This window comes from Solea solea, chromosome 4, assembly GCF_958295425.1.
Source record: "Solea solea chromosome 4, fSolSol10.1, whole genome shotgun sequence".
NCBI classification, from domain to species: domain Eukaryota; kingdom Metazoa; phylum Chordata; class Actinopteri; order Pleuronectiformes; family Soleidae; genus Solea; species Solea solea.
This window is the reverse complement of record NC_081137.1, coordinates 9,720,691-9,864,869: the sequence shown is the minus strand read 5'-3', so window position 1 is coordinate 9,864,869 and position 144,179 is coordinate 9,720,691. Positions and strand designations below refer to the sequence as shown.

The window sequence follows — 144,179 nt, the reverse complement described above, 5'->3', positions numbered from 1 at the left end:
ATTCCCATCTTGAAGTGAAAGTGGTTGTCAAAGAAACACTGCTAGATATGTCTTTTCATTGTTTAATGAATGAGTATACTGTTTATTTTCGGAATCGATTCATCTGTTGATTATTTTCTAGATTAATCGAGTATTCTTTTGTCCATAAAATGTTAAAAAATGTCGATCAGTGTTCAACAAACCTGGAAATCATGATTCAAAAAAAATTGTTGAGAACTCTAAAACCCTTTAATGGATTATCAACAAAGTTGACGATTAATTTAGTCATTGTTTAACAATCGAATAATCGCTGCAGCCCACTGGTTACCTACCAATGACTATCATCCATTTCGGCAAAGCAATGTTTCATTAATATTACATGATAATAATAATAACTGTAATCTGTAACACCTGCAAACTATTACTTTATGGCAAGTTAAAATAACACTGTAAGTTGAACACCAAGTCTACTCATAGCATTATTTGTAAACAAAGGCTATAAACGCACACACACACACACACACACACACACACATACACACACAGGACTGGGAGCTTTCATTGGACTAGCTAGCTCAATGTCCAGTCCATGCCTGTTTCGACAACACAGTCTCACACCCAGCGTGTCAAAGGCCGATGCTTGGTCAGGGGCCTTTGGTGTTACTGACTAAAATGGTCTCCTTTCGCATACAAACCCGATGCAGGGGGCTTTCAACTCATTCCAATGTAATCCCATCTGCAGCGATATTTGAAGCTCAGAGCGGGTGCCCCTGCCACCCATTCACTTCAGTAATAACCCGACCACGGTACATAACATACGCTATGAGCATCTGTCTCATTGGCTAATGGAAGACCTGACACCCGGAAGTATTCACTTTACTGTCAGTTTTTATGTTAACAGGGATTTTACAATGATATCTGCGACACTTCTCAACACAAAAACACCAGTTTGTCCTTGTTAATTACACAAAAGTGACGAGTTAATTGTATGGGCATCATTTTTCTTGTTTTTGATTTTGAGAAAGAAAGAGTTTTTCCTCCGTTTGGGATAGCTGAAGTCACTATACTATCCACAATCCTCAGCGGTCGTTGCTAGAGAGACGACGCCAGTCCGCTTTGCTTGACAAATCTGTTTTTAGACAATTTATTTCAAAATGAACTAGAATATGAATGTGAAATGATTAAAAGTGATTAATAATTAAACACCAACACTACATTACTGTCCCACACCACAGCCTACGTCCCTTGCTGTTGGCAACTGTCTGTCTCGGGAGACGATGGTACCACACCATGGGTCAGTTTGGGTTGGTAGGTTGGTTGCAGTGACTGCTGTGACTGTGCATTCTGATTTTTGAGAGGCAGATTTTGCTGCAGTTTTTACATGTATATCCCTCTCTTGGCTTCAGAGGGGTTAATGTTTCCCTCTGTCATCTGTGCTCCCTCCTCGCTTCCCACTGATCCTCTCTCCTCCTCTCACTTGTGTGAATGCCTGCCTTGACAGTTATCCTCCAGCCGTTGCGGTCTGCTACAGCCTCTTTTACAGATGTCTTTGAAATGAAGGACAGGCCTTCCTGTTGGCCTGGAACCACTGGCAAACTCGCTGTTAGGTCAGTCATCATCTACCGCTTTATCCTCCGCCAGAGGGTCGCGGGGGGTGCTGTGCCAATCTCAGCTACATCGGGCGATAGGCGGGGTACACCCTGGACAGTTCGCCAGTCCATCGCAGGGCCACACACAGATAGAGAAAAACAACCATTCACTCTCACACTCACGCCTATGGTCAATTTAGAGTGTCCAATTTGCATGCTTTTGGACTGTGGGAGGAAGCCGGAGAACCCGGAGAGAACCCATGCGGAGAACATGCTAACTCCATGCAGAAAAGCCCTTGTTCCAACCGGGGCTCGAACCCGGGTCGTCTCGCTGCAAGGAGAGAGTGCTAACCACTACACCACCATGTGGCCCTTGCCGATCCGCTTATTTAGCCCGGTATCCAGAGATAGGTTTCTCTCAAGTTCACGATTTATGATAGCTGTTTTCCTGGCGTCGTCAATCTGCTGAAGATCTTCGGAAAGGCCGGGACACACTGTTCTGACATTCCAACTTGCTAGACGCAAGATGGGTAATTTCTTCTTTCTGTCTTTGTCTGGTGCAGGGTTTTACAGTCTGCTTGTCGGGATTGTCCCTAAGCTCCAATCACCCAATGAAGCAGGCAGACGTCGGCGGGTCAGTACCTTACTGGCTGGGGGCTACCCAGCTTGAAGCAGGCGGTAGCTGACCAGTGGGACTGCAATGGTCCCTCCCACTGTCGAAGGCAACCCGTAGCGCCTGGTCTGTACGCCAATCGGTGCTGGCTTAAAACTCGTAACTGCTGCTTCCCATGTTGTCTCTGTCACTGAAACAGTGACACTGGAGTGCGAGCTTGGGCAAATGTATGGAGATCCTGGGATGCCCAGTCGTCAGGATCCCCCTCTTGGCCTTGCTGGTGGAGCCCAAAGGAACGCAAGACGATACATTTGGCATCAGCTTGGCTGCAGGAGTTGGGCGTCTGTGTTGACGCCCAACCGCCTTTGGGGCTCCAATCCTGATTTTCTGTCTGGGTTTACTCCCATAGCCTTTTCTTCTCCCGAAGACGTCCACAAGGCAGCGGAGTTAATAATAACAATAATAATAATAATATAATAAATTTAATTTAAAAGCGCCTTTCAGGTCACTCAAGGACACTTTACAAAAACAATGAATTAAAATCACACAATTAGATAAAACCAAAAAAACCCCCACATAAAATCAACACAATAAAATAGGCAAGTGATGGTAAAAGCAGGAAGGTTCGGGAACAGGTGAGTTTTGAGTCTTGATTTGAAGAGGTGGAGAGAGTCACAGTGTGTTCCAGAGCTGGGGAGCAGAGCGGCTTCAGGCTCTGCCCCCCATAGTGCTGAGGCGGGCAGGGGGCACAGAGAGGTGGATGGAGGAGGAGGATCTGAGGGAACGAGTGGGGGTGATGACGTGCAGGAGGTCAGACAGGTAGGGAGGGGCAAGGTTGTGGATGGCCATGTATGTGTACAGGAGGAGTTTGTAGTTGATGCGGTGTTTTACAGTGAGCCAGTGGAGGTGCTGGAGGACAGGGGTGATGTGGTGGTGTGTGGGGGTCTTTGTGATGATACGGGCGGCTGACTTTTGGACCAGTTGGATTTTATGGAGAGACTTTTGAGGGAGGCCGAAGAGGAGAGAATTGCAGTAATCAAGACGGGAGATGACGAGGCTGTGAACAAGGACGGCGGTGGAGTGGGGGGTGAGGGAGGGGCGGAGTCTGTTGATGTTACGGAGAAGAAAATAAGCAGTGCAGGTAGTGATGTTGATGTGTGTCAAATGTAGATTGTTCAGTTTTGAGTTTCTCAATTATGTTCTCTTGTCTCAACAGGTCCTGCAAATTTGTCCTCTACCAACCCTTTTTGTTTTTCCAAAAACAAAACAACCCAAAGGCACTTTTAAAAGCCACGTCTGGCTTGTTAACCTGTCCTTGCTGTGTTGTACCTCTAGCCTTTTTTTATCTGTCTGTGTCTCTCTCGCTCTCTCTCTGTCACTGTGCTTACTTTGTGTTTGTCTTATCAGTCCAACTCTCTGTTGCCAGTATGCTGTCTGTCTGTCTTCATCATGAGTGATTCTGAGCTCCAGGATCTGCTCATAAGTGTGGATAACCTGGTTGATCAGCAAGAGCTTAGTGATGACCTTCAACGCTTGATGACTTTCTGCAGAAAGAGCAAGCAGCAGCTTGCTGGTGGAAGGAGAGAGACAGTGACGGTAACTTAATCCAATCCAAGACCACGATCAAGCAGTAATTAGTCTAATGAGGGTCAGTATTGTTTTTGCATTCATGATGTTTAAGATCCGATTGGCATAGTTTCGTAGTTTCAGGTGACATCTAGAGGAGAGGGGCTGAAATTTACAACGCATAAGTGCTTCTCTGCTCACCACCTCCCTTCCCTGAGCGCTATGGTGGCCTCCACTGATCAAATGCCGCCCTCCTCATCTGTGAGCTCCTCACACACTGAAGACAAGTAACAGAGGTTTGTACTGATAATGCTGTATGATTTTCTTACCTGGTCTGTTCAGTAAGTAACAGTAAGAAATGCAATATGTATTTATATAACATAAGCATCTCTATCACATCATACTGTAAATGACAGTGTAATATACAACATCAGTTTGATGTGTTATCTCATTATAACAGCAAAGTAACTTCAGCTGAATGATTATATATTATATGTTTATGTTTATTTTTTTATTTCAGTCATGTCAGTTAGATCACTCATCATCATCCATCCATCATATTAGTGTAGTCCACACAATACACATAACCGAAAGGGAAAGCGGGAGAAGCAAAAGCTTATCTAGTCCCGCCCCCACTACCCATACATCATTTCATCATACTAATTTTTTCTTTTTTTTTCTTTTCTTTTTCGTATGACATTTTGACAAAAACATGTTTCAGCATCAGGTAGCACTCACAAAATGATCCAATCAATATATAACAGATTGTGTTTGTTAATGAAGTTTCCATATGTCCAAAAGTGACTGACAGTAATGGAAAATAAGTCAAAACTCCGTAGTGTGTGAACTATGAACCAGCTAGTTCCCACCTCCTCGGCACGAGCTGAACAATAAATCTAATATCTAATCTAAATCTAATACACCAAGAGAGGTGGGACTTAAGGCAGAACAGCCAATCATCAGCCGGTCACAGCTGGTGTCATGTTTGAGGCAACGGCAGGAGAGGGAGGGGGAGAGAAGGCAGCCGCAGCGAGCACAGGAACTGAGTGGCCAGAGGAACGGAGGCGTTTGTGCAAAACTGAGGAAAAACTGCAGAAAAAGTGTCGGTGTTGAACCCTCTCACCGGCTCACATATTGTTATTTTAACGCAAAATTAATTATATTGATACAAGCGATATTGTCCGTGTTATATCTCGTTTAGAAATGTATCGATATATATCTTAAAATATCGATATATCGCCCAGCCCTAGGACCACATGATATTTTCTCCTTGATCTTACAATTTTGGAATACAGTCGCGGGCCGGATTGGACGGTTTGGCGGGCCGGATTTGGCTTGCGGGCTGCCAGTTGATGATCACTGCTCTACATCAAGACGACGATCCTGTCCAAGGTATACTGGTGTCTGTGCCAGATCGACATGCCTTCCTCGCAGCCCAGCTACCAGTTGTCCAGTACACAAGGGGCTGATCTTCTGATCAATGTCCTAACTCCAGATGTGGATACAAGAAGAGCACCAGCCACCAGCCAGGTGACACCATTGACAGGTACAGAAGCCCTAGACGAAGTACTCGACCAACAGCAGGGCAACATACCAACCTACACCACCTTCCAGTCTCAGTGAGTCTGGGCATTGTGACTGCGGTCTTGAGGAGACTGGCTCTCCTGGTTCCAGTAATATCTGTTAGTATACTAGTCACCCTAGTCGCCCTCGCCCTTAAACTATGTAAACTATCGACGGGACCTCGATTCATGTGGGAGGGGTAGAATGTAACCAGTGAGCCACATTGGGGATTGTACTTCCGTGTTTTGTTTACAGGTTGCTATGGCAGCCACCAGAGGCTCAAGCGCTGACTGCATACAGCTGCATTGAATCTTGTGATTAGGCTTAAAACCATGAAGTAGTGGCTCGTAGGTTTGCTGACCATTTATTATCCAGTCGCGGGTAGTAGACGGGAATCCTGGCTAGGTGAGTGAGCCGGCGTCAGTTTAATGGTCGCAAACTGGCTAAAATTAATGGATTTTATTTTCCTTAAAGGTGACATCGAATGCTCGTATCGCACATATATGTTAGTTATGGAGGTCTACTTAGATATATCAACTTGTTTTCATGGTCAAAATCCTCCTAGTCGCTGCAAACAAGCCGATCAAAAGGACAGACGCTCAGTTGAGTGAATCCTGAACTAATGCTTTCTGTTTCCTGTCCTGCTGAACTTATGCAGCTGCCTGCCATCATGTGGCGAAGGAAGGTACTGCATGAAAATGAACGAACGAACCACTCAGTTGAGTGAGTCCTGAACTAATCATTTCTGTTTCCTGTCCTGCTGACTGAACTTATGCAGCTGCCTGCCATGTGGCAGGAAGGTACTGCATGAAAATGAACGAATCACTCACTGAGATGACTCATTACTCCAGAGTCATACAAAAGATTAGTTCATATTGAACAAATCGTTCACGAACAACACATCACTAAAGAAAATGTGTTACTCTAATCCTTAATTGAAAAACAATATTACATTGTTTCCAAGTAATCATTACCCCATATTAGTTGAATGTATGATATGCAGGTCAAATGGACATTTACTGAGAACGTTTGTTTTTCACTTGCACAGTTCAGGTTAGGAAATCCCAAGGCCACTCTGCTAAGAGCATTCAAATGTGTGATCATTAGCAAGAGCAGATCCTACCATGGTACTATGTATATACTGTATTACTAGTATAATAGAAAACATTTTTGGATTTAATTATTTTGTTCTTGTTGATATTATGTTGAGCGAGTATTAGAAACTAATTGAACTTGCTGTTGTGTTTCCCCTGTGCATTAAAAGGCTGATACATAGTATTTTATTTCTGAGACCTTCTGTGTTCACAAAAAATGTAATGTTTTCCAAAATTACTCTGTGAGTTAATGTAGATTAAAACATGAATAAGACATAGTAGTTGATGCTTACTACTTTCGACACATGTCTTTTGCGTTCTTCATGACATGACTGAGACAGCGATGGAGAACGGGCAACCCAAAGTCCGTCTTGGTTGCTGTTCCACTGGCTATCCTGTAGTAGGCATTGATAGTGTCATGCAGATTTTTTCGGGCAAATGTGATACAAATGGCTTGCATTAGAACCATTGACCCATCGCACATGATAAAGATGGGTGCTCGAATGCCTCTGCGTCCATAAGCCCTTGGGACATCTGTTTGAAAGGCCTCTAGGAAATAGTTCACTGAGGCGGTGGTATGGTCACAGGTCAGGTAAGTCGCAACTGGTAGTCAAGATGATTTTTTGGGGGGATTTCTGACCACCAGTTTGTACACATAAAATGGAGGGGAGTCCCTTTCTTTCTACAGGGAGCATCAAGATAAAGTATGTCCTCCCGGCATCGCTCCTGGTATATCTCAATGCTACTTTGGGACTAAAGGAGAACCCCTTTCGGATGAAGAAGTACTTTTTGTACAACTTACTCTGCAGAATGGGTTCTTCTTTTTACCATTGCCTGGAGACTTAATCAACTCTCCTCCTACCTTCACCGGAACAACCTTCTTGATCCTCTTCAGTCTGGTTTTAAAGCAGGTCACTCGACCGAAACTGCACTCCTTGCTGTCACTGAGCAACTCCACACTGCCAGGGCTGCCTCTCTCTCCTCTGTGCTCATCCTCTTGGACCTTTCTGCAGCGTTTGACACAGTTAACCACCAGATCCTTATTTCCTCCCTTCAAGAACTAGGTGTCTCAGGATCTGCACTTACCCTACTCTCGTCCTATCTTCAAAACCGAACATACAGAGTAACCTGGAGAGGATCTGTGTCGGAACCCTGTCCTCTAGCTACTGGGGTCCCTCAGGGTTCTGTCTTGGGCCCTCTCCTCTTCTCTCTATACACCAACTCTCTTGGTTCTGTTATTCTCTCTCATGGTTTTTCCTATCACAGCTACGCCGACGACACCCAACTCATCCTCTCTTTTCCCAGCTCAGACACAAATGTAGCAGAACGGATCTCCGCTTGTCTGACCGACATCTCTCAGTGGATGTCTGACCATCACCTGAAACTCAATCTCAACAAGACTGAGTTTCTTTTTCTCCCAGGAAAGGGCTCTCCCACCACAGACCTAACCATCACCCTCGACAACTCTGTGGTAACTCCGTCTCATACCGCAAGGAACCTGGGTGTGACACTTGATGACCATCTCTCCCTCACTGCCAACATTGCTGCAACAGCTCGATCTTGCAGATACATGTTGCACAACATCAGAAGGATACGGCCTCTTCTAACCCAGAAGGCGGCACAGGTTCTGGTCCAGGCTCTTGTCATCTCACGCTTGGATTACTGCAACTCACTCCTGGCTGGTCTCCCTGCGTGTGCCATACGACCCCTGCAACTCATCCAGAATGCAGCAGCTCGACTGGTCTTCAACTTACCAAAATTCTCCCACACTACACCTCTCCTCCGCTCCCTTCACTGGCTTCCTGTAGCTGCTCGCATCCGCTTCAAGACTCTAGTGCTTGCGTTCCATGCTACAAACGGATCCGGTCCAGCCTACATCCAGGACATGATCAAAACCTACACCCCAGCCCGCCCACTTCGCTCTGCATCGGCAAACCTGCTCGCTGCCCCCTCACTGAGAGGATCGCAGAGGCACTTACAGAACTCGAGACTGTTCACTGTCCTCGCTCCCAAATGGTGGAACGAGCTCCCCATTGACATCCGGACAGCGGAAAGCCTCCACATCTTCCGCCGCCGACTAAAAACACATTTCTTCCGACTCTACCTCGACTAAGACGATAACGACGACGAAAAAAAAAAAAAAAAAAATTTTTGTGCAGACGACTTTTCTTCCTGAATTCTCATGAAATGTTTTTCAAAACGTTTGGAGTGGGAGCCTCATCCCTGCAGCCAGAAGCCAGTATGTCCTCCTTTAAAGGGCCTATCTTTTCAAGGTACATGGCTCGAGGCAACTGTGACTGCAACTTTTCCCCTCTGTCATTTCTTTCTCCTGCCCTGACTGGTCTTCTATTCAGTTCTGTTTTGTTGTGACAACACCCCCAGAACGTGTACTGTGTTGCGATTGGCCAGCCAACGACAGCTTTCCCACTGTCCTGTGATTGGCCAGGTACCTGGAAGTGACGTAATTGGTAGGCCAGCTCTCAGATACACAGCTCCCCCACGGTGGATGATCTGCATCTCAGCAGCTACAACGAGAGTAGTTCTTCTTCTTCTGCAGTTGAATGTACGCAACCGGATGTGCCTGGACTAGTGTCCGCACCAGGAGGCGCTACGGTGAGGATTTCTAATGACAACATCAGCATAGGGAAGTGCCGATCCGCTTCGCAGAGTCCAGGAAAACAATACAACACTATTTTCTCAGCAGTGGCTGAACTGTTTGTTCTGAAACTTTAGGGTTTCATAAACGAGGTAATGACGCAGATACACACACAAACGCAGCGTTAATTGGAGCTTCCGGTCTATGTCGCCTTTAACAATGTATATTGTGGGACACAGGGTGGTGTAGTGGTTAGCACTCTCGCCCCTTATTTTAGTTTTTGGCTACAAAGTAATTGCTTGGACGTGTGTGGGATGTTGTTTTTTACTATGATGCACTTTGTGTTACATTTGTTTGTATGAAAAGTGCTATACAAATAAAGTCAGATGGATTGATTGATTGATTTAGTAGTTGACAACTAATTGATTAACTGACTAAGCTTTGCAGCTCTACAAAGAGGTGCTGTCTTGAGCAGCGAACAGACACAGATGAAATCGATAAGTGACTCAACAACCTTCTGGGTTTGTCCACAGAAGGAAGTGGTTAATTTTTGGCTTGGATTCCAGAATATCGAAATCATTCTTAAAAGTACATTATCCTATCAGAAATATGTCTGTGTTATGGGTTGAAGGAAAAAGAAGATCCCAAAGCCTACCTGAAGAAGCAATCTCTGCCCTGTCCAGTCCTGATGGTGAGTTTGTCCAACTGCCTCATGACTGTGTAGTGGGGGTGTGCGCATCTTTGTAGTGGGTGTACGTATGTGCCTACATGCAATTGTATGTGATTGCATGACTATATTAGTTTCAAGCAAATAGTTCTGATGTGTTTAGTATACAAACATGATTAGATTTGGCATATTTTTTGTCATGCAACAACATTAGATTAACTTTTTTTAAACTGAGGCATTATGTATTTTGTGTCTTACAGCTGAGTCTGCAGACAGTCCATACACCTACAGTCCAGCAACCTTGGCCAAGTACTACAAGACCCTACAAACTTTGTATAAAAGAAAAATTCAAACCACCAGGATGTCTCTCATGTCTTGGATTTGGAATTTGTATCCAGAAGAGCATTCATTGATTCAAATACCGTTCGCAAGGAGGACAGACACAAGACGGTTCTAGAAGCATATACTTGTTTCAAGGATGTCGGACATGTAAGTCATTATTGACTGTGCATGATTAAAACCATGGTATCACGAACAACGTTTGAAATACAAATTTCCTCTTAAATGATATATTCAAATGCCTGTATTGGTATATTTGATATTTCATAGGTGATGGAAGAACTTCAACACATTTTGGATAAGGATAATACCAACTTCATCGATGAACTGAAGGGAAGATGGCATGAAGGTGCAGTTTTTTAGTGTATGGAAAAAGACGCTGAAATCCCCAATGGGAATGGACAAAAGTAGGGAATGATATTTTGGGGTTATTAGTGGTTAGGGTTTAGGGTGAACCTTCAGGCATGTTAATTGCCAATTACATGAGCTAGTGTTTTCATTAGTGTTGTCATTCTTTTTCATTTATGATGGCTATCCCATTATTTGATGAATGTTTTTTTAGCATTGTGTCTGTTGTATACCTTTTGATCAGATTTGACCTTGTGCACTTTGTCTAAATGTGGGTTAGGGTTAGGGTTAAAAGTAATGAATCTTTTCCTGTACAGCTGAACAGGCTCTTTAGATCCTACATGTGCTGCCATTAATGTTCCTCTCCTCGTCTGCTCCTCCAAAGAGGGTACAAGATGTGAGTTAGGCTCTGGTGCATGTCCTCGAGGTGAGCTGTGTAAAATGTTGCATGATCATTTTGACTGCAGTATCGGAAAACTGAAAACTGAAGGTCAGGCCCGTCGCGAGAAGGCAAGCAAACCAAGCAATTGCTTGGGGCCCCAAGCTGGCATGGGGCCCCAAGACAACGACTGGTTATGAATAAAATGCAACGACAAACTGTGTGAGCGCCCCTTTGAAAGTCAATGCAGTAAAGTGCAATGACACTGTTATCGGGATCTCCCTCAAGGGGGCCCCTTTCACTAAGAGCCGCCAGGCTGGCTGCTCCCTGAGAGGGGCCCCCTTGAGGGGGATCCCGATAACAGTGTCATTGGCTGTCATTGACTGAGAGGAGTAGTCGTTGATAGCCAATGACACTGTTACTAGTATCCCCCTCAAGGGGGCCCCTGTCAGTAGTCGCTGTAGGTTCGTGATCTCTGCTGCTGCCGGCAAAATACAAAACCTCGGCCGTCATCATGAAGCGGAATTATGCATCAGGAAGCCAGAAAAGCGGAGGATAAGAAAAAAACAAGATAGTGGTAAGTGATAAATTACACTGGATAAAATAGCTCTACTTGTCTTGTACAAATGGTGTAATTTCGCAGCAGGTAGGCTAGCAAAATAAAGTTTATGTTAGCTACCTGCGGCCTGCAATTCATCTCTCCACACCTTTCCAGACCATGTAGCCACTTCCCCATTAGACATGCTGAATTACATATACAGTGAGAAGCTACTGGATTTGCCCAGTAATTTAAGCATTGCGTTGCGTCTACTCCTGACTCTCCCTGTGTCAGTGGCCTCTGGCGAGAGGAGCTTTTCAGCATTGAAGCTGATCAAAAATTACATGAGGTCCACCATGGGCCAAGAGAGGCTCACAGGACTGGCACTTACATCAATTGAGCGTGATGTTCGCCAGTCTTTGGACATGGAGGACATGGTGGTTGCCTTTGCTGAAGCCAAGGCTCGCAAACAGCAGTTCCAGATAATTTGCACATGATGGCCTGAAAGGTGAATCTTATATGTGTCAGTGTGTACTTGTATTTATGTTGTATTTTTAAATTACTACACAACCTGCACTCTTTATAGGTTGTTTGTGATTGTGAACATTGTATCCTTTTCCTGCATAAGATGGCAGTGTTTTATTTTGAAAGTATTTTATTTTCTGAAAAATGTGAGTGTGTGTATGTATGTATATATATATGTATGTAAAATATTCAAATCTTATGCACAGTATATGCAACAGCAGTATTTGCACTGTCAACATTTTTTATTTATAAAGTGTGGGTGAACTTAAACTGTATGGCTATGCTGTGGTTCCTGTAGGATTTGCGTGTGTGTCCATTTTGCTTGGGGCCCCCAAATTCCTTCAAACGGCCCTGCTGAAGGTGCTGCCTCTGACGACTTCTAATGTATTTCCTATTCACATACTGTATGTTCTAAGCCTTCAAAGACACCTAAAACATTTGTTTTTAGAAAGAGGATTTTCACTGGGTAGATGTCTTGGCTATGTCACAGTATGTACAAAAATGGGTGATTTACATGGTAGCAGGTTTTATCACCCTATTGATAACCAAGCAAGACTAGCCATTGGTTTTTAGTTCTTTTGGAAGGCTAAACATATGTAAAGAGTAAATGCATTGGGGATAGTTGAAATCAGCACTTTCAGATGGTTTTCTCAGTACTGTAACTTTTGTCAGAATTTTGCTTTGTAAAGTTATGTGTTTGTAAACATCCCTCTACCCTATGTTTCAAATGACCAAAATGCATTTTGCTGGAAACTGCGTATAATGATCACGTTGGTCCAGAGTCAATGTGATCACAATAAGTGGTTGATTACTATAACTGATTTTTTTTCCCATCCAAATGCCATAAACACCAACGTGTTAAAATCTACGCCCAACAGAAGGCCCAACAATAATTCTGAACCAAAAAATTAGTATTAAATAATATATATATACATATATATATATACATAATATAATAATATACATATAATATGTATATTATCTTCTTCTTCTTTTCCTTTTGGCTGCTCCCTTCAGGGGTCGCCACAGTGAATCAACCTCCTCCATCTAACCCTGTTCTCTGTATCCCCCTCTCTCACACCAACTAACTTAATGTCCTCTTTCACTACATCCATAAACCTTCTATTTGGTCTTCCTCTAGACCTCCTGCCTGGCAGTTCCAACCCCAGCATCCTTCTACCAATATACTCACTATCCCTCCTCTGTACATGACCAAACCATCTCATTCTGGCCTCTCTGACCTTATCTCCAAAACATCTAACATGTGCTGTTCCTCTGATTGACTCATTCCTGATCCTATCCATCTTTGTCACTCCAAAAGAGAACCTCAACATCTTCATCTCTGCTACCTCCAGCTCTGCTTCCTGTCTTTTCCTCAGTGCCACTGTCTCTAAACCATATAGCATCGCTGGTCTCACCACTGTCTTGTATATCTTTCCTTTCATTCTGGCTGATACTCTTTTATCACACATTACCCCTGACACTTTTCTCCACCCATTCCAACCAGCTTGAACACGTTTCTTCACCTCTTTTCCACAATCTCCAATGCTCTGGACTGTTGACCCTAAATACTTAAAATCCTCCACCTTCTTTATCTCCACTCCCTGTAGCCTCATGGTTCCACTTGGGTTCCTCTCATTCACACACATATATTCTGTCTTGCTGTGACTAACCTTCATTCCTCTCCTTTCTAGAGCATATCTCCACCTCTCAAGCTTTTCCTCCACCTGGTCTCTGCTCTCACCACAGATCACAATGTCATCTGCAAACATCATAGTCCATGGAGATTCCTGTCTAACCTCATCTGTCAGTCTATCCTTCACCACCGCAAACAAGAAGGGACTCAGAGCCGAACCCTGATGTAGTCCCACCTCCACCTTGAACCTCTCTGTCACACCTACAGCACACCTCACCGCTGTCTCACAGTTGGCATACATGTCCTGCACCAGTCTAACATACTTCTCTGCCACTCCAGACTTCCTCATACAGTACCATAGTTCCTCTCTTGGCACCCTTTCATAGGCTTTTTCCAGATCTAGGCACAATGCAGCTCCCTCTGACCTTTTCTGTATTTCTCTACCAGCATTCTTAAAGCAAATACTGCATCTGTAGTACTCTTTCTAGGCATGAAACCATATTGTTGCTCACAAATGCTGACTTCTGCTCTCAGTCTAGTTCCCATAACTTCATTGTATGGCTCATCAACTTTATTCCTCTATAGTTACTGCAATTCTGAACATCTCCCTTATTCTTAAAAATGGGCACCATCACACTTCTTTTCCATTCCTCAGGCATCCCCTCAATCTCTAAGATCCTGTTGAATAGTCTAACCAGAAACTCTACTGCCTCCTCTTCTAGACACTTCCATACCTCCACAGGTATATCATCAGGACCCATTTTTTTTAAATATATATGTATATATATATATATATATGTATTTTATTTTTTTTAATATATGTCATTTAATTTCATACAATACATTTAAAATATTTTCTCTCATCTATGTTCTAAAGTTAAGTTTGCTGTCAAGGTCCCATCATCAATGAAAGGCTTACTGTCCTGAAACATGTTATCCAATCAGAATCGTCCGTCTCTATTAGGCCCGGTTAGCTGGCTCATTAATTGGTAAGGGTGGGGCCAAGCTATGTGTTTTGGTTTGGAGAGTGATGGGTAAATTGACCAATCACGGTTTGATTTTAAGTGGGCGGGCCAAAAACTAAAGATCCTAGGCCTTCGTGAAGTCCGAACAGCGCAGGTCTAAATACAGACCACAGACACACTACACGACACGCCCCCCAGAGTGGTGAGAGAGGTTGAGAGAGCGATGTTGTGGCTAGCTTTATAGCATCGCCTTTGTCAAGGCGGTCTTTCACAGAAAAACTTCAAGTAATAAAAAATGGAAGACCAACTCCAGAACTCAAATTAAAAGAAAGGGTTATGAAAGTGGAAAGGCATTTCAATACCAAAAATTCTTATTAGTACTATGGTACTAATGGTACTGATGTCCATAGAGAAAGGACTTCTTTTGGAGCTCAAGTCAAAGGACAAACTTTACTACGCTGCCATTGCCCACTTCACAAGGAAAGACTGACGAATGGATTTTGTTTTCATGTAAGGTAGGCCTATGTTGTAAGCTACATCAAGGGCGTCAGTTTGTTTATAAAAGTGCCAGGGACAATAACCACAGCTTAATTGTGGTTTGAAAAGTGCTTGGTACTTCATCCGTTTGACGTTTCATTACAATATGCACTGTATTACAGTGTATTGAGTGGCTCTGACATTCCTATTAGGGAAAAGGAAAAATAACATATACACATACAAAAAACTGAGAATGTGCGGAAGGATCCCCTCGCGGGTCCTCTCCCCGGCCGCCGGTGGACTGTGCCGTGCGGCGAAAGTGACGGCTGACATGCGCCGGCTGAGGTGGACTTACCTTATTGGGAGAGATCAGATCAAAATGTTCCCACACGGGGGAAAACTTGCACTTTCTCGCAGGCTCCATCAGAAGCAGTAGGATAACAAACTTGAAATGCACGTCTATGTCACACACAAACCAACAAATCGCAAAAGCTAACCCACAAAGTGTGAGCGGATCCATTGCGGTATTTGTATGTTCGTAAATCGCGCCAATACTCAAACCACTTCCTGAACCAGCGAGGCTTCGAACGTCATCAGTGACGTCACTCAGGATTTCTCGACACATTCTCCGAAGCATCGGCGCGGTACGACCCATCACTACTGATTGGTTATAACCAGTGTTCTGAATCTTTGCATAATTATTTAGTTTAATAGAGAGTACCTAAACAGGTTGGTCTCTCTATTTAATTTTGTTTTGAGACTGTTCTTTTGCAGAATAGCTGCATGTTTGTTTTGTGCGTGTATCTTTGTAAGCTTATGGGTGCTGATCTCCTTTTGTTCTTTGGTGTTCCTTCTTTTTTGCCAAGAGCTAAATAGCGGTCATTTAGTTGACGTTACTTCGAGGCCGGCTCTACGCAGGGGCAAGAGGGGGCAGAGCCCCCTTAAATAAATGTCTTGCCCCCTCAAATCGAAATTTTGGAAGTTGAGAAAGCACATTTTAATATACTCACAAAATTAATATACATTACAAGTTGACAAAATAATCTGCAGTAGCGGAAAAACCCGCCGAAAAAGGGGCACACACGCTACAGTGTCGGCTTCCCTCTCATCTCTCTGTCCCTCCGCTGTGCTTGTATTCACAGGCTGCGCAGCACAGACACACACACACACGCACACACCCCACAGTATGCAAATGAGCCAAGACGTAGCCTGACAGTTTGTGCCACGGAGTGGGTTAGACTTTGAAGGAGCAGCGTTCCAAGCACAGAGATGAGTGCCCATGTCCGCTGCATGTGACAAACTGAAGACAGGTGACCTGTGTCTGACGGACCCCTACGTAAAGCCCCGCCCCAGGCTGTAGTTGTGTACTGGTTTTTTTTATAATCACAGCGGTTTTTATTGACTATAGTGTGTGAAGTCCTATTTTAAGTTAAAATTTATTTGAGAATTAGGCCATCCAACAAATTTTATGTTGTTGGTTGATAAAATCTGGATGAAGGAATATTTTTTTTTATTTTTTTTTATTCATTTTATTTTTATTTTTCAGTTTCCCCCCCTGAGGGATTGCCACCTTATTGTGATCAGGGAGGTTGTGTGCCTCAGTGACCTTAAGAGCTTTTCCAGCAGACCCTTAGTCTTCAGGTGGGACACCCAAGTTGGACAGGTCTGAAGGTAGAGGCCTGACAAAGTGCAATCCACTTCTCCAGGTTGGGGTTGGACACATAGACCCCTTTCAATGAAGAAAGCATCGTTACTATAAGCACAGAAAAAAAAGTGCTGGAGCATGATGTGTACACATGAAGCCCCCTTCACATTTCTGACTGCCCCCTCATATATGCCTGCCTGGAACCGGCCCTGCGTTACTTTGTGTTTTAGTTATTTGTCTGCACCTATACAGCCTCCTTTTGTTATGTTTCCTTGTGCATGTGCACCCTCCTTATTTAATTAAATTCCTGACTTTACCCTAAACCAGTCCAGTTGTCACATTCCACCTTATTTCTAATTCCAAATCACATGTTACTGCTCTCCAAAATGAGCCGGGTCGTAACACACCTCTTCGGTCTGTACTACAAAAATAATTAGTCCTGAGTGACTATGTAAAAATCACACACAAGAATCTGGTAAGCCCTTTAATTTTTCTAATCAAATTTAGATTTTTTTACACACATAAATGGTTAATTTTCCAAACATAACACATTCCCCTTGTCTATCTTATCATTAACAACAGAAAAACACAGACAACAGAAAAACACAGAGGACAGCAACTACAGTGTAGGTGTCACACATGTAAAACCAACTATTTGTAAAAATAACGTATAATAATGAGCATGGTTTCAAACAAAATCAGCCCTGAGTGACTGTGAAGCCCCCCCTCCACTCCTTTGTGGTGCATGTTGTAAATGCTCTGAAGCATGTGTCCTTATAAGCTCCTCAGTGGCCGTATTATCAAATTGCATGACTTCATCTGCACAAGTAGAAAAAGACAAATGATAAGAAATATGCAAAGGCAAACTGCAGTCATACACTAAGTCCGCATGTTGCTCATGCTACGCATTAAAAACCATCAGCCATTGTAGACAGTTGGTACTGTATTTTATGAGGTCACAATCTGTACCTTGTTTCGATGGCTTCCCAAGGGCAGGACACCTCACTCCACTTTCAAATGAGGACCAAACACCACCTGACCGGATAAGACTAATTTAGAAATGCCCAACAAGAGCTTTACAATACTTAACTCAGTACTCCATGGCACTAAATTGTTATGCATTTGGCTGCGAACCCCCACGTGGCTGTGTCTGAAGCGCCCACTTTTCGCAGGCTTCGTAAAAGAAAATTGGTTGTGTTCAAAAGCTAACGTTAGCAGATGTAATTGTAATTGTAGCGACAACATGTTTGAAGTAGATTAACACAACAAAGCTAAAACGGCAAGCGCTATAAATGAACATAAAATGAACTTGTGGGTCTATGGGCTGACCGAACTTACCTGCAATTTCGATGACTCTGCTGTAGTTATTCGTAGATGTCGAAGAGAAACGCTGGGCCAATGGGAGTTAATATGTACGTTATGATGACGCAATGCCTCAGCCAATCACAAAGGAGTTGACTGTTTTTTTTTTTTGCCCCAATAGGCTACACCTTTATTGTTGTATTAAACAGAATTACACTATTTTAGAAAAGAAAAACAGGAAAATGTATAGACATGATCCGCACGTCTATCAGACGTCTAATGTTTAGTGGGTATAGTTATTATTTTCACATTTCATATATTTAACTTAATTTATTAATTGTTTATTTTTTATTAATATATACAGTACAATGTGGAAATAAATATATTACAGCATTGTAGAGTAGTGTTTGTCCGTTTGTCCATAATAGCATTCTGACGAGCAGCTGTAAACCCTGCAATGTGGAGGGACTTAAAAAGTGGTGATCTATATGGGTGTTTTATCGCCGTCAGCCATTTCTGACTGAATGTGAGATTGTTGTGATTCAGAAAACTTTATTGTTCTGCGAGGGTCGTACGTAACCAAAGCATTTTGTTTTTCACACAGAGGAAAAAGGGCCGGGCTTACTGCAGCTGGTTAGTTTGTTGTTTTGTTAATCCCACTTTTAGTGAGCTGGAAGCCGGCAGAGATCTCTAGGAGGGACTTTCTGAGGAAGGGGTCTGCCCACTGTTTTTTTTAGAAAAAAAAACGTGAGACACATAAAAGACTCTAACAAACGAGACATACTGTGTGCTGCTCGTAGAGGGAGAGAATGCAAGCCAGCCAGGAGCCACAAAGGTGCAGTTCAGGGGGCTGTTTAGCCAGTGGCGGGAGCATCCAGCCGAAGGGACTGGACATGCTCTTGAAAGGGTTGCCAAATCTTTAAAAACTTTTCGTTGGAGCCACGGAGGGAGTGTTTGATTTTCTCTAATTTCATAAAGGATAAGGCATCCAATGGATGTGGGAGGGGGGAGACGGACTCTTCAAGTGCATCAGAATGACATGCCTTGCTCGTGAGAGAAGCCACCAGTTCAGTGAAGTAGGATGGCAATGGGTTGGTAGCGGGCAGGACACCAAACAGGCCTACTAAGGGTGATTGGAGGACTTTGGTAGATGTGATGGCAGAGAGTGAGTCAAATACAGAATTCCAGAACCGAGAGAGAGTGGGACAGGTCCAAAACATGTGACTGAGTGACCTGGACCTAAGTGACACTTATCACAATTTGGTTTGTTGCCCGGATAGATGCAAGCTAGTTTGCTTTTAGACCAGTGGACTGTGAATTACCTTGCACTGCAAACCCCCATGCCTGGCACAAATAGATGATGCATGGACCCATTTCAGAGCGCACTGCCAAACCTCATCTCTATATTAAGGTCCTCGGACCAAATAGTGCGCAGTTTATCAAGGGGATTGGTGTGTATTAGGGGGTGGAGTGGCTCAGTGGTTAAGACCGGTACCCTGTATGGTCGCAATGGTAGCAATGGTCGCAAGTTCGACTCCACCCCTGGCTGATTGTATTCAATTCTATTGTAAGTCGCTTTGGATAAAAGTGTCTGCTAAATGACATGTAATGTAGTATAGCTTTGAGATGGTACCTTTGAGGCAGGGGTTAATATTTAAAAAAATGTCAATCAGAGTAGAAGGAGGAATAGCAGGGAAGCCAGGGAAACGAATGTGAGCAAAAGGCAAAGTCTCTCACTTGTAAATACCTGAAGAAGTGCAATCTCTGCAAATTGAATACACCCACTAGTTGGTCAAAGGATGCAAATATTCCCTCACTGTAGAGATGTTTGACAGATACAATCCCATGATCCTCCCAGGCTGCGAAGGCCCTATCATTGATAGAGGGAGTAAACAGAGGGTTAGAATGCACAGGGGATAAAAGAGAAATTGACTGTAATCCCAAATGGCGTTTCAATTGAGTCCAGATCTTGAGACAGTTTTTAACTATAATATTACTGGAATAAGATAATGGTGATAATGTCAGAGGGAGGCACAAAAGGGACATTAGAGAGGAGGAGCCACATGAGGCAGCCCCAGTCTGCAGCCATGGTGGAGGCTGATTGTTAATGTGATACCAGTGCAGTATAGATCGAATATTAGCAGCCCAGTAATAACATAAAGAGTTTGGTAATGCTAATCCATCCATTTCTTTGGGTTTATGTAGAGTGTCTTTCCTAATTATGGGAGGTTTTTTGTTCCATATGAACTGAGAGATCAAGCTGTCGAGTGAGTGGAACATTTTTTTGGAATAAAGAGGGGTATAGCTTGAAAGAGATAGAGGAATCTGGGAAGCACATTCATTTTAATACAGTTTATCCTGCCAGCAAGAGATAAAGGCATGAGAGACGAACAGTGGAAGTCTTGAGTCAGTCGAGCAAGCAGAGGGGAGAAATTACAGTTGAACAAATCAGAGTAGTTTCTGCTTACACAGATGCCTAAATAATTAAAGTTACTTAAAGACGTCTTAAATGGCAAGTCCAAAAGGGGATAGGTTGCGGCTGCATTATTGATGGGCATAAGCTCACTTTTCTGAAGATTTAGTTTGTAACCAGAAATTTTACCAAATTCCTTCGGCATGGCCAACACAAGGGGGACAGATCTATCTGGGCCAGAGATGAACAGTAAGAGGTCATCCGCATACAACGAAAGTTTGTGCTCACCTCCTCCCTTCCAGATGCCCTGGAACCGACTGGACCTTAGGGCCACCGCCAGAGCTTCAATGGTGTTGGTGAACAGTAACTTCCGCACCCTTTGCAAATGGCCACCCTCCTGTACCTCAGTGATGTCAAGAACCATGTGGTCCTCACTCAGCCAATCAGAAGAGATCACCCTACGTCACAGATCACATGACTGTGGCATTCGACCAATCAGCAGAGACCTGGAGTGCATCTAACTTTCTCTCTCCACTGAAGTCAGAAAAAGACGCTAAAGATGCTCAGCTAACCTTACATTTCTGTACAAAACTTCTAAACTAACCATGGTAAGTTGATGAAACTCACACATTTTATAGTTGAATAGTTGTGCTTAGTGATGACATATGTGTTGTTTGTGGAGGACTTGTAAAAATGAGTGAAATTACGGCATGAAAAATGCAGGCACCATATTTGATCATACACCCGGTTCACCTAAAAACGGGAGTTCATTAGGTGTGTCCATTTTTGGACATATGCCCGATGCACCTAACAATGCATGCTTATAGCATTTTCTTGATTAAACAAGCAATACAACTAAGGAATTTATGTTTTAATGTTGCCAAAGATTTTTATAATACTATGCAGTGATTCAGGGATCATTTTAACCGATTTCTAGAAATATTAAAGCTATAAATAGTGAAAATGTGTGATTTTTGTCAGCTTGTGACCTTTTAACGACTGTTATATTGTGTGAAATTTTTAGGCAATGTCTGCCCGGATGTTTTATGCCAAGAGGAGGAAGAGTGTTGTCGTGCCCGTCCACCCTGCCATCAGTGATGATGATGAGGAGGATGATGATGATGTGGCAGACCCTGATTATGTCCCACCCAGCCACAACCAGGACATTCCATGTACAAGTGACACTGACCCCTCTGCCAAGAGGAAACGGATCCAACTTGTGGTCGAGGTGCTCCATGAAAATTACAGTGAGGACAGTGAGTACAGTGAGGATGACGACGATAATGATGGTGAAGATAATGTGCAGCCAGCAGTACAAGCCCAGAGGCCAAGGAGATCTGGCAAGTTGGCACCCAAGCCAACCACCTGGCATAAAGTTGACCTGAACAACACAGCCCTTCCTGAATACCAGCACTCTGCCCCAGACTACATTGACATGCCTTTTCAGTACTTTATTAGGTACTTTGATGCCCAAATGATCAGTCATATAACATACCAGACAAACTTATATGCTGCTCAGAAGGTCATCAACACCACTTTCTCCACCAATGAGAATGAAATAATGACCTTTCTGGCCATCCTCATCTATATGGGTGTTGTTGAGCTCCCCTCTGTTGAAGGTTACTGGGCCATGGAAACCAGGGTCCCTCAAGTTGCCAACCTGATGTCATCAAAGAGGTTCAGGCTGCTGAAAAGGGTTATCCACTTCAATGACAACACAGATCCCAGGCACCAGCGACCGTTTCTTCAAAGTCCGGCCACTGTTCAGCTTTCTCTATAATACCTTCAGGCGTGAGCCACAGACCCCCAAACAGTCTGTAGATGAGGTGATGGTTGCCTACAAAGGGAAGACAGCTGGCAACCTGAGGCAGTATATCAAAAACAAGCCAGACAAGTGGGGTTTTAAGTTGTTTGGAAGGGGCTCTGAAGATGGCTTCATCCATGACATGGTGCTATACCAGGGCAAAACTACCCTGGAGACCCATGATATCCCCCTGACGCCTGAACAAATAGTGCTGGGTGCCACCAGCCAGATTGTTGCTGTCCTGGCGAGTACCATGTCCTCCCTCACCACCACAGCCATCTTTGCTGACAACTTTTTTACCAGCATGGAGCTAGTGCGGTACCTCAGGGATCAGAATTACAGATACACAGGGACAGCAAGGGACAATAGAATCAGAAATCCTCCACTCAAGTCCATCAAGGAGATGGAGAAGAAGGCTGTACCCCGTGGTACTTATGACTATGTTACCAGTGATGATGGGATACTGGCCGTCAGATGGAAGGACAACAGAACAGTCACTCTGCTGTCAATAGACATGGGGGTTGAGCCGATGTCCTCAGGTACTGCAGTGAGACCAAGATGAAGGAGCCTGTGAGCTGTCCAGCTGTCATCAGGAGTTATAATGCCAACATAGGGGGCATTGATAAGAGTGACATGCTGGTACACCTCTACCGCACCCCCATGAAGTCCAAGAGGTGGTACTTGCGTCTGTTTGCATATGTCATTGATGTCAGTATCACAAATGCCTGGGTTGTTTACCGACGGGACAGTAAGGCCCTTGGAGTGAATGGCCAGTCTCTGAAGGATTTCAGAATCCAGGTGTTCAGGGGCGCCAGTGGCCAGACGTCTGCCAAATCGAGCTCCAGAAGAAGCTCGACCAGTGTTGATGTCCCTGAGCCTGTCCGGGGACACCGCAGCCACACACCAAATGAGGCTGTGCGCTTTGACCTGTCCCTCTTTCATGCCCCTGTACATGCCCAACGCCAGACCTGCAAGTACTGCAGCAGTAAAGGCAACATTCTGAGGTCAAATGTGGTCTGCAGGGTCTGCAAGGTCCACTTTGATTGATTTTTTGAATTTCATAGTATTTCAATGAGTGCACTATAAAGGGTTAAGGGCCCAAAAAAGTTTTCAAATTGTGCCTCATCAGACAAGCTCTCAGAAGTATATAACAAACTATAAAAGTCCCTGAATTAGTCATTAATGGTTTGAGGATTAATAATTGTTCCAGTGATAGTATTAATGTGTCTATACATTTTGTTTGTAGTTCTGATATAGCACTGGAGAGACAAGTACCCTTTTCAGCCGCAATCCTTCTATGATTCGGGAGAAAGTACCATGGACAGGGGAGAAGAAAGAGAACTGCTTGGCGGTAGGATTGAAAAATCACCACACATATGAGACTGCATATTGCTCCATAAACAGCCGAATGACTTTGGATTATTGAGATTGGACACATGGCTTGTTAGACGAGCCGTCAATTGAGGGATCAAGACAACAGTTAAAGTCACCACCGATGATGAGCTGGCAGGAATGTAACTCAGGGAGGGAGAAAAAAAAGTTTTTGAAAAAATCCTCATTGTCCCAATTTGGACCATACACATTCGCCAAAGTCAGATTATTGCCACAAATTTTCCCTCAAATGATAACAAAGCACCCATTGGGGTCCGAAATGACCCTGGATACAGAGAGCAGGACTGATTTATGGACAAGAATTGCAACACCACAAGCCTTACTTGAAAAGGAGGAGTGGTAGAGTTGGCCTTCCCATCCTCTACGGCGTTTAAGGTGATCTGATGGCTTGTGATGAGTTTCCTGTAGAAATTCAATTTAAGTGTTTAGCTGTTTCATACAGTGATATTAGGGGGTCTGGGTGAATGTAGTACCAGTACATCTCCACCCCCATGACCGGTGCCCCCTGCCCACAAGCCAGCAGCTTGATAAAAGAGGGCATGGCGCATGACCAGACTGAGCGGGAAACGGGAAACCTAACAGAAAGAACGTCAAACATACAAGCCTACCCCCACCCATCCCCTCCCCTTAGCCGAAACCCCAGTGAAGTAGCTGCAAAGGACAGCAACCCACAACTCTCTAATACATGGATCAGCATATCTTAATACTTCCTCAAACCTATTGCACCGTTCCCACAAGATAACGTTAGTAAACTTTAAGAACAAAAGTTAAACCCTTTTAAATACCTCAAGCAAAAAACATTATAACAATCATAAAAGTCACACATTAAGGCTCAGCTAATGTAATGGCCAGCTGAACATATATGTATACATATATGTATATATATATATATACATATATATATATATATTTATATATACGTATATACCCATATGTAGCTGGGACAACAGAGTGGAGAGATGGGGAAAAGAGTATGATATATATATATATATATATATATATATATATATATGTATATAAATATAAATGGGGGATGATGTGCTGTGAAATGTTAACACCAGCCAAAACAAAAGATACAACATATTTGTAAAGGCAAGGCCACATAACTTGAAAATGTTAAATGGAGGGGATCAGTTAGCCTATATGGCAAGTGTCAGGGGCAGAAAAACAAAGTTTACAGATCAAGACAAGGCTAAAAAAAAAGCAAAGCAAAGCCATAGACTGCACTGAAAAAAAATAACCAGAGAATAAAATAACAAGAGGAAAATATGCCAGATCACTTGCTTACGGATCTTTGCGTAAACCCTGGACAAACTTGACCGCCGCTGAAGCAGACAGGAGCCAGGTCTTCTCCCCGTCAAGCATGGTGATGCGCAGCTTAGCTGGGTACAGGAGAGCCGCCTTGAAGCCGCGCTGATACAGTTCGGCCATGGAGGTCTTGTACTTGCTTTAGCTCGTCGGGACTGTAGTCATCATAGAAGTGGACCTTGTGGCCTTTATAGGACAGATCCCCACGTCTGCGAGCCTCGTGGATCACCAAGTCTTTAATTTAGAAGCGGTGGAAGCGCAAGATGATGGGCCGTGGTCTGCATCCCGGCGCAGGTTTGAGTGCGAGGCTCACCCTCCAGGTCCGCCACTTTGACTGCGAGTGCCTCGTTGCCTCCCTGCAAAGCGGAGCAAGCAGTCTCAAGTTGTTGAATCCGCTGGTCAACCTCGGTGGCGTTGACCTCCAGAGAGCTGACACGCTGTTTGTGTTCCGTCACAGTGGAGTGGATATTATCCAGCGTGGATGACAGCGAGTCGAAGACAACAGAACAGTCACTCTGCTGTCAATAGACATGGGGGTTGAGCCGATGTCCTCAGGTACTGCAGTGAGACCAAGATGAAGGAGCCTGTGAGCTGTCCAGCTGTCATCAGGAGTTATAATGCCAACATAGGGGGCATTGATAAGAGTGACATGCTGGTACACCTCTACCGCACCCCCATGAAGTCCAAGAGGTGGTACTTGCGTCTGTTTGCATATGTCATTGATGTCAGTATCACAAATGCCTGGGTTGTTTACCGACGGGACAGTAAGGCCCTTGGAGTGAATGGCCAGTCTCTGAAGGATTTCAGAATCCAGGTGTTCAGGGGCGCCAGTGGCCAGACGTCTGCCAAATCGAGCTCCAGAAGAAGCTCGACCAGTGTTGATGTCCCTGAGCCTGTCCGGGGACACCGCAGCCACACACCAAATGAGGCTGTGCGCTTTGACCTGTCCCTCTTTCATGCCCCTGTACATGCCCAACGCCAGACCTGCAAGTACTGCAGCAGTAAAGGCAACATTCTGAGGTCAAATGTGGTCTGCAGGGTCTGCAAGGTCCACTTTGATTGATTTTTTGAATTTCATAGTATTTCAATGAGTGCACTATAAAGGGTTAAGGGCCCAAAAAAGTTTTCAAATTGTGCCTCATCAGACAAGCTCTCAGAAGTATATAACAAACTATAAAAGTCCCTGAATTAGTCATTAATGGTTTGAGGATTAATAATTGTTCCAGTGATAGTATTAATGTGTCTATACATTTTGTTTGTAGTTCTGATATAGCACTGGAGAGACAAGTACCCTTTTCAGCCGCAATCCTTCTATGATTCGGGAGAAAGTACCATGGACAGGGGAGAAGAAAGAGAACTGCTTGGCGGTAGGATTGAAAAATCACCACACATATGAGACTGCATATTGCTCCATAAACAGCCGAATGACTTTGGATTATTGAGATTGGACACATGGCTTGTTAGACGAGCCGTCAATTGAGGGATCAAGACAACAGTTAAAGTCACCACCGATGATGAGCTGGCAGGAATGTAACTCAGGGAGGGAGAAAAAAAAGTTTTTGAAAAAATCCTCATTGTCCCAATTTGGACCATACACATTCGCCAAAGTCAGATTATTGCCACAAATTTTCCCTCAAATGATAACAAAGCACCCATTGGGGTCCGAAATGACCCTGGATACAGAGAGCAGGACTGATTTATGGACAAGAATTGCAACACCACAAGCCTTACTTGAAAAGGAGGAGTGGTAGAGTTGGCCTTCCCATCCTCTACGGCGTTTAAGGTGATCTGATGGCTTGTGATGAGTTTCCTGTAGAAATTCAATTTAAGTGTTTAGCTGTTTCATACAGTGATATTAGGGGGTCTGGGTGAATGTAGTACCAGTACATCTCCACCCCCATGACCGGTGCCCCCTGCCCACAAGCCAGCAGCTTGATAAAAGAGGGCATGGCGCATGACCAGACTGAGCGGGAAACGGGAAACCTAACAGAAAGAACGTCAAACATACAAGCCTACCCCCACCCATCCCCTCCCCTTAGCCGAAACCCCAGTGAAGTAGCTGCAAAGGACAGCAACCCACAACTCTCTAATACATGGATCAGCATATCTTAATACTTCCTCAAACCTATTGCACCGTTCCCACAAGATAACGTTAGTAAACTTTAAGAACAAAAGTTAAACCCTTTTAAATACCTCAAGCAAAAAACATTATAACAATCATAAAAGTCACACATTAAGGCTCAGCTAATGTAATGGCCAGCTGAACATATATGTATACATATATGTATATATATATATATACATATATATATATATATTTATATATACGTATATACCCATATGTAGCTGGGACAACAGAGTGGAGAGATGGGGAAAAGAGTATGATATATATATATATATATATATATATATATATATATGTATATAAATATAAATGGGGGATGATGTGCTGTGAAATGTTAACACCAGCCAAAACAAAAGATACAACATATTTGTAAAGGCAAGGCCACATAACTTGAAAATGTTAAATGGAGGGGATCAGTTAGCCTATATGGCAAGTGTCAGGGGCAGAAAAACAAAGTTTACAGATCAAGACAAGGCTAAAAAAAAAGCAAAGCAAAGCCATAGACTGCACTGAAAAAAAATAACCAGAGAATAAAATAACAAGAGGAAAATATGCCAGATCACTTGCTTACGGATCTTTGCGTAAACCCTGGACAAACTTGACCGCCGCTGAAGCAGACAGGAGCCAGGTCTTCTCCCCGTCAAGCATGGTGATGCGCAGCTTAGCTGGGTACAGGAGAGCCGCCTTGAAGCCGCGCTGATACAGTTCGGCCATGGAGGTCTTGTACTTGCTTTAGCTCGTCGGGACTGTAGTCATCATAGAAGTGGACCTTGTGGCCTTTATAGGACAGATCCCCACGTCTGCGAGCCTCGTGGATCACCAAGTCTTTAATTTAGAAGCGGTGGAAGCGCAAGATGATGGGCCGTGGTCTGCATCCCGGCGCAGGTTTGAGTGCGAGGCTCACCCTCCAGGTCCGCCACTTTGACTGCGAGTGCCTCGTTGCCTCCCTGCAAAGCGGAGCAAGCAGTCTCAAGTTGTTGAATCCGCTGGTCAACCTCGGTGGCGTTGACCTCCAGAGAGCTGACACGCTGTTTGTGTTCCGTCACAGTGGAGTGGATATTATCCAGCGTGGATGACAGCGAGTCGAAGGATGACTTGAAATCAGCTGCCCTGTGCTCCTCCAGTAACAAGCTAATCTCGGACAAAGTTATGCTAGCAGCCGGCGAAGTTTCCTTGTACTTTCAGCAGATTTTCCTTTAGACTTGGACATTGCTAAGTAGTCAGTACAGCTCGACAAACCTGTTGTAAACAATCTGAGAAAATAAAATAAATGAAAAATTCGAGGTTTAAAAAGGTAAAAGTATGTTAGTGGGAGCAAATTGAGCATGTGTCTACCCTGTGCGTCTCATGCCGGAAGCTGTAGTGTCAGTTGGCATCAGCGCTTGTAGGCGGGAAAGCAGGTGCAACAGCAGTTCAACCTACACAGAAAATCCAGGTATATATATATATGTATATTATATATATACCTGGATTTTATTATATTATATATAATAAACAGTGGTGGCCACCTGGAATAGTCGGCTGAGCAGCAGTATGTAAACTCTTGGATGGATAGTGAAGAAGGTGACAGATGGGGTGGAGGTCAATATATTAAACTGTGCATGTTTTTGCCACACTAGACTGGTGGACTCAGAAGACTGCGTACAGTATGCATGGTGTGACGGATGTGTATGGCTGGCATTCTCACTGCTTAAGGATTTGTACTGTAGCTAACTTGTGGCAGTATAGGAGGCCAACTCTGCCAAGCGGAGCTGCCCCTATTAGTGTTGCAGTTAAGAAGTCGGCTTGGGGACACAGGTTCGAGACCAGTAGGGTGCACTCCCCGCCGTCCATTACAATACATTTGGAAATCTATGTGGACAGTGGTGCAGCACACTTATAGAGGGCGCACATGGTTTCAGACACAAAACCGCTCAGAAATTCTTCACCCAAGTGTCCTGTTTTTAGGTGTAAAAGGTGAAAAGTTTCCTTTCTTGGACCATGCAGGTGTCTTTAAAAAAAGTGACTTCTAAAACATAACTGTGACAGTGACTCAGACGGTATATGGAGAATATAGACATTAAGTGATTAAATCAAATATACCTACAGTACAACTTCACATCCCAGTGGTCATTTAAAGAACATCCCTGTAGTCCCGTAACATCATCACATCCCAGAAGTCCTGTAGTTCTTCCAATCCCGGTAGTCAAACAATGATCATCCTCAAGCGATGGGAACTTTATGCAGCATGTATGGCTAATAACTAAACTAATATAGGGGACAATGTCAAGCTAGGCCTTTTCAACTTATAAAAATCTGTCAAAATACTATTTACAAGTGCCATACATGGACACAAACACCTGGTGGCAGTCAGCTGATCATCTAAAAAAAAGTCTATTGCGTAGGGAAATGTATAAACTGTCATCATCCTCTTTGTATGACTAGACTGCATGGAGGGGATGGTGATCAAGCTGCTCTCTCACATCTACAGCTGCCAAAACTAGAGTGGGAATCATACTGTATGCAAATAAACTTTGGATCTCTTTAAATTCTTCAGTGTTTGCCAGAAATGTACTGTGCCCTGGACCAACGTCTGTATTATAACACAACACAGTTCCACACAGGAAATTGTAGCACTGCATCATCTGATGGCGAAATGCCATGGTTTTATAAATGTTTCTGAAGTTGAAAGTTACATGGCTAACCTGTTTGAAAAATGCATGTCAAGCTTCAAATCTCATTGCCCAGAACTGCCTCAACATCCACATTTGAGATGCTAACTGCCGCATGGAGCCTTCAGGGTTTCTGAGATCACTCTTGCTTATGACAGAAGGTTTGTTACCCTTGTCACAAAATCCATAGTCAAAGCTTGTTATTCTGTAATTGAGCTTTTCTAGTCTGAGATGCTTTTGCTCGATTAGCGAATTTAACATTAGTTTGACTTCATAGGGCCCCACCCCTTCCAGTACATCATGCATGATGTCAACTGCCACATTATCTGATACATGATAAAAAAAGACAAGTTGTTCAAGACACTGTCTCTTTTCAGGCTTGTCTGGGAGGAGTCGGCAGTATGCAAATCTGCCTCATACCTATTGCGATCACGCAATAGTGCAGGATCTTCCAGTGTCAGTGCCCCCGCCCCCCCTTTATCTGCTTTGCAAAACCGACACACTGAAGCTTTGAATGTAGCCAAGAACACCATTTATCTCCAACTACCTGGACAAGCCTCGAGAGAGAGGGAAGGAAAGACACAAACTAGGGAGAGAAATAGACAAGGTTAATGACATATAAAAAGTCATAAGCATATCCTGAGTGTGAGAGAATGAATTTTTTTAAATTTAATTCTAAACTGTACGGGGAGTGTAGAGAAGCTAACACTGGAGTTATATGGTCTCTCTTTCTAGTTCCTGTCAGAACTCGTGCTGCAGCATTTTAAATTAACTGAAGGGTTTTAACAGACTTGTTGGAACATCCTGATAATAAGGAGTCACAGTAATCTAATCTAGATGTAACAAAAGCATGAACTAGTTTATCAGCATCCTGTAAAGACAGAATGTTTCTAATTTTCCTAATGTTCCGCAGGTGGAAGAAGGCTGTTCTGGAAATTAGTTTTATGTGTGAATCAAATGACATTTCCTGGTCAAAAGTAACTCCAAGGTTCCTCACAGTGGAACTGGAAGCCAGGGTGATGTCATCTAAAGTGACAATGTGATCAGAAAGTTTTTCTCTGAGGTGTTTAGGGCCAAGTATAATGACCTCAGTTTTTTTTTAGTTTAAAAGTAGAAAGTTATAGGTCATCCAGGACTTAATGTCTCTGAGACATTCCTGGAGTTGAACAACTTCATTTATTTCATTCGGCCTCATTGAAAAATATAGCTGTGTGTCATCAGCATAACAATGAGAGTGTATGTTGTGCTTTCTAATAATGTTCCCTAGAGGAAGCATATATAAGGTAAAAAGTATAGGCCCAAGCATTGAGCCTTGTGGAACTCCACAATTAACTTTTGTTTGTAGTGAGGCTTTATCATTAACATGAACAAACTGGAATCTATCAGATAAGTATGATTTAAACCAGCAGAGGGCAGCACCTGTGATACCAAGGGTCTGCTCCAATCTCTGCAGTAGAATATTATGATCAATGGTGTCAAATGCAGCACTAAGATCTAACAGGACAAGTAAAGAAACTAGACCATTATCTGAAGCCAAGAGTAGATCATTACTAACTTTAACTAGTGCTGTTTCTGTGCTATGGTTTAATCTAAAACCTGACTGAAAATCTTCAAACAGGCCATTAATGCGCAAATATTCACATAATTGATTAGCAACTGCCTTTTCTAAGATTTTAGAAACAAAGGGAAGATTAGATATAGGTCGGTAGTTAGCTAAAATATCTGGGTCAAGGGTCGCTTTTTTGAGAAGGGGTTTAATAACTGCTATTTTTAACGTTTGGGGCACATATCCAGTTAATAAGGAAAGATTAATTTGAGTTAATATAGAGCTGTTAATTAAAGGAAACACATCTTTAAACAGTTTGGTGGGGATAGGATCTAATTGACAGGTTGATGGCTTAGATTATGAAACTAATGATGTTAACTCAGAGAGATCTATAGGGGAGAAACTGTCTAACTGTGCACCTGGTGCTTCTAAAGCTCTTGTGCTAAAAGATGAGTCAGTCCCAATATGAGGGAGGAGATGATCAATTTTTTCTCTAATTGATGTTATTTTATTCACAAAAAAGTTCATAAAGTCATCACTGCTCAGTGTTAAAGGAATAGATGGTTCAGTGGAGCTGTGGCTCTGTGTCAGCCTGGCTACAGTGCTGAAAAGAAATCTATGATTATTCTTATTTTCTTCAATTAAATTCTTCATGTAACCAAGTTTCAATTACACAGAATAAATCAATACAATTGTCAGAAATTAGATCATTTATTAAAACAGATTTTGAGGAGAAAGACCTTATATTTAATAGTCCACATTTTAAAGTGGTATTATTTGACTCTATTTTATTGTTGGTATTAATCTTTATTAAGTTAGAATGTCTAACTCCTCTTCTGTTTGTTATTGATAATTTACTTTATTTACTTTAGTTTTTACTTTAGTAGGTCGAGGGATAGACACAGTCTCTATGGGGTTTTTAAATGGTGACTGCTCGAAAAGAAGCACAGAGAAGCATGAAAGACTGCACCTCTGTGTCCTGGTCTCAGCTCTGGATTGTCATGGGTTTCTAATAAAATGTCCTAAGCTGCTAGATAAGAGAGCTGCTCCATCCAAAGTGGGATGGACGCCGTCTCTCCTCATGAGACCAGGTTTCCCCCAGAAGGTTTGCCAGTTATCTAAAAACCCAATGTTGTTTTCTGGACACCACCTCGACAGCCAGCGATTGAATGACGACATGCGGCTATACATGTCATCACTGGTTACATTGGGCAAAGGACCAGAGAAGATTACGTTGTCAGACATAGATTGTGCGTACCTACACACAGACTCAACATTAACTTTTGTGACCTCCGATTGGCGTAATCGGGTGTCATTACTGCCGACGTGAATAATAACTTTACTGAATTTACGATTATCTGTAGCCAGCAGTTTCAGATAATACTCTATGTCGCCCACTCTGGCCCAGGGAAAACACCTGACTGTGGTCGCTGGCGTCGCTATTTTCACGTTCCTCAGGATGGAGTCACCAATTACCAGAGTTGGTTTCTCAGTCTGTGTGGTGCTGAGAGGGGAAAACTTGTTTGAGGTGTGAACAGGTTGGTGGTGGACAGGACTCTTAGGCTTAACACTACGCCTCTTATTGCGGACAGTCACCCAGCTGCCCTGTTTGTCTCCCGGCTGCACGGGAGCTGCTGAGGGAGCTAATGCTATGTGGTCCGCACCGACTACAGGGGACTGGCTAACAGATTTAGCTTCTATGGTGCGGACCTGAGTTTCTACTTCACTAAGCCTCGCCTCCACCCTAGCCAGTAAGCCACACTTTTTACAAGTACTTTTATCGCTAAAGGAGGCAGAGGAGTAACTAAACATGTGGCACACAACACAGGAGAGAGCAGTAAAGGAGAGGGAGAGAGAGAAGCCATCACTGCTTAGCTAACTTTACGCTAGCAAAGAGAGAAACACCGTACTTGATCTACGTGAACGATAGAGTTTAAGCAAAAGTAGCGGGTGAAAGTATTAGTCTTAGCACTAGTATTAGTAATAAAACGAGTGTTTGTTCAGTTAATCGATCGTTCCAGTAGATCGCAGGAGACACACAGCGTAACACCAGTGGAAGCACAGGAAGTGACACAATACTTTACTGCCCCCCGTCAGACATCAGGGAGAGAGGCAGCCAATAGCCCAGTAAATTCTGCGTACAAGTAAATTCTGTCCTTGCCTCTTTACATGCTTGAAATCACATTCTGCCGGGCCCGTATGGCTTCCCGGGGTGGGTTGAAGTTGGTCCGGCATCCGGTTCCTCCAGTGGGGGGATGTTTATTTATTTATTTATTTATTTATTTATATGTTTATTTCGGTCATGACATTTCGATCACTCATCACACAACAGTGCTGTTCACACAATACACAAAACCGAAAGGGAAAGCGGGAGAAGCAAAAGCTTATCTAGTCCCGCCCCCATTATCATCATACATTTCATAGTTATTTTTTTTTTTTTATGAAATTTGACAAAGAAAACATGCTTCAGCATCAGGTAGCACTCAGAGATATAGTCTAGCTCTAGACAGTCAAATCAGACTCCATGTGTGTCTGTACATGTGTCCATGATATTCCGTCGTGAGTGACAGTCTCGACTTGTTTTTTTTTTCTTTCCCTTTAGTCATCCATCTCATCCGTAGGATTCGCCTCGCTTTGCTTCTCCATTCTTTTCACGTGCTCGAGGGTTGTGGAGACGTCGGAGCGCAGCCCAACCATGGCTCTCTTTGTTATTGCGCTATCCACCTTCACATTGATCAATTCATTGGTCATCTCATTGCCGATCTTTCTCAGTTCCCGGTATTGCAGGAACATTCCCCATCCCAGGGAGAGCATTCCGATCATCATGAATGTGAATATGTACACATCCTCGACATCCTCTACGGCAAGGCACACGACTTTCCACTCATCCCATCCGTCCCAAATGTAGCCAGCCATGAAGGTCCCATCTGGGCAACTAGGTTCACCAGAACCTGTACTTCTTGTTGAGAACACTCTGTCGATCGCATTCAGTGACCAGCTTAGCAGTTGTATCTTGGATCAATTGATTCTCCGTAGTGACTTGTTTCACAGTGGCAGCTAAATACTTCTCATGTGTTGACATTTGTATCAGTGTCAGCTGTTTTTTGGGTACATTCACTTTTTTTTTTTTTTTTTGGTTACATTTGCTTCCACTGCCGTTTCCCACAGTGTCTAGAGATTTCTGTCCTTGACCTTTGTCATACTTTCCGCGTGGGTCATTCTGTATTGATTAATAGTCATATCTACATACTTCTTTTTAAATACACTCAGTTTTGCTGATTTTTTCATCTGTGTGCCATGTTGTGGAGGACGCCACAGGCCATCACGATGTGGCACACCTTCTCAGGTCGGTATAGCAGCACCCCCCCCCCCCCCCCCCCGACCTGTCCGGGCAGCGCCACCGTCCCTTCAGCAGGCCGATTGCCCTCTCCACAACTGCGGGAATGGAGGTCATTACACCTCCTCTCTTGGTCGGTGTTGGGGTCCGTAAGAGGGGTAATCAGCCACGTTCTTAGGGGATAGCCACGGTCCCCTGGGGTCAGATGAAGGCAGAATACAATACACGACTTCAATGAACCACACAATTAATGAATGCAGAAATGTGCCGTGGCCGACATTTCCAATTTTACGCCCGCTTTTACTAACGTGAATATTGAACACAGGGACAAACATGATATTTGAATGTGCACAGGCCCAAATGTGCATTGTGCTGGTTTACATACGGGACAATTAAAAGAATAAACTATTTACTCACCCAGAAGCCACCTATCGCGCACTGTGCCAGCCTCCAGCCTGTCCCAACCATACTGTTGGTCATAATGAATGAGTTGTGCGTTGAACCAGGCCACCTTGCCACGATGTTAGTTAGCTGCATTTGCACATCACATATGATTTGTACATTGATGGAATTAAATTGTTGCCTATCAACATAAACAAATTCATCCTGTGTTGACGCTTTTATAGCAATGGGTGTGCAGTTAATAGCTCCGATTACATTACGGAAACTGGCTCTTGCTGCAAATTGCGCTTTAATGTTGGCCTGCTCAACAGCATTGTATGGGAATTTGATGTGCCTGGATGACATTCAGATGATTCCGTCCCACACAGCTGGCATGGCTCGGCTCAGGGTTGACTGGCACACTCCTGACGGATCGGCCAGCTCCTGCTGGAATGCCCCTGTTGCCAGGAACCCCAGCATGGTCAGCACCTGTGTGGGCACAGACAACCCCCGGCTCCTCGCTGTGTTGCTCTCTAGGGCCGGCCGCAGCTCTGCGCACAAATCCAGTAACACTGGCCTTGGTAAACGAAATCGGCTTATGAGCCAATTATCCTTGTTTGCAAGTAGATCATTGCGTTCCTCGCTCACGTCGTCTGATGTGCACATCACTCTGATGACTAACTGTTTTCACATTATTAACAGTTTCCCAGCATCACCTCTAAGTGTCGCCAAAGGAACAATAGCTGTAGAAACGTGCGTATACCAGCCATGAAGTTGGCGTGGGGCACCGCACATTTCCGCACATTTCACGCTTTATACATCTGAACGTGAGTGTGGAAAAGGACATAAGCCACGTTTTTGTGCGTACGCAACCTTTGTACATCTCTTCCACGATAGGGCGCAGGATTGCATCAAGGCCATAGGTGGCTACGTCATCAGATTTATACACTGTTATAGGAACTGTGACTGCAAACTTGATAGCAGGTCTGGTGGCAAGCGCTTCAATAAATAAGAAAGCGCTGAAATAAATCAGTCCTAACTTGTGAATCCCAGTCTTGAACCAAGCGGATTTACTATCTCACAATCATCTTGGTAAATCACAAGTGGGATTGAAACCTTGTTCTGGAACAATGGATGAGTTTTACAAAACTAACCAACAAAAACATTCTGAATTGCACCCCCCTCTCTGCGCTGCCATTCCAACATGGCCTGCAAAATCCCAGGGATTTCAAGAATCTTGGTCAAAAGGCTATTTAACGGAATACGGTGATATGAATCAGGAATTACAAATTGCTGGAACAATGCCTTTGGCAGAGGTTGTTGGCTGATCATAGGAAACCCCAGAGTAAAGCTCCTCAACTGGCTGAATGAAGTTTCCAGTTTTAGCAAAATACTGCATCTGTTTCCATTCCTTTGAAAGGCTCAGCTGTTTCCGAGAACTCCACCCCAAGCTCTTCTACCTCTGGGCTTTGATCAAGACCAAACTGACAAAATAAAGACATAGTCTTTGATTGCAGTCTGCTGACAATATCACTATTAAACTGGAGCTATGCTGAACCACAAAGTTTAAGTTTGAATATGTCATGGAAGACTTGGATCTAAGGTGGGCTAAAAAGAGGGCCACCCGATTGGTAATGCTCTCTGGCTCTAGTTCATCCCAATCCTCCTCAACTTCCTCTTCTCCCTGTGCTGGCTCCATTTCAGCATTCAGCATTTCAACATTCTGTACAACGGGTGGGGCTGGACCTTCAAAGGTGTCATCAAGAGTATTTCCAACGTCATGCTCCTTTTCCAAGTGTCTTTTAAAACACCACATGCAAGAAAATGTCCTACCACAACCACTTTCATTACACTGGAAATGTGTTGATGCTGAGTTTACATGGTGTACTGCACGTAAATGCATCAGGAGACTCTTGATTCCCCCTGGAATTTGCCGTCTGCACTTAAAGCAAGTATATGTCATCTTCCCAAGTAAACTATTAAATACTCTAAATAGTAATAATAATAATAATAATAGTGTGTGGAAAACTGAAGAATTGAGCCTCTCACGTCTGCATTGATCCTAACTTCTTACAAGTCCTCTAAACTTCTAGAGAAACTTGAGCCTAGGGCCAGCTCTTGCAATTACCTCTTTGATGGTGGCCTCATCTAAAAGAAGAAAACTTTCCTCATCATGTCCTCTGAAAAGACAAAAATAGAAAAAAAGACATGTTTATCTTTAACAGAGGAGCAGAAAACAAAAATGTATAGCTAATTACATGAAAGCTATAGTAATAAACATGCATATTCCATAATTTACTATTAAAAAATAGAATGAAGCACTGAGAGGCTAAAAAAGTCATGTGCCCTATTTTTTTGAGTCACTTTGACATATTACATGGAAGCTATTGAAAAAAAATTATATTTCATAAGAATTTATACAAAAAGGAATGCATTCAACTCAATGACTATCCAAATTATCACTATGAGTAGCAATGCAGACTCGATATGCTGTGAATGGGAAAAAAAATGTCTTACCTTTAAATCTTTCTATAAGGTCTGTCAGTTGCCACACAACCATTGATCTGAAATAAACACAAAAAGAGCTTAAGCAAAAATGAAATTGCTATTGTATTAACCATTCAGATATCACCATGCCAACAGCAATGCAGACAAGCAGCCGAATGTAACCCAATGTCAAGACAACAAGCTTGTTTGTAGGTGAACACAGCCATTTTATTTAGCCTCACAAAATATAGAGAAACCAATCCTCCCTCTCTCCCTATACATATATGTGTATATAGATAAATATATATCTATATATATATATATATCTATATATATATATATATATAGATATATATACATACATATACATTAAGAGTTTAACCGTAAACTGTACAATGGCAGAGAAATGCATACCTGCAGAAGTGAAGGCACAATAAATCTCTGCATCATCACATAGCACCAAGTGGGGCAATTAAGCTAACTCTGGCCAAAAAACGCCACATTAAAACTGCCTATAAAACTTAAAATAGCGGTATAAATGACACATAAATAGCATGGTTAGCTAGTATACATCTCAGAGAACAGCATACATTAAGAGTTTAACCGTAAACTGTACAATAACAACCTAAAACAGTGCAAATGTGATGCAGCATTGCAGCAGCACAACTTACCCTCATCAATGCTCGAAGCACTGTGAGGGAGAGCGGGCAAGAGCTAAATAAATATATATATATAATATATATATATATCACAAGCCAGTGTCTTTTTGAGCTGGTCCCAAGCCCGGATAAATGCAGAGGGTTGTGTCAGGAAGGGCATCCGGCGTAAAACCTCTGCCAAAACCAAAACCAAATATGCGAATTGAACCTATGACTTCCATACCGGATCGGTCGAGGCCCGGGTTAACAACGACCGTCATTGGTGTCGATAACCTACAGGGTAACAGTGGAAATTGGGCTACTGTGGGCCGAGGTCGAAGGAGGAGAGGAGGAAGAGAGAAAAGAGGAAAGGCAAGAGTCTGGGACTGAGAGTAGGGACTTTGAATATTAGGACGATGATGGGAAAAGCTAGAGAGTTGATTGACATGATGCAGAGAAGGAAGGTGGATATAATGTGTGTCAGGCTTGGCAGTAAACACTCATTAGGTAAAATAATGGCTGCAGACAGTTTCACTTTAAGAATGCAGAGGTCCTTAATTAAATTCAAACGCACATTTGAAGTAATAATATGGTTAAAGACCTTTAAAGTAAATTTTCTATGCTATTGTTTTTATTTAAAAATGACCAGAAACCCAAGTTCCCTGTGAAGTATGACAGTCCCTTGTGTGTGTGTGTGAGCTTCACAGACATTTCTGTCACGTTTCCTATGTATTATTTATTAGGATTTACTGGCGATTTTCTGAGAGTAGCAATCATAAACAATACAGAGACAACCATTGTGGTGTAAATCGACGATCTTTGATCAATCATGGATTTTAGCCCCTCATGTGACGGCACACAGGTTTCCTACTGGACACCCGATCTTCAAGGACAATTCTCTGCAAATTCAAATTGGGGCTATAGTTTCCTAACTTTTGAGGTCTAAAAGAATGAATCTGAAGATTTTCATTTTAATGTCACCTGTTCTGCAGTAGTTCTGTCTGTCCTTGTATCGCCACAGAAGCATATAATGGGAGCGCACCGATCTGTTTAGGCCGTTTACATCCCACAAAACCAAATTTTTTTTCCACAGACAACGTCAGAGGGCATTTCAAATGTAGCGTACAGAGAGGGGTGTGTTTACTTTAATAAATCCCACGATTGTAAACGGGGCTGTGTTTGAATAGGCATGTGACGTTGTGGTTTTGTGGGAGGTAAACAGCCTAAACCAGGGGTATTCAACAAAAATTTTAATAGGTCCAGTTAGTGAAAATGTCCTCAAGCAAAGGTCCGGAACATCATGATTTAGTAGTGGGGTATATATTGAAGTAGCCTAGTAGATGTATCAACGTCTGCATCTAACCAACAACTAACAATCAGATCAAATATAGAAAGAGCATTTCAAAAACATTTCAATATTTCTTGTCACTTTTATACAATTATTCAGATATCTAATACAGAATAAATGTATTATTTTCTCCTCTCTTTAAGGAAAAGAGGGCTGTTTTTAAAAATAAAATGGTGAAAATAAATAAAATTATTTTATTATTATATTATATTATTATAATTATTTTTATTTTCTGAGAAATGAAATAAAGTATAGCAGCAGCTTGAGTTCCTTTTTCTTTGTTTTATCAGTCTCAACTTATTTTAAACAGATAGATCTCGACACATCTTAACACTGAACAGTTTTAGTTTCTCTTTCTTTCCCTCTTTTATCCCACTCCCCCACTTTCTGCTGTTGTTGTCCAGATTCACTAAACCATTACCGTAAAGTCTAGACAAGCTGCGCCGGTCAAAATAGAAGTGCCCCGTCAAAATTTAAAAGACTAAAATAATTTATTGACTGTAGGTCCAGGTCTGTATAGGACGGCATCTGGGTCCAGACTCAGACCGCCGTCCGTCTGTTAGAGACCTCTGTTGTATACCATTGGTGTGTGTGTTACACCAAGATTCTACTCTCTCATGAGGAATTTCCTGTTTTCTTCTCAATGCAATGTAATGCACATTTTTAACATATTCAAAATAAAAGCCGTCTTCTTCTGTCTTCTTCTAAATGCAGTTGTGCAGCTTGATAGATCATGATTTTACTCAGATGACGGGGGGGAGGGGGGATAAAGATTGTGTGTTGTAGGCGTTGCTGGCAGTTTTTGAGGCGGTAGGGGGGTAGGGGGCTTATATCTTTGAAACAGACAAATGCCCACATGCATATGCATACATGGCCAGGAAATCCTGGCCATGTATGCATATAAAATATAAAAATTAAATATTACAACTAAAAGTAGCCTCCTGACTAAAATGGACTATGCAACAATAAAACTGTATTTACTGCAACTGCACTGCAAACTGTTATTTCAAAAAGAAAAGAAATAACAACAACAGATGATGGAAATATGACTACACTAGTGCAAGGACAAGAAATGATAACAGAATAAGCCACCCCCCTTCCTATATGTTTATAGTTATTTTAATTAAAATGTTAAGAGGTTATAATATCCAGTTATGTTTTGTATATGTTTTGTTCTGTGTAGCTCACAAAATAGTATCTGCGCTTCAGTTTCTGTGATGAGAAGTAGCACATACAGAGAGGTGTGGTTTCTCATTTTGGCCACAAGGTGGAGTATCTGCTAGTGAGGCAAGCATATGTGTATGAGAACAGTCTCCTGCCGGTTCCATGGCGATAGCGGAGCGCCAGAGAAATGTCAGTCAGTCATCATCTACCGCTTTATCCTCAACCAGAGGGTCGCAGGGGGTGCTGTGCCAATCTCAGCTACATCGGGCGATAGGCGGGGTACACCCTGGACAGTTCGCCAGTCCATCGCAGGGCCACACACAGATAGAGACAAACAACCATTCACTCTCACACTCACTCCTATGGTCAATTTGGAGTGTCCAATTTACCTATCCCCACATTGCATGTTTTTGGACTGTGGGAGGAAGCCGGAGAACCCGGAGAGAACCCACGCACACACGGGGAGAACATGCAAACTCCATGCAGAAAGGCCCTTGTTCCAACCGGGGCTCGAACCCGGGTCTTCTCGCTGCAAGGCGAGAGTGCTAACCACTACACCACCGTGTGGCCCCCAGAGAAATGTATTTTATAAAAAAAATTTCAGCGTGAGAAATACAATGTGTGGCGGGAGTGTGTGACAAAAGACCGAAAAGCATGACTGTCACGCTCAATGTGTGAGACTTGAGAGCCCTGCGACGAGTAGTGGACAGACCTTAGTGAAGTACAGACTTAACAGACACAAAAATACTGCATTATACCATAATATTTTGCAGCAGTTTGCTGCTAAAATCTTATTCCCTACTGGATTACTTGAATTATTTATACATAAATTCTATTGATACATAACTTCTCCAAATGAACAACTATAACAAGAAAACCCAATAATTATGTAAAACTGAAATGCTATAAGGGGCTGCACGGTTGGTGTAGTGGTTATCGCTCTTGCCTTTACAGCAAGAAGACCCGGGTTCGAGCCCCGGTTGGAACAAGGGCCTTAATGCATGGAGTTTGCATGTTCTCCCCGTGTGTGCGTGGGTATTCTCTGGGTTCTCCAGCTTCCTCCCACAGTCCAAAAACATGCAATATGGGGATTAGGTAAATTGGACACCCTAAATTGACCATAGGTGTGAGAGTGAGAGTGAATGGTTGTTTGTCTCTATGTGTATGTGGCCCTGCAATGGACTGGCGAACTGTCCAGGGTGTACCAAGCCTATCGCCCTATGTCAGCTGAGATTGGCACAGCACCCCCCGCGACCCTCTGGTGGAGGATAAAGCGGTAGATGATGGATGGATGGATGGATGGATGAAATGCTGTGTTTTTATTTACAGTGAATATGTACAAATGAAAATGGGCTATATTGCCGAGCAACGATCAGCTATTTATCTACAGACTTCACTCGCAAAATCCACACAGGACTTGAGCAGAAATGGCTCCGGTGTTGCGTATGTATCTGCAACGCTGTCAATCAAAAACTGGATCTGCCTTTCAGCAGGTCCCCCAGTCCTCATACAGAAGCCCAGCACCTGCACTCACCTACTGCTTCCCCGGAAGCAGCGGCGTCTTTGCATTAGGGGCCAGTATCTGACCAGAGGGCGCTGATGTGCAGGGGAGGATTATAAGCTTTTATGCTTTCCGGTGTCAAAAATGTCGATTCAACTTTTTCCCCAATGAAATGTCCGCAGTTTTCATTTGATGAACGCAATTTCCTCTGAAGACACATTGTCTAGTTGTATTTGAATAGTTGGTTGTGCCGGATGCTGTGCGTCCTCTGTTTCCGGTCGGTGGGGCCCGGCTGAGATATCCTCCCAGCGCCTGTGTGCTGCTGAACTGCTGCACGTGCATGTGTGTGTACAGCGCATGCTTCAGTTTCAGCAGTGGGGCCAGAAGTTCAGGGACCCAGAGCTCTTCTCATTGGCTGATTTGAAGCAAATACCAAAGAGAGACCAAAATCACCACTGCCTGGAAGTGACCTTGTTCCTGCATTTGACCAATCACCGTCAAGGTCACTGCAGTGAAAAAACTATTCTGTGCCAACACAAGAAGAAGGACAAGAAATATTATCCTGCAACAAAAGCACTTTCAGGTTGTAATTATAAACTGTGTAGGTGTTCTTGTGGTTACACATTACATAAGTGGGTGTGGACTCAGTCAATGACATCATACATTCATACGCAAGTACTCAGTGTTTTCATGCCTGATATCATTGTCTCATCTCAAATCTCTGCCAGGTTCAGACTTGCTCGTCTCAGTGAGGTTGACGTGACTGGGATGATTCAGAGGGACTGTATGTGCTTGTTGTCATAGAAAATATCTGGATCTACAACTGTGGCTGCTGTGAAGCAGTGTTAACAGCTGAGCTGTTGTAGTCGAATAAATATCATATTTTATGCTACTGTTTTGATTGACTAAATGCGATCTGTGTTTGTTTGTATTATTTAAATGTTTCTCTATCATCCAAACTCACCTAAGTTGTCTCGCCTACATTGCTGCTCCTTTCTCCCATATAAAACCATATCTATATTTCACTTTTTTGTAGGGTACATTAAGTATTTCTTAAAATGCTTATTTTTTTGTCACTGTATTTATTTATTTATTTATTTATTTGAATTAGGACAATGCATATTCATCAACATGTCAGCATAGAGCAACAACGTAAGTATGCCAGAGTTAGCACAATAGCTCATTTTCATCCGTTGTACTAAGGCAGGTTAGTACAGTAGACATTCAGGATATGATACAAAAGAATACGTAAATCACAAGACATTACACATTACAAGTAAACCATAGACAAGTTACATGTAGGTTAAGATTAAAACTTTGGGGCCAAAGTGAATAATCTAACTGTGAGTGCATGTCTGGTTAGTTTTCAACCATTGTTTCAGTGCAATTTTAAACTTTGAATAGGTGTCACAGTTTCTGATATGGGCTGGTAGCCTGTTCCATGACTGTGTGCCTCTGATAGACCCCACCATTTGGCCAAATTTAGTCCTGCACCTTTGTACGTTGCAGTCCCCTCTGGTCAATGCTCTAGTGTTTACTCGACTGCTATTTTTTTTACTTATAAAATCCATCAAGGGAGGAGGAGCAAGTTTATTTAAAACTCTAAAGATGAGGCAAGCATCCATGAATATCTGATAATTATTAAAATCCAAAATGTTATACTTACTTAAGATGTTACAATAATGATACTGTAGAGGCTTTTTGTCCAGAATTTTTAGTGTTCTTTTGATGAGAGACTTTAATGGCTTCAGGATATTCTCTGAGGTATGGGACCAAGTTGTATAACAGTAGTTTATGTGGCTGAATATCATGGCATGCATATAGACCTTTGCCGACTCTGTAGTGAGAAAAGGTCTAATATGTTTAAAATTGGACGGATTAAACTTAATTATATGCTCAATTTTCTTAACATGCTGCTTGAAATTCAAGTTGGAATCAAAGACTACACCAAGATATTTAAATTGTTCTACAACATCTAATCTCTCACCATTGACTAGCACAGATGGTTGTTCACAATCTGCTGGCTGCCGAGAGAAAAACACACAGACTGTGGTACATTTTTATTTGCTCCTAATCCTGCCCTTTTTGTGGAGCAACAGAGAAAAAATGTGCAGAATTCTTTTCACTGACCACAGCAAACTCTCCAGTCACATGCTCTCTTTTTCCTTCCTGTCCTTCTCCTAAAAATGAATTTAGTGGGGGAAAGAGAAAGAGAGAGAGAGCAAGTGAGACAGAGAGCGAGAGAGAGAGAGAGAAAAGAGCGAGCATGAGAGTGTGAGAAAGAGAAAAGAGGGCGGGACACAGATTGAAATAAGAGGCCATGAAGGCGTTTTCCTCTTACTTCCTCTGTTGAATGTGGTGAAGTCATATATTTCAGACACGGGTATTTACTGCATTCACTCCTGTCCAGAAGAGCGGGAACACAGACACAAACGCTAACCCACCTCTGCTCACCTGAGACAACAACACAAAGTAAGTCTTATCTCATGACCTCAATCATTAATCTCACTCTTTTCATTTCAGGTTGGGGTTATTTTGGTTTTGTGGAACTTCTGCCCAACTCAGAACTACACAGGAAATACTGTATAATACATTAGACACCACACCCTCTATGTCTGTCTCCTTCTCTCTTGTTCATATTTGATCACGCAAAGACTCAGGCTGACATCTTAGTTTAAGTTTACTTCCATGACCCACAACTGACCCATGGATTCTTGAGTTAATCAGATGTCATTTTTCTACTTGAATATGAACTCACAACATCAAACTGCCAGTTCAAGACACTGCAGTGAAACATGTGTCTCCCTTATGTGCTGTCACATTTATGGACCAACATAAAGTTTTATGCATAAATGAGTGCTTTGGACTGTGAGGTGGCTTTTAACATGGTGTCGGTTCTTGTTAACTCTAGTGATTATAGTGGAGCAGTGAACTAACAGTGTGCCTCAGCAGCAGCTGGAACTGTGCAGGCCAAAGAGGAACATGGACTTTCTTAGAAATAACCACGTGAATTGTGTCTTATATTTGTCCCACAAAGGCTTCCGAACAACCTTTTTGTCATTGTTAATCTTCTTTTAAGCTGAGATGGTGAACCATTTTGTAGTAAATCAAAAGGCAGCTCCAAGATGATGTTGTTTCATACAGCCATGTTGCAGCAGCGAAGAAGTTGTGAAATATCTTAAAATGGATGACTGCGAGTGACTCTTGAACAAAAAGAAGTGTGAAAACACTGTGACACACACAGAAGCCAATGAAAAGGAAAACAGACAGAGAAGGTTAAGTAATAATCACCCCTTTGTAAAAAAGTAAAGCTTGTGTGAACTCTAAATGTAAAAACTATAATTTCAAAATGCATGCTTATTATTATTATTATTGTTATTATTATTTATTATCTTGACTGTTACTTTACTGCTGTAACAGTGCACATTTTGCTATTGTGGGATGTATTAAGAATTAAGAATAAAGATTAAAGAATATATGATAACTGTGTGCTTTGTACTGCAGCTGATGATCAATGTCAGCTGAACTGTGAGACCATTTGTCATTAACTGTGAGACATGTCACTGTACAAATACATCCCATAAATTATACGTGAGTATGAGCAGGCAACTACTGCAGTTCAGAAACGGAACAAAGTAAACAGTTGTATTTGAAAATAATGTGTTACTGTCAAGAATAAGGATACGTTAAAGAGAAATGAAAACAAAAGTGAGGGCTACTGACTACTTTTGTCTTATTTGTCCTGGTGCCGGAGTGAACAGGAAGTACATTGACCTAAAACAGGTCTCTGTAATAAATTAACCAAATAACCTTTTTTCCATATAACCTCTGCTTTTCACATATTTTATAGTAACATTTGTTACAGCAAGGAGTTCCACAGTTCAGTTCAATTGAGGGCCTTTGAGGTTTTTCAGAGTTCAGAGTCCAGGCCATAACCAGGAGTAATTGGTTACATCATAGTGAAGGAGCAAGGTGTCATGTTCCTCAAGGGGCACAGGAGCAGGTTATGGTGTGTTTCTGGAGAAGCATCAGTTTGCATTTGTATTTTGGCATCGTATCTCTAAAACAGGAGAATAAGTAGAACAAGTGGCTAGTGCTGTACAGCGAGAAGGTCAGTGGTTGAGATCCTGGTTCGACCGAGGGCCTTTCTGTGTGGAGTTTGCATGTTCTCCACATGTGCACGTGGGTTTTCTCTGGGTTCTCTAGTTTCCCCCCACACCTGTACATACTGCACATGCTTGAACAGTTCACCCAGCTATTTACTAACAGGCTCACAGTAAATCAGTCCTGCAGCTGACTGATCGATATTGCTATGCCGTCATTTGGACACATGCTTATGAGTGTAGTACAAAAGTCAAAGTGCAGCGCTCAAGCAGCAGCTGAATGTTGTTTGGGCATGCTGGGACACCGCAGAGGGAACGCCTTTGATTGAGAAAGATATTGTTCAAGAGTTCATGTTTGGAAAAATACTTCACCCTTGTTATTGTCGCAAACTGGCTCTGAAACAATGTCATGGACAGGAAGACAATTCTCCACAGCTTTACCTCAGACAATGAACAGTGACACAAATGCAATCTGTGGCCAGCAGCACTCCAGTGTGGAGCTGCGGGACACACAGATGATTTGTCAAACTATCAACACATATTGTGAAACCTGTGTGTATTTTTAAGGACACATTTTTGGTCCTCACAACTTTAAAGATCGTTTTGACATTTAAGTTAGGGTTAGGTTAAGGGATAGGATTAGGCTTTTAGTTGGGATGATTGTGGTTAGGGTAAGGGGCTAAGGAATGCATATTGTCCTTAGTAACAAGGCTGTACAAGAATGTCTGATTGTTCCAGGTATTACTCATTTTGTGTAATAAATCTGTTTGCAAAGCCACAATATGGGGATGTGTCTTGCTTATGTGGACAAAAATCAAGTCCTGATAACATTAATTATTACATTTTAAGGTTAGGCCAGTAGTTTAAGGTAAGAGCAAGTCTCCATGAAACAAATGTAAGCCAAAATAATGTCTTGTGAAACCATGGAAACCAGATTGTGTGTGTGTGTGTGTGTGTGTGTGTGTGCTATTCTGGCCTTGAGGGGCAGAGCACATAAGTTATGATACATATGAGAAACTGATTTTCGTAAATTTTTAACAGATGACACAATGCAATCATAAATTTTTACAACATAACTATGATCCACTTTTATACTTATCGTGTGTCCATACTTAGATAATTATCTAAGTATCTAAGTACTAAGCAGGAAATGAAGAAAAGTAAGAACTATGAACAGCTTCATATGTCAAACTTAAAAAGAAATGATCTGATTCTAACATGCACTGGTTCCTGTTTTCACCGTTGATCAGGCTTGGTTAAGTATTTTGCTGTTTCCATAGTGACAGCAATGTGTTTGTTGTTTAGTGTCCTGTATTCTCACAGCTACCTTTATCAAGACAGGAGGAAGGAAGTAGCAGCAGAATGAGCAAACAGGAAGCGGGGTGCAGTGAAAATCTGCTGAAGCCAACAGGAGCATTTTCAATCTTCATATGACTAACATGAGAAAAGGCACATATCCTCTGGACTACCAGTTAAAAAGAATGAATTAACATTTACAAATGTCCTCCAGAGAGGATACATTTGACTGGTAGTCAGGAGGATACTAGCAAAGATTTAAAAAAAAAAAAACCTGCATTCAGCTTATATCTATCCTCGTCTCCAACCTCCTCTAATGTTTAGACATTTTGAGTATAGTATACTTTCTTCACTCTTTGGTGAGAGAAAGAGCTGAGAAGACTAAAACTCTTCTTACTGTCTGTTGAATAAGATTTGGTTTGTTTAACCATGATACACCTGCATTTATCTGTAATAGGGATGCTAGATATTAAATGTTTATGTCAATATCTGATAGGCGGATATATCACGAGTGCTTGGGCAGATAACCAATACCTGTGACAATACCGATACAGGTTTTAGTCTTCTGTAGTGAAATTAACATGATATTCTCATTTCACAGCAGATGTGTATATTAATTTTCTTCATTGTGAAAAATAAATAAACATAAAAAAAGATGGTTTGAGAGGGCGTAAGGAGGTAGCAGACTATTCAGCCAACTGTTTTATTCATTGGTCATATTGGGGATCTTGGCATTTTTGCAAGTATCTGATAATACATTTTTAAGCCAATATCAGCCAATATGGTGCTGATATTTTTCTGCATTCCTGATCAGTAAAGCTGACTCATTGATTTATTAAAAGTAATTTATTCAGTCTGTACAAACCCAAACAATAATGTCTACCCCCAAAAAAACAGCCCAACCTGCCCTGAGCCTGTGAACAGTCAGTCTGAGCCCAGTCCAACCCATTATGCAGGTAATGTGCTGTTCTGTTGCACACAGGCAAATCTTTTTGTCTTACCCTTTCTCTCCATGCCTACTCCTAAAAAAAAACATGACACGTGTCAAGGGTGAAAGTGCAAGTGCAAGGGAGGGTCAAAAGACGTTGGTGAGACCTGCTATGATGTATGGCTTGGAGACAGGAGGTGGAGCTGGAGGTGGCAGAGCTGAAGATGCTGAGATTTTCGATGGGAGTGACCAGGATGGACAGGATTAAAAATTAGCATATTGGAGGGACTGCTCAGGTTGAACGGTTTGGAGATAAAATAAGAGACCCAAGGTTGAGATGGTTTGGTCACGCGCAGAAAAGGGATAGTGATTATACTGGACAAAGAATGTTGAAGATGGAGCTGCCAGGCAGGATAAAAAGAGAAAGACCACAGTGAAGGTTTATGGATGTTGTGAAGGAGAACATGAGGACAGTGGTTGTAACAGAAGAGGACAAAAGGAATGGGGCAATATAGAGGCAGATGTTCTGCTGAGGTGACCCCTAGAGAAAGAAGAATAAGATCCAGACTAAGAAAACCAAACATTAAAATAATGATATTCACTGTTTGGTTTCACAAAAGATATTTTAGAATGTTTTAACTTTAACACTGGTGTTTGACTGAAGCTAGTTGCCCCCCCATTTCCAGACTTTGAGCTGAGCAACGCTAACTATCCAACACTACAACATGTCATAAATATCTTGTAACTCACCACTAGACAATTTTAATTGATCATATGTTGGTTTTGACTATAAAATAGGCATAAAAACTGATCTGAAACACATGCACAGATTAGGAAAAAGGAATCCAGTTTGAAAGTACACAAGGTGTGTGGGTGTGAGCAGGGACTTGAATGTGAATGCTGACACTCATATTTCATAAAAACGTAAGATATAATCCTCAGGTTGCTGAGCTATTTACAAATCTAACTTTCCCTGCCAACAGGACTGACATGTCAAACAGAGGTCAACAGTTTGGTCTGAGCCGTGAGGTTCAGAATAAGATTGATAAGAAATACGACCAAGAACTGGAGGAAAGGCTGGTGGAATGGATAATTTGTCAGTGTGGTTCTGGTGTGGAGCGGCCTGAGCCCGGCAGGGTCGGCTTCCAAACATGGCTCAAGGACGGATGTGTAAGTGTTTGCCTGAACATAAATATCTCTAAACAGGATTGTAATTTAGATTAGTGTGCTTTAAACTGAGTTTGGAAGGATATGCTCTTTGTTTGTGCATCTAGGTGCTGGGTGAACTCATCAACAGCCTGTCTGGAGCCAAAAAGCCCATCAGAGTTATCAAGAGCTCCACTATGCCTTTTAAACAGATGGAGCAAATCTCCTTGTTCCTTCAAGCTGTGGAAAGCTATGGAGTCACTAAAACTGATATGTTCCAGACTGTGGACCTTTATGAAGGTAAGAGCAGGAACAGAACCCATGTATTTTGTTGCAACAGAGACATTTAAGCGACTTGCAGATTTATTGCAGCATATATGAGGAGATGAAGCTGTACTCAGTGGTTGGAAAGTCACAGACTCGTCCGTGTATTTGATCCATCTATTCATTTGAGACTGTGCGTGTGTTCAGGCACAGACATGGCTACTGTCCAGAGGACTCTGATGGCTCTGGGGTGTTTGGCAGTCACAAAGGATGATGGGAATTACAAAGGAGATCCCAATTGGTTCCATAGGTGAGTATCAGCATGTCCCTTTTCATGTATGAACCAGTTCAATAAAACAAAGGAGTTCTCATTTTCAGCGCTGATGAATGACATTTTTTTTTGATGAGGGTTGCGTGTTTCTCTGTGTGCAGGAAGGCACAAGAGAACAGGAGGGATTTCTCAGAGGAACAGCTGAGCCAAGGCAGAAATGTCATTGGCCTGCAAATGGGCACAAATAAAGGAGCATCTCAAGCTGGAATGACAGGCTATGGTCAATCCAGGCAGATTATGAACAACCCCTGAAGCCAAGCACCGCTGCTACCCTGCTCCAACACACTCCTCCTCTCTGTCCTCTAAAACACATGGGGAACAAACTCTGACTCTTACCTTGGTACCTTAACTGGACCAAAACAGGGACCAGTGAGAATATTCACACATGTACAACACACACACAGCCACACATTCCATATTGAGGCTATACAAATAATTTGACCATTACAGACAATTAGCTTTTACATGTTTTCAAAATTTACAACTACACCTTTGATTGTAAATACAATATTTGTTATTCAAGTTTTATCTTAATCTTTTAATCCATTGAATATATCTTACATTATCATTTATTTTTTTCAAATAAAAATCAACTCAATCGTCAGAGACTTGTAACTAGCTTAAGCTAAATAATTCATCATATTCAACTAAAAGTTTATTATTTCTATATAATAAAACATTTGGGAACTTATTTTTCATCTCTCTCTTTATTGGTATATTAACAACTGTCTTTGCAATTTGTTCAACTGTCATAGTTGCTCATCTGAAAAAATTTCAGTAATGAGTAATTTCACTCATATCTGCAGAACAACCAACTATAAAGCCACTTCAACTTTAGTGAATGATAAAGAGCAAACTGTTTAGTGTATTACAGGGGTCACCAACTACATTTGTCGGAGGGCCAGAAATTTACTGGACATTCACCTTGGGGGCCGGACCCTCAAATAAAATAAAATAAAAATAAAATGTTGGCATAACATTATTATTTAATGTTTATTTATTGTTTATAATTTTTCAATTCATTCCAAAACTGAAGGCATTTTTTGCCTTTATGAGTCAGGCTCCTATCACTTATACCACAGTCAACCACCAGGAGTGATAGAAATATATTGCCTCAACTCAATTCAAGTAAACTTTATTTATAGAGCACTTGAAAAACAAACACAGCTGAAACAAAGGCCGTTTCTCAATACTCAAGTAAGCAAGTATGTATGTGTTGTTCTGCTGTTTTGAATGGTAGCTGGCGCCAAGTGCTGCTGCCTCATTACCGCTACAGTGTTGATGAATAAACATAGGAAATACTTTTAATAAATGCATATATATTGTTATTATTTTCACATTTTAAATATTTAACTTAATTTATTAATTCATTTCTATAAATATATATACAATACAATGTGGAAAGATATTACAGCATTGTAGAGTAGTATTATATATATATATATATATATGTACTACTCTATAATTATATAACTTGTACAAATATATACTACTCTACATATCTAATATTTACATATTATATTTAAATACAGATACAATGACCGTGCGATTTTAATATAAATCTAAAATTCAAAGTTAAAATAAATAAAACATTAACAATACACAAACTTTCAAACTGTCAGGTCAAAACATTTCCACAAAATAACACGTCAACAACAAATCTATGGATCACACCGAGCATCTAATGACAGCGACGTCTGAGCCAGCGGATCATTTCATCAGGACAGGCCGAGGTAACGCTGCTCTGTGTCGGGCACTGTCCGCAGAGGCGGAGCTTATCACCTCCGACAAATGTCGCTGCCAAACTATAAATAAGTCATATCATAATACACAGACCACATGTTTAAATTCTAAATGACTCATTTCTCACCTCAAATGATGTTAAAACTTTGTTCCGGGACACAGAAAAATATTTATTTCAGATTTATATTTCTATTACCTGCTGCTATGTCCCCGAAATGTATTCTGGGATACATGGCCATTCCAAGTATGCTTAAGTCACCTCTGATGCATACTTGGTAAAAATGGGCGGAGCAAGAACACTTCCGGGTTTGAGAACCGTACTCGCTGTTTGCTTACTTACTAGAATTGTTTACAGGTTGCTATGGCAGCCACCGGAGGCTCAAGCGCTGGCTGCATACAGCTGCATTGAATCTTGTGATTAGGCGATAGCCGCGAGGATAAAAACCATTAAGTAGCGGCTTGTAGGTTTGCTGTCCATTCAATTTTATTATCCAGCGGGTAGTAGACGGGAATCCTGGCGAGGTGAGTCAGCCGGCGTTATATTACAGTACATATATTAACATATATTAACTTGTTCTAACAGACTTGTTGGAACATCCTGATAATAAGGAGTTACAGTAATCTAATCTAGAATAAAAGCATGAACTAGTTTCAGGTGGAAGAAGGCTGTTCTGGAAATTAGTTTTATGTGTGAATCAAATGACATTTCCTGGTCAAAAATAACTCCAAGGTTCCTCACAGTGGAACTGGAAGCCATGGTGATGTCATCTAAAGTGACAATTTAATCAGAAAGTTTTTCTCTGAGGTGTTTAGGGCCGAGTATAATGACCTCAGTTTTTTCTGAGTTTAAAAGTAGAAAGTTACAGGTCATCCAGGACTTAATGTCTCTGAGACATTCCTGGAGTTGAACAACCTGATTTATTTCAACCAGCCTCATTGATAAATATAGCTGTGTGTCATCTGCATAACAATGAAAGTGTATGTTGTGCTTTCTAATAATGTTCCCTAGAGGAAGCATATATAAGGTAAAAAGTATAGGCCCAAGCACTGAGCCTTGTGGAACTCCACAATTAACTGTTGTTTGTAGTGAGGCTTTATCATTAACATGAACAAACTGGAATTTAAACCAGCAGAGGGCAGCACCTGTGATACCAAGAGTCTGCTCCAATCTCTGCAGTAGAATATTATGATCAATGGTGTCAAATGCAGCACTAAGATCTAACAGGACAAGTAAAGAAACTAGACCATTATCTGAGGCCAAGAGAAGGTTGTTACTAACTTTAACTAGTGCTGTTTCTGTGCTATGGTTTAATCTAAAACCTGACTGAAAATGTTCAAACAGGCCATTAATGCACAAATATTCACATAATTGATTAGCAACTGCCTTTTCTAGATTTTAGAAACAAAGATTAGATATAGGTCGGTAATTAGCTAAAATATCTGGGTCAAGGGTCGCTTTTTTGAGAAGGGGTTTAATAACTGCTATTTAAACGTATGGGGCACATATCAAGTTAATAAGGATGGATTAATTTGAGTCAATATAGAGCTATTAATTAAAGGAAACACATCTTTAAACAGTTTGGTGGGGATAGGATCTAACTGACAGGTTGATGGCTTAGATGATGAAACTAATGATGTTAACTCAGGGAGATCTATAGGGGAGAAACTGTCTAACTGTGCACCTGGTGCTTCTAAAGCTCTTGTGCTAAAAGATGAGTCAGTCCCAATATGAGGGAGGAGATGATCATTTTTTTCTCTAATTGATGTTATTTTATTCACAAAAAAGTTCATAAAGTCATCACTGCTCAGTGTTAAAGGAATAGATGGTTCAGTGGAGCTGTGGCTCTGTGTCAGCCTGGCTACAGTGCTGAAAAGAAATCTATGATTATTCTTATGTTCTTCAATTAAAGAAGAATAATAGGCAACTCTAGCTTTGTGTAGGGCTTTTTTGTAAGCTACAAAACCATCTTTCCAGGCTATATAAAATTCCTCTAGGTTATTGGAACACCATTTTCTTTCTAATCTACGTAATGTCTGTTTAAGAGCATGAGTATTGGAGTTAAACCATGGTGCTCGTCTCATCTGATTCACCACCTTCTTTTTCAGAGGGGCAACACAATCTAATGTAGTACGCAGTGAGGCTGCTGTACTATCAACAAGGTTATCTATGAGGGCGGGGGTAAAATCACAAAAGGTACCTTCAGATGTACTGACATATGGCACCGAGTTAAATAAAGGTTGCACTGTCTCTTAGAATGTATTAATATTATTATCATACAGGAACCAACTGTAGCTGTATTTCTTATTTATCTTATTGTAGTTCATTATTGTACAATTAAATGTGAGTAAATAATGATCAGTAAGGAGAGGGTTTTGAGGAACTATGTTTAAGTTATCAATATCAATACCATAAGTTAAAACAAGATCAAGGGTGTGACTAAGACAATGAGTTGGTTTATTCATGTGTTGAATAAAACCAATTGATTCCAACAGCGAGTTAAATGCGCAGCTAAGACTATCACGGTCAACATCTACATGGATGTTGAAATCCCCTACAATTATGATTTGATCTGTCTTAAGCACTAACTCAGATAAGAACTCAGAGAACTCTGATAGGAACTCTGAATAAGGTGCAGGTGGACGATAAACTGTGACTATCATAATTGGTTTCTGTGATTTCCAACTAGGATGAGATAGATTGAGAATAAGGCTTTCAAACGATGAATATCCAGGTTTGGGATTGATTAATAATCTAGTAATAAAAATGGCTGCTACACCTCCTCCTCGGCCTGAGCTTCTAGGAATATGGGTGTTAGCATCAGTGGGTGGAGTTGACTCATTTGGACTAACGTAATCGTCTTCATGTAACCAAGTTTCAGTTACACAGAATAAATCAATACAATTGTCAGAAATTAGATCATTTATTAAAACAGATGAGGAGAGTGACCTTATATTTAATAGTCCACATTTTAAAGTGGTATTATTTGACTCTATTTTATTGTTGGTATTAATCTTTATTAAGTTAGAATGTCTAACTCCTCTTCTGTTTGTTATTGATTTATTTACTTTATTTACTTTAGTTTTTACTTTAGTAGGTCGAGGGACAGACACAGTCTCTATGGGGTTTTTAAATGGTGACTGCTCGAAAAGAAGCACAGAGAAGCATGAAAGACTGCAACTCTGTGTCCTGGTCTCAGCTCTGGATTGTCATGGGTTTCTAATAAAAGGTCCTAAGCTGCTAGATAAGAGAGCTGCTCCATCCAAAGTAGGATGGACGCCGTCTCTCCTCATGAGACCAGGTTTCCCCCAGAAGGTTTGCCAGTTATCTAAAAACCCAATGTTGTTTTCTGGACACCACCTCGACAGCCAGCGATTGAATGACGACATGCGGCTATACATGTCATCACTGGTTACATTGGGCAAAGGACCAGAGAAGATTACGTTGTCAGACATAGATTGTGCGTACCTAGACACAGACTCAACATTAACTTTTGTGACCTCCAGTTGGCGTAATCGGGTGTCATTACTGACCACCAGGGGGCCCCAAGAGCAATTAACTTACAAAAAAATAAATAAACATATTATTTTTCACTTTTTTTTAACTCTTTTGTTCAAATGTGTGACCATAAACATTTTTCCTGTCTAATTCAAATCAAGTCACAACTCTTTATTTAACCAATTTTGGCAATGACCCATTATTATTATTGTAATCGGAATAAATGTGATTAAAGACAACTTTTATGACAAAGTGAGGCTGATGTAATCCATTCAAAAATATTTGATATAAAAAAAATTGTTGCTATGAATGATGAAGGAAATCATTTGGATGATGCCCCAGAATTTAGACTAAGTTAATGTCTTTCAACACAAAAGGCCATAATATCAATACATCACACTATATGGATCATATGCATCAAATATGATCCTAATTTGACCGCTTTTAAAATGCTTTCCCCCATAGAAAGGGACATATTTTATGATCAGTTGTTTCAGGCGATCTTGCAAGTAAGTTAAAATAGGTGAGTTACAAATAACCATGTTATAATATTATTATACTGTCTTTGTGTCATATAATTTCCTTGGTGTGGCCTGTTCCTCCAAGAGTGTATGGCTGCAGACCGGAGCCTCTCGTCTCATTCCATCACCTCTCGTGCTGTCTCAAGCCTTGAATCCACGCCCCCAAGGAAAAGAATTTTCTAAATAAAAGCTTGTGTCGGGACACTCGTCTGTTGCCATAAAAAGAAAATGACACTTGTAAACAGGCCCTTACCAATTTGGCACCCTAGGCAAGATTTTAGGTGGCACCCCCTTGCATTGCAATAAAATGAAATGAAATAATATAAATGAAAAATCTAAGAGATACATGCATGATATTCACTATACTGTACATGTATAATGTACAATGTACTTTTTCTGATATGCAAATTATATAAGATTCATTGTTATTGTCATTACAACGAAATGCTGATTAGCAGAATGCAAAGAAACAGTAAACTGCAGTATAATATAGATATAAGTTATGCTATAACATGAATGATGTGCACTTTAACACTGATGTAAAGTTTGACATTATAAACACACTTTAGACAAAATGAACTGTAACAACATACAGCTGGGCTTACAACTATAATATATAAAGGGGTGGTAAAGGAATAGCATTTTGATTGACTATTACAAGCTAAGAAAATATGAGCTAACCAGATGTAAACTGGTTATAAATAAATAAAAATGTAAACACATTTTAGATTATCTGCTGAATACATCTAATATTTACACACTTCCCTGAGGAAGGTAAGGTGGGAGTAGTTACTTTTTACTTACAATGTATGTGTACAAACTCCTTCTGTACACATACATGGCCATCCACAACCTTGCCCCTCCCTACCTGTCTGATCTCCTCCACGTCATCATCCCCACTCGTTCCCTCAGATCCTCCTCCTCCATCCACCTCTCTGTGCCCCCTGCCCGCCTCAGCACTATGGGGGGCAGAGCCTTCAGCCACTCTGCTCCTCAGCTCTGGAACTCACTACCACCTGACCCCTGTAACTGTGACTCTCTCCACCTCTTCAAATCAAGACTGAAAACTCACCTGTTCCGGACCGCCTACTCCCTCTAACCCCCCCTCATTTTACTGCCACTTCCCCAAAGTTATTGTGTTGATTTTTTGTGCTCCATTTTGTTTTTTTACGTAATTGTGTGATTTTAATTTTAATTCATCTTGCTTGTAAAGTGTCCTTGAGTGACCTGAAAGGCGCTTTTAAATTAAATGTATTATTATTATTATTATTACAGATGAACAAGTAGTACATCTGCTCCAGCCTCTCCTTCTCTACCTCCTCCAGCCTCTCTTCCTCTACCTTCTCTGGCCTCTCTTCCTCTACCTTCTCTGGCCACTCCTCCTCAATCTCCTCCAGCCTCTCTGCTGTCTGTCACCTTACAAAAATAGGTTGATGCATGACATATAAACAGATACATTAGGGATACAATTATCATAGAGCTTGATGGTTCAGTTATTGCCTGAGCAAAAAGGCTTTTACTAAATATTAATATTACTAAATATTAATTAATTATATTTTATAATTAGAAAATCACATGATCATCTAGAAGGTTTTAATGTATTTCCACCACAAAGTTTCTTCATTTGTGTTTTTAAACCGTTGCTCACTTTTACACAAATACATGAAAATAAGAATTGAAAATAATCTTTAAAAAGTGTATCTCTTTGGCATTAAATATTCTCTTTTATTCAATATCGGTATTGTTGAGCCTCTACCTATACACCCTTGAAGTAACTTACACTTTGACTCCTAAAGAAGTCTCTTACTGTATATCCAGTTTTCTTTTCTTTGACATCCTTCAAATTCTATACAGCACACACACAGGCACACACTTACATGCACGCAAACAGACACAAACACAAATGTAAATGACACCACTGATATTAAAATCCGTCTAGCTGACGTGACCCAGGAAGAACAAATACCGAACATGTTGACAACTTACACTCGCAGTTGCAGATAACATGCACTGCCTCTCGTCCGGTCCAACTAGCAGGTTGCATGAAGCTTCTACAGGCAGAAGGAATGACAGCGGGGACAGCCAATCACATGTAAGTTAGCGAGAAACCGGCAGCCAATCAGGGAGCGATATTTAGGTTAGAGGCAGGACTTCTAGCAGAGACCGACATTTAAAGAGGACCTATTATTCAAAATCAACTTTTTAATCATTTTAATACTTATATTTGGGACTCTGGAGGCCCGACCAGTCGCCAAAGTGTGGAAAAAGAATACTCAGTCATTTTTTCGTGGTCCCCCTTAGTGTAAGTATAGGCGATACAAATGTTGAATTCCCTGCACATTGTGACGACACAATGCGCATTTCACCGCAAATGTTGCCACCCCGCCAGTAAGTTTACTGAGAGAGCTCCACCTTAGCTCCACTTTGTCCCTATAAAATGCGAGAGTGCAGGCGAGGGAGGAAGAGCGGTATTATGTCGATGCTGGGACAAGTGTGCTGTTCGTGGCTGCACAGTGGAGCACAGTGTTTTACACAAACTTCCAGCCTCAGAGGATTTCATATAAGAAGCTAATGTGCCGGATAAAGTCAGCAAACGTGTGTTTGTGTGTTCACCGTATTTACGCAGGGGCAAGACATTTATTTAAGAGGCACTTAAATAAATGTCTTGCCCCCTCAAATCAAAATTTTGGAAGTTGAGAAAGCACATTTTAATATACTCACAAAATTATTGTACATTACAAGTTACATTACATTACAAAATAATCTGCAGTAGCGGAAAAATCCGCAGAAAAAGGGACACACACGATACAGTGTCGGCTTCCCTCTCATCTCTCTGGCCCTCTGCTTTGCTTGTATTCACAGGCTGCGCAGCACAGACACACACACGCATACACCCCTCAGCCCTCAGTAAACATCCAATCACTGTTGCAGTATGCAAATGAGCCAAGACGTAGCCTGACAGTTTGTGTCAGGTTTCAGCACGGCCACGGAGTGGGTGAGACTTTGAAGGAGCAGCGTTCCAAGAGATGAGTGCCCACACTGCATGTGACGAACTGAAGACAAGTGACCTGTGTCTGACGGACCCCTACGTAAAGCCCCGACCCAGGCTGTAGTTCTGTACTGTTTTATTCATTTATTTAAAAAAAAAATCAGTTTCCCCCCCTGAGGGATTGCCACCTTATTGTGGTCAGGGGGTTTGCGTGCCTCAGTTACCTTAAGAGCTTTACTAGCAGGAACTTATTCTTCAGGTGGGACACCCAAGTTGGACAGGTCTGAAGGTAGAGGCCTGACAAATGGCACATTTCCACTGGCTCGCCTCGCCTCCCCTCGGCACGACACGGCACGATTAGGTTGCATCTCCACTACAAAAAAGTACCTACTTAACGTGGGCACTGCACGGCTGAGTTAAACTGTGGTGACTTGTTTTATGTGGTTACTTCATTTTATACGCCACACACACACACACACACACACGAGTGACTAGTGACTTTACACCACACTTCTGTAGTTGTTGGAAATTAACTGACTGTGCAGCCCCATTCTCTGAGAGTCCCAGGAGGTTATCCTGTGGGAGAAATCCCTGTCTCCCAAACATTAAATAATGAGGGGGATAGCCAGTAGAGCTGTGCACTATATTGTTATACCTGCAACATTTCAGGAAGATGTTCATGACAGTTCCTCTTGTCCTCCCCCAGGTTTCCCAGCAGTCCTAGGAGAGTCCTATTAAAGCGTTCACAAGCTCCATTGTCACGGGGTCACCTGCTTAGGGACTGTCTTTTGTTTATTTTTCCCTCTGTTGATCTGCCCTCACTAACTCTCTTGTCATTGCAGATCTTGTCACTCACGTCGGCCCTGCAATCACCTCATTCCACTCACCTGAGTCTCCCCGCCCACTTCCACACCTGGCCCTCATTATCCTCATCAGCCTCCCTTACAAATACAACCAATTCTCATTCACCCTCTGTCAGATCGTCGTGCCACATGTCCTGCCAATTTTGTTCTGCCTAAAGACTTTTTGCCTGCTACTTATGCCAGAGGTTTTTCTGGACCTCCCTCCCTCAGTTAGTTTTTCACCTTGTTTGCTGCTTAGTAGTGATGGTGAGATGAAGCCTCATGAGGCATTGAACCACTTGAGCCAATTGGTTCGAGAAAGGGTTCATTTCTCGAAGCTTCATGTGCACACGAAACCACCTACTGGCCAAGTGTATAATCACAGGCAGCTGTATCTGAACCACATAATGTGTGATGAATTTAATTTTTGTGTCTGTTAGAAATGACTATGAATTACAAAAAATGTATGACCAAATAATTTCTGTACATATGTGTTTAATACATTTTTTGAATGTATTCTGTGTGTGTAAATCTTCCCAAAATGGGAATATCATAATATGGCAGGTTGTGCAATGTTTTTCTGAAAATGGCATGGGCGTAATCAGGCAGAGGACAGTGAAAGTGCTTGTGGAACTAGGAAAAGGGCACAGATTATGCTTGTGTAACTTGGACAATGATGAGCCTCGCTGGCTCCATCCTATATCACCTATCCTACTCTCCTCCCTCTCCTAAATCTCTCTCTCTCTCTATCCAAACTCTCAACTGACCGCAACTCTCCTTCAAAAACCCACATTTTGAATGGAGCCTGAGGGGTCTATATATCCGTAAAACCTTGCGCTAAATCTGAACCACTTCACAAAGCAATCACGTGGTACAGCCGGGCAGCGAGGCTTCGGACGTCATCATTTTTGGCTCCTCCCCTAAATGAAGCAAGCCTCGATACGCGCATCGCGGAAACGCCCCCTCCCCTACTCGGCACACGCTTCGAAGCCTCGAAACGGAACGTCACATCACTACTGCTTAGGTTTTTGCTTTAAAATAAAAACCTTTTTTTTGGACACTCTGAATCGTGCTCTTGGGTCCAGTGTTTTCTCGAACATTACATCCATTTCCTGCAGGATGGTAAGGCGTGGTATGGCTTTTGGCCATTTTATACAAGCTACAGAGTTCTTTCATCAGATGCGATTCAAAATTAGGGCCTTGGTTAGACAACAGGCCTTTAGGTGCGCCAAACCGCTGGATTACTTTGTTCCACAGTACATTAGCTGTTGTCATAATAATTCCAAGGGAGCAGAGGTCAAAATAGGGGTCAGTGGCGCAGGTCTAGAGTTATGAGCCTCTTTTCCATCCTGCACCTGACTCAGTACAGTATTGGTGCAGAGGTTAAGGCCCTCTTTAGTGTGTTAAAAGCATCCTGACAAGTTGAGTCCCAGTTACCAATTAGTTGATGACCTGACGCTCTCAAGTTTTTTGGACTGGTTCCTCTTAAGAGTGTGTTTAATGGTTTGGCTGTTTTAGCAGAGTCTTTCACAAGCCTGCAATAATAGCCAGCTAGTCCCAAAAAAGACTGTAGTTGTTTCACTGTCTTGGGGGTCGACCATTCTTGAACACACGTCACCTTCTCAGGGTCCGGGGAGATCCCCTCTGCTGACACACAATGTCCCAAGTACTGCACTTCTTTTTTTCAACAGGTGGCACTTGTCAGACTTTAATTTTAGGCCATGTTTTTTCAGTTTGTCCAAAATTACATCCAAATGTTTTAGGTGTGAATCGAAGTCAGGAGAGTATATTGTGACATCATCAAGGTAAATCAACAAAAACTGTAGGTTGTGGTCTCCTAAACAGGTGTGCATTAACCTATGGAATGTGGCAGGCGCATTTGACAAACCAAAAGGCATTTGGTGTATTCAAACAGCCCCCTGGGAGTAACAAAGGCAGTTTTTTCCCTGTCGGCAGGGGCGACCTCAACCTGCCAATATACACTTGCCAGGTCAAAAAAAAAAAAAAATACTTTGCTTTGTTCAAGCTGGCCAATGACTCCTCAATTCGAGGGAGTGGGTAAGCATCTTTGTGAGTTACTGCATTGCGTTTACGATAATCCACACAGAATCGTGGTGTTCCATCTTTTTTGCGCACTAATACGATGGGGCAGCCCAAGAACTAGCACTGGGTGTAATGATTTTTGACAGAGTCCAACATACCTTGAAGCAGGGCCTTCACTTCCTGATACATTTTTGGTGGAATCTGCCTGTAGCTTTCTCTCACAGGTGGAGCATCCCCAGTGGGAATCACATGCTGGACAGTGCTTGTTCTGCCATAATCCTCGTCATGCGTGGCAAAAACTGCTTGATGTTTGTGCAGCAGGGTCTGCCTTTTCTCCCTCTCCTCTGCAGATAAACCAAGGTCAGTTACATCAGGCAATGAACTCTTTTCAGTATATTTACTTTTCTCCACATGCTTTTGTGATTCTTTACTGACCTCTAAGATGTCCATTTCCTCAGTGAGGTCAACAGTTTCCTGAATGAACACATTTAAGTATTAATTTGAGAGCTCATTATGCAGACAGTTTGTCGTATTTTGACAGTAGATATATTCTCCATCATCTACACACAAACCACAATTATTTCATTTTCACAGGGTGCAAAGATCAAATATAATTTTAAAATGTCATATATTGTATGCATATGAACGGGCGGTTTGGATCAAAACTTAAACAATCCTAATGAAGAAACATACTATGATTTGTCTACAAAAATTGACTGTCAAAATGGGATTCTTACGATGAAATCCTCAGGTTTCCTTTTCCGTGCCAACCTTTAAGACAAATAAATATTTTCTTTAATGATATGTTTGAGATTGGGGACAATAGTTTTTTAATCTGCAAGTATTATTTTGGCATTATGTTACACATTGTTATAGTTTACCTGACATCTGATTTACTTCACAGGAGCAACAGGCACCACCATTTCCTGATTGTGGGCATGTCATCCTGGAATAACAACATCACCAACAATGAAGTAATGTTCTGGAAACACATTGTATTGTTATGTGTCTGGGCACTTACATTTATGAAATCAAATTCTCCCCCCAGCCCAATGTAAAGAGCATACTGTAATAAAACAGAACATAAATCTGTATCTCTGTATAAATCTAAAAAAAAAACCTACTAACCTATATTCCAGGTTAGCATTGCCATCCTGCTGTTTTGGTAGACCCTAAAAATCAGAGATACACCAAGACACTCTTCAACATTCAGCACAGCTCATTAATGGAAAATAAAGCAACAATAAATCCCATTTACTTTGACGTCCTTGCTGTAGACCACAGTCCGTTCTCCTGGGACAATCATTTGTACAATATCACTGTTATTAAAGTATTAATCGGCATTTTAATTAATAATCAACATTCAAAAATCAGACCACTGAATATGTTGGGGGGTATTGCATTAGTCAGTTGCAAAACTAATTTCAAGTTTAGACCACAAATTCCAATTATTTAAAGACTTTTTATGCAATATTCTCAGGTAGCCTGGTCATTTCCAACCCTGAAAACCTCAATTCAAGGGTTGGAAATGACCAGGCTAAGAAAAAAGAGTTTATCAGATAGAACTAGTAACATCTTGAATTTCTTTCGGGATCAATAAACTATCTATCTATCTATCTATCACTGCATATTGAACAATATGGTCAGGAACAAACGTTACTTTAAGAATTAACATGTTTTGAAATGAACTGCATAAAACAAGCTCACAAACTTACCTGTGACTCCGTCATCCTCCCTGTCATCACTACATTTCTTTGTGAACTGTTTAACTTCTTCTTCTTCCTATTCTTTTGGTAAATCCCCCTGAGATTTAAATATAATCTTCGAATTGTATTTTTGGACTGCGTGTGCTTGCTGTACACTCTATATATTTCAGAATGTTCCACTGCCTCCACCTGATGATTTTTTTCTGAAGATAAGAAGGTTATTCACACAATTTATATGGGCTAATAACCGTGCCAGAGTTCGGTTATCACTCCTGTACTTACCATATAGTGAGGGGGGCCTAAAAAGTACAAATATAACCTGGTATTATTGGAAATTATTATTGGTTGACTCCATGAAATTAAAGATAAGAATGACATAGATAAAAAAAAATTCCTCCAACTCAGAGCTTTTATCAGGACAAGTCAAAATGGTCTTATAACCAAACCCTTAACATCCACCTTAGAAAAATTCATGTCTAAGGATAGTTTAAGCAAAGGTGCTTTTTCAGAGATGTATGATGTATTGATGTCTAACTCATCAGAAAATTCAGATTGTAAAAAAAACATATGGAGTAAAGACCTGGGGAAAGAGATCTCTCCAGAGGACTGGGGATCAATATGCACAAAGGCTCACTCCCAATCAGTCAACACGAGTTTGAGATTGCTACAGTATAAATGGACAATGAGAACTCATATCACACCAGTTAAATTAAATAAATATAACAGTAATATTCCTGATTTATGTACAAAATGTATGAAGGAAAGGGGACGTTATTCCACTGCGTGTGGGAATGCAGTAAGGTCAAAGCTTTTTGGGAAGAAATTAAAAAAGCAATAGAAAAGATTATTTCAAAAGATCTTGTGATAAGCCCAGTTTTCTTTATTTTAGGACTTTACCCCAAAAATCACAAATACACCAAGAGTGAACAAACTATGATAGACTTGTGTCTTCTACATGCAAAAAAATCAATTGCATTATTTTGGAAAAAGTCCAGCAAGTGTCACTCATTGGGTCAGGCAAATGTTAATTACTTTTCCTTTGGAAAAAATAACATATATACAAAGAGGGAAACAAGAACTTTTTGAGAAGGTTTGGGGACCATTCGAGCGGTTTGTGAACTGTGTGGAGCTAGTGGACGAAGAGGAGGTTTGAGTCCGGGTCAATGTAAACCTCTTAATGAGGCTAAAGAGCATATATATTGTGAAGATATTTTTAAATGAGTTTGAATAGACAACAATTTGTTGCACTATTTTTGTACCATACGAGTGTTGCTATCTGAGAGGTTTATTTTGTTTTGTTTTATTTATCAGTTGTATTCATTGTTTAATTTCTCCCTTGAATTGTCTGTATGAAGTTTTGTTTATACCACCTGTGTCTCAGTGTAGTCTGAATGGCTGTTCACTTTTGGGAGTCTGTAACTGTACACTGTACACACATGTTTTGAGTAAAATGTTAACAAACATATTGTTCAAAAAAAAAAAAAACTCATCATATACTTGTTTTGACTATAAAATAGGCATGAAAACTGATCTGAAACACATGCACAGATTAGGAAAAGCAGGGACTTGAATGTGAATGCTGACACTCATATGTCATAAAACATAAGATATAATCCTAAGGCGTTTGACATGTCAAACAGAGGTCAAACCTTTGGTCTGAGCCGTGAGGTTCAGAATAAGATTGATAAGAAATACGACCAAGAACTGGAGGAAAGGCTGGTGGAATGGATCATTTGTCAGTGTGGCTCTGGTGTGGAGCGGCCTGAGCCCGGCATGGTCGGCTTCCAAAAGTGGCTCATGGACGGATGTGTAAGTGTTTGCCTGAACATAAATGTCTCACACCAGGATTGTAATTTAGATTAGTGTGCTTTAAACTGAGTTTGGAAGGATATGCTCCTTGTTTGTGCATCTAGGTGCTGTGTGAACTCATCAACAGCCTGTCTGGAGCCAACAAGCCCATCAGAGTTATCAAGAGCTCCACTATGCCTTTTAAACAGATGGAGCAAATCTCCTTGTTCCTTCAAGCTGTGGAAAGCTATGGAGTCACTAAAACTGATATGTTCCAGACTGCGGACCTTTATGAAGGTAAGAGCAGGAACAGAACCCATGTATTTTGTTGCAACAGAGACATTTAAGCGACTTGCAGATTTATTGCAGCATATATGAGGAGATGAAGCTGCACTCAGTGGTTGGAAAGTCACAGACTCGTCCGTTTATTTGATCCATCTATTCATTTGAGACTGTGCGTGTGTTCAGGCACAGACATGGCTACTGTCCAGAGGACTCTGTTGACTCTGGGGAGGAAGAGTCTGAATAATGTGAATTACAAAGGAGATCCCAATTGGTTCCATAGGTGAGTATCAGCATGTCCCTTTTCATGTATGAACCAGTTCAATAAAACAAAGGAGTTCTCATTTTCAGTGCTGATGAATGACATTTTTTTAATGAGGGTTGCGTGTTTCTCTCTGTGCAGGAAGGCACAAGAGAACAGGAGGGATTTCTCAGAGGAACAGCTGAGCCAAGGCAGAAATGTCATTGGCCTGCAAATGGGCACAAATAAAGGAGCATCTCAAGCTGGAATGACAGGCTATGGTCAATCCAGGCAGATTATCAACAACCCCTTAAGCCAAGCACTGCTGCTACCCTGCTCCAACACACTCCTCCTCTCTGTCCTCTAAAACACATGGGGAACAAAATTTGACTCTCACCTTGGCCATTACATTTTTTAAACTTCATTTATCCCCTTAGGGAAATTATTTCTCTGCATGTGACCCATCCTAGAATAAGGACCAGTGGGCTGCCATACTGAGTAGCAATGGGGGTTGGGTACCCCAGCCCTTTTGGCCTGGTGGGGACGTGAACCAGCAGCCTTCGGGTTATAAGCCAAATTCCCTTTTCCACTTGGCCACAGGCTGCCGATAGAAGATAAGATTTTTATGGTTAAAATAAGCAGAACTGTTTTGGTTTTTGTGATTTAAAAAAAAATGCTATCCCAAATGTTTTTACCATATAGAAATTATGTAGCTGGTGAAAAAAAAAACTTTAAGTTTAATATGATGAAATATTTCACTTAACCCTTTAACACCTAAGCCTCAAAATGTCCATCTGGAGACCTATTAATCGGACATAAGCATCTGTACACATTGATATCTGATAGTGTACTGTAAACCAGTTGCACTGTACACTGTTTGAATACAAAATCAGAAACCCTTTATTTTACAGTCCGCTAATTACCTGGTATTTACTAAGAAACTAGATGGTAACAAAACATAGTTAATAGGAAAGTTCCAAAATAACTTAATGTTATTACTAATTTAGTACCTAGTAAGTTCATTGAAACATACTAGGAAACTAGATGGTAATACAATCTATGTATTAAGAAAGCACCCACACAGAAAGGTTAGTAAGTACTATGTTATTACTTAAGTACATGAAACTACCAAGAAACTAGATGTAATACAATATATGTACTGAGAAAGTACCCATCGGAAAGCATAGTAAGTACTAAGTTATTACTTAATAAACACATTAAAACCTTCAAGGAAACTAGATGGTAATACAATCTACGTACTGAGAAAGAACCCATACATAACGGATTTAAGTACTAAGTTATAACATACTAAGTACATGGTTGTGTCAACGAGTTCAAGTTCAAAATGCAGAATGGAGATGAGGCAACGCTCTATTTACACTGCTCTGGCTCAGCCAACTTTGAACTTTGATGCTAATCGTTGTAAAAGTGAGCCAACACCCAGAAGAATCTGCATAGCTACTACTCTGTCCCTGAACTGTACACAGTTTGGCAATGGGCTTCTAACAACTCTTATAGTTCTAAAAACGGCTCGAATTGTTATAATTTGTATATAAGTTGTCTTGGCCTTGTACAGAAATTTGCTATGCGTGTCATTCTAAATAAGCAACTCTTATTACTCAACCACCAAATGATCTGTAATTATCTAATTATTTGTTTGGCAATATTGTTTACCACTTATATTTCGGAAAGAAACGTCGGGTGCAGACGAATCTCTTCCCCCTTTATTCACGATACAATAAGTAATTCAAGCCAGTGAAGCTTGAATGTCAGTTTATTTGGTAAAATTGTTAAATGTATTTGGTATTTGGTGTTCAGTTATATAAAAAAAACATCTGTGAGCTTTAACAAGGGGTGATTTAATGAATAAGTGTAAATGTTAAAGAAGACTGATGGTTTAATAAATCCAGCCATTTTAAGGTTGCCATTTCTATGGTATATACATGTATGTATTGTGGTTTTTACTAATAAGTATCATGTACATGTGGGGAAATACATGAGCTTCATCCCGGATCCGTTCCTCCTCGTGGTCGTCTGTTTTCTCTTTCTCAAACCGAAACCATTGCCATGAACAAGTACATTCAGGAATCCTTAAAATCTTGTATTATTCGTCCTTCTTCCTCACCGGCCGGTGTCGATTTCTTTTTTGTGGGGAAGAAGGACGGTACCCTGCGTCCCTGCATTGATTATCGCGCCCTCAATAGTTTCACAATCAAGAACCATTATCCACTTCCGCTTATGTCATCTGCTTTTGAACTCCTCAAAGGAGCCACTATCTTCACCAAGCTCGACCTCCACAATGCTTATCACTTAGTTCATATCAGGGCGGGGGACGAATGGAAGACAGCTTTTAACACTCCATCGGTGCATTATGAATATCTGGTGATGCCGTTTGGGCTCACCAACGCCCCAGCTGTCTTCCAGTCGTTTGTTAACGACGTCCTCCGCAATATGCTGAATGTCTTCGTCTTTGTGTATCTCAGATCACCCATACCAACCATGTCCGCCAGGTGCTGGAGAGGCTGTTGCAGCACCACCTATACGTGAAGGCAGAGAAGTGCTAATTTCACGCCCATTCGGTTTCATTCTTGGGGTTCATCATTTCACCCGGAGAGATCCGGATGGACCCCGAGAAGGTCAGAGCGGTGCGTGAATGGCCGGTTCTGGACTCCAGGAAGGCCCTTCAGCACTTCCTGGGTTCAAGTTCATCCGCAATTTTAGTTCTGTCTCTGCTCCCTTACATGCCCTCACCTCTGCGTTGCAGACCTTCCAATGGAACCCAGACTCGGACTGTGCCTTCATTGAGCTTAAACGCTGGTTCACCTCTGCACCAATTCTCCGTCACCCTGATCCTCACTGTCAATTCCTGGTGGAAGTGGACGCCTCGGACTCCGGGGTGGGGGCCATCCTGTCTCAAAGGGCAGGTTCGGACCAGAAGCTCCACCCCTGTGCCTTCTATTCCAGGGAGCTGTCTCGGGCTGAGAGGAACAATAGTGTGGGGGACAGAGAGCTGCTGGCCATTAAATCTGCACTCGAGGAATGGAGGCACTGGCTGGAGGGGGTGGAGCAACCGTTCTGGACAGATCACCGCAACCTTGAGTACCTTCGAGCAGCTAAGCACCTCAACCCCAGGCAGTCCAGGTGGTTGCTTTTCTTTACCCGCTTTCACTTTGTCGTTTCTTACCGTCCTTGTACACGTATTGTTAAGGCTAACGCCCTGTCTAGAGTTTTTGATGCCCCTGATACTATTGAGTCTCCTGTCCCCATTCTTCCCCCTAACCTGGTGGTGGGTTCTGTCATTTGGGACGTCGAGGAGTGAGTTAGGCATTCTCATCGCTCTGACCCACCCCTGGTGTCTTGTCCCCCTAACCGTCTCTTTGTCCCAGTGTGTCTCCGTCCACAGGTGATTGGTTGGGGGCATGCTTCGAAGTGGTCTTGCCATCCGGGAGAGTCTCGTACCGCTCAGCTTGTGGGTCGGCACTTCTGGTGGCCGGGCATGCGCCGTGACGTCGGGGAGTTTGTGGCGGCCTGTCCGGTCTGTGCCACATGCAAGCCTTCCCATGCCCAGCGTCATGGGAAGCTCCTTCCTCTGCCAGTACCATCTCGGCCCTGGTCCCACATCTCCCTGGATTTTGTCACCGGGTTGCCGCCATCGGAGGGTAAGACCTGCATTCTGACTGTGGTCGACCGATTCTCCAAGATGGCACACTTCATTCCCCTGGCCAAGCTCCTCCGTCGGCTAAGCAAACAGCAGAGGTGATTCTCAGGGACGTGTTTAAGCTCCGTGGACTGCCCCTGCACATTGTTTCAGACCGTGGCCCCCAGTTCATATCTCGGTTCTGGGCGGAGTTATGCCATCTCATTGGGCCTGGTCCAGTCTGTCTTCTGGGTACCATCCTCAGTCCAACGGTCAGAAAGGCACAACCAGGAACTGGAAATGTCGGCGAGCCAGTCTATACCGTTCGGCGTATTTTGAACTCTCGGCACCGGGGACGCGGGTTCCAGTACCTGGTCGACTGGGAGGGTTATGGTCCTGAGGAGAGGTCGTGGATCCCCAGCCGGGACATCCTCGACCCTTCCCTCATAAGGGACTTTAATCACTCTCGGTCGGCCTCCTACCCCCCCCCCCCCCCCTTCATGTTTTGTCCCCAAGAGTCCGGGACGTTTGTCCCCCCTACTTTTAACCTTTTTTGGTTAAGTTTTAGTGTTTAACATTTAGGGTTTAGAGTTTAATGTTTAGTGTTTCATGTTTAGTGTTTAATGTTCGGTGCTTTATGTTTAGTTGTCAGGGTTTTTGTTTGTTTGAGGCGACTCTTGAGGGGAGGGCTCTGTCACGTTCCATGTCATGTTATTGTGAAATTCCCTCTTATTTTGAAGTCTTTTTCGTCCCTTGTCTGTGTGCACTTTACTTCCCCCTCTGTGATTACCCAACCCGTTTCACCTGTGTCTTGTTCGTCCCAGCTGTTTGTCGTCTCCCTAATTCCTCAGTGTATATAACCGCTCCCTCTTTCTTTGTCTGTGTGAGTTTGTCTTTGTCTGTCGCTTGTGTTAGATGCACTTTTTGAGCTCGCCCCTCAGTGTTTTGTTGTCAGTGGACTTTGCACATCCGTGCTTCAGTGGACTTATTTAGTGATGGTGAGATGAAGCCTCATGAGGCATTGAACCACTTGAGCCAATTGGTTCGAGAAAGGGTTCATTTCTCGAAGCTTCATGTGCACACGAAACCACCTACTGGCCAAGTGTATAATCACAGGCAGCTGTATCTGAACCACATAATGTGTGATGAATTGAATTTTTGTGTCTGTTAGAAATGACTATGAATTACAAAAAATGTATGACCAAATAATTTCTGTACATATGTGTTTAATACATTTTTTGAATGTATTCTGTGTGTGTAAGTCTTCCCAAAATGGTAATATCATAATATGGCAGGTTGTGCAATGTTTTTCTGAAAATGGCATGGGCGTAATCAGGCAGAGGACAGTGAAAGTGCTTGTGGAACTAGGAAAAGGGCACAGATTATGCTTGTGAAACTTGGACAATGATGAACCTCGCTGGCTCCATCCTATATCACCTATCCTACTCTCCTCCCTCTCCTAAATCTCTATCTCTCCCTAAACTCTCCAAACTATATAAACGCTGTCCAAACTCTAGTATCCAAACTCTCCAAACTATCCAAACTCTCAACTGACCGCAACTCTCCTTCAAAAACCCACATTTTGAATGGAGCCTATATAGGGGTCTATATAGCTGTAAAACCTCGCGCTAAATCTGAACCACTTCACGAAGTAATCACGTGGTACAGCCGGGCAGCGAGGCTTCGGACGTCATCATTTTTGGCTCCTCCCCTAAATGAAGCAAGCCTCGATACGCGCATCGCGGAAACGCCCCCTCCCCTACTCGGCACACGCTTCGAAGCCTCGAAACGGAACGTCACATCACTAGACTTATTAACTAGCTTATCTGTTCAAGTCTGTTTCCTGTGCCCTGTGGATCTCGTGCCGGAGACTTTTTTGTTCCCATTTGAGGTTCGTCTTGTTTGTTTCCCTGTTGTTTTTGGAATAAACCTTTTTTCTTAACACCGTACCGCATCTGGGTCCAGTCCTGTTTGTTACAATACACAGCTAATTCTGAATGAACTAGTTACACATTCTAATCACATTCTAGCGCACATTTAGTCTATATGAATACAACACGGTACATATTTGACAACATTTAAGAGGAATCTGAGCTTCCCTTGTTGTCATAGACCTGGAAATCTGAGTTCCTTACACAGGAATGCCCCATGACCTCAGAAATTCAGGGTTCAGACTACAAATGCATGTAAGCCAGCTCCTTCACTTGGAAACTTGGAATTTCCAGTTGTAATGGTGTTACAACTGGCTCTAGGGCTGTAGTAAATGTAGTGGTATGAGGCACCACTGACTTATTAGCCAATCACTGCGCTTACCGAGGGGAGAAAAGTAGGCTGTGTCCCTCCTCCTGTTGCTTGGTGTGTGTGCGTGTGTGGCTGTCACTCATACTGGATGCAACGAGTCTGCCCGAATTCTCAGCCACTCGCTAAGATTGTGAATTATATGTGTGTGTTTGTGTGTGTGAGTGTTTGTAAGTGCAATCCGGCAAGGTTTGGTTTAATTGTTTACTTATTTACTCTTTGTTTAATGGTTGAATTTATGTTGTTAATATGATCAATTTGAGTTAAAACTGTTAAAACTGGTTAATTGTTGAGTTGATATCTCTGGCCAGAGACTCCTTAAATGGTTCCTTAAATTTGAGCCCGTTTAATTGTGTTTTCCTCTCCCCTTAGTGCTGAAGGCCGACGGTGGTGGTGGTGGTCCTGTGTGCTGTGTGATCCCTTTTTAAGATTTTCTTTGTTTACACGTCACCTTTTGCTGTGTGTGTGGAGTGTCCTCCTTTTCCTTTTGGATGTCACTTCCCCTACCAAACCCCTCCTCCAGCCGGTAAGCCTCAGACCACATCCCCCTTTTAGTTGGGCTCCTTTCTTTTCTTGTTACAGTGCCAATCTCATGATTGTTTTTAATAATAAATTGTTAGACATGATCATTAAAATCTGTCTCATTCCATCCCTGAGTAAACGAACTTAGTCCTGGTCCTTGGGCCCTAACCCAAGGTGGCGTTGTCGGTATTTGGCGTATAACATAGTAATAACCCTTGTGTCGCCATATAAAGGTACAATGAAGTGTGGAAGTGAGTGTCAGTGGTGTATGAGGGTGCTTGGGTGCGATGTCCAATATGTGGTGCATGTTGTATAGTGTAAAACAAAACAAAGGCACAGACAGCAGGTTGACGATCCCAGGGGAAAAGAGAGAGAGAGACGATCCAAGCCAGCAGGCTTTTATCAGGTGGGAAGCTGGGCACAGGTACTCCCAATCAGCAATCACTACAGCAATCGGCAACACACACACACACACACACACAGAGACGGGACACAGGAAAGGCTGAGGGCCGTAACAAACATTAGTGAATAAAACTTATGCTATAGATAAACGTATAAACGTCTATGTTGTCTTTAAGTAATTGTTTTAGTAGGTAGCCATGAAGGATTAAACAGGTCACTACTTTAATGTTTATTTCTTTAATTTTAATACTTTAACGTGGTTACCTCAAATCTTCCTGTTAGCTTTCACTCCTTGTCAAGAAGATAAAAGTCTGCACCATGGTGGGCGGAGAAACAAGGAAGGGAAGGGAATAAAGTCTTAATTTTTCTTGGCTATGTTTTCTGAGGTCAGATGGAATGAGAGAAACAAAGGGGAGTTCGAGGAGGCCCATATCCATCCTCTGCCAAGGTTTGGTTTATCCTATGTTTTGACTTGAGTACTAAGCTGTTCAGCATGAACTGACCCCGGAATATTATTTTTAAAAATAAAAACATCTTAAAAAAAATATGCTAGGCCTTGCTGGAATGAGATCATGTGCTTTTATGTAACGTCCTCAATAAAGAAAAACTTGGTCTAATCATTCTAGCTGCTGCAGTTTATCTCACGGTCCATTCACAGTGTGTCAAGATGCTTTTACTTTCGGAATCTAATTTCACAACATGAAATATCACTGCCAAACATATATGTCAAAATAAATCAAAGCTTCCCCGGATCATCAATCAAGCAAGAAAAAAATAATTGTCAAAACTCAACTCAACGATCAGTACTCCACACTCAAGCAAGTCCAAAGGAAAGCTTGCCTCATCACAGAAGATCCCACCCACCTCCTACACTCTGAAAAATGTAACTATACTCCACTCAATTATTTTGGTGAAACATTTTTACACTTAAAAATATTGAATCATACAAAACTTGTAAAATCAATCAAATATACCATTTGAAACGAGTAAATGTCAGTGTAAAATTTAAGTAGATCTGAATAACTTCATTCAGTATTATGACATTTAAAATTGAGTAGGCCTAAGTCAATGCAATAGTAATCCTTGGTCAAAACTATTTAAAAAAAGTGATTAGATATAATTCAAAGCCTAAGTCAATGCAATAGTAATTGTTGCGACTTAACAGCCGTTTAACGTCGCTTGAGAGGAGATAGGTCCTGTTTGTTTGTATGACGCGCTGCCGGTACAGAGGAGCACGCTGAGTCCGGGTAAGCAAGTTTCAGGATGTTTAATGATAAACACAACAGCTACTACAGCGGCTATTTCGAAATACACACGCAGGTAAGATGTAATACGTGCACTGTTTGCGTTTGTTTGTGTATCATAACTGAAAATAAAGCGGTCAACTAAAATTACGGCTACCTGACTCTCCTCTCTCCTCCCAGTGCAGGTGATTCAGCCCCTAATTATAACCTGCTACGGTGCCCACGTGACCCAAACCCCACATATCACCATGGCAACCATACCAAGCAAATCAAAGCCCAAATAATCCCCCGCAAGCAATGTGTGGCTCCTACAGTAATCCTTATTCATAACTACTTGAAAAAATGAGTAGCTATAATTAAAATACTTGGTAGATGTAACTGAAAAATGTGCTACTGAAGCCAAATTACAAAAAAATTATTGTATACAGATTCACTTTTTAAGTACCATTTATTTATTCACAGTCAACCTGTTCAATAACAAATGCAATCGAATAAGCACACTGTTTTACAGGTGCCAAAATATACAACTTTTCAATTCCAGGTTTATCCAGAGTTTGGGAGAGCTTAAATGAAACCAGATCAGAACACTGATTATGGAATGTGAACATAACTAGTTGATGTTTTACAACATAAATAACCCCTTACACTCTCCTTACACTTTACCAAGTTTACATTTGAAACCATTCAAGCAAAAAGCTTTATGAAGGAGAGGCTTTCAGTATTAGCTAAAGAACATTTGAATGCTTGTGGAAGGACAGACTTTTGTAGTTCTGCATTTTTTTAAGTGCTAAGGAAACTCACTTTTCTACACGTCATAGTCTAGAATTCTTTTTTTTCATGTGGGAAACACAGTATATTGCTGTAATGCACTATGAACAGTGACATTAAAATAACACAGTAAATGGCTGTAATGCACTATGAACAGTAACATTAAAAGAACAGTAAATGCCAATGCCAATGAATAGTTCACAGACTATTAAAGCACCTTGCTTAACTGTACTCAGCAACTACACACAAGTAATTTTTTAGTCTCTGAGCCTTGGTTGAGAGGGTCCCAGGGTCCAGCTCCATCATATCTAAGTTTCTTTGGGTACCTAAGGTCCAAGGCATATGTGAGTCCCAGTAAGTAGCAGCAGGCTCTGCTCAGGTCTCCAAGGCTGCTGAGGACAGTGACTCCCTCAATTGAATCCCAACATCAGTAGTTACGTCTGAGCCCTGTTGATTCTGCACCACGTAAATCTTTATGGCCTCCTCTGCTAAACCCTCTGGAAGACTGCCGAGTACATCAGAACTATCCTGTGGACATTGCAAAGATAAATGGTTAGAACCAGGGCTGAATTATTTAAATTCAAAGCAACATGGTAATAGAATTCACAAAAGTTAAAATTTTTATATAATAATATTTTGTTTACACAATACATGTTTACAATGAGCACGTTGTTCAAGCACCCATTTGTGTACTTGTTCCTCTAGCTGTGGCCATCTAGCTTTTAGCCCGCAATTAGCTTTTTTTGTTTTCTTCATTGCAGTTAGAGTATCCTCCGCTTTTCGCCAGTCCCTCACAAGTTTCTCGCTCACTCCAAACTTTCTTTCTGCTGCTCGATTAAGAAAGTAAGAAAGTAACTCTACAAAGTCTACAAACTAGAAAATGTTCTCATCACCATTTACTTGTACTTAATGATACTGTTCTGTTTCCATTTACCTATCTGCTAGGCTTTTTTTTTGAAAGTGTGTGTTGTGTGCTTTTCTTCAGGAGGCCCAAATTTTCAAAGGTCCCTGGTTGTTGAACAGCAGCTTGATGGGGATGCATGCCAGGAAGATATCTCCTTGCTCATTCATACAACAGACACTTCCTTAATTTTCCAGAAGATGAGAGAGACCTTTCAGGATCGTCAGAAGCTTATCAATGACACAGGCAAAAGTCTTGATATCCTCTCCATCTTCCCAAGATTCCTGGATACAAAAGGATTGGTAAGTATGAAAGCCATAGAATGGCTTGAGATTTTGTGCTGCATGTGGTAGTAGTATATTTTCTTTCTTATAGGTGAATCAAGACTTCACTCTCCTGTTTGATGATGAGGTATCCACCAGATTGCTTCAGAAATGGCATCCGATCTTCAGGTATAATGTCATCAAAGAGGACAAGCAGCTCACCTCAACAGAGTCGCGTCAAATGGTGAAGTCAGCAGAGAGTCCAACAGGAAGTGATCTTGATGAGGCAACAAGTGAGTTTTGTTCTATAGAATTTGCTTGAAGCATTTACAGTTCAAAAGTCTTGTGACTCTATAAATAAAGGCCAATTAACTTAAAAATAATAATATTATTTTACTGAACTTACTGAACGACTTAAAAGTTCATAAGGCATACTGCCTTCTAGTAAGTGTTAATGTAGTTCTCATTCAAGCTCAAAGACCTTTTGAAGTATCTGCAATTAATTCATTCTCCTGTCTTTGTCCATAGCCTATGACCAAGAGATGGCCTCCATGTTGTTGCTGTTGCATCTACTTCCGCCACCACCAGGGGGACCGAAGTGTCCAAAAATCAGCACCTCTGATGCAGTTGAGAGACTTGTAGTCTTTCATAAGGTATTTATAGTTAATTTATAGTTTTTATGATAATTTGTCATGTCATTGTCTTAGTCTCATGTGTAAAAGTGGCTAAGAGGTGGATGAAACAAATTACAGTCGTGTTTACAAAGGATGTAATGCTATCTTCTGACTTACTACTGCGTTTAATGTCCAATGTCCTTGTGTCAACCCCAGTCTTGCTGTAGTTTAGAAGAGCATCTTTGGAATCAGAAGAGCCAGCAGCCGTACCTCCTGGCCGTTGGGCGCCAGAAGAGGAAGATCGACAGCTTCTATGTCTCCATGGACAAGCATCTCATCCCCTGCCAGGCCAACCGCTCCCTTGGGGCATTTGATGAGCTTTTTAAAGCTCATTTTGTGTTCAATGTGTCTTACGATGGTGCGCTTGTGAATTTTTACACATCTCTGCAGACAACAGTGTACAATATTGATAAGGGAAAAATGAAGGAGTAACCAAGAGTTCGAGACATGAGAGCCAAACTCCTTAACCAGGAAATACTTGTCACAACTGAGTTAAAGGCAAGGCAATCTCTAAGAGGCATTGTGATCAAAATGCTTACATGTTTTATGTGTAAGAAAGTTTATCCCAGCAGTCAGGAGTTGATTTCACATCTAAGAGGTGAACACGGTTATTATACTGGACCTAAGTTTAAGCTGTTTTGTTGTCAGCCAAGCTGCAGGCTTCAGTTTCAAACTTATGCCGGCTTTAGGAATCACCTCAATATTGTTCACAGCAATGTTGGGCAAATTGCTAAAACTTTAGTTGTTGCTTGTTCCTCTAGTGATCCAGTTTCACATGCTTTGGAGGACCAATTAAACTCCTCAAATTTTCCTCCAGAGTTCCAGAGAGCAGTGATTCTGGACTTACCAGGGACTTATCCAAAGGAATGTGTGCATCCATCGTGGCCAAACTGCAGGGTAGTGGCATTTCAAACAGTTTGGTGTCCTCACTTGTAGGAGATTTGGAGGAATTAACAAGTGAGCTTGGCTCAGAAGCGAAGCAGGCCATTATTTCTGCTTTACCCACAACTGACCCCAACATATCTGTAGTAAATGAATGTTTTGAAAAATTTGAAAACCCTTTCACTCATCTGAATACAGAATGGAAACGAAATAAATACTTCAACCTAAAATGGGGAGTTGTAGAGCCTAGAGAAATAACACTAAGATTGAGATATGACACCAGGCGCAATCAGAAATCCGGTACTTATGATCAAGTACCTGTGATAAAAGGATACTTTTATATATGTACCTATTTTGGAATCCTTGAAGTTCATGTGTAGAAATCCAGAGATTTGTGATTTGCTAAAGACAGAGTGTAGCTCAGAGCCTGACACTTATAATGATTTTTGTGATGGAAGTTACTTTAAAACTCATCCCTTGTTTTCAGCCAAACCGCTTGCATTACAAATTCAGCTATACTGTACTATGATGATTTTGAAACAGCCAATCCTCTTGGCTCAAAACGCAGAATTCACAAAATTGGTTGCATTTATTTCATTATAAGAAACCTGCCTCCAAAATTGAATTTGATTTTGATGAATATTCATTTAGTATCACTTTGTCACAGACCTGATCTGCAAAAGTAAGGTTTTGATGTTATACTGGAACCGCTGATGAATGATGTGAAACAACTGGAAAGCCAAGGGCTAAGTCTTCCATTTTCTGATGAGCAGGTATATGGTACAATCTTACAGATCACTGGAGATAATCTAGGGATGCACTCAATTCTTGGTTTTAACAAGTCTTTTAGTAGCCGTCATTTCTGTCACCTTTGTTTGACTGAGAAAAATGATTGTCAAACAGTGTACAGTGAGGATGATCCTAAAGTGATTCTTCGTGGAAAAGAAATGTTTGATATGCATTGCCAGTCTCTTCAGGAAAATATTCAGTTGAAGTCACTGTATGGTTTGAAAAGAAATTCTGCACTTAATTCATTTCAGTATTTCCATGTTTGCAATAACTACTCATTTGATATAATGCACAACCTTCTTGAAGGTGTGGCTCAGTATGAGATCAAATTGCTTTTTGAATATCTCACGTGTCACTTCATATCAGAACAGAACTTGTTTTCTAGGATTTATGGTTTTGATTATGGATTTGTAGAACGAAAGAACCGCCCCAGGAAAATTATATTGGGTAGTGCTGGCAATGGCATTGGCTTGAACTCTATCCAGACATTGGCTGTTTCTCAATACTCAAGTAAACAAGTATGTACTTGCTTACTTGGGAAGTACGCTGGGAGTATATACTTGCCAAGTACGGGAGTACACAAGTATGTGGCTCTTTCTCAATACTCAAGTAAGCAAGTATGTATGTATTGTTCTTCTGTTTGAATGGTGGCTGGCGCCAAGTGCTGCAGCCTCATTACCGCCACCTACAGTGTTGATAAATGAACATATGAAATACTTTTAATAAATGCATATACAGTATATTGTTATTATTTTCACATTTAAAATATTGAACTTCATTTAATTATTTCTATTAAAATATACGATACAAATAATATAATGTGGAAAATAGATATATTATACAGCATTGTAGATATATATATATATATACACATATATATACTACACACACATATGTATACATACATATACATATATATACACACACACACTACTCTATAAATATATAGACATGTACAAATATATACTACTCTACATATATAATATTTAAATATTGTCAGGCTGGGACGCAGAGATGGACGGTTAGGCAGGCTTTATTTGTCACACAAAACCCAGATCACCTCTTGACCGAGTGATAAATTAATAGGCTTTGAAACAGTCTATGAGCTAAGGTCAGCTTTCCTAAAAAACAAAAAACAAAACATCAACTAGGTAGCTAGATCTAAAAAAATAACCAACTGAAAATCACTCCAAAGGAGGAAAACTCAAAGGCTACAAAACATTAAACAAAGTGCGCTCAGACTGGAGCAAAACCTGACTTAATAGAAAAACTAAGCAAAACAAAATGACAATGGCATCTAATGACAGCGACGTCTGAGCCAGCGGATCATTTCATCAGGACAGGCCGAGGTAACGCTGCTCTGTGCCGGGCACAGTGAGCGCTGAGCGTCCGCAGAGGCGGAGCTTATCACCTCTGACAAACGTCGCTGCCAAACTATAAATACGTCATATCTTAATACACAAACCACATGTATGAATTCTAAATGACTCATTTCTCGCCTCAAATGATGTTTGAGCTTTGTTCCGGGACACAGAAAAATATTTATTTCAGGTTTATATTTATATTATCTGCTGCTATGCTGCTCCGAAATGTATTCTGGGATACATGGCCATTCCAAGTACGCTTAAGTCACCTCCGATGCATACTTGGTAAAAATGGGCGGAGCGAAAACACTTCCGGGTTTGAGAACCGTCCTCGCTGTTCGCCTACTTGAGAATTGGAACAGCACTTGGACTGAGGCTGATGACGTTTTCACAAGTACGAACAAGGACACACAAGTATGGATATTGAGAAACGGCCATTCTGTCTCGTGAAAAACATCCCACTTTTGTTTGGTGACATTATTCCTGCAGAGAACAGACACTGGACTTTGTTACTTTTGTTACTTCAAATAATGAACATAGTTTTCACCTTCTCTCACTCCGGGTATGTATATTTAAAGAATTTGATTGTTCACCACCACAAACTATTTAAGTGCTTGTATCCACACAGAAACCTGACACCAAAACATCATTTTATGATCCATTATCCATCCTCTATTAGGAAAATTGGTCATTTGTTGTATGTCTGGAGTATGAGGTTTGAGGCTAAGCATAAGTTGTTTAAAGATTATCAAAAATTTCAAAAACATAACCAAATCACTAGCTAAAAGGCATCAAATGGCCATTGCTTATCACTGGGAAACCTTCACTCTTAAACAGAAGGAATATGGGCCAATTAAATCATTTTCTGTAATAGATGAAAATGTGGTCAACAGTGAAATGCTTGAAATGATGTTGTCAAAATCATCATGAACATCACCATGTCTTCAAAGTATTACTGACTGAAGAAAGGTGTGACATAAAAAAAACTGAACTAAAATGTCACAAACCATTTGATATTCAAAGCTCATATGGTGCTGCAGATGAAAGTTTATACATATTACCTTCGTTTATTATGTTTTAATTGACTGGATGGGGGAAAAAAAGGCCTTAAAATACATGGTGTTTTTGAAAATGTAATGTTTCTTGGAATTAATTATTCTGTCATTTTAATTGTTATATTATAAAGTTTTTATTATTATGATTCACACTATGTAGTGTTAATTTAACCCAGTTTAGTGAGTTAAAAAAGTAACTCTGACACAAATGTTATTAATTAACTATTTTGAAAATTAATTTAACTCTGTAGAGTGTGGAGCTATATAAACCCTGAAAAAGTGTTAAAATCAACTCTGTGGGAGTTAATTCAACACTCCAGTTTTTGCTGTAGTGGAAGGAGGAATAATGAGAAGTTTGCAAGTAAGAAAGAAATGAACAGTGACAGTCAGGAAATGGAGGACCTCTCTTGATTAGGATAGATAAATATCTAAAATGATTAGTGAACTTATACAAAAGAGAAATATGAATGAGACAGTGTAATCATGAATAAAGCAACTATATATTTGGGAGATACAATTTAAATAAATACCACAAAAATTCCTTCCTTTTCCAATATTGTGAGGTCTTTCAAAAGAGGCTCCAGAACAGTTTCATAGCCAAACCTTTTTACATCATTTGCTTTACAAAGGAGGGCCAAATGTATTGATGTTAGCTGTGATCTCAATTCAGATGGTACATCAGCAAGTACCCAGTCACAAGCTGTGACTTTATGGTTTTTTTTAGAAGTTCCAAGAGGATTGCAGATTTCAAAATCATCGATGTAGAGAACAAGTGAAATACTGAACAGGACCGACAGCTGCACTAAAAGGATTAGATTGACACAGTTTGTCTACCAATTCACTGACAATAGCTTCATCAACAGCACAATCATTTTTTGTAAAAATATCCCTAACTAACTTTGGGATATACTGAGTTGATAAAGCAGATAAAGTGAAGCTGTTCCACCAAGTCATCAATGCATTTGCCAGTGACGTTATAGATACTTTCCAATTTTAACAAGAGAGAACCAATATTTTTCACAATTTCACCTGAAGCATCATTTTCACAACCCAAGTCTAAGGTGGTATCTATGTCCACATAATCATGTGATTCCAACTCTGGAAAGCTGGTTTCCCTCCCAGTTAAAACTGGATGATTTGAAATGACATCAGACGTAAAATCTGGATTTGTGATTTCTACTTCTATGTGTCGCATAAGTCCCATATATGTTTGTCTTCAAATCACATCCATCAAAAGCACATTCTACAGTTTCATGACTTTTCAAGTGGGAATAAATATGTTGAAAATAGTCTTTTGTGGTTGGATAAAATGAATGACAAATTTTACATTTGAAAGAACTTCACACTCTTCTTTTTAACGTCTTTATATTTTTTATATATTTTTTCTTTTTTCCTTTTTATACATATGTTTCAGTTTATATTTAGACTGTACATAGACTTGCATGCCTCTTATGTTTCTATCGTGTAACATATTCTGGAGCTGCTGAACTGTGAATTTCTCTGTGAGATGAATAAAGTATCTATCTATCTATCTTCATTTTCCTGCAAACTGTGGGATCTATACAAGTGTGTGTGCAAGCCACCCCATGTCTTAAAGGAGCATGGACAGTTTAAATAAAGACAGGGTACTGAATATCCACGAGCAAAGGTACCATGCCTCACTCGATAATGTTTGAGCAGTGCCCCTTTTGATGAAATTGAAAAAGGGCACAACTTACATTGCCAGCCTATAAGCTACCACCTAAAGAAATGGAAGATAAATAGTGTTAACATAGTTGAATGCCATACTTGTTCATACTTTATAGATGTTAATGATCTAAAGGTAAGCGTAGCAGCTCAGTTGGAAACACATAGCGGGAAAGCTCACTGCCGACACTTGTGGGTGACATTTTTACTGTGTCACCACTGAAGTGCCGCTGCTCAAGGGCACGTTGACATGATATCTAAACATGGCTCATCAGCACGCTAAAAAACACACCACCACTAGTGTGAGTAGCGACAATATCACTAAACGAGTGGTCTGTTTTATAACTTAGTTTGTATACAGCATCATGGAGCTAACATAGCTAACAACAAACAAAGCTAACAGCTAAATGCTACAGCCATGGATGTATTATAAAATCTGCCTTGAAGACAATTTTGTCATGGTGGCCACACTGGGTACTGCAACAACAATACTCATGGGGCCCAAAAAGCAATTTTCCCATTGACCACCATAGTAAAAGAGACGCCTGTAAAAGTGGCCACAGGACACCTCGAGACATGGACACAGGCTTTTTTTATAGATCTTTTTATATTTTTGATTCATGGAGTTTCATATTTGAAAAATCTTCCTAAAGGCCATAAAAGGCCCAGACAATCTTACTTCCCAGAGTGACGTCACAGCTGTGTACGGTCATGTGGCGTCTCGGGAACGGCGCTACTGTCAGTGAACCGTACGACATGAAAGCTTTATGAGAAATGTGAATAAATTAAGTCAATGAGGGCTTTTTAGTTTGCATTTTTTTTTGCGACAAAGCAGGTTTTAGTTATTTATTCGTCGCTCATTAGCATTTATTTTCAAACTTATTATCGATGTATTAACAAGCTGCTGTGTGGATTCATTGAGGAGAGGAGACTGACATGCTGCACTTTATCAATGTGTTCAGTCCCGGACATCGTGACACTGATGCGGTGTGGACTGTGGAGCTGTGACCGTGTGATGCACTGATTCCCGGGGAGGCTGCTTGTCTTGTCTTATTGTCACTATCTGTTCATAAAGTTACTGTTAAATGTGAAAAAGTCGCAGTTCATGGATGCGCTGAGCAAGTGGATAACGTGGACGGCTCATTCACATAGCCGAGAGGCATTGTGGGAGTAACACTACTGCGCATCCTCTATGGGCCCCACAACCCGTAAATAAACGCGGAAGTCAGAAACTTTTTTTGGCATAAAATTATGCGCTGGGTGAGCAACTCCATAGGAATGAACGGAGCCAAAAGGGCGGTGCTCTATCCAGATTTTATAATACATCCATGGTTATAGCAACTGGACTTTCTAGCAGCAAAGTCATGCAGTGAAAAGAGTTTACAGTAATCAGATACATTTAATAAAGTTCTATATTCTATACAGCTGAGGTACTTAACACATTTAATGCTCCTGAAAAACTACAATAACAATTATATATAATAAAAATTACCTTTTCTGTTTTGTCTTTGTTAAACTTTTCATAGGCCGTCTCCCTGTTGTTCGAGATCAGGCCAACCACCACCGTGTCGTCCGCAAATTTCACGATGATGTTGGAGGGGTGAGTGGCTCTGCAGTCATGGGTGTAGAGAGAGTAGAGCAGAGGGCTCAGGACGCAGCCTTGGGGGGCTCCGGTGCTGAGAGTGCGTGGGCTGGAGGTGTGGTTCCCTATCCTCACCACCTGTGGTCTGTCCGTCAGGAAGCTCTGGACCCAGAAGCAGAGTGAGGAGTTCAGCCCCAGGTCCTTGAGCTTTGACACCAGTCTGTGGGGAACTATGGTGTTGAATGCGGAGCTGTAGTCGATGAACAGCAGCCGCACATAGTTCCCCTTTCCGCTGTCCAGGTTGGTGAAGTCGAAGTGGAGGACGTGGGTGATGGCATCATCAGTGCTCCTATTAGGGCGATAGGCGAACTGAAGAGGGTCAAGTGAGCTGGGCAGTGAAGCGCAGATGAAGTCCTTGATCAGTCTTTCAAAGCACTTCATCACCACGGAGGTGAGTGCTACTGGGCAATAATCATTGTTGCAGGTAGGGCTGGGCTTCTTTGGAACAGGGATGATGGTGCAACACTCAGAAGTAAGCTGCGGTCATAGACTATCGTTGCGGGAGACGTTAACACAAGACAAAAGGTGAAAGTCGCATAAATAACATATAGAAAGCACAGTCTCAGGTGAGCAGTCGCGACGGCGTCTGGACTCACCCGCGCCATCTTACTTTCTTTCTTTCTTGTTGCAGAAACGTTACGTTAGTTAAATGTTACGTTAATTAAACTATAGCTAAGCGTTACGTTAGCTAAGCGTTAGTGAAACGTAGCTTTCATGTCCGCAACAATTCGTTATTGACTAAGAGTGCTGTGTATTTGTTAAATGACTCGACAGTGCAGGTGGAAATATCGCTTTTAAATGTATACTTTTAGTTTCTTAGTTAAGCTAAGGCGTTACCTTCACGTCATCAGGTTCGGTCCCCTGCAGCGTCTCTGCTCGCCTGTCCGCTCTGTGTGTGCGTGTGTAGGGGGGGGGCTAACGTCAAAGGTTCAGATTTATTTAAAATCGGGACAGTGAAGTGCTAAAGTGCTAAGGTATTAAACTGCTTGTGTTATTGCACAACGTCCTATTGCACAAGTTTATAACGTGGTGATATAAGGCACATTGGACAGGTATTATTACACTGGGTTACAAAAAAGGGTTTCGTTGCTTGTCACCACGTGTGCAGAAAATACATTTCTTCAGAATTCCCATGAGGACACTCTTTGTGCGTTATTGGTGTGTCCATGGTAATGTCATTTAAATGTCATTTAAAGTGACAATATGGTCGGAAAGTTTTTCTCTAAGGCATTTAGGGCAGAGTATTATTACCTCCGTTTTTTTCTGAGTTTAAAAGTAGGAAGTTACAGGTCATCCAGGACTGTCTCTGAGTTTTTCCGGTATTTAAACAACCTAGCTTCACTGTCCTACTACTGGCTACCTTTTTAATTTAACTTAAAGATGAACAACTTGTCCCAAAAATTATTACAATTGTGATTTATCTTAAATAAACAAAACAACTCTAAAGCAAAGAATCTATTTACTGCAGATTTTCAAAATTAACTTTAATACCATAGGCCTACCCATTAGTAACTTATCTAAATCTTCCCACACTACGCCTAAACTACTACAAAATTGCAATGACACAGAATTTGTTTGGAAAGATGTGCTAGATGTGTGCTTCAAGACGAGCTTGGCTTCTTCCTTCTGGATTAGCAAGTACTTGCTAACTTAACTAGCTGGTGTTGCATCAGAGTTAATTTCAGAATTTCACCTGGTTGATATGGTGCTTTGGTTTGGTTTAGTGTAACCTTTACTCCACCAGAGGGTGGCGTATACACCCCTAGGAATTTTCTATGAGCAGTCACCTTTTCCTTTCTTCCGGTGGAGACATTGCCAGAGAGCATTGAGGACTGGTTGGAAGCTGTGAGAGAGAGAGGCGAGCCGTACAAATTTCCTCAAGCTCCTCAAGATAGCTCCGATTGTCTTTTTTGGATGATCATTCCACTCCCTCACCTGAGATACAGATAAGATCATACATAAACCTACCCTTGTAGTAAGAAAAGAACATACATACTCCAAGAAACACACGCACACAAACATCAAGATCTTCCACGAACTCCAAAGGCAGCAATTTTTCTTTTTTTGTTTGAAATGACTTATCTTAAGCCCATTATTGTGCGCCTGTGCACTTAGGAAGCCGGCTTAGATAGGCAGGGAGTGTAAATCATTGTTAATAATTTTGTACAATACATATTTCAAACTGGGCCACACGGTGGTGTAGTGGTTAGCACTCTCGCCTTGCAGAGAGAAGACCCGGGTTCGAGCCCCGGTTGGAACAAGGGCCTTTCTGCATGGAGTTTGCATGTTCTCCCCGTGTGTGCGTGGGTTCTCTCCGGGTACTCCGGCTTCCTCCCACAGTCTAAAAACATGCAATGTGGGGATAGGTAAATTGGACACTCCAAATTGACCATAGGAGTGAGTGTGAGAGTGAATGATTGTTTGTCTCTATCTGTGTGTGGCCCTGCGATGGACTGGCGAACTGTCCAGGGTGTACCCCGCCTATCGCCCGATGTAGCTGAGATTGGCACAGCACCCCCCGCGACCCTCTGGTTGAGGATAAAGCGGTAGATGATGATGACTGACATATTTCAAACTGGGCCACACGGTGGTGTAGTGGTTAGCACTCTCGCCTTGCAGCGAGAAGACCCGGGTTCGAGCCCCGGTTGGAACAAGGGCCTTTCTGCATGGAGTTTGCATGTTCTCCCTGTGTGTGCGTGGGTTCTCTCCGGGTTCTTCGGCTTCCTCCCACAGTCCAAAAACATGCAATGTGGGGATTAGGTCAATTGGACACCCTAAATTGACCATAGGAGTGAGTGTGAGAGTGAATGGTTGTTTGTCTCTATCTGTGTGTGGCCCTGCGATGGACTGGCGAACTGTCCACGGTGTACCCCGCCTATCGCCCGATGTAGCTGAGATTGGCACAGCACCCCCCGCGACCCTCTGGTTGAGGATAAAGCGGTAGATGATGACTGACTGACTGACATATTTCAAACTTACCTGTTTTGTGATGTGTGTTCACTGCTGACCTTTTACTATTTCAGGCTCGATAGTCATGCCTAGAGCTTCTGATACTAACCCAGCTTTAAGTTGACTAAATTAACTATCAGTTGTACTCACTTCAAGACACTGGTTACATTAGGCAAGAAAATTTAACTTGGTAAACACTGGCAGAGAATGCACATTATTGTTTTTTAATTATGTGATTACTGTAAAATATAATCCTACTGCCAATTGTGCAGCAAACGCCGGGTACATTTAGTAGGCTATAATAGTATTGACTGCACAAAATAAACACTATTTTTTTTCAGTAAAAAGTTGTTCAAATGTCACTGAATAGTCCTAAAATAACATATTTCTATTCAAGGTACTAAAATTACTTCAACAAGAGATCTGATGGTTATTGTGTCACAGAGGTGAAGGAGAAGATAACATACAGCTACATCCAGAACTACAGAGGTTCACTGTTGCTGTGAGGCTGCAGAGTGGAAAATTACTAGTGCTGTTTTAATGGTTGTTGGTCTGGTCTCCAGCATAGCTGCAAGACACTTCCGCTCTTGGTTGTGCTGCCAGGTGTAACAGTCTTGAGTCAGGCTGGTCTTGTGACCAACCAAGATGTGCTTGGGGTTTGCTGGAGATGGACAGAGTAGACATGTTAGGTCTTCTCTGTACCATTGTTTAAGGTTACTGGGAGATGGCAGGACATCATATGTTGCCCGCAAGATGAAGCTGATTTTAAATGTTTACAGTTCCTTCCAAGAGAACTTCCTTCTGTCAAATCCCTCCCATCTCAACCACTGCCCCTGTTTAGCTTGAGCAACAGCCTTTGTGTACCTTGCTGCGCACCTCTTCAATGACCAGGCTTCTGTGCTGGGATGGTGCTGCTTTGTGCCAAGATGGTCTGATCTCTCCAAGGCCAAAGCCTCCTCTCCCCTGTTGCACAAGGCCAACAATGTTGTGGTGCCTTAGGTCTGCCTTTGCCTGCTGTATAGCTGCGCTTACGGTCCATTTTCTCCCAGTCGCCAGAGTAGGAGCTGTCTGAGCTACACATGGGTCACGAGATTCTGTGACTGTCATTTCCAGCCACCGCTGGACTGGCCATCGGGCATACAAAAAATTAGAGCTAAAAAGAGACTAGCCCTTCAGACAGATGCTGCCAAATGTGTTAAAATAACACAGATGTTTGCCGGTGGCTATGGCGGAGCTTCATCTTCAGCAGCAGCATCCGAAGCAGCTGCAAGTAATGATGGCGGAGGTGGCTTTCAGGTGGATGAGGGAAAGGGGAGGAAGGAGGAGGAGAGACTCGCAGCCGCTGTTAGTGCGAGTAGAGGGGAATCTGAACTTCAGGTAAGAAGTGATGAACTGCAGTCTACCTGGGTCAAGTTGAATCAAGTGAATCAAGTTTGGGTGTAGTTTATTTTCGTTGTGCTCTCTAACTCTTAAGTCAGTAGTTACAAGTAGGCCATTTAACAATTTAGCTAGCTGTGTATGCTAGCTAGCATGACAGGGTTTCTCTACTGGGCAGTTTCTATAATGTTATAGTAGTGAAAGTGATCTTAGTGCTTCAGTAATTTTATTTTATTCATTTAGTTAGTTAAGTATAGTCTTTATAATTAGGTAGTTAAACATTTCAATGTTTTTAATTTAAGTAAGTGCACTATGCAGTATTTTTTACTCCGAAACAGCTAAAGCTCAACAGAGCAATGTTCACATAAAACCAAATGATTAGGCTAGTATTCATCACAAACGCTCTACACTTGCAGCTATAATTTAGATTGAATCAAATTCGGATTTGCCAGGCGATGTGATGCTGCGCATTAATATAAAAGTGGCATGGAGTGAAAAGTAACTAAATATATTTGTCTTTTATACATTTAACAGCAAACTGTTGTGGACATTAATTACCTGCATTTTTTTAGTGTGGGCATGTGTAGCATGTTTCTGTTCAATTTAAAATATTTTACGGTAAAATGTTCTTGTGGGCCTTGGCTAATTTCTCAGGGAAAAATGTGGGCCTTGCGGTTGTAACTATGATATGGTATGAGTATGGTATGGGGGCACCCTACTTGAAAACAGTACAGATTTAATAAGATAATTGCATTTGTTACAGTTTTTTTTTTTCACCTGGTTTATGTTTGTTTTTATTAAACAATAATTTGCCCATTATATTACTGATTATTGTAATGCAGCTTTCTGACACCGTGTTATTTGGGTACTCCTCAAAACCTTAACAAATTGTGTCAATCCTTATATGTTACACCAGGTTGATCCACCATCCCCAATGGAGCAGTGTGAGAGTGTCAGAAGAGCAGGAGAGAGAGGAGTCAGAAGAGCAGGAGAGAGAGACGGAAGAGCAAGAGAGAGAGACGGAAGAGCAAGAGAGAGAGACGGAAGAGCAGGAGAGAGAGACGGAAGAGCAGGAGAGAGAGGAGTCAGAAGAGCAGGAGAGAGAGACTGAAGAACAGGAGAGAGAGACGGAAGAGCAAGAGAGAGACAGAAGAGCAGGAGAGAGAGGAGTCAGAAGAGCAGGAGAGAGAGACTGAAGAACAGGAGAGAGAGACGGAAGAGCAAGAGAGAGACAGAAGAGCAGGAGAGAGAGGAGTCAGAAGAGTAGGAGAGAGAGACGGAAGACAGGAGAGAGAGACCGAAGAGCAAGAGAGAGAGACGGAAGAGCAAGAGATAGAGACAGAAGAGCAGGAGAGAGAGAAGTCAGAAGAGCAGGAGAGAGAGACGGAAGAACAGGAGAGCGAGACGGAAGAGCAAGAGAGAGACGGAAGAGCAAGAGATAGAGACAGAAGAGCAGGAGAGAGAGAAGTCAGAAGAGCAGGAGAGAGACGGAAGAGCAAGAGAGAGAGACGGAAGAGCAAGAGAGGAGTCAGAAGAGCAGGAGAGAGAGACTGAAGAACAGGAGGGAGAGACAGAAGGGCAGGAGTTGAAAGATGGAAAAACAGGAGAGAGAGACAGAAGAGCAAGAGAAAGAGATGGAAGAGCAGGAGTAAGAGAGCCAAGGCATAGACTACTTTGCTCGCCCTGAGCCCGCCATATTACAGGCATTCTTAGATCACCACCCACAGCAGAACACCATCAGTGCAGTTGTGATGAGGGTTTTCACCTGTAAAGATGGCACTAGCAGGAAGTGGCTCACTGCAAAGAATGCCATTTATTGTTCTGCTTTGTCTGTCTGGCATTTGCAAGGAGGACTGATACCAGCACATTACAGGCATTAGTGATTGGCGACATGTACATCTGCACACAGAGGAGCATGAAAAGAGCACTGCACACCAGACCTGTGCTGAATCTTTTTTTCTTAAGGTGCTCAAAAAGCAACATCAGTAGCTTGTTCACTGGCAGTCAGATTTCAGCTCATAGGCTCACCCGTGGGGCTACTATTGGGCCCGGCTTATTTTAACCTATCCAGTTGTCTGGAGGCCCATCCACAATCAAAATCCTGTCGCCACTAGTGCTCCTGCCACTCTCTTTTGACCCCTAAATAATCCATCCGTTTGTTTATAAAAGCATAAAGTACAGAAGAGATCGGCGTCAAGAAGTACAGCCAAAGATGTGCACTGTAACAGCCACGATTTAGTTATTCTGCTATTTGTTTTTCCTTGTCCATCTTCAAACACACACACAGCTTCTCGAAGCAGCATTCAGAGTGAGGAGCGCAATTCAAATACAAAGTTTATGGTTTTAAGACCCACAATATTGTGATTTGAAGCATATAGTAGCTTCTTCGAAACTTCAACTTGCATCATTTTGAAAAAAAACAAAACTAAAATCCCTCATTTTGTACTTCAATAGCGCCTTACTAGTCTTCTGACCACTCAAGGTGCTTTTACACTACTTGTCACATTCACCCATTCACACAGACATTCAAACTGATAGCAGAGGTTACCTGCCCATAATCTAATCTCATGTAATCATTCAAACCACATTTACACACCGCCGTTCTTCCGAATGGAGGACGACCAACTCCACCTCTGAGCCACAGCTGCCCCAAATGTATGTCTAATGTAGACAATTGTACTTTGTACTCTTTTGCACACGTGCCAAAACATGTACTTTTTTCTCTTTGACCAAACCAATCACTTTTTGGAGTATTGATGTGTCATTAATATATAAACTGTGAAACAAAATATGGGGAAATGTTTTTCATTGCTCTTCATGGTTTTAAAGGTGACATCGAATGCTTGTATCACACATATATGTTAGTTATGGAGGTCTACTTACATATATTAACTTGTTTTCATGGTTAAAAACCTCCTAATTGCTGCAAACGAGCCGATCAAAATATCTCCTCACTGACGCTCTCGTCAGCCGCGCTGTTTCAGACCAAAACCACACCCCCAGAACGTGGACTGTGTTGTGATTGGCCAGCCAACGAGAGCTTTCCTACTGTCCTGTGATTGGCCAGGTACCTGGAAGTGACGTTATAGATAGGCCAGCTCTCAGATACACAGCTCCCCCTCTGGCACGGTGGATGCTCTGCATCTCAGCAGCTACAACGAGAGTAGTTCTTCTTCTTCTGCGGTTGAATGTACGCAACCGGACTCGTGCCCGCACCGGGAGGCTCTACGGTGGTGAGAGGAGTGGTGGGGATTTCTGATGACGACATCAAACTACGGAAGTGCCGATCCGCTTCGCAGAGCCCAGGAAAACAATACAACACTATTTTCTCAGCAGTGGCTGAACTGTTGTTCTGAAACTTTAGGGTTTCATAAACGAGGTAATGACGCAGATACACACACACAAACGCAGCGTTAATTGGAGCTTCTATGTGGCCTTTAATGGATCACAGGTATTAGGACAGTCAATGTAAGTCCTCTAAAAACATTAATTTCATGAATTCATTTTCTCAACCTGCATTTGCCTCTTCATGGGAAAGAGGGACTATTATGAGCCATGCTTGCCCAGTCCAGCCGGGTCAGTCTAAGTGGCTGGCCATCCAACCAGCTTGCCCAGCTTACCATCCAGGTTTTGCTGGTCCATCTAGCTGACCAGCTGGACAGAACAGCTGACACCAGCTTAGCCTGACTGGATGACCAGCCATACCAAGCTGGCCAGCTACTGACACACCAGCCTGACCAGGTTGTCCAGCGTGGCAAACTAACTAAACCAGCCTAAGACCAGCTAAGACCAGCTAAAACCATCAACCATCTTAAGCTGGTCTAAGCTGTTTTTTTCAGCAGGGACCAACCAACTCACACCTCAAACAAGTTTTCCCCTCTCAGCACCACACAGACTGAGGAGCCAACTCTGGTAATTGGTGGCTCCATCCTGAGGAATGTGAAAATAGCGACTCCAGCAACCACTTTCAGGTGTTTTCCTGGGGCCAGAGCAGGCGACATAGAGTCTTACCTGAAACTGCTGGCTAAAGATAATCGTAGATTCAGTAAAGTTACTATTCATATCAGCAGTAATGACACCTGATTACGGAGGTGTCAGGGTTCGTACCACAGAACTTGGATCCAATATGCACGAGACTGAGTCAGATATGTGAAATCAAAAATGAGGCTTTATTGCTCTCTCAAAAACATGAACAAAAAAGAATGCCGAACGGAAGAGCAAAAACGCTATTCAAAAACATGAAAATAAAAGAATGCCAAAGGCAAGAGAAAAGGCGAAAAAACAAACCTATAACTAGAAAACGAAAAACTGACACTTTCTGACCCTTTGCCCAATGTGACCAGTGATGACATAGCCAAAAGCAAAACCTTCTCCTAACTGATCATTATTTACTCACATTTAATTGCACAGTAATTAACTACAATAACATAAATAAATAATACCGCTACAGCCGATGCCTGTCTGATAATAATATTAATACATTCAAAGAGACAGTGCAGTCTTTATTTAACTCGGTGCCATATATCAGTACATCTGAGGGTATGGTTTTGTAGCTTACAAAAAAGCCCTATACAAAGCTGGAGCTGCTTATTATTCTTCTTTAATTAAATAAAATCAGAATAATCACAGGTTTCTTTTCAGCACTGTAGCCAGGCTGACACAGAGCCACAGCTCCACTGAACCATCTATTCCTTTAACACTGAGCAGTGATGACTTTATGAACTTTTTTGTGAATAAAATAACATCAATTAGAGAAAAAATGTATCATCTCCTCCCTCATATTGGGACTGACTCATCTTTTAGCACAAGAGCTTTAGAACACCAGGTGTAGAGTTATACAGTTAGACAGTTTCTCCCCTATAGATCTCCCTGAGTTAACATAATTAGTAACGTCCTCCAAACCATCATGTTTAAATATGTGTTTCCTTTAATTAATAGCTCTATATTAAATCAAATTAATCTATCCTTATTAACTGGATATGTGCCCCAAACCTTTAAAGTAGTAGTTATTAAACCCCTTCTCAAAAAAGCGACCCTTGACCAAGATTTTTAGCTGATCACTGATCTATATCAAATCTTCCCTTCGTTTCTAAAATCTTAGAAAAAGCAGTGGCCAATCAATTGTGTGAATATTTGTGCATTAATGGTCTGTTTTAAGATTTTCAGTCAGGTTTTATTTTAAACGATAGCACAGAAACAGCACTAATTAAAGTTAGTAACGATCTTCTCTTGGCCTCAGATAATGGTCTAGTCTCTTTACTTGTCCTGTTAGATCTTAGTGCTGCATTTGACACCATTGATCATGATATTTTATTGCAGAGAATGGAGCAGACTCTTGGGATCACAGGTTCTGCCCTCTGCTGGTTTAAATCATACTTATCTGATAGATTCAGTAGTGTACCATGGGCTTTCAGTCAGGGTAAAAAAAAAAAAAAAAAAAAATCAACACACACAAACACAACCACATACAAAATTCACTATCATGCAATATATGCAACAAAACAGTTACAGCATGTACAACAACCATAGCACACACGCACGTGCACAATTCACACTACTGTGCATTATAACAGCTATAGGCTTTTTTTATCTATTCATAACTCAATAGAAGTTAATTATTTCTTTAAACTTAAAACTGTTTAATTAATTAATGCATTAACATACAGCATGTATATTAAAGCATTTCACTGCTTTCTTTCCCCATCTCTTGCTGATCCAGACAAACTGATGCCCATGCACATAAAGTTCCTTCCCTAAGGAACTTCCCAGATTCAATAAAATATATAACATATAAATATAGAATATATACTGTATGAGATAACATAGAGCAACACAGCAAGTATAAAGAGCAACAACAACAGTTTCTCTATTTTATCAAGGGTTAGCCCAACTTATTTCACTTATTGTGGATGGTTCAAAAATACAAACTCAAATGAACAAGTCACACAGAATAAAGAAATAAAGAAATAAATTAAGTATCAAAAGAAAGGAAATTATTTTATAAAAGCCTTTTCAATTTGTTTTATTGGTGTTGAAATATTGAATTGGTGTTTTATCCACACAGGAATGGCCCTGAAACAGGTCCTAGGATAAAGTACTTTAGGAAAATGACGTTATCATGATCCCACCTCTCTCTTGCTTGCAAATTTGTCTATATTTGTCATTGGTTCCTTTATGTTGTTGTGTTTGGTCTTTGTGTTTTTTTTTTTTTTGGTCTTTTGATTAATTTTATTTTCTTTCCTTTGTTATCCTAGCTTTCTTCATTCTGTCTGATTCTGTGTTGTATACATTGTAACATATTCTTATTCAAATAAAGCTTTATTAAAAAAAGCCTGTTTGGCCCACACATCTGCTCCTTCTCTGTTTTGCAAGTTTTACAGAAAAATGAACAGCAACATCTGAGATATACATTTCACATATGCAGTGTAGCTCCTCTAATCTGTTGGCATCTGTGTTGCAGAGGTGCTCCTCCAGCATCTAAAATAAAAATACAACTAATAAAAATATATAAATAAAACTAATTCTGATGAGGTTACTGCAAATTTCCACTTTGAAAGTTTCAGTTTTCAGTGACGAAAAGTTGGGTTACGTGTGGCCAAAAAGGCTAAAACACCTTAAAAAAGCTGTTATTAATGATATGCAACTACATGTGTACACAAAGAATTGTTTTGCCCCACTTACCAATTAATGATAGTAAATTCCTTCATACACACCGGAAGTGAATACACACAAACTGGGGGCAGGAAAAGTGGGTGGCACTAATCTGTGCCCAGGGAGCAATGGAAGATTGGGTGCTTTGCTCAGAGACACTCCAGCCTTTGACCCATCCTGGGATTTGAACTGGCAACTCTCCAGTTATAAGGCCAAATCTTTTCCTCGTGACCACGGGCTATGATGCGTTCCCTAGTAATAAAACAAGTGACTTTAATTTTTTACACTGAGAAAAAATAACAAAATAGAATGAACTGGGGTTGCTTGGTGTTTTTATGGTCTCAGCCAGTGGGGGTTCCTAAAGCAGAGGCGGCCAATGAAAAATTAGGATCCTGCTCCTGGAATGTCACACATAGTTGTAAAGAGCAAGGAATGTTGGGAAAGGGGTCCTTAAAACAGTTCTTTGTGTTGAACAGGGGGATTCTCTTTGTTCTAAAACGCGCACTTACGATTAAGGCTTTCTGCCTGCATGTAGGCCTTGCTCATAAAAACAATGGAGATTACAGGCACAGGCCTAGGCCCCAACTACGGTGGCCCTGAGAGGTCAGGGCACTGCAAAATCACAACACAACACAGCTTGTACCTGTGCTCGTACCAGCTGTGACGTCATAAGATTTTTCTGGGCATTTTATGGCCTTTAGGAAGGTTTTACAAATGCGAAATTCCATGAATTAAAAATATAGAATATAAAGATCTATACATGCCTGTGTCCATGTCTCGAGGTGTCCTGTGAACAGTTTTACAGGCGTCTATTTTACTATTGTGGTCAATGGGAAAATTGCTTTTTGGGTCGCATAAGTATTTTTTGTTGCAGTACCACGAGTGGCCACCATGACAAAATTGTCTTCAAGGCAGAGGGGGCGGTGCTCTATCCAGTTCTTATAATACATCCATGCTGCAGGCAGGGGCATCTCTGTACAGTAAACATCTCGTGGGTAAGTTTATAAATGTTAAAGTTACACAGGATGTAGATAATATCTGTCCCTGGCGTATTTATGACTTTAAATTACATTCTTTTTGAACCATTTGAAATCATTTATTATCTTATTTTGAAAACCGGATGTCCTAATCCTGCCTGTCCGCTTGTTCGGGATTTTTTCAATGCATTTACATTACATTACATGTCATTTAGCAGACGCTTTTATTCAAAGCGACTTACAATAAGTGCTTTTCAACATTTGGATACAAACAAGAGCTAGAAGTAAGTGCTTCAAGGATGCCAAACTATAAAGTGCTACTCATAAGTTCAATATACAGAGTCGAAAGAAATGTGTTTTTAGTCGGCCGCGGAAGATGTGGAGGCTTATAGTACCTCCTCAATGTGGGCGGAGTCATCACTGCACGGCTGCATGAAACTGCTGTGACTTCGTTTTACACGTGACACACACACAATCAAGTGACTAGTGACTTGTAAAGCAGTTGTTTTCAGTGTTCTGAAATCATTAGAATCATTAGAATCAGTTATAGGGCTGGGCGATATTGGACTAAAAGTCATATCTCGATATTTTTTAGCTGAATGGCGATACTCAATATATATCTCGATGTTTTTTCTGTGTTGTAATTGGATTTTCCCCTAAAGCATTATAGCATATTAGATAAAATGTGCTTTCGAAAATAAACAAACAGTCCATTATAAGTTTAAGCTACATGCCAAATGTCAGAGGTCACTGAAATAAAATGCTCCTTGAAAAAAATAAAACAAATCTCTTTCCTGTATGACAATAATATACAGTAATTAATTCAAAAATACAATACTGTTACAATTTTAACAGAAATAAAAACGGACTTAATAAAATTGGAACAAACATGACTAATAAAATAAAAATTGTTTCTGTGAAACACTTTTCTCAATTATTTCACTTAGATATTTAACACAGCTTGTTGATATGATAATTAAATAATGTATGGATGCATAGATGTATAGATGGATTTAGTATGACAGATTACAAAATGTCTAAATATTATTAATCTGAGAGATATGCTGCTTTATCATCAGTGATTGTGAAGTCTTCCTGTCTGCAGTTTTATCTAAGACCACTAGATGTCACTGTGGAGTTCTATGTGGCGAGAAAGTTAAAAACTCTGTGAAATTGGAACACTGTCGCCGGGTGCGGTGGCGCGCGCCTGTAATCCAAGTTACCGGGAGGCTGAGTCTGGCGGATCGTTTGAGCTCAGGAGTTCTGAGCTCCAGTGGACTATGTCGAGCGGGTGTCCGCACTAAGTTCGGTATCGATATGGTTCTCCTGGGGGAGCCCGGGATCACCAGGTCGTCTAAGGAGGGGTGCACCGACCCAGGCCGGATACGGAGCAGGTCAAAGCCCCCGTGCCGCTCAGTAGTGGGATCGCGCCCGTGAATAGACGCTGGAGAGCAGCCTGAGTAATACAGCGAGACACAGTCTTTTTATTTTTTGCGCTACACAAACACATACACACATCATCACGTCTGCACATCACACACCTTCATCTCCCATGCTTTATATTATTATTCAACTACTACACCTACACCAAGCTGGTCTTCTACAGGTCTTCTACAGCGCCTCCACCTGGAGGACACCAGCTACTACACCGTATGATCTTGCAATAAGTGTATTATTTCAAGTGAGGCTATTTAGTGAGTTAGTGGTCACAATATTTATATGTCCCCAGTCAGCCAGCTCTTAGATTAGAGATTAGATATCAGTAACTGAATGTCCACGATTTAATCATTTAATCATTTAATTCATCAAATAAAAAAAAAATCCAATTGTGAGAGGTTTTGTGAAAGGCGCTTAATAAGTTATTATTATTATTATTATTATTATTATCATGAGGAAAGAGCTAAGTAAAAGTTAGAGCAGGGGTTTGGAGGCAAAGAAAGAGTCCTACTCAAGGCTTCATAGCAGTTCTCAAAAGTTCTCAAAAGGCCATACTTCAATTATCATTTTGATAATCAGTTTATCAGTTTGTGTGTGTGTGTGTGGGGGGGGGGGGGGGGGGGGGGGGGGGGACAAAGAAATGATTAAAACTGAATACTTTTCATTTGTGGACAAAAAGACACATCTGAGAAAACCATCATTACAAGGTTTGGGAAAAATATGTTTGATATTTCATTGTCCAAAAAACTGAGTAATCAAGGAAATTGACATACTAATTGATTATGAAAAGAACTATTAGTGGCAGATAGAAGAAAGATCATGAAATCATCAAAAACAAACTACGTAAAATGTAACCTTTAACTTTACTAAAGAACCTATGTGTTATAATATTTGTAATGAATATTCGAAGGTCAGATTATCTACCACTTTTCTTAGTCTGTGAACTATGAACCAGCTAGTTCCCGCCTGCTCAGCACGAGCTGAACGATAAATCTAACACATCAAGAGAGGCGGGACTTAAGGCAGAAAAGCCAATCATCAGCCGGTCACACTCACAGCCGGTGTCATGTTTGAGGGAACAACAAGAGAGGGAGGGGGAGAGGAGGCAGCCTCAGCCAAGACAGTCTGGCTGCAGACCTGCACTGTCAGGACCCTTCGTTGCAGACCTGCACTGTGAGGTCTGCTGCACTGTCAGGACTGGAAGTTAATTCGATGCATTTCAAAATAAAAGCTAGCATACCGGAAGCACGTATTCAAAATAAAAGCGAACATACCGGAAGCACGTATTTTTCGTTCCCCCTGTGAAGTGTGGAGACGACGAGGTGAGTAAAAGTCAAGTGACAACAACTTTGCGTCATACGAAGAAACAGAAACAGTCTTTATTCACTAGAACGTTATGTTGCACACTCTATATTGCCATGAAAAGTTATATTAATTTGAAAGAATTGGGTTTTGGACTTTTGGGTAGTTTTTAGCGTTGTTATCGTATCGATAGTGCTCACTTAAATGTGCCATTTTCCTACTCAAAGACCAAGACAACTGAGTTATATCATATAGTTTTTATATAATTTTGTGTGGGTGTATGTGTGTGTGCACTCGCACCCAGAAAGAGAGTATAAACAGTATTTATAGTGTGTACTTATTTGTCATTGGTCCCTAACTAAGACGTATTTTTTTTGCATGGTTTCATGGATCCAAATGAGGAGGACAAAGAATTGATTCTGGAGCCTTTTAAGTTTTTCTTTTACCACATCGAAGATATGTGGCTCTTCTGTGAAGAGATGATGGACAAAAGAGGGTACTTGGCGTACTGTGAGTACAAAGAGCAGGAATTTTAAGAAGAAAACAAAGAAAATCGACCATTTTATTGGTCAAGCTTAATTGTGGAAAAAAAGGTTGTTGTTGTTTTCTTTGTGGGAGCTATAACACTAAAAACACTAATCATTAAAATCGTCAAAAAATAAAAAGTAAAATAAAAAGACATTTGAAAGTTTGTTTTGTGTCTACTGTTTTCTCTTACTGTTTTCGTAACAGAGGTTATTGGTTATCTGGGTCATGTAACTAGGTATTCAGTAATTCACTTTGAATACACAAATCTAAGTTCATGAAAAATCATCAACCCTCACACCCTCCATTGGCAAAGCCATGTGGTCCGACAGCACAAGGTAAGAACATAGTACAAACAATATTAAGCAATTATTAAATGAATTATGAGGTGTTACAATTGCAAACACACATAAGATATGCCTATATATAAAAAAACGAGTAAATCAACATGTAAATAGGTCGAACAGTGCAGGGGGCTACATTTTCAATGATAAATAATGGTATAGAAAAAAAAGAACAGTCAGCAATAGGTTGGAGTGTAGATGCATTATCCCACACGTTTTGTATTTTCTTTTTTTTATATAATATTTTGTTTGTTTTTTTATCTTGACATTTTCCTGCGTTTTTTCACCTTATCCAGTTGAACTGGAACGATATACAGTTTTTTAAATCTCTTTAATTAAACACATAAACATATTTACACTGTATACATAAAATAAAGACCCAAGAAATAAACATTGGGAACGAAAAATACGTGCTTCCGGTATGCTCGCTTTTATTTTGAAAAGCTTCGAATCAACTTCCGATCCTGACAGTGAGGAGACCTCACAGTGCAGGTCTGCAACGAAGCGAGCGCAGACAGAGCGGCCAGAGAAACGGAGCGACTGTCGTGAGGCGTTTGTGCAAAACTGAGGAAAAACTGCAGAAAAAGTGTGGGTGTTAAAACACCAACATCACACATTGTTGATCAGTGTTTCCCAAACATCGATATGACATGTCTTATTTTGTGCACAAAGCAAAAATACAAATAGATTTGTTATATAGAGCAAAGAAACCATAAAATAGTCACATTTAAGAAGCTGAAAACTCAAACCAATTAATCAGTGATGAAAATAGTTGATGATTAACTTAATCGATTACTTGACTAATTGTTGCAGCCCTCATGTTGAATAGAAAACATTGACATCATCAGATCTTTGTTTTTATTATTGGAATGCTTTGACACAATAATGTGACAGCGAATCAAAGTAGTGCAAACACTGTATTGCACCAAAAAAACTTTCAATATATCTCAGTTTCTCAAGCTTCACTTCTTATATACAACTGGACTCACTTCTAAACACACAAACATCTCACTTACACAATCATACTGTCTTCATCAACACTTAAGGCACACAGACACATATTCAATATATCTATTCAACATTGCACATGAATGTGCAGAGCTCAAGACAACAGTATAATTTCAATTTCTTATCCATACAAAGTGTGATTTTTCTTGATTATTTAGCATGACAATATTCCGTGTTCCCTCTAATAACCAAGTGGCTATTTTTTCTTTCTAAACTTACTCCGTAACTACACAATGTCAGGTTGCAGTGTGGAAAAGCTGGAGTCTCTGTGAACACAACGGAGACAGACATAAAAAGGAAGTGAGGATCAAAATGAGCTTCTGCACTTTATATTTATATGACAAGGAGGGAGAGGGAGAGAGAGTCTGTGCCAGTTACAGGGATATTTGAGTGTGTATAAGGTAAGCAGTGTGTGCCCTCTGCTGGCCTACAACCAGCAAAAGACAAGAGCACTCAGAGAGCACACCTGTGTTTTACATACCGACACATGAATTGTTTAACTTTTGATCTGTATAGAACTTTAACTGCTTATAGCTATTACTATCTTATGACAACATTCATCCCGATCTGTTACGATGTTGCTAAGATATACACATCTGATCTTGCTAAAAAATAAGAAATCAGGAAGGGGGCAAATACTTTTTTGCAGCACTGTATGTCATTAATCTTCTCTCCCTAGTTTGTGAGATTTCTTCCTGTTAAAAGGGAGATTTTTCTCTCCACCAATGCCTAGTGTTTGGACATTGCGTGAACTGCTGGGTTTCTCTATATAATATTGTAAAGGTCTCTGCCTTACTGTGTACAGTGCCTTGAGGTAATGTATGGTGTGATTTGGCGCCAAACAAATAAAATTGAAATTAATTGAAAAAGTTACCATAACATATAAATGCATCCTGGATGCTTCTACGGTGATCACATGAGATTGGATCTTGCTTCACCTGCTCAATAAACACTGACTTCAAGTCTGTTCATAACAACAAAATTATAAAAAAAAATTATATTATATATTTTTCTGTAAAGTGTCTGATGTCATTGTGTTTCACTCTTTGTGTGAGTTACAGGTAGAGAGAGGGATAGAAGAAAAAAAGAGCAGTGAGTGAATCAAATCTACTCAAATCTGAATCAAAAATAGGATCAGTGTTAATATTGTAGCAGTTGCCACAAATAAAACAATATACGACTGCTGACAAGAGCAAAAACTAAAATATATTGTTATTATTATTGTTGTTGTTTTATTAATAATACTAATATTATAATGATAATTATACTAATAATAATGATAATGATATATAGATATATAGCAAAACTAATTGAGTTTGTGTATACTCAGAAAATGTAGCCACATGCACCATATGTGCTGTTTTTTGCTTGTCTTGTATATTGTGCAGTTGTAATACTGTTGCCGAAAGATATTTTCCCTGTGGGGACAATAAGGTGTTTAGGATTTGGTTTAATTTTATGTCTGTCATGAGGTCTCTCTCCCTTTTCCTCACCTCTCTCCACTCCTGAATGTCATCCCACTTCCCTCATCTTCACCCACAGCAGCCTCTGGTTTTAACGTGCTGCTCTCTCTCTCTGCCATAGCCTTCATTCACACCAGTGATGCCTGTCGCTCCTCTGGTGTCTCATCCAGGATCTGGAGCAGCAGGTCACTGAGGGGCTTGGCCACGGTGAGGTAACCTGTTGATGTCAGGTGAAGAAAGTCAAACATGTGCCTAGGGATGATGGTTCCATCAGAGTGAACAAACTCCCTGCCCACATCCAAGAGCTGAGTCTGACCCAGCCGTGGCAGCCAGGAGTGCAGGAACCCGTTCACAGCAGCATTCTTCACACGCAGAGGGTTGGGATGCTCCCCTCGAGGCAACAAACCCTGAGGAAAACAAAAATGTATATATAATGGTTGTCAGTATGTATACTCTTGTCTTATATTAAATATTCATCATGTCATAACATGTCTGTGTAAAACAAAAACTGGATGCAAGTAGGTTGTAAAGCTACTGATATCGCTGTGATAACCACCATGAATTATGAATAGCATAAATACTTGTGACCATGCGCAGAAGTAAGATACACAGGGGGTAGTGACTAGCACTGTTGCCTCACAGCAAGAAGGTCACTTGTTCGAAATCCTGGTTCGACCAAGGACCTTTTTGTCTAAAGGTCCAAAAACATGCATAGGTCAAATTGACACTCTAAATTGACCATAGGTGTGAATGTGAGAGCGAATCGTTGTTTTTCTCAGTGGTGACCCTGTGATGGACTGATTAGCCTAAAGCCAACACTAAACTCAACACTGATGCTGTTAATATAAGCTGCTCTGAGTTTCCCGGACATGATGTTCTTATACTATCGTTACTGCTCATTTTCTCTGATGTGCAGTGTAAATGACTGTTAATAAAGATGTGAATATACATTTATCGTAACGAGGACTGGGATCTGCCATGTGTTTAGATCGTATCTGATTTTTTTTGTTTGTTTGTTTTTTGTGATAATGTAATGATGGAAGTGTAACTGTGAGGTACTGCATTAACAGTAACAGTGCTAGCTGCAACAAAAATCTTACCAGTACAACTATCTTTGCCTTTGGGAGGTGGGAGGCGAGCAGTTGTGCAATGGCTAGGATTCCTCCTGCAACCTGCTCTGCTGTGTGTTCATAATTGTTGGTTCCCACCCACAACACCACCACCTTGTCAAGAGAAGAGGCATTTTGTTTAATTTAACTTGACAGACTAAGCTCCCAAGATCCTGCTTACTTCCTATGGATTGTGCAACGATTTTAACAAGTTAAAGTGATCGATCGTGTTTTTTAAGTGTGGTTGTTGAGGTGTTGGGGTGTTGAGGTACGAGCACACAGCAAGTGCTAACTTTGCCATGGGGCACAGGGGCATGGAGGCTCAATCTCCATACACAGCTGCCAGTGATAAAAACAAGAAAGAAATATAAGCCTGCTTAGGTCTATGATTTCCACCTTGAAACTGCCTCATTTGGCAAGTTTGAGTTACTTAGCAAAATTTTAAATGGAATTTTAAACATGCAAGTTACAAAAAAGGCTGACTAATAGTTAGAAAAAACAGCAAACATTAAGTAATTGCAGATTTAAGTGTGAGCCTTTTTTGAAGGGGCTAAAATCTGTGGTTCCTTGTGAAACAATTATTTTTAACATCATTTGGTGTTAAAACTTGGAACTTGGTCACAAAACTGCACAAACGCTGTTCTAGATTAGAGGAAATCGTGCACAATTGTGCACAATGTCGTGTGTAAGAGTACGTTTTTTGTGTGAACTCTGTGTGTCGCAGTGGTACAATGCACATTTTACATAAATATAACAATGTGTTTATTTTGCACCTGAGATGTGAAAATGTGCACATAAATGGTATGAAACCTGTTTTCTGCCGAAGATCAGTATAGGCTCATCTTTACCTTGGGACCGATGTTCTCCAGCTCTCCATTCTGAAGCCTCCACAGCACATTACAGGTGGTGTCTCCTGCAATGCTGAAGTTTAGAGCATGAAGAGGAGAGAAAAACTCCTTCCAGACCTGTGGACAGGAAAACATACATCTGCATTTCATCAAAGCAATTCTGTGTTTCTTACTTTGGTTACTACTGCTTTTTGTGGTAACAAAGTAATATAGCCGCATGCAATCGATTGAGGTCCACATGAGGCCACATGCCCCAGTTTTGAGACCCCTGAATTAGAGGCTCACTATTGTATATTTTTCTAGTTTCCTCAGAAAAATGTCCTTCCATCTGAATTAAAAAATAAAAGATCCGGGGAGTAAATACATCAAATTATTGAATTATTAATCATTAAAGGTTCTATTTTCAAATATGAATTTGAATGCATCAATCACTATTTTATAATCTCTGAATCATAATCCCTAGTGCCATCTAGGGCAAAGGTTAAAATCTTAACTCACCTCATACTGCTCCATTAGTTGAAACATTGAATCACCAACGAAAAGTACATCTGGTTCACCATCTTTACACTCCTGCACAAATCTTGTGTGCTGGAAAAACAAACATAGACAGATTAAAAAATAGCTTGTGATGTAGTCCATAGTTATGAAAGGAGGAATGGAAGAAAAACATAAATACAATTAGTTCAATATATAGTCTATGAGTATGAGATAAGACCTTTGTGTTACACATTTTCCAAATCCTAGCTCATCACTGTTGAGACACGTCTGGTGTCCCATCTGATAGAGAGCTTGGAGCAAAGCAAACTGTCTCTAGCAGCTTTAGAGAATTTATCTTTCATAGATTCACTAGAAAGAGCCTTTAAACCAGTTATTTCCAAAGTCTGGGCCAGGACCGATAGGGTCACAGGTAAGACTGATTTCTATGATTGGATACACTGTAATTTATACTGAAGAAAAGCTTTATTTGAACAAAAGACTTTTACAGTGCAAATGCTGTGTGTGCATACTCAATATCATCTCTGGTTTTGATGTATTTTTATAGCAGCACATAACAGCATTTGGAGCTGTTTTAGGTATTGATCTGATACCGATATCTGAGGTTTAGAATCGGCCGATCCCGATCCGATAGCGATACAGAAAAACAGAAAATGATCATTCATTTGTGCAAGGCAACATCAGACTTGACTTAAACATAACACATAAAAATATTTCTTTCCTGTTTTAAAAACATATAAACAGATAGAAATGTACTGAATTACTTATTTATTAAATACCTGTGCACCACTAGAGAAATCTTAAAAAACCAATAGCTTCACAAGCTTGATAGACATTCAGTCAGTTATTTGTTAAAGGCGACATAGAATGCTTGTATCACACATATATGTTAGTTATGGAGGTCTACTTACATATATTAACTTGTTTTCATGGTTAAAAACCTCCTAATCGCTGCAAACGAGCCGATCAAAATATCTCCTCACTGACGCTCTCGTCAGCCGCGCTGTTTCAGACTAAAACCACACCCCCAGAACGTGGACGGTGGATGCTCTGCATCTTAGCAGCTACAACGAGAGTAGTTCTTCTTCTTCTGCGGTTTAATGTACGCAACCGGATGTGCCCGGACTAGTGCCCGCACCAGGAGGCGCTACGGTGGTGAGAGGAGTGGTGAGGATTTCTGATGACATCATCAGCATAGGGAAGTGCCGATCCGCTTTGCAGAGCCCAGGAAAACAATACAACACTATTTTCTCAGCAGTTGCTGAACTGTTGTTCTGAAACTTTAGGGTTTCATAAACGAGGTAATGACGCAGATACACACACACAAACGCAGCATTAATTGGAGCTTCCGGTCTATGTCGCCTTTAATGGTTTAGTTTAGTGCAAAAATGATTTTAACATCCAACACAAAAGCAGCTGAATAAACCAATAGCTTCTAGACAGACGTCCCTCATTCACAACGAGATGCATTGTAAATGTGCAACGCAGCCTAGACTACACACTCATTGTTGTTATTTCCACGCTTCGATGTTGGTGTGGGTGTAACATAGGCCGTTTCTCAATATCCATACTTGTGCGTACTTGTTCGTACTTCTGAAAACGTCATCAGCCTCAGTCCAAGTGCTGTTCCAATTCTCAAGTAAGCGAACAGCAAGGACGGTTCTCAAACCCGGAAGTGTTCTCGCTCCGCCCATTTTTACCAAGTATGCATCGGAGGTGACTTAAGCGTACTTGGGATGGCCATGTATCCCAGAATACATTTCGGCGGAGCATAGCAGCAGATAATAGAAATAAATAATTTTTCTGTGTCCCGGAACAAAGTTTCAACATCATTTGAGGTGAGAAATTAGTCATTTAGAATTCAAACATGTGGTTTATGTATTAAGATCTGACGTATTTGTAGTTTGGCAGCGAATGCTCGGCGCTCACTGTGAGCAGCGTTACCTCGGCCTGTCCTGATGAAATGATCCGCTGGCTCAGACGTCGCTGTCATTAGATGCTCGGTGTGATCCATAGATTTGTTGTTGACGTGTTATTTTTTGGAAATGTTTTGACCTGAAAGTTTGTATATTATTAATGTTTTATTTATTTTAACTTCGAATTTTAGATTTATATTAAAGTCGCACGGTCATTGTATCTGTATTTAAATACAATAAATACATACTTGCTTATTTGAGTATTGAGAAACAGCCACATACTCCTGTACTTCTCAAGTATACTTCCCAAGTAAGCAAGTGGCTTACTTGAGTATTGAGAAACGGCCATACTATCCTCTCGTCTCTCTGAAATGACGTAATGTTGTTGTGGGTGGCGGACTTCCGATGTTCTTGTTCTCGCTGATAATAAAAAGTATGAGTGGGAAGCGGTGGTTACCTGAATCGGCTAACTCGTGCCTTGTTCCGTTGTTTAGTTGTTGATTTTATGAACATTTCAGGCGACTGTGGAACGCTCGGTTACACTGGCATAATTAGATCACAGCATTGACACTGACGCGCAAAATTGAGTGCCGCAATAAATCTGGCGTAATACACGCAATTTATAGCATAAGGGGCGCTAGCTAAAACCCTGATATTGTATTTTTACCATATCTCTCACCCCGGCCCAGAATAATCATTTCCAGGCTGCACCACATGACTTTCACCTGTTCTCAGAGAGTATCGTCTTTTGTTTCTAGTGGGTTTAAAAATGTAAAATGCACTGTGTGCTTCAAATTTAATTTAAGAATAATCTAAATACCAGTTGGCACATGTGTAACATAAGACCCGTTTTTAGTTGTGTGTAATTATTTAGATAAATAGACGTGTGGATATAACAAGCATTTCCTTGTATATTTTAGTGGAAAATCTTAATTTAATGATTAAGCAATACCAACAGACATACAGCACATGCCTTACATGGATAAAGAAAGCACTGACACGTTTTCATTCCCACTTCACACACTGGATCCATGACAATAAATGTATCTATGAGATTAACACATGACTAGACAGAGACACTGAGGTGTCATATTTGTTGTGAAAGATAAAGCGGTAGAAGATGGATGGATAGATGGGATTAACTGAGGAGTTAGGCATCAGCCAATAATGGGGTTTGTTATTGAACCTGCAAGATGTAGACGGTAACCCCACTCTCTGCATCGTTATTATAATAGTAACGTAACACTATTGTTTAAGATTGTAAAGGTTTCATATGCTATGTTCCTTTCCCCCCACTTCACAAAAAAAAAACCTAACCGGCTCTTTTCTGTATAACACAATGATCCCTACGTGATCATAAATAACACCAACCTGTGCCATCCACCGTCCATCTCCATGTACATCCTCTACTGGCTGGGCTACTGCAGCTGGATTCAACTCCTCATCACACATCCTGCAGCAGGAAACAGCACCACAGATACACGGATGTGACAGACGGTGTGAGGAGGGAAACACCATCAGCATCACCATCAGCAGCAGCAGCAGGCAGTAACAGAAACGTCGATGTAATGTAGCATCTTAGCAGACAGACTGGACTAAGGATACAGGCTACTTTAGCTTTCAACTGATAACTGATAACAAAGCAAACAATCAATCCAGCTTGCTTTTACTCTAGCTCTACAGCTTGTTGGCCTGTTTTCTAGCCTGCTAATGCCTGGACAGAGCTGGCTGGATCCCTGACACTTAACATATGATGCGTGCGAGACTGAAGTGCACACTTCCAGAAAATGCTTGGTTCTTTATTTACGTGACAAGCTACCTGACTGAGTGTTGTTCCCCGCTTAGCTTCTCAGCTCTCTCAGCTTTAGAGTAACTCTTGAATTCACCGCCGTCGGCCAGTAGACGCGGGATGATGCTGATGATACTCGACGAGCCCACAAAGGGTGTGTCAACAAGGCATTCAGGCCTGTATGACGAGGGAAGCGCTGCTGCTAGCAGTAAAACACCGCAGGAGGACGCTGCTGTCGCTGCTGCTGATTGTCAGACAGCACAATCAGCCTGTCACTATATACTATATATATCTATAACTACAAGACAGCTATGTCATTAGCCATAGTTTAAACTCTGTCAGGTGTTGCCTGATAAAAAGTACATAGTGGCATGTACAGTATATGCCTGTATATGCCTCATTGTTAAATGAGTAAATATTTACATATTTTGTAGACCTCGTGGTTAATAAAATAACCATGTAGGTCAGTAATAACTTTATAAACAGTTTTTCAGTCAAATGACCTATATTAATGCACTTATGTTCATTACCTTTTGAGTCTACTGTGTCTATCTGTGTCTGCGTGGATTAAGCTGCAAATTAATTATTATAATTTATTTTACAATATTTATTTTTTATCATTATTAAATCTTCTCATGCATTTAGTTTATATTACTGTTATACTTTTATTTATCCTGATGATTTATTTTGTATTATTTCTTCGGTGATTATTTTATATTATATTTATATTATTATACTTTTTTGCTTTTTGCTTCCTCGGTTGTTTGTACGCATTGTTTAAATAAAGTCTGATTAATGAAGGCTATGTCCTGCATTGTCATTGTCATTAGCTGGAGGCTGTTTCACAGATTCCAGCTCACCCAGCAACATTAGCACCTGAATGCAACACATAACAATGCAACGTTGACTTACGGCTGTAAATAAAAAAACAGTTGACTGGCTATGGTGTGTGATACAAGCTGTGGCCACAAGGTAGTACCAGTCAACGAGCCACGAGTGGTGGCTTTGTTAATCAAAGCAAAAGCGCGTTTATGAATCCAAACACACACGGACATGTTATGCAAGAGGTGGAAGTGGAAGAGCATAGACTAAACCCCGCCTACCAGGTGCGTTCAGGGGCGAGTCACTCGCTACTTTTTCCACACAGACCGAAGTGAAGTTTCACGGTGACAGAGTTTTTTTTACCGTAACTTTTCCCTTATTGATTCCATGAGTCCAGTCTGCAAACTTGTATGAAGGGACCGTGACAGAGGAAAGTCAGTATAAATGTTGTTGGACCATATGTTTCGGATATTATGGCCTCTGCTTCTCTTGGTGACAGGTGAGTGTGAACTACTTCCTGGAGAGAGAGAGAGAGAATAACACTTTTAATGTACACTGTTAACGAAGCGTCAGCAGTGGGTTAGTTAATAATGATGTTCATGAGTGATTTTTGAAAACAAATATTCATATTAAACTCTATGAGTAATGTGGTTTAACCGTTGTAGTGAAACCACGTAGTAGTAATTTAAACAGTGTAGCATGTGTGAACTTGCTTGTGTGTAGGCCGCAAAAACATTGTCAAGATATAAAAAGTTTAATATCTTTTGATATCGATAATTATTGCGATACACTGATGGCTGGAACCAATTAATTGTATATTTGGCAATTAATTAGCAATTAATTAATATATGTATACACACACACATATATATATATATATACATATGTGTGTGTGTGTGTGTATACACAACTTCACTGAAGCAGAATTATACATGGTAACTGGACACAAATCACCAAGAGCAATTGTTAAATTTAATGTGAGAACATTAACCTGTTACACCTCAAAAGGGATGCTGTGTTCTTCAACACAGTCAATTCAACAGTGTGAAAGTATCATTAAATGTGTCAGTTTAACATTAAATCTGATTAGGACAATATACAATACAATTGTGATCGATGTAAATTTAACTCAGCGAGTTTGTAAGATTAGTTAAATTAACTCTGTTGGTGTTATTTTAAAATTGTAACAATTGGATACAAATCACATTAGACCAACACAATGCAGCATTGTTTGTTATTTCCCAAATAATATGACTAACAAATAAGGATAGACAGACACCAACACAAACAAGGTATTCATGTGTTTCTTTTATTTATCTATGCATACATGCATGTAAAGTGTAATGCACATGCACACTGGAACCTGTGATGCGTCTCAGATGAGAGGCTGAGGAAAGTAGAAAAAAATACTCACATCTCCAGTCCATAAAACACAACAATTATTATGATGTTTTTGTTAAAGTACAAATATTGCCCTGTATTACTTTAAACTTGACATGTCGAGATTAAACTAATCATGGCAAAACATATTATTTCTTCATGCATGGCCCTAAAAATGAAAAACAAATACACCAACATGAGCACACACACATCAGTCCAAAACTACATCAACAATGTGATTCATCTCAACTTCTCTCTCTGCCATCTCTGCATTTGAGAGAGTCATTGTACTTTATTCATAATAGCAGTGTGCCATGTCCAGCATCCATCTTTCTTTTGTTTTTCAAACAAACATTTTTCTCAACTCAGTCATGTTTCAGTTATAAAAAAATACAGATCACTGAATATTTTTACATGTTTATCCGTCCGATATTCAATCTAGTGATTTTGACCAGTCGCACCAATATCGAACAGAGTATCGCATCAGCTCATTCCTAATATTAATTATACTTATTTACACTGCCTGGCCAAAAAAACGTCAGGGTAAGAAGAGAGTAACCATCATGCCTAGTACCTACTGTACAAGCCTGTGGGGGCAGTGCTATGAACTGGGGTTGCTGCAGTTGCTCAGGTCAAGCTTCAGCAACATTATGTGCCCAAATAATGAGATCTCCCTTTTTGGCCAGTATTTTCAATTCACTCTTATGAAATGTTAATGTCAATAGAATCATGAGAAGAAAATCATCCAAATTTAGAGATGCAGTCTCGCAGCTTGCAACATGTGTGAGCTTGTTTGTTAATCGGCATTCTGCAAAAAGTAGCCTGTATGCATGAGTGTCGTGAAATGTATCTTTGTTATAATGGACTACAGTGGAGTGGAAGAAAAGGATTCTTCAAGTTTTTATTATTATATTTACTTTTCTGTTACCCTCTTTTGTTTCCTTTTTTCTCTTTTTTCTTTCTTTTTTTTCAGTTACTTTTGATAGTCCTCCTGGAACACGCACATGAAAACAAATTGCCATACAAGCCATTTCAATAGCAATAACTGGCCAGCGTAGTTAATTGTTCGTCTGGCATTTGTTTTTTGTCCACTCTCACATTGTTGTCACTCACCTGTTTTGTGCTGCTTCACTTAATTAAAAAAAACACTATGGTGCAATGTTTCTCACAGATGAGTCAGACCTCTTAGTCTTAACACCGTGAGCTGCGGTCCACAGATTAGTAGATATACATCCTCGGTGTCAGTTGAATGAGTTTGAATGACAAAATGTGAAAATTCACAAGTCATTCAAACAAGGGACCACAATATTAAAGGGATAGTTCAGCTTTTTTTGAAGTGTGGTTGCATGAGGTGTTGACACATAATGTAGTTCACATTGACTAGTCTAAGCATGTTCCCAGTGTTTGCCAGAAACTAGTTCTGATTATGTGTCAGTACCTCATACAACCACAGCTCTATCAAAATAATCTTCCGATGGTGAGCCCATCTGTGGTGCTGCTCTACAAAAATTAGACATTTAGATATTCAATTAATTTTAATTAACTTGAATTTATAATTCCAGCTACCCATTCTTACCAATTCACTGCAGCATGCCAAATTGGCTTCAGCTCGTACCGAAGGAAGCAATCTCTTCCAGTTTCTTCAGAAATTGCCTTCTCTAGTTAGTAATGTGATGCTTTATTGTATGAATTTGTCATTTATGGAAACATTGGATTCTACTTTGCTCCAAAAGCCTGCAAATGTTATGGAGGAGCTGTCAGGACAGGCAAGCTTATAACACCATGCCTGCAGCAGCAAATGCCTGATTTTGAAATTACAGTGCACATGATGGATTAGAAACCTGTTCAATCTTTTAAATGTTTAGCTGCATCTCTGAGTGAAGGTCTAATGCAGAAAATGTAGATGATTGGTTCAACCATTTTACGTGTGATGACAGGAAATGCTTGGATGTTATGTAGGGTAAGACTATTCTACAGAAAACCACTGTTATACATTTTGATCAACATGGCAACAGTTGATAATTCAGGACAACAAAAAGGTCACTAGTTAAAATCCCACTTTGTTTGAGAGCTTTTCTGCATGGAGTTCTCCCCATACTGTATGTGCATGCTTTTTTTTCCAGGTACTTCAGCTTCCAAAATCATGCAGAGGTTAATTGGACACTCTAAATTGACCCTAGAGTGAGTGGTTGATCGTCTCTGTGTGTTTGTCCTGTGATGAACTAGTGACTGGTCCAGGGTGTACCACGCTTTTTGCCCTATGTCAGCAGGGATTGACTCCAGATCCCCACGACCCTTCATGTGGAGGATTAAGTGGTAGACAGTGAGAGTGATTTAGAAGTTTTTGTAAAACACAGCTATTGTGTCTATCATGTGTACAAATAACTAAATGATGTGGAGAGAAAAAAACACAGTTTTTGTTTTTGTTATTTAATCTCTTATTTGTTGAAAGGTTGCAGGGTTAGGGTCGAGAAAATGTTGAAAGCGTTAATATATTGTATGTTTTGTTTTATCCACATAATATTGGATACAATATTGTTTTGTTATATGATGCAAATAATATTGGAATATCCACATTTAAGTAAAGTTGTTTGTATTATTTGAAAAAACCCACACCAATTGATCGGTGATCATAATAGTTCATCGATTATTTGGTGCTGACCTAATTTGTTGTTGGAATTATGTAATGTCATGCTGGTAAGTAGGAAATCAGGCTTTCTTTAATCTTCAGCAGCAACTTTAGAATTGACGTCAATATAAAACATGATAGAGTTTATATAAATTGTAAACACAGAGATCCTCAGGAGTTACTTTCCTCTCAATTGTCAAAGACGTATCTGTTTAATAAACATAAACACATCAACATTACTGATATGTGAGTGACTCTGCTGTTGTTTGAACCTGAGATTTGAAATAAGAGACGGTAACCTGAGCAGTCAGCAGAGCCAACTATGGGAGAAGATTAGGGCCACATGTGGGAAAAAAAGTGAACATTCTGAGATTAAAGTGAGAGCTCTTACCGTAATCCTGGAAGTGAGACAAAAAACTTGAATTCTGAGATTAAAGTCAGAATTTGAGTTCTTCTCGGAATTCTTATTTTGTTTAAAAAACAATATTCTCATGCCCTAATCTACAAATCCACATCCCTGAGTTTTCTTTCTCACCCTTTGTCTTTATCACAGGGGTACGACATGTGAGTGGAATAGATATTTACACTCCAAATGAAATGGAAGCAGTGAATGGCACAAATGTGAAACTGAAGTGCACCTTCAGCTCCAGTCACCCAGTGACGCCCCAGTCAGTCATCGTGTCTTGGAACTTCCGCCCCATCAACTCAGGAGCAGATGAGTCGGTATGTAAGAACCTAAATAAAAGCTTGTTTTAATGTTTGTTTTAATTATGTTTCAAGACCATCATGTTTGATTTGGTTTCATTTTCTTGTTCTTGTACAATTTAAATGGTCAATAGGTTTGACAGGTTTGTTTTTCTTTAATTGTGGTTGTATGCGGTACCAGGGCTTTAGCCAGGATCTGAGAATAGGGTGTCTACCAGTTTTTTTTTCTGTCCAATTGCGCACGAAGCGCACACGTAACGCGTACAGGGCGCTAGTGAGGTTCGGGGGAGCAGTTTTTTCTGGAGAGGCATTCCATCCACATAGAGACAGTCCTTTAGGAGAAGGATGACATCATATACATATACATATACATCATCAGACATCATTTAAAAATTAAAAAAAGGCGCCAGGTTTCTTATATCTAATGTTTACGTCTTCTTCTCTTTTTTGGTATATCATTACAGCGCAACTACAGTGCTGGCATATGAACTACAGAGCTTTGAGTCGTTTCGTGTGGACGGAGATATTTCCTGAAACTATGCCATTTTTACAGGGATGTTTTTTGAAAAGATCGTTTTCAGTTTTTTTTTTTGCCATTTTCCATGTAGATGTGTCTCTGAAGTAGTTTGTGGCGCCAGTCAGGGGTGCATACGGTGAGATTAAGGCTGTTTGTTTATAAGTGCCTTATACAACTACTCTTAAATACAACTGTACTGTTACTTTAAGAAGCTGCATGTGCTCCTGTCAGTTTTTGTTATGACTAGAAGTTGGTCTTTGTAGCACATGAACATCATTTAGTCCTGTGAAAGTGAACAACTCTCACATTCAGCAGGTGCAATTTGATCTTTTCAGTTCACCTAAAGTATGAGCACATTCAGTGATAGCGCTCTTTTTTGGGGGCAGAGGTGGTGGGTCGGTGATAAAGCGGGTTACCTTTTAACCAGAAGGTAGTAGGTGTTCAACCCCTGGCTCCTCTCTACATAGTGATGTGCATGACACTTACCACCAGGTTGCTTCTCATGGCTGTAACTGTAGTATATGAATGGGAATGATAAAAAAAAAAAATATGCTGATGTGCTGTTAGTGAATGGGTGAATGGCAAAACTGTAGTGTAAAGACTAGATAATCACAAGACTAGAAAAGCTCTATGTAAAATTCAGACCATTTACATTATTATGGTGTCATGTGACCTGGATCATAAGAAGGCTGCGTTCCATTCACATCGGAACTCGCAACTTGGGGGTGACATCACCTCCAAGTTTAGCTAAGAAGTCAGAAAAAACTGCAACTCACTTACCTTGACTTGACTACTATGGCAAAATCACCCCACAGACTACTGTAGTACTGCTTCTGAGGGAGCTATGAGCTTTATCATGCTTGTTAGTGTGAATGGACTCATACACTCATTATCTGTATGTATTACATGTGTGTGTGTCTTTGTCTCAGGTGTTTTACTACCAGGAGGTACCATACCCTCCCCAGCATGGGCGTTTCAAAGGCCATGCTGTGTGGTCAGGTGATATAATGAAAAAGGACGCCTCCATCACCCTGCATGAGGTGCCTCCAACCTTTAACGGTACATTCATCTGCCAGGTGCGCAACCGTCCAGATGTGCATGGCAGTAATGGAGAAATCATGCTTAAAGTTGTCAACAAAGGTAAAACTTGCAACACAGCATACTTCAATAACTCTGTATTGACTCATAGTCAGCAATGATTTGCGATTATGATTAAGCCACTGAAATGTTCTACCAAAATAATGTTTTGTGTTTTTGCTCTCCTCACACTGCTTTCACCCTCTCTCATTATTGATCATGCTTTTTGGTCCCATCACTTTCAGTTTCTTTCTCTGAGATCAGCATGCTGGCGCTCATAGTTGGAATTGCCTGTGGTCTAATCCTGATCCTGCTCGGCATTGTTGTGGCAGTGAAGTTCTGCAGGAAGAGGCGCATGGACAGCGACATAGAGCTGCACCCTCGGGAGCAGGAGTGGAAGGACCCAGCTGTGTGGTGAGAGCCACAGAGCTTCTTTTCGGGACTGGTGTGGAGTCTGATTAGCTGTGCGGGTCCACTCTGTTGGAAGAGCCTAATCTAAGTTGAAGCTGGGAAGGTGTCTTTCTCTTCTGTCTTTGCTCCTCTAATGTGAACCTCTCACATATCATTCTAGTTTATTATCTTCAGTATTCTTTCTGCAATGTACCACAAATCCAATTTGTTGTCATGCCATATTTTTACATATCAATTTATATGTTTTTACATTGGTGGTAACATTATTTTTTGAAGATGTAAATATGGATAGAGTTTTTTGTGTGGTCCTATAATCTGGTTCATTAACCTTAATTCCCAACAGCAGTGCTGACTGCACTTATTAGTGCTGGTATTGGTTTTCTCTTTTATCAAAAATCCATGGAACAATCAGTTACATGTTTTGTATTTGTTTTTAATCATTACTTGTTTTATTGTGAGTTTTTATAGAACTGTTCAATTGATATCAAAGTAATTCTTGTTTATATCATTTCAAAGAGCACAGTAGCACTTGAGACATGATACTGCTGTGGTGAATTGACTCATATATCCATGTATGCTCTCTCTCTCCTGCTGTTGAGGGATGCATTTTTCAGGATATTGCAGATAAGAACAGATGAACTGTTTTTCTTGGTGTAAACTTCCCTCTGCTTAACAGTGTGTGTCACTCTGATCCGTGAACACAGGTGAATATTTGTATTAATCCTAAGAGAACCACAGTGGTTTTGGTGGAGAAATGTTCATGAACTCTTGTTTTGGTCGCCTGAAAGAAGCTGTACATCAATTCTCTGTGGTACTCTGGCTGGGTTTACTTCAAGCCAAGGATTGTGGGTATTGTATTCTTTATGGTATTTTGACAGCGAATGTTTGCTGACGTAAACCAATGTGGGCCATTTATTTGCTGCACTTTTCCATTTGCCTCATCATTCACCTTAAATCGCCCATCTGTTCATATTAACTGAACTTGTCTTGTGGGGGCGGGGTCAGCACACCGGCAGAGGCAGCTCATCTGACACTTGTGAGAGGGAAGAAAGAAGCTGAAAGTTCAGACGATGAAGAGTTTGAGCCCAGCAGTGGAGATGATGATGAGGAGGAGGATGGCGAAGAGGAAGATGATGATGATGATGATGATGATGATGATGATGACGACGATGATGACGGTGGTGATGATTAAGAGTTGATGAGAGTCTCATTTACTATTACAGCACCAGGCTTTGTGAAATTAATTAAAGCTGCAGTAGGGTCACTAGGGAAAGAGTTGGCAGTTGCTTTTCATCCACTGGTTATTTAAACGCTAAGGTTTTGGGATGGCAACTCTCATCAGATGAGTCAGACCTTTTCTCTCTTTTATTTTGGTTTATTTGCTTTTTAAGAAGTTGTGAGTAAATTAACATTTCTTAAACAATATTAGTTTCCAATGCATTTTGTATCTGTAGTGCACTTACACTAATAAAAATAGGTTATTATGCGATGTTTGATCGGTAACACCAAAACATCCTGCCTACTGTCTAATTTCTTACAGTGTTCTTCATTGGTCTGGCATTGGATTCACGATGGAAAGGTTTAAAATAGTTTTTCATTGCAGCTGCTTTTTTTTCTGATTATTTCTTTATCTGTGTCAAAACCCTGAAGCCTACATTGACGTCAGGAAGATTGTTGATTATGAAAATAATTGTAAGTTGCATCCCCAAATGTAACTTTAAACTACAAGCTGGGATATGGAGAATGCTAGAGAGGTTTGGGAGGATTGTGCTTTTTTGTTTGATTGTTTTTCATAATCCAAGATTTGTTTTACTCCTACAATTTGAACTGTTCAAATCCATCCATCTAATTCTATTAATAATAATTTCCATCAGCCTGTACGCTGAGGGGGTAGTGCTGCCCTCCACATTTCGAGGTTCATAATCACAGTTCGAAGTTGTCCTTCATTCTTCTATCCTCCTCATTCCTAACATGAGGAAATTGTTTTTGGATTTCATGTTGCGTAACACTGAGTAACACTGTTTTATTCAAATGTAGTAGTTTTCCTCAAGGTCTTTTAACATACTTTGTAAAATGTTGCTCTCATTTACTGGCATAGATTGATGCACATGTGGTAATTTGACTGTTTACATGCAGCCGCTGCTGGAAATGTATTGTCTAGAACAGCAAGGAAATTCATGAATTTTAATGTTTTATAAATGAACTATAGATTTTTGTACAGAGCCTGTTCAATTGAACTTCCACGCACGTATGCACGCACTGTTTATGCATATGACTCACTGCCACGTTTCTTCTGTTCATTAAAGGCCTTAATGCAGTGGCTGAGACAAAGCTAAATCTTCAGTGAGAGCGGATTTTAGTTATTGAGTGTTGATGAATGAAATGAGAGAATGGGTGTTGTCATTTCTTTTAAATTTCCAGAGAATCCAGAGTAAGATGTATGAGTGATAATCAAATCATTTTGTAATTGCGTCGGCAACACTGCATATGTGTGATTTTCTGTTTTGATTTTTGTACATAGTGTAAATGTAAACCAAAGTTTAAAATGTTTTAATGTCCCGAATGTGCCACATGTTTCTAAGTTGTAACCTTTCAAAATATATATTTTTTATATGTATACATATATATAAAAACATATCAGGTGTGGCAACAGATCATGTCTTGAGGTGAGCAGACTGTCCAGACATACCAACCCGCTGCCACTCCTTTATTTGTCACACTTCCTGGTCCTGAAAAGGGCATTGAGCTCATGCTTTAATAATATTCAACTACTTTTTCAAATACAATAATGCAACCAGACCATGGTCTATAGATCTACATAATTTACATATTTCAAAATTGTGAAATGACTTGCTTGGCCTTTTTTATTGTAAATGGAAAATGGAAAAATATAAATACAGACTACAGTTGAATTGCTTACCCACTGGAAGAATGGAGTCAATAAAAACTACAAAACCACACAGGACATACATTCATGACCACCCTGGTGGTATGGATTTTTTTTCCCTGTTGGTTCATTTCTGTGTGACTTTTAACTCAGAGAACGTTAGCCTTTAATGTTGCCTGCTTAAGCCAAGGTTAGGGTCCTGCGTCAGAGGTTGGCAAATCTGCCATAATAAAAATACATAAGAGGCTAAGCTGTGTGATTCAGCCTCCAAATCCCAGCTCTCAGCAGATAAGATGCAGAGGCAGAATTCCTCCAGAAAAGATAAAGAAATGAGCAGTGCTGACCGAGCCATACCAATTAATGGCTGAAAGTAAACCTTCTGAGGAATCTAGTTATTTCTGAAGTAAGGGTCTCTTTGTCAAGGCATCGATCACACAATGAACTGGGAAAGACTGTGTTTCAAAGCTACTTTTATTACAGACCCCAGGGGCAATAATACTGTGGGACAAGTGACAACCTGTCTGAGATGACACAAACCTGACATTAATGCTTCTCCACATATAACAGTTTACATTCCATGTCCATTTCACTTAGTTTCTAATGTCATTTCCAGGTTATAGTTTGGTCAAATCAATTGTAATAATGTGATAATAAGGAGATAGTATTGCTATACATGTTATTTCTAGGGATGGCATGATACCACTTTTTGTGTCCAATATCGACATCACAAACTTGAGTATATAGAGCTGCAACTAACGATTATTTTTCGATTAATCGTTTGGTCCATAAAATATCAAAAAACCTTTAAAAATGTTGATTGGTGTTAGTCAAACCCGGAAATGATGATGTTCTCAAATGTCTTGTTTTTTCCACAAACCAAAATGATTAACATTTAATGATTTCTTTGTTATCCAGAGCAAAATACTCACATTTAAGAAGTTTAAACAATCAGAAATCTTTTTTTAATCATGAAAAAAGCTTTGAACCGATATCAAAATAGTTGTTGATTAATTTAGTAATCGATTAATAATCATATCACCTTATGTGTTTATCATATTTGTTTTTTCATGTACAGTATATGTGTACGCATGTTCGCCTTAGTTCAATATCAAACGTGCACATGCACGAGGGAAAACCTCATTGTTGAGTAAACAATTTGTGTCAAATCCGCACTGAAAATGGTAGGGAACAGGACAACAAAACAAAAATAAAATACAAAAAGATGAACACAGGACGTTTTTAATAGATTGGGAGAGTTTATATTTTTTGTTGAACGAAATGGCAAGTCATTCTGTCATGTCGTTGGTGTGTGACATTTACAGTAAATCTGGCTGAGCAGAGGTCTGTGTCTGTGTGTGTGAGGGAGAGAGAGAGAGGGTGAGAAGAAGGGACGGGGGATGTTCATGTGTGCCCGTCTGTATGATGTGGCTCTTTGCAGTAACACTGTAAAACATTTGGCCCTAAGTCTCTGAGTGGTTGGCCACCCCTGTGCCAATGTGTCCATAACCCTTTTTATTGTTGAGATGGTATCAATTTCTTCTTTCGCCGCCGACTAAAAACACATTTCTTCCGACTCTACCTCAACCAAGACGATGACGTAAAAAAATATATACAAAAAACAAAAAAAAAACTTGCTTATACATCGCACTTATGACTAGCACTTTATAGTTTGGCTTACTTGAAGCTCTTACTTACTTCTAGCTCTTGTTTGTACCCAAATGTTTAAATGCACTTATTGTAAGTTGCTTTGGATAAAAGCGTCTGCTAAATGACATGTAATGTAATGTAATGAGATGAAACCATTGCATTTGCCATCATGTATGTAACACATCGCAGGTTAGACTGAAGTTTCTGCAGAGGTCAAAAGATCACAAGACTGAAGGTTTCTTTAGAAAAAGGTTTTATTTGAGGCTAGTCTCTGTTTGACTTGAAGGTTGTGGGTTTGATTCCCAGCTCCGCTAGTCTGCATGCCATGTGTCTTTGGGCAGCAGCATGTGTTAATTGGTTTGGCACCATTAATTGGTATGGCTCGGTCAGCACTGCTCATTTCTTTATCTTTTCTGGAGGAATTCTGCCTCTGCATCTTATCTGCTGAGAGCTGGGATTTGGAGGCTGAATCACACAGCTTAGCCTCTTATGTATTTTGTCTAACCTGTGATAGACAGATTCACTTTATTATGTTATTATAATATTTGACTCCAGATGTGAAAGAAAGAAATATTTTTTTCACCTCTGCATGGCTTAGATTTGGTTACATTGCCATTTAAAAATTATCATTGTGACAATGAAATTGAATGATTATAAAACAGCTCATTTGTATGTAACATTTACTGTTTGACCCTTCTTCAAGCAATACACTGGTACTTCAAAGGTTGGGATGCTTCTTCACCGGTGAATATTTGTTGTCTTTCTATATGAACACACTGGTCTACAGTAGTGATACTGCATTCCATTGGAATTTCTGAGGCCATAGGGCTTTACATAGAAAAGTCACCTGAACTCAAATTTCCATCTTGGAAAGCAACTTCATGTACTCCAAGTTAGTATTCCAAGGTGGCTGACGACAGACAAACACTGATACTTTTACAGTTAATAGCATGTTTGTGGTGTTTTTTTCCTGACTTCTCTGTGGAATGCTGTGAACTCAGAGAGGATGTCAATCCTAGCTCTGACTTCTGAGTTGTGATGTAAATGGAACACAGCATAATATGTGTGTCCTTGTCTATCTGGGGCAGCAGGCATGTTGCTGCAGCAGCTGACTCAGCTATGTTTTAAAGGTTAAGGGTACATCTACATGTAAACTGTGAGCAAACACACGTAGTAGGATGACTGTTCACGGTCCTGCTGTCTGTGTATTTATACTTGCCTCCACTCCACAGCAGCACCCTGCCTTTCTGCAGCAAAATGTTTTGTTTTTTTTCTCTTGCAGTTCTGGAAGAGTTCCCACAGCTGCTGCATTGATACTCTAGTGGAGGGGCATGAAGAGGAGAGCAGTGAGCCTGCAGTCCAGCCACTATCTATTACTTAAAGCTCCACACCCATGAAACAACCTTCTACTTCTGTCATCCCACACCACTCCCCCACCTTCCTTGTCACCATGGATCACTCCACCAGATTACCACAAACACTGGTTGTTAGTCTAGTTAGGGCTATTCACCCTGCAGATGATCACTAAGGTCAGTCTCTAAATCTTATTGGTAACACTTTACAATAATTACATTAATTATTCATGTTATTATGAGCATTTATTAAGAGTTAATACATGTTTTAACTAACCATTTAACCATAGTTAACCTTTATTAATGCTCCTATAGTGGTTAGCGCTCTTGCCTTTGCAGCTAGAAGCTCAAGCCCGGTTAGAACATGGGCCTTTCTGCATGGAGTTTGCATGTTCCGTGTGTGTGTGGGTTTTCTCCGGGTTCTCTGGCTTCCTCCCACAGTCCAAAAACATGCAACATAGGGATTAGGTAAATTGGTCACTCTAAATTGAACATAGGTGTGGATGTGAATGGTTGTTTGTCTCTATGTGTGTGGCCCTGTGAAGGACTGGCGAACTGTCCAGGGTGAACCCCGCCTATCGCCCTATGTCAGCTGAGATTGGCACAGCACCCCTGCAACCCTCCAGTGGAGGATAAAGCGGTAGATAATGGATGGATGTTTAAGGCTCACATTGAACATTAATAAAGATTAACAATGGTTACTAGATGCTTGCATAAGACTTATTTAGCATGTTTATATATTTGTGAAGTCTTGTTAAGTTAAGTGATACACAGCCCACTTCGTATTAAAGGTCACAAGGAGCCTTGATAAAGTTTAACAATGGTTAAGCAATGCTTATTCTGTAAAAAGTTATCACTGTGTTAACTGATGTTATCAGTAGCTTCATAAACTATTGAATAATAATCAAAAATTTAATTAACTGGAATAACATTAATAAATGATTAGTTAAAACATTAACAAGCAGTTTCTAAATGCTTATTACAGCGTTTCCTATGTTCATTATGTGCCCTTATTGTAAAGTGTGACCTTGTTATTTAACTGATTTTGATTTCATTGTTGACTATTGGGGGCCACACGGTGGAGCAGGTGGCTAGCAAGCAAGATGTTTGCCGGTTTTGCGTCCTGGTTCTGGCCTTTCTGAGTTAGGGTTACCTGTGTCCTGTACAAAAACATGCAGAGGTTAATTGGACACTCTAAATTGACCATAGTTGTGAGGGTGAGACCCCAGTGACCTGTCCAGGGTGAGACCCCACATTCTGCCCTATGTCAGTTGGGATTGGCTCCAGCCCCCAGTGTCCTTCATGTGGAGGATAAAGCAGAAGATTGAATAAATTAATGAATTACTGCTTGGTCTGAGTGAACAATGTAACATTATTTGTATGCTGCTTCCTTCATCTAAAAACTGGCTCTGTCAAGCAATACTATATAAGCAATAAGAGTAACTTCTGGAACCTTTTGTGGGAGCTTTTCTACTGTATTTGTTATCCTCCAACCTTTAGTCATCTTGCTTTACTAGCACTTGCCTATGCACTACATGGGAATGTAAAGCTATAGCTGACACACAATCTAAATACCGTTACACTGAGAAATGCAGACAGTTTTTTGGAGCTGATAGGCTTAATTGTAAATGGTGTGTATTTATAAAGTGTTTCTCTAGTCTTAATGACCACTACACCAAACTCTATAGAAAAATGTATTAATGATACATCCCAACACTCAGTTTCACTGTGTTATTTTGTGACTTTGATGTTTGGAAAGGAGAGAGCCAAAGTTAATGTGTAGTCGTGCCTTTGTGACTGTTCAGTAATTAGGATTGCAAACTCTGTCACATTCTCTCAGTTTTAACCATTCACAATTTTCCTTTCTAATAAAATCCTACCAATAGGCCAAAATGACTGCATAGTCGGTTTCTCTTTACAGACTCTGACTGACAACTCTCTGAGTGTATGAATGCAATATGAGTCAGGTCTAAAAGTGACTAATCAGATCCGGAACCTCTGAGCTAAGCAGTTCCTCCATCGTGTCCTGCAGCGAATTATGCAGACAAGAGCTGTTGTTGAGTGATTGTGTTTGGATATTTTAAAAAGGAGAAAAATAATAGACATCATAATGCACTTACAGTTGCATCACAAGAAAATAAGCAGTGCATATGATTAACATGACAGTTTGACCTTCCAGGTTTTGAATGGGACACCAGAGAGGAGGGGAGAGGAGAGGAGAGGAGAGGAGAGGAGAGGAGAGGAGAGGAGAGGAGAGGAGGGGAGAGGAGAGGAGAGGAGAGCAGAAATAAGATAGAATAAAAGAAGCAACCATTTTAAATTGTATTAGCAAGAAAAGATAGTAACTCTGTGAGTCTCTTTTCTTCTTGTGAGTCTGCTGAGTGTTGATGCTGTCAGTGACAGAACCTGTCTGTGAATGGAGTGTGACTCGGCCCTGGGGCTGCATTATCCAGCCTCCTCCTCCTCTCCCCCTCCTCCTCAACCTGCAGTGCAGAACTTTCCTGTGATCTTCACAAACACTCCGGTGAGAGTCTGCATACACGCCCAGAGGCACGAGATGGGGAGGAGGGTGAGAGTAGCAGAGGGGAGGCAGGTAAGGGAGGGGGAACAGAGGGGGGAGGCAGAGAGAGAGAAAAGGGGGAGCTGCATGCAGCTACTTTACAGAAGAGGGGAAAGTTGTGAGATAGCCAGAGGGACAGGCAGGGAGAAGAGTCAGCTTCATCGTGGCTCCACTGAGGATGAAGAGGAGCAGCAGCTTTTCATCCTGTCCCCCTGTCTTACTCTGTGTGTCTGTCCTTCTTTCTGCTTGTCCACCCCCTCTCCTCCTGCAATTGTCTCTCATCCCAGCCACCACTGCAATGTGGCTGTCTCTGCATTGAGAGTGGTGGCAGCTTCTCCTTGAGTGAACCCTGACTGTGCACAGTGAGTGTTGGTCCACGCTGCCAGCCTCCTGCGAGTGAGTGAGTGAGTGAGTGAGCGAGCACCGGCAGTACAGCAGGTAGGACAGACATTTATGTTTCTTCACTCAAACATGTAAGGACACCTTTAACCTGTATGCAACTTCTTTGTGTGTTTTCACAATTTCTCTGGATTAACCTCATCTTGCTCTCCCCTCTCTCCTGATCTTTTCTCTCTCTGCCCTCTGTCTCACTTGCAGTCTCTGCCACTGGCGTGTGGCTGGAGCCGGCAACTCTTCACCCAGGACCGCTGGGATGTGCCTTGTCTAGGGACGACACACTCGACAACCTTGTCCACATTGAATCCAGTTTAGCAGGGCAGCTACATTGTGCTAAGGTTTATTCTCCCAGCCGTCCTGAGCCTGGACTGGATCCTGCAACACTGTTTGCTGTCATGGAGGTTCTGTGGTTTGGGGTTGAACCCGCAAGGTTGGATCCTCCATACACAGCCATCGGCCTGATCTTCTCTGTACTGCTTGGTAACGTCTATCTCTACACTGCATGTCACCTCCCTTGGTGACACTTTACAATAAGAGTTCATTAATTAACATTCCTTAATGCTGTTATAAGCATTTGCTAACACAGTAATGTCAGTAATAACTGTTAACAGAATTACAATTGAAATTAAAATTACATTAAAAGTAACTGTAACTGTAAATATCTTTCTTTTGTTAAAATTGATTAAAGGTTTCTGTGTCTGTAAAGTTGAAAATGTGTTTCTTTTAAGCGACACTACATTAATATATAGTAGCACTAAATAATAATTTCTTAACTCTGTTAAGCATTACTTCAGGATGCTTTATTAATGCTCTGTATGACCCTTATTGTAAAACGTCAATCATGCATCCCTTAACTATGACTTCATAAACATATGGGAGTACAAAATAAGCTTTACTATAATTAAGCATTTATTAATCATTATTACCCTTTATTGAAGTTCCTTGTGACTCTTTTTGTAAAATGGGAAACATGTCCTATAAAGGTTTAGTATCTGTGTAGTTGTTTAAGACTCTTATTTAGCATGTGTATACATATATTTGTGAAGATGTTGTTCTGCAAAGCATGACCCACTTTACTATAAGGGTCATGAGGAGCATTAATAAAGGTTAACAATGGCTAATAAATGCTTAATAAAGATACGTAATGCTTATTCAGTACTTCCATAAACGTAACAGTTATTACTGTGTTAACTGGCTTTACCACTACCTTTTTGAAGTAATACCTTAATTAACCTGAAAAACACAATTACATGATTAGTTCAAACATAATTTAACAGTTAGCAATGCTTATTACAGCATTTACTAACCATTAAATAATTGACCCTTTTTGTAAAGTGTTACCCCTCCCTATTTTTGCACTGTGGTCATCAGTGTGTTTGTTTTTCTTCTGCTGTAGCTTCTCTAAAACTGGTCCTCATCTGCATCTGACCTGCATACAGTGGATTTTAGATGCAGACGTATTCATTGTGTTGTTACAGTGGGGATTTTTGTGTGAGGATTTTCCTTTAGTGACAGAACTGGTTGGCAGCAGTGCACTGTATGTTGTGATTAGGGCTGCAACTAATCGTTTTGTCCATAACATGTTTTTATGGAGCAAAGAAACCGGAAATTATTCACATTTTTAGAAGCTGAATTATTTGATAACTTGGTTTTCATTTTTAAAGCACTACTTTCAATGTCATGTTACATCCAGGTAATACATGCTGTTTTGGTTCTTGGTAACATGACAGGCCAAGACTATAAAAGCTAAAACAAAAAAATGGTCAGCTTGGAATAAAGTGCATGATGCAGCTGAGGACATTCTTGCAGTCAAACAGTGTGGTGTGTCCTGTTTGAGTCATGACATTTGCAAAGAGTCATAGAGACTAAAGCTATTTTGGTGCTGACAGTGAGAGCACAGCACAGTAGGAATCTGATAGTGATAATGTTGTGGGTCAATTCACATGGTGGTGATAGCCTCTCATGGAATAGAATAGAACAGAACTGAACTGAACGGTCGAAAAAGAGCAGCATCAGTCAGGAAATATGTGATATAGACAGGTAAAAATAAAAAACAAGATAAACAAAAAGACAATAAGAAAAATATGTGTACACAAAATTAAAAGGCTGTATAATATTGGAAATATTTACTGGCCAGGTAGTCGTGCAAATAGTAATATAAACCGTAAGAACACAGTAGTGCAGGCAGTACAGTGATAACATGTATTGGCAAATGTGACAGTCAGTTAAGTGTACCATCAAAGGTGCATTAACAGTTTGCCTTTAATTTACATCGACCAAACAAAAGGTTTTCCTTTAAAGGATAGTCCAGGTTTTTTTTGAGGTATTGACATCAGAATCAGGTTTATTGTCAAGGTATAGCTAACACAATGAAAGGAATTTGTTCTGGTCATTGGTGCAAAAAACAAACAAATATTAGAGCAAAATAAAAATAAAATAATGCAATTATTTAGAATAAAAATCTGTGCAGTATGTAAGTTGTGCAAGTTGTGCGACCTTGGGTTTCGTGAAAGGCGCTTTATGAATCAAAGTTATTCTTATTTTTATTATTATTAGCAAAACAAGAGCAAAACATACATCACTGTACAATTCATGCAATCAGAGGGGCGGCCATAATTTTAACTGCCTTCCTCAGAGCATGGAGGTTTAGTTCCTGTATATTCACTGCTGACTGGACTAAACACTCCTCGTGTACCAGGAACCAGCTCTAAAATCTAAATTGTGTCAGTACCTGATTATTTTCATAATCAATTAAACCGTCAAATCAATCAAACTTTCTTGATTAATCGAGTACTTGTTTGATCTGTAAAATGTCAGAAAATCTTGAAAAATTTTGATTAGTGTTTACCAAACCTGTTGTCTTGTTTTGTCCACAAAGCTAAATGATATAGTTTTAATGATTAATTTGTTACATGGAGCATAGAAACCAGACAATATTCACATTTAAGAAGCTGAAAAATCAGAGAGCTTGTTTTACTTCTGTCTAGGACTGTCTAACAGTGAGATAAAGAAGTGAGGAAGTCTAGCACACATTTTCTTTTTTTAGATTATTAATGTTGATGTAATTATTCTGCTTAACACTGCTAGTCATGTAGAGCTGAGAAACTTAATCAACCTTATGTGAAAACATTTGACCCTGGTTTCAATGTATCAGACATTTGTTTATATTTAAATGTTATTCACAACAGTTTTCAGCAGGAATACATTTTATGCTGTGAGAATTTTATTACATAACTAAAGCCTTTTTTGCTGGCAGTGAGTGAGTCCTGGCATGTGTCAGTACCTCATTCAACACGCTCTTCGTTCAAATCACCATACGTGCGACTTTAAATTTATACTGTAATTTATGGGTGTGGAGCATACAAGCATACAAGCACACAGTTAGCACACAGCAAATTGCCAAGTGTCCATGTGACTGATGTGTTTGTCACATGTAGGAACTGTGGGTTTAAAAAAACACAAGCTTTTCCAGTTTACTAAATCATTAATATGTATTATTTTATATTGTTGATTTTAGACAAAAAAGTTAGTGATTTCTTTTTTTCAGAGCCTTAAAGGCTATTTTTGCTCACAGGTGTTGTCTTAATATAGAGGGAAGATGCTACAAAAACTGCAAGATAGACTTAAAACCAGCTAACGTAGGGAGAGATATATTACCTCATTTGATGAAGTACTCTTAATGCGTGCGGGATAACCCACATATCTCTTGTGTTTTCGACAATGCACCAAATCACCTAATTTTTCCCCTTTTAAACAGAATAGATAGCTCAGTTTTTGTTTAACATTTATTATTACTAGATATCTGGTTGAAAAGATATGAAGGTTACCACGGATCATGCTGTTGAATTACTCTTTAAGTCCAGAAGTAATTATTACAAACAGGGTGACAAGTCTGGCAAGCTACTGGCTCACAATTACGCCAGTCTGCCTCTTCTCACCAAATCCCCCAGATTAATACATCAGCAGGTATTACAATTGGCCCCAACATAATTAATGATGAATTTAAAACCTATTATGCTTTATTATATACATCTGAGTCTGATTTGTAGGACTTAGACTTTTTTTTCACTTCACTTGGAATTCCTCTGATTCGACATGACATGTTTGAGAAGTTGGAGATGCCAATAACCACCAATGAACTTTCGGTTGCCATTACAGCAATACAAGGTGGCAAATGCCCAGGCCCAGATGGCACAAATTAGCCCCTGTTTTGTTAGATATGTTTAGTGAATCATTTCCATCCCTTAGTTTACCCACCAAGCCTCTATCTCTCTTATTCTTAAAAAGAATAAAGACCCCCTCACCTGTTCCTCCTATCGGCCAATCAGTTTTCAAAATGCTTGCCCTACGCCTGGAAACAGTGTTACACACCATCATCTCTCCCTACCAAACTGGATTCATTGAAGAAAGACACTCTTTTTTTAAACTTTAGAAGTCTTTTTAATTTGATCTATCACCACACTATGACAAAGTGTCATGAAAAGGTGTTTGATCGCGTGGAGTGGAGGTATCTATTTTACACCTTAGAGAAGTTTGGCTTTAGTAAGAACTTTACTGCATGGGTGAAGCTACTGTATTCCTCCCCTGTAGCCTCGGTGAGGACAAATAACACCCAATCAGCGTACTTCCCTCTCCATTGCTCCACTCACCAAGGTTGTCCTCTGAGTCCCCTCTTGTTTGCCTTAGCCATGGCGAGCCTCTCGCCATTGCGCTTTGTTGTGACCCCCGCATCACAGGGATTTTCAGGAATGGGGTGGAGCAGAGAGTTTCTCTTTATGCGGATGATCTGCTCCTCTACATTTCTAATTTTAACGTCTCCATCCCTGTGGCTCTCACTATATTTGACTGCTTTATATTTGGTGCTATTTCTGGCTGCAAACGAAATTTAAATAAGAGTGAGTTGTTTCCTTTGAATAAGGCTGCACATGAGTACCTACTCCAGACTTGTCTTTAGCAGCCTACATGTTGTGAAGATGAACACCCTGCCAAAGTGTTTATATTTATTTCAGTATGTACCCATTTTTCTTCACCAAATGATTTTTTAGTAAAATTGATACCATCATTTTAGAATTATGGTATGGTAATTAAATCTTTGGAACAAGAAAATCCAGAGGATTCCTAAGCAATTTTTACAGAGGCCAAAAGTGCTGGGTGGAATGGCTCTACCAAATCAGAGGTTTTATTACTGGGCAGCTAATCTCAGAGTTTTCGACACATACTTCTACCCGCCTATCTCGCTTAAGATGGAGGCTGCGTCATGTGACCCAGTGTCCCTCTCGGCATTGGTTCATTCTACCATCAAGAGTCCCTCTTTTAATTATACAAAAAATGTAATTGTTAAAACATCCTTGAGGGTCTGGAATCAATTCAGGCGTTGTTTTAATCTTTAGACTTATTCCATATTAGCTCCAATAACTGCAAAACATGTTTTTCGTCCATCTTTGGTGGATAGTGCATTTGCTATTTGGTCTTATCTGCCCACAGGTGTTGATTCATACCTTGACATTTAACTTTTTCTTATGTTGTATTGTTGTTGTTTTTATATATCTCTGTAATTCTATTTTGTTGTTGATCTGTTTCTTGTTTTTGGTCTTTGTCAGGGTTTTTTTTGTTGGTATTTGGTATCTGCTATGTCTATATGGGCTAGAAACTGGATTAGCTCTGATCTACTTAAGTCAGAGTTTTTACTGAAAATTTTGATAATAATCTAAACAAAGACTGCAAAAATAATATTCATAAGTGTATTCAAATTTTCCTTTTTAAGAAAAATAATCTTCCAATGTAGGAAGCAGATTTTAAAACCTTGTTACTCTCTAACCTAATCCCCAACTAAGATCTGGAATATATTGAGGGGTGGGGTGAATTCAGTTTGGTTTGACATGTTTGTTCAATACATATAACTATGTTTTCTTTGTTATGTTGTGAAAACAATCAAAAGAATGCTGGTAACAAAAAATAATAGTTTGTAAATCCTCAGCCACTTTCAGACTGTAATGTGCCTTAAAATGAGGAAAAGCAGGCCAAAATCTGGTCAAATTCTAAGGAAGTTTAAACATTTCTTAATGACAGTTACTTTGCTTGTGACAAGTTACTTAAAATTACTCTTCCCTTACTTGATAAGGCTGACTAATTTATACCTTAAAGCTATTTGCACACACACAATTTGTGATAGTGAATTGTACACAAAACTAATACACACCACAATAGTGAACACACAAACCAGGAGCAGGAGCATGGGATTTGATGCAAACCAATGTGTTAGTTTGTTACTGGTAATTCAAATTTAAAGGTAAGATGTTGTTATCTTATTAAGACACATTTTAATATTTTTTTCTGAAAAATAAATTATTCTAGTGCAAAACTTTTGCAGTGATAGATTAGATTAGAATAGATTACAGACTGAAATCTTAAAAAAAGCTTAGTAAAAATAAAAAGGATATTTCATGAAAAATGTTTATACTGTAGATAAATTAATCCTTTGTTTCGTCCCACAATGGGGAAATGTACAGTGTCACAGCAACACAGACAGTAAAGGTAATAAATAATAAATGTGCTTTTTCACATCTACGAATGTACAATATAGTATATATTGACTATATAAGACTATAAAATAGAACACACTACACAGTATGTAAGATTAAGATTATATACAGTATGAGCTTAATATTTACAGTGGATTTTACTTTACTAGTGTATGTAGACTTACACTACTATCACTGTCAGCTTTAGTATTGATTGCAAAAATACTGTTAAAGGGGGAAAAAAAGCCAGAATGACACTTAAGAAGGTCCAAGACTATAAAGAGATGGGGGAGGAAGCAAATGATGTTGTTGCTCCCCTGGCACTGTTTTTGCAAGCTCACTGTGCTGCAGTGGACCAGCTGAGGAAAACACTGGAGAGACAGCAATGATAGATTAGAGAAGCAATCAATAGCATCCCCACATACAATGGTTCACTGTTTTTCACTCTTCCTATGCTGTGGCATTCATATATTGCTGCAGTGATGCTCGCCGTTGCACACCGACCTTGAGTGTGTTAGTGACAAAGCACTGTGTGTGCGAAACAAAGAGCTGAATCAGCAGAAAAGATCCCAGGTGCTCCTGCAGACTTTCATTCCATGTGTGTTTCTCCAGGTGGCGTGTCAGCATGACTGCATTGTGATAATGTAGTTTACAACTCACACACGAGTTGGACACATTCAGCCCATGGTGCTTTAATAATGTATAAAAGTGCTATAAGAGAGTCTGTTGTTAACCTGATGTAAAGCTACACTGCAGTTATTTGCTACAAATATGACCTTGACACATGACTGATCAGGAAACTAAGCAGCTAAATGAGGGTGACATACCTGCACCATGTAGAAATGTGTTTGTTTTCTCAATGCTTCTTGTAGTAAGTCAATAAGTGTATAAGTAATGGGTGTGACTTTTCAGTGCTGTTTAAATTTTGTCCTTTGGTGTACAGTTACAGTTTTCATAGGGAGCAGCAGATTCCATCCTCTCTTCTTTACAGTAACAGCAAGGACTTGGTGTGGTCATGCTACTCAGGGTTTGACTCAGCAATAATTCCAACAGCACATTCATTCATTGTCTACTGCTGTATCCTCCACTGCTGCAATCCCAGCAGTGGGGGATACAGCTGGGGTTGGGAGCCAGTCTCAGCTGACATAAGGTGAAAGGCTGGGTATACCTCGGACCAGTTACCAGTGCATCGCAGGGCCAACATACAGAGACAAATGGCGTATTTCCACCGGCTCTACTCGCCTCACCTCGGCACGACACAGTTTAGGTTGCATCTCCACAACAATAAAAAGTACCTCAACGTGGGCGGAGTAATCACTGCACGGCTGCGCGAAACTGCGGTGTCTTTGTTTTATATGCGACACACACACAAACATGTGACGAGTGACTTTACACCAGACTCCTGGTAGTTATTGGAGATTAACCCACGTTTTTAGGATTGTTAAGTAGTTTTAACTGATCCACTGTTTGGCTTGATTTGTGTGTGGGACGTCCCTTCCTATGACGGCACTCTGGCCAGTCAGTGGCTGGCAGTCTGACCAATCATTGCGTAGTACCTACTCAGCACGCTTTTGGAACCTCGCCGGAGAAGGTACTAAAAAGTGGAAACGCTACTTAAATCACGCCGTGGCGTGGCGAGGCAAGGCGAGTAGAGCTGGTGGAAATACACCAAAACAGGTTGCCCGCAGGGACCACATGAGTTGTGGGGCATGTTTTAAAAATAACACTAGTCACCAAGGAGCTCGTCTAAAATTGTATTACATGTTTCACACTTGCATTGATGTAGATTTGAAAACGGAAATTTTGCAGAAAGTAAAAATTAAAATGTTATATGCATACATCAACTCTGATTTCTAGTTTGGTTCAAAGGTCAGTATTATGCACAATACTGCGCATGACAAATCTCATAAGCTTGATACTTATAATTTTCACAGTGAATGGGAGGAAGAGTTATTTTTCCTGTCTGAAAGAAAGCTGTGTGTTTCATTTGCGGGGTGACTACTGCAGTGAAATTAGTTTTAGGTTGGATATTTAATGGACATTTGCTCCAGATCTAGCAGCACCCTCCTCTGTTTCCATCCAGTGATAGCTGCACAATCACAGTTTTTTCAATGTCCGACCCATCGCTCTTAACTACCACGGCCTCATTTGGGGACCATCAACAAATTACTGCTTAAATGCTAATATTTACAATAAAAAAGTAATAAAAACTGAGAAGTATTACAATGGAATAAAAAGAGTAGTGTCCTGATTAGGCAGTGCAGCTACCAGCTCTGCCCAGGTCGACTCCCATGCTGCAGTCCTGGGTCAAGAGAGGTGATCTCTGTGGTGTTCTCGGAGCAGCACTTGTACCACCCCCCCCTTCTTGAACTAACCAGATCTGTCGTGCGCTGGGGGGGGTGCCCTCTGCTTGCTTCTTGCCTCTGCCCCTCCAGGATCAAATTTCATTTATTTATTCTTTTTTTTTATTTCTGTTTTAAGTTGTGGTAATATTGCTTTAACTAAACCATATACTAAACAGTAGATCTCTATGTCTCTCATTTCTCATCGTCACTTAACTGTTACTAGCAAAGTTTTTTTTTTACCTCTCAGAACCTGGAAACTGGCCTATAGTTCAACTCTCTAATTTTACATCATGCAAGAGCTCTCCATCATGCCTCTGGAATGTTTTTTTCCGTGCAACTTGCATGAGGACCCTCAGATGCTTCAGCACTGCTGGGTGTTCTTGAACAATCTGTAGGGTACCCCGCTGATGCAGATCTGTCCTTTCTCACCACCTCTTGGACTTCACTGAGCATTGGGGCTCATTCCTTGCTGGGTCACTATACTGCCACCTGATGTGCTCCTCTCTAGTGACCTCCGATTTCTTAGACTCCGGCTCCTCCAGCAGTTACCTGGCAAACCTGAAGGGTTTCTTGAAGAAGTTGGCTCACTCCTTCTCGTTCCTTTCGCCTCCTTCCGATGTGCTCTGCCCTCGCAGAATGGCTCTGCTTGATCTCATTCCAAAGACTTTTGAGACCCTCCTTCTCATTCTGATTTGCTTTCCTCCAACACTTGCGGAGTTGATGCCACGACTGGACTAGCTGCTCAATCTCACTCTCTCTCGCCTCCCCTTTTCAAACATGTCTTTGCATTCATGATAGAGAATGTCTCAGAACAAGTTAAGCCTGTGTTCTCCCCTGGTGTATTTGGAGGCCTCTCACAGTGGTCACTTTTTCCCACCTGCATCTTCATACCCAGAGGCTCTTCACGTTGTCCTTGTCCATTGTCGTGTTATCCATCCAATTAGGCTCATCTTCCACCCTGCCTATCAAACAAAGAAAATCTTCTTTTTTTTAACAAATCCGAGATTTCCGTTTTTTACAGAATATGCAAGTTGAAGTTTCGAAGAAGCCACTCAATGTTTCAAATGACAGAATTGTGGGTCTTGAACCATAAACTTTATATTTGAATTAGAGTTGTTTGATCGCTGTGAATTGATTCCTAGTTAGAGTGTGGTGATATCACATTCAAGTGCTTTTGTTGTGGTTTTGGCGAATCTGCTGGTCACAGAGGAAACACATGGCTACTTAATACGTAGCTACTGCTGCGGAGGCTCCTCAGCTGCATGTGTTTTCACTTCTCCTTTCTGCTATACTACTGAAATGCTATGGAAGAAGCAGCCGCAACATGTAGTTTAAATTTAAAGGCACTTATTGTAAGTCGCTTTGGATAAAAGCGGCTGAAAGAGAGTGGCAGAACATGAGAATAATTGGACACCTTGAGGTGAACAGACACAGTAGTTACGTCTTAGATGACAACATGACGCAAAAAATAAAAGCACCCCAAACCTCCTATCTTATTATGGGGTGAGTTTTCCTTAACAATGTTAATCTATGGTACATTAGTGTTCATTCGAAGTCACATACAGGGATTAAAAAATGATTTTTCAAGCTGGATGCTGTGTTTTAATAATCCACTGTGCGTTTCAGAACGTTATGTGGCTACACTGTTATTAGCTAGCTCAGTATTGCCGTTTTAAAATGCAAATGATACGCACATTGAAACTTCTGTTCGATCAAACGATCATACGATCATATTATAAGCTGTAACGGGAGCATGTGAGCATCTGCTATTAATATGAATAACAAACCAACCTGACGTGCTTGAATGATGTGTGAATGGCACAGCTTTGGGTATGAAGTATTGACTGTTATGCTAATGATTTAGCAACTAGCCGAGAGTTGTCACATCATCATCATTCAGCTCATTCAGCAACAGACTGATCCATCCACACTACACCACAGAGCTACTTAAATGTATTTGATATTAGAAATATGTATCTATATTTGATCCTTCTAACTAAAAAAGTATATTGCCTTTCTTGTTTTTCATTTTCATTGTGGCAAAAGGAGCTAGGAGCTATTGGGGGCGACAACGCCACCTATAATTAAGCACACAGGTTAAATTTTACTTTTAATTTAAGAGAGACATGAGCGTGGTTCCAGTTTTAACAAAAATCAATCGAATAATTTATACAATATAATTTGCATGTTTTTAAAACACCAATCAGTGCTGGAGAAATGTCAAGAAATGTACGTACTCAACGTGGGCGGAGTCATCTCTGCACGGCTGTGGGAAACTGTGGTGACTTCGTTTTACACGCGACACACAAACGAGTGACTGGTAAAGCAGTTGTTTTCAGTGTAACTGAATCTGAGTCTTACACAGACACTGGACTGCGGGGCCTGATGTGGTGCCCTCAGAATAGGACAAGCCATAAATGAAGGATGGATGAGGATAATAGTAACATTAGCAGTACTGTGAGCAGCTGCTTAACTTGTGTGTTCCATCTTATCATGTAGTTCTTGTCTCATAGGTGTGTGGTATGCTGAGGCCCTGGAGATGTCAGTGGGGAAGATTCCCTTCCTGGAGGCAGTGAACGGCAGCACAGTCATGTTGCCCTGCACATACTCAAGCTGCATAGGCATCGAGAACCTCTACTTCAACTGGCAGTTCAACCAAAATGGCACCATGCAGAGGGTAAAAAAAAATACAGTCTGAGAGAAACAAGGGTAACACTTTATTTTGATAGTCCAACCTGGTAGGCTTACCTTGGGTAACCTGGTAGGCTTACCTTGGGTAACCTGGTAGGCTTACCCAAGGCAAACAGGTCCTAAGTGAGGGACCGGACAAATAACAACGTGGGACCCCGCCTTCCCATGGGCTCAACACCTGTGGGAGGGGCAATGGAGGTTGGGTTAGACAAGCTTGCCTTGACACACAGCTTGGGCTTAGGAACCAGTCTCCTCGAGAGGGGCTGGACTCCTTTCCCCTCTGGAGTTGCCCCTGGTGAGAGGTGCCAAGTGGGTGTGGACATATTCATTGTGCCCCCGCTCGGGGCCTGTACATTGGGGCACCCTTTTTGGAGTTCCTGGAGGGGGTGCTAGTACTGCTGCTGAGGATTCCCTCGTTCTCCTGGTGGACTTCAATGCTCTTGTGGGCAATGACAGTGAGACCTGGAGGGGTGTGATTTGGAGGAATGGCCCCCCCATTGCTCTGTTGTTGGACTTCTGTTCCTGTCATGGATAGTCTATAACAAACACCATGTTCAAGCATAAGGGTGTCCATATGTGCACTTGGCACCAGGATACCCTTGGCCGTGAGTCAAAGATCGACTTAATAGTCGTGTCTTCAGACCATATGTCTTCGACACTCGGGTAAAGAGAGGGGTGGAGGTGTCCACTGATCACCACCTGTTGGTGAGTTGGCTCTGATGGCAGGGAAGGATGGTGGTCAGGCCTGGCAGACCTCAACTTATTGTGAGGGTCTGTGGGAATGTCTGGCAAAATTTTGCACCTCCCGCCATTGTCAAGTTCGCCGACGACACAACCGTGATTGGACTTATCTCAGAAGGAGATGGCACAGCCTACAGGGAGGAAGTCCAAAGACTGGCAGCATGGTGTTCAGACAACAACCTCATCCTGAACATCAGAAAAAAACAAAGGAACTTATCATATACTCCTGGAAGAACCATGCAGCCCCCCAACCCCTACTCATAAATGGGGACTGTGTGGAAAGAGTTTCTGACTTTAGATTCCTGGGTACACACATCACAGAGGATCTCTGGACTACAAATACCACCACAGTTGTCAAGAAGCTCCAGCAGCAACTCTACTTTCTGAGGATCCTCAGGAAAAACAACCTGGAGGAGAAGCTGCTGGTGTCCTTCTACTGCTGCTCCATCGAGAGTGTGTTTGCATACTGTATAACCACATGGTATGCTAACTACTCTGCAGCAGACAGGAGAGCCCTACAGAGGGTTATCAAAATTATCCAAAAAATCACCGGCTGCCCACTGCCCTCCCTGAAGGACATCTTCAGCTCTTGCTGCTTGGCCAACATCCTGAAGGACTCTTCCCACCCTGGGCACAACCTGTTCCTCCTGCTGCCCTCTGGCAGATGGTACAGTTCCTTCAAAACTCGCACAAACAGACTCAGAGACAGCTTCTACCCCACAGCTAATCGTGAACTTAACAATACTGATTCTGATTCTGATTCTGATTTTGATTTTGATTTTGATTTTGATTTTGATTCTGATTCCATTGTTGAGGCAGCAGAGCTGTGGCCATAAGGTGGTTGGTGTGGTACAGTGGTAAGGTATGCTGTCAAGCTGAAGAGTCCTATCAAGCTGTTTTAGCCTGTGGGACTCCAGAGGCAGCTGATCCCTGTACGACCAGTGTCAGAGCTTGGTCAGCATTGCCGGTTGAAGTCGGATCCATTTCCAGTGGGAGTTGGACGCCGACAGGGCTGTCCTTTGTCACCGATTCTGTTCATAACCTTTATGAACAAAATTTCTAGACGCAGCCAGGGCATTGTCCAGTTTGGTAGGCTCAGGATTGGGTCTTTGCTTTTTGCAGATGATGTAGTCCCTTTTGCTTCATCGGGCCATGAACTTCAACTCTCACTGGAGAGGATCGCGGGCCGGGTGTGAAGTGGCTGGGATGAGAATCAGCACCTCCAAATCCGAGACCATGGTCCTAAATCAGAAAGGGTGGGTGAAATACTGCTCCAAGTGGAGGAGTTTAAGTATATTGGGGTCTTGTTCATGAGTGAGGAAAAAATGGAGTGGTAGATCGACAGACAGATTGGTGCAGCGTCTGCAGTAATGCGGGCTCTGCAACAGTCTGTCATGGTGTGGAATTTACCGGTCGATCTACGTTCCTCTCCTCACCTCCTCACTGGAGAGACTCTGACTCTCGGTTGGCCTGGGAACGCATTGGGATTCCCCCAGAAGAGGGACACCTGGGCTTAAGCTGCTACCCCCGTGGCCCGACCTTGGATCAGTGGTAGAAAATGGATGGATTTATGACACCTCACTGCAAGATGGTTACTTGCTTCTCCACGGAAGCAGACAGCTGCACTGCCATTTAATGTGATGTGCCCTGCATATATCGCGTTTGAATACGTAACAGTTTGAATGCAAACTTTTAATATAATGCAAACTCAAATATACGCAGGTGACAGTGTGTCACTTACGAAATGTTCCCACACTTTGGACCTAATTTTGCACTCGACTATTAGTCAACTAGTCGTTGCTACAGTGGCTGATGCATTGCAACGACCCAAAACACATGCAGAAGGAGAAAGGAGCTGCATATTCACAAACGTAAACAAAATTCCCTAATTCAGGCATTAAAATTCAGCATCAGATAGTTTGACTACAGAGAAATGAGTGTCAGATAGCTTGACCACAGTCGGATAACCTCTTAATAAAGGTATTTTAATAAAGTAAGAATTAAATTGTCCCTTATTATTGTAACGGCTGGTCATAGAGCTGCACGACAATGAGCGATCCCACAGACCTGGCACTTCCGTTATGTTTCAGACACCTATTAATCGGACATAAAGTTTTGGGTCATTGCAGTGCGTTTGCCCCTGTCGGCCACCGTGTGTTGCAGCCTTAAAAACATATACACACAAATCTTACAATTTTGTGTTTGGGGACCCAAAATATTTTTTTCTATTTCCCAACCCAGTTTTTGGGATCCATTGCTATGATTGACAATCAACATACTATTAGTAGGGATACTACACTTGCATCTGTAAATGTGTCAGGGCCATCTAATTAAAGGCGACATAGACCGGAAGCTCCAATTAACGCTGCGTTTGTGTGTGTATCTGCGTCATTACCTCGTTTATGAAACCCTAACGTTTCAGAACAAACAGTTCAGCCACTGCTGAGAAAATAGGGTTTTATTGTTTTCCTGGGCTCTGCGAAGCGGATCGGCACTTCCGTATGTTGGTGTTGTCATCAGTATACCTCACCACTCCTCTCACCACCGTAGTGCCTCCTGGTGCGGGCACTAGTCCGGGCACATCCTGTTGCGTACATTCAACCGCAGAAGAAGAAGAACTACTCTCGTTGTAGCTGCTGAGATGCAGAGCATCCACCATGCCAGAGGGGGAGCTGTGATATGAGAGCTGGCCTACCAATTACGTCACTTCCAGGTACCTGACCAATCACAGGACAGTGGGAAAGCTCTCGTTGGCTGGCCAATCACAACACAGTCCACATTCTGGTGGTGTGATTTTCTTCTGAAACAGCGCCCCTGACGAGAGCATCAGTGACGAGATTTTCGATCGCCTCGTTTGCCGCAACTAGGAGGTTTTTAACCATGAAAACAAGTTAATATATGTAAGTAGACCTCCATAGCTAACATATATGTGTGATACAAGCATTCGATGTCACCTCTAATGTGAACAATTACTAGTAAAGAGCCAACAATGGACTATCAAAATAAAGTGTTAGCCCACTGAAAACAACAAAAAAGTACCCAGTATGTTCAGGTTGTGGTTGTAGTAGTTTTTGATGATTGATAGCTCACTGTTTGTGTCAGGTTTGTGAGTCAACAATACCAACAGAAGGAGTGGAAATTGAGGTGGCCATATTCAGAGAACGAGTAGAGTTTGTGGGGAAGAACCATCTCAACAACATCTCAATTTTGCTGTGGAACATCACCTTTGATGATGGAGGCCTGTACACTTGTTTTGGACGCAACCCAAAAGAGAAGGACAAGAACCACAGTGCCATCTTTGAACTCATTGTGGTGGATGAGTGTAAGTGGTTGCAATCTGTATTGGTGCTGTGTGTTGATATGTGTGAGGGTGTGGTCTCATCTGTTTCCCTGCCATTATGCACATACATTAGGGTATCAGATGTAGAGTCGCAAAGCAAAAAGTAAGTAAATAACAGTCAGTGCCAGCCCAAACCTTTATTGGCCCCAAAGCAGTGTTTGGTGATACAAATGTAGCACTATAAATTGCTTAAATTATAGTTGTGTTATCAAACCAGTGTCACTCTTGTTTTTTTTTTTGTTTTTTTTACATCCCAGGGAAATGAATCACTTCTATGTCTTAGTATTAATTTGCACTTTCGTATTCAAAATGAAGCATTAAGTGTGGTGATACTGAACTTGGGTTAAAAAAAAGTAAACCAGTGACCTTTTTTAAAACAATCTTCAACAATAAAATAAAACCAAATACCTTACTCTCAACACTATTTGCATATCTAAATATATCAAAAGTTATCTAGATTTGTTTATACAGTATAATAAAATGTTTTTTCTCCACACACCATTGGGGGGCCCCCTGGTGATCACATATGCTTTGGGCCAGCTCTGATAACAGTATAAATGCAGTAGTAGTAGGCCTTTTTATTATCTGCCAACCTTACTGCCTATTTTAGCACCCAGTTTCAGATGGCAGTAAGTGTGTGAGCCATTACTTTTTTTCATATACATATTAATGATAAATCTGATGATGTTCTTGTTATTGATATTTATTTTGTCATTCATTACTTCCTTATTTTTTTCTTAGGGTGGGTTTATCTGTAAGTTTGTAATGTAACATGGTTCAGTCCCATTTAACAAGTTCAGATGTGTATATCTCAGCGTCATCTTAACAGATCAGGAAACATTTTGTTATGCTTCTGAAAGATGGTGATAAGCAGGTAAAGTTCTATGCAGATCTGGATCCAATGCTCAAAATGTACATTTCAGGAGTGGTTTGACAACATTTTCAAGCCTGTGCTCTCTGAGTGATATTGTTATATTGTTATATTTGAATGTATGATTTGTTATTTGAAAACATTTTTACTTCACTGCTGATGGCTCACACACTTACATCCTCACCTAATTTATGTTTGCTTGATGAAGGTCTAGTACCTAAAAGTAAAATATTCTTGCAAGTTCAGACAGTGTGCAAGTTTCCCCTAGCAACTCAAAGTAACCCATCAATGTGTAAAAAAAAATGACCACACTGTTGTATAGGTCCTTGGGTAACCCTACAGGAAACAAGCTGAACATCATACCCTGACATATGTCAGTCAACCACAAAAGAAAGAGTTTGTTGGTGCTCACTGAATGACCTCATGAATACTGACATGAAAATAAATTAGAGCACATGTTAACTTATATTTAAATTTAAGATAAAATACACAAAAGCCCCATACATAAGGAGGAAACAATATCCTGAAACAAACCTGGATCCTGAATCTCTTAGTTTGTTATATTTGAGTATTTTCAAATAACAACCTAAGCTAAAACCTCCTTGGTGGAGGTAAATATTGATAATCAACCACTAGATGGCACCAGATGGGCAGATCTATCTATCTATGTATATATCTATCTATCTATCTGTATGTCTATCTATCTATCTATCTATCTATCTATCTATCTATCTATCTATCTATCTATCTATCTATCTATCTGTCTATCTGTCTGTATGCCTGTCTGTCTGTTTGTATATCTGTATATCTGTCTATATGTCTGTGGTGTGGTGTTGTTTGCAGTGAGGGTGGTGGACAAAACACTTACCATCATCATAGCATCAGCTGTGGGCGGAGCCATCGCCTTTTTGATGGGCTTCATGTTGCTGAAGAACTTCACTCTCTTTGTTCTTTCCAAGCTGGAGGAGAAAAAGTGAGTTTATTTTCCACATTGGAGGATGTTGTTGGTGCTTGGCATCATATTTTTACAAGGCTCTTTTTAAATCAAACATATTTATTCAGAATGGCTTTTAGGTGTGGTGACAGTTTTTATTCTTTTGTATTCTTTTTATTCTTGATTTCTTTTAATGCTGTGCGAATGCTTTCATTTTGTAAAGCACTTTGGTCAACTGTGGGTTGCTTTAAAGGGCTATAGAAATAAAGTACATTACATTTCATATTTATGATATCGCAAATTTACACATGTAAAAAGACGTGTTTGGAGCTGTTGTTTCTTGTCCTTCATTTTGTCCTTCAGCTTGTCTGTCTGTCTTACTTTTTGTCTTCATCTGCAGTAAGGAGTGCCTTGTAACTTCATCAGGGATCGACAACACAGAAAATGGCCTCTCAGGATCCAAAGCTGACTCTAAGGCAACACCAAAAAAGAAATGAGGAGGTGCATGTATAAAAACCACATATCCTCTCTGCATATATTTGTATATGCACGTGTGTTTGGATACTTTCAAGTTCACTTTTCTTGCAATTTGAAAACAACTCTGCCTGGCTGTGGGAGTAAACCCATGTGTACCCAACATTATCAAACGTGCTTAGAAAAGTAACTGTGCAGAATTTATGAAAACTTACAGATGTGCAACTCATGACATCAAGTTTACAAATAATTTACTTATTTGTGATTGCAAAAACAGCTATCAGAAATAATCCAGGGTTGACTTATTTATGTGCTTTTTTTATATATACTGAATTTGCATCCCTCACTTAATTGTATTAGTTTAGTTTATATGGATTATATGGATTGTATGCACCCTCTTGGCTGCACCACAGACCCTGTTCAGACCTGATATTCACATCTGTCCTCAGAGATCTGATCACATGTGGGCAGCCCTGATTACAGGTCTGAACGCACCCAATGTGTCCTGAATGTGACTTCAGATCTGCTCACAACAATCCCATTTGGAGGTGGTCGGAGTGAGACCTGCTATGATGTATGACTTGGAGACAGGGGCACTGCTAAAAGACAGGAGGCAGAGCTGAAGATGTGTTTGGGGGTGACCAGAAAGGACTGGAATGGAAATTAGCATATTGGAGGGACAACTCAGATTAAATGGTTTGGAAATAAAGTGGTTTGGTCACGTGCAGAGGTGGGAAAGTCATGATTATATTGGACAAAGATGTTGAAGATGGAGCTGCTGGACAGGAGGAAAAGAGAAGGCTCATGGATGTTGTGAAGGAGGACATGAGGACAGTTGACGTTACAGAAGAGGACACAAAGAAGAGGACAAGATGGAGGCAGAGGATCTGCTGTGTTGAGCTGAAAGAAGAAGAAGAACAAGAAGTAGCCACTGTTATAATTTATAACCGCACTACTGCCTCTGCTGAAGAGGAAGAAAACTCACTGCCCTTGCAGTGAAGGAAGTGCAACCATAAAGACATTTGGAGAAAACAAGAACGTTATCCACTGCCTACATCTAACAACAATTAAATATAAATTAATAAAGTTTAACTGTTCACTTATCATTATCATTAGATGGTTGTTTAGAGGAAGTCACACATAGGTTAAATGCTTTTAAATCCTGGGTATGTTTTGATTTAATTTGCATAGTAATGACATTGTGTCAGTTTATCCCTGACAAAGTTGCATGTCATTGCAGTGTTTTGCACTGTTTAAAGTGCTTTGTTGCAATGACATAGCAGTTGTTTCCACAGCCAGAGCAGAGTTTCAAAATGTTTATCATGTGATGTCCAAACTAACATTTTTTTTTTCTTAAAGTGCTTGAAATTAAAATAGAAAAAAATCTGGATATAAGTTGAAAATACATTTTAAAGCAGCTCTATTTAACAGATATGCTAATGCATTTGTAACTGCTCACCTGAGTATGTTCTGATTTACTAAAAAAGTGTAAAAAAAAAAAAAAATAGCACAAAATACTGACAAAATATTGTAGGATTCACCGTGGTTCTTTATCTTCTATCTTCTCTTTGCTTGATAAAACACAGGTGCCTGGTAGTGCTTTTCTGCTCTTCTGTCAGTGATGTTGATGACATATTGCAATAGTTTATAAAACTCAGTAGACAATGATGATAATAATAATACAGCCAGCTTCTGAGGTGAAACCATAAACAATCCCTTAAAGCAGGGGTCTCAAACTCAAATGACCTGGGGGCCACATGAGCTTCAAGTCTGGTAAGAAGGAGGGCTGGTCAGGTGAAAAAAAAATTCCATAAGTTTGGGCAATACGAGACTGAAACTATATCATCAGTCGTCATCTACCGCTTTATTCTCCACCAGAGGGTCGCGGGGGGTGCTGTGCCAATCTCAGCTACATCTGGACAGTTCG

At 40.8% G+C, this 144,179-nt stretch overlaps 4 protein-coding genes and 2 pseudogenes across 6 annotated transcripts; 5 read left to right on the top strand and 1 right to left on the bottom strand.

The window, feature by feature from the left end:
- Positions 1-44,236: 44,236 nt before the first annotated feature.
- LOC131457922 (transgelin-like) lies at positions 44,237-50,675 on the top strand. Its single transcript, XM_058626454.1, has 5 exons — positions 44,237-44,388; positions 49,227-49,413; positions 49,518-49,689; positions 49,861-49,963; positions 50,086-50,675. Exons 2-5 carry the CDS (start codon positions 49,234-49,236, stop codon positions 50,234-50,236), a joined length of 606 nt encoding a protein of 201 aa, XP_058482437.1. The 5' UTR covers positions 44,237-44,388; positions 49,227-49,233; the 3' UTR covers positions 50,237-50,675.
- Positions 50,676-64,914: 14,239 nt separating this feature from the next.
- Positions 64,915-66,020, top strand: LOC131458569 (transgelin-3-like; annotated as a pseudogene).
- A 9,420-nt stretch (positions 66,021-75,440) lies between these two features.
- LOC131458657 (uncharacterized) lies at positions 75,441-77,305 on the top strand (annotated as a pseudogene).
- A 22,863-nt stretch (positions 77,306-100,168) lies between these two features.
- Positions 100,169-108,161, bottom strand: pafah1b2 (platelet-activating factor acetylhydrolase 1b, catalytic subunit 2). 2 transcript variants are annotated; one of them, XM_058626504.1, is made up of 6 exons: positions 107,983-108,161; positions 107,535-107,616; positions 104,251-104,340; positions 103,753-103,869; positions 102,896-103,018; positions 100,169-102,202 (listed from the first exon to the last, which is right to left on the bottom strand). In XM_058626504.1, exons 2-6 carry the CDS (start codon positions 107,613-107,615, stop codon positions 101,924-101,926), a joined length of 690 nt encoding a protein of 229 aa, XP_058482487.1. In that variant the 5' UTR covers position 107,616; positions 107,983-108,161; the 3' UTR covers positions 100,169-101,923. The 2 variants fall into 2 exon arrangements, with proteins under 2 accessions (XP_058482487.1, XP_058482486.1); XM_058626503.1 differs by lacking the exon at positions 107,983-108,161 and having other exon boundaries at positions 107,535-107,972.
- An 877-nt stretch (positions 108,162-109,038) lies between these two features.
- On the top strand, positions 109,039-122,290 carry LOC131458826 (myelin protein zero-like protein 2). 2 transcript variants are annotated; one of them, XM_058628115.1, is made up of 5 exons: positions 109,039-109,273; positions 113,337-113,506; positions 114,935-115,145; positions 115,328-115,496; positions 121,310-122,290. In XM_058628115.1, the coding sequence occupies exons 1-5, from the start codon at positions 109,219-109,221 to the stop codon at positions 121,347-121,349; spliced, it is 645 nt and encodes a 214-aa protein (XP_058484098.1). In that variant the 5' UTR covers positions 109,039-109,218; the 3' UTR covers positions 121,350-122,290. The 2 variants fall into 2 exon arrangements, with proteins under 2 accessions (XP_058484098.1, XP_058484097.1); XM_058628114.1 differs by lacking the exon at positions 121,310-122,290 and adding an exon at positions 116,499-118,382.
- A 1,743-nt stretch (positions 122,291-124,033) lies between these two features.
- Positions 124,034-143,958, top strand: scn4bb (sodium channel, voltage-gated, type IV, beta b). Its single transcript, XM_058628202.1, has 6 exons — positions 124,034-124,377; positions 124,537-124,815; positions 135,715-135,878; positions 139,736-139,955; positions 141,688-141,817; positions 142,179-143,958. Exons 2-6 carry the CDS (start codon positions 124,731-124,733, stop codon positions 142,273-142,275), a joined length of 696 nt encoding a protein of 231 aa, XP_058484185.1. The 5' UTR covers positions 124,034-124,377; positions 124,537-124,730; the 3' UTR covers positions 142,276-143,958.
- The last annotated feature ends 221 nt before the right edge of the window (positions 143,959-144,179 follow it).

Excerpts from the sequence above, each read along its gene's own strand:
- LOC131457922 (XM_058626454.1), top strand. The coding sequence starts at position 49,234 with ATGTCAAACAGAGGTCAACAGTTTGGTCTGAGCCGTGAGGTTCAGAAT. Across the intron at positions 49,414-49,517 it reads CATGGCTCAAGGACGGATGT|GTGCTGGGTGAACTCATCAA; the intron begins GTAAGTGTTTGC and ends TTGTGCATCTAG. Across the intron at positions 49,964-50,085 it reads GATCCCAATTGGTTCCATAG|GAAGGCACAAGAGAACAGGA; the intron begins GTGAGTATCAGC and ends CTCTGTGTGCAG.
- pafah1b2 (XM_058626503.1), bottom strand. The coding sequence starts at position 107,693 with ATGGTGATGCTGATGGTGTTTCCCTCCTCACACCGTCTGTCACATCCG. Across the intron at positions 103,870-104,250 it reads AACTAATGGAGCAGTATGAG|GTCTGGAAGGAGTTTTTCTC; the intron begins GTGAGTTAAGAT and ends TCCTGTCCACAG. Across the intron at positions 102,203-102,895 it reads AGGCAAAGATAGTTGTACTG|GGTTTGTTGCCTCGAGGGGA; the intron begins GTAAGATTTTTG and ends TGTTTTCCTCAG.
- LOC131458826 (XM_058628114.1), top strand. The coding sequence starts at position 109,219 with ATGTTGTTGGACCATATGTTTCGGATATTATGGCCTCTGCTTCTCTTG. Across the intron at positions 109,274-113,336 it reads TCTGCTTCTCTTGGTGACAG|GGGTACGACATGTGAGTGGA; the intron begins GTGAGTGTGAAC and ends TCTTTATCACAG. Across the intron at positions 115,497-116,498 it reads TGGAAGGACCCAGCTGTGTG|CACACCGGCAGAGGCAGCTC; the intron begins GTGAGAGCCACA and ends GGGCGGGGTCAG.
- scn4bb (XM_058628202.1), top strand. The coding sequence starts at position 124,731 with ATGGAGGTTCTGTGGTTTGGGGTTGAACCCGCAAGGTTGGATCCTCCA. Across the intron at positions 139,956-141,687 it reads ACTCATTGTGGTGGATGAGT|TGAGGGTGGTGGACAAAACA; the intron begins GTAAGTGGTTGC and ends TGTTGTTTGCAG. Across the intron at positions 141,818-142,178 it reads TCCAAGCTGGAGGAGAAAAA|TAAGGAGTGCCTTGTAACTT; the intron begins GTGAGTTTATTT and ends CTTCATCTGCAG.